Source organism: Coregonus clupeaformis, chromosome 14, assembly GCF_020615455.1.
Source record: "Coregonus clupeaformis isolate EN_2021a chromosome 14, ASM2061545v1, whole genome shotgun sequence".
Taxonomy (NCBI): Eukaryota; Metazoa; Chordata; class Actinopteri; order Salmoniformes; family Salmonidae; genus Coregonus; species Coregonus clupeaformis.
In genome coordinates this window covers 10,895,526-11,001,423 of record NC_059205.1, presented here as the reverse complement: position 1 = coordinate 11,001,423, position 105,898 = coordinate 10,895,526, and the positions used below count along the sequence as shown (strand labels likewise).

General features: G+C 43.2%; 5 protein-coding genes, 1 long non-coding RNA gene, 1 other non-coding gene and 1 pseudogene across 9 annotated transcripts in view; 2 read left to right on the top strand and 6 right to left on the bottom strand.

Moving 5' to 3' along the window:
* Positions 1-11,433: 11,433 nt before the first annotated feature.
* Positions 11,434-22,866, bottom strand: LOC121581454 (coiled-coil domain-containing protein 18). Its single transcript, XM_041896950.2, has 9 exons — positions 22,831-22,866; positions 19,672-19,835; positions 19,211-19,424; positions 16,486-16,576; positions 16,186-16,329; positions 16,071-16,090; positions 15,624-15,781; positions 15,373-15,476; positions 11,434-11,597 (listed from the first exon to the last, which is right to left on the bottom strand). Exons 2-5 carry the CDS (start codon positions 19,787-19,789, stop codon positions 16,228-16,230), a joined length of 525 nt encoding a protein of 174 aa, XP_041752884.1. The 5' UTR covers positions 19,790-19,835; positions 22,831-22,866; the 3' UTR covers positions 11,434-11,597; positions 15,373-15,476; positions 15,624-15,781; positions 16,071-16,090; positions 16,186-16,227.
* Positions 22,867-29,244: 6,378 nt separating this feature from the next.
* Positions 29,245-36,486, bottom strand: LOC121580740. 2 transcript variants are annotated; one of them, XR_006003136.2, is made up of 12 exons: positions 36,386-36,486; positions 35,402-35,489; positions 35,158-35,227; positions 34,888-34,986; positions 34,372-34,432; positions 33,910-34,261; positions 33,487-33,756; positions 30,755-32,540; positions 30,533-30,605; positions 30,010-30,421; positions 29,435-29,676; positions 29,245-29,343 (listed from the first exon to the last, which is right to left on the bottom strand). XR_006003136.2 is itself a non-coding variant. In XM_041895755.2 (10 exons), the coding sequence occupies exons 2-10, from the start codon at positions 35,470-35,472 to the stop codon at positions 30,267-30,269; spliced, it is 2,937 nt and encodes a 978-aa protein (XP_041751689.2). In that variant the 5' UTR covers positions 35,473-35,489; positions 36,386-36,486; the 3' UTR covers positions 29,958-30,266. The 2 variants fall into 2 exon arrangements, 1 of the variants encoding a protein (XP_041751689.2); XM_041895755.2 differs by lacking the exons at positions 29,245-29,343; positions 29,435-29,676 and having other exon boundaries at positions 29,958-30,421.
* Positions 36,487-37,400: 914 nt separating this feature from the next.
* Positions 37,401-52,209, bottom strand: LOC121580739 (annotated as a pseudogene).
* Positions 52,210-53,494: 1,285 nt separating this feature from the next.
* Positions 53,495-71,751, top strand: LOC121580737 (divergent protein kinase domain 1A). Its single transcript, XM_041895751.2, has 5 exons — positions 53,495-53,838; positions 66,783-66,917; positions 68,566-68,673; positions 69,294-69,470; positions 69,694-71,751. Exons 1-5 carry the CDS (start codon positions 53,785-53,787, stop codon positions 70,504-70,506), a joined length of 1,287 nt encoding a protein of 428 aa, XP_041751685.2. The 5' UTR covers positions 53,495-53,784; the 3' UTR covers positions 70,507-71,751.
* A 263-nt stretch (positions 71,752-72,014) lies between these two features.
* LOC121580738 (60S ribosomal protein L5-like) lies at positions 72,015-76,635 on the bottom strand. Of its 2 annotated transcripts, none has more exons than XM_041895754.1 (8): positions 76,567-76,635; positions 75,877-76,003; positions 74,789-74,904; positions 74,548-74,682; positions 73,744-73,946; positions 72,886-73,063; positions 72,456-72,544; positions 72,015-72,186 (listed from the first exon to the last, which is right to left on the bottom strand). In XM_041895754.1, the coding sequence occupies exons 3-8, from the start codon at positions 74,825-74,827 to the stop codon at positions 72,084-72,086; spliced, it is 747 nt and encodes a 248-aa protein (XP_041751688.1). In that variant the 5' UTR covers positions 74,828-74,904; positions 75,877-76,003; positions 76,567-76,635; the 3' UTR covers positions 72,015-72,083. The 2 variants fall into 2 exon arrangements, with proteins under 2 accessions (XP_041751688.1, XP_041751687.1); XM_041895753.2 differs by lacking the exon at positions 76,567-76,635 and adding an exon at positions 75,278-75,347 and having other exon boundaries at positions 75,877-75,995.
* On the bottom strand, positions 73,272-73,395 carry LOC121581733. The gene has a single exon (XR_006003267.1). It is a non-coding gene; the product is annotated as a small nucleolar RNA SNORA26 (small nucleolar RNA).
* A 13,854-nt stretch (positions 76,636-90,489) lies between the features above and the next one.
* Positions 90,490-94,444, top strand: LOC121580734 (zinc finger protein Gfi-1-like). The gene is made up of 7 exons (XM_041895750.1): positions 90,490-90,536; positions 91,858-92,051; positions 92,295-92,495; positions 92,728-93,134; positions 93,254-93,391; positions 93,568-93,733; positions 94,116-94,444. Exons 2-7 carry the CDS (start codon positions 91,940-91,942, stop codon positions 94,292-94,294), a joined length of 1,203 nt encoding a protein of 400 aa, XP_041751684.1. The 5' UTR covers positions 90,490-90,536; positions 91,858-91,939; the 3' UTR covers positions 94,295-94,444.
* Positions 94,445-98,000: 3,556 nt separating this feature from the next.
* Positions 98,001-105,898, bottom strand: part of LOC121580736 — an 18,018-nt gene continuing 10,120 nt past the window's right edge. The window contains exons 5-6 of the long non-coding RNA XR_006661722.1: positions 99,965-100,060; positions 98,001-99,048 (exon numbers count right to left, since the gene is read on the bottom strand). This is a non-coding gene — a long non-coding RNA (uncharacterized LOC121580736). The remainder of the gene's footprint in view (positions 99,049-99,964; positions 100,061-105,898) is intronic.

The following is a 105,898-nucleotide window of genomic DNA, read 5'->3' as shown; positions in this document are numbered from 1 at the left end:
GTACATTTAGTTTGAAAGGGTATTTTTCTCTTTAGGTCACACACATTGTGACATCCATTGTCAGAAGAATACAGATTCCTTGCAACGTATAAAACAATGATCTCAACAACTGAAGATGTTCTTCTTGTTTAGAGTTGTTTTCACTGTGCCATCTGTGGTGAGACGTCGTGTAGCACAGAAACCACTCACAACTCTCTCTCGCTCACTTCTACCTCAAATCACCCTGGGCCCTGCACTAACATTAACCTAACCTTTTTTAATGTAATATCTTATGTTGTTCTTGTCTATAACTGTTCTGTACTTTGTCATGTATTTGTACGTTTTATGTGGACCCCAGGAAGAGTAGCTGCTGCAGTAGCTAATGGGGATCCTAATAAACTAAACAAGCTCAAATCAAATAGACTCATTTTCTCCTACAATATATTGCTACATTGGATCGAACTGTCCTGTCTCTGAAATGTAACAGTTACAGTACATACATAGTCCTCCTCAACCTTAGTGATCAGAGAGAGAGAGAGAGAGAGAGAGAGAGACATTTGAAATGTCTTTATTCTTTTGGAACTTTTGTAATGTTTACTGTTAATTTTTTATTGTTTATTTCACTTTTGTTTATTATCTATTTCACTTGCTTTGGCAATTAAAACATATGTTTCCCATGCCAATAAAGCCCTTAAATAAAACACTAAACATAAGCGATGCGCAAACAGTGCGTCAATACACTTAATAACAAGAATGCAAAATCCAAAACCTCAACGGACAGGCGTACAACAACACACAACTACAAACAAAACCAAAGGAATCTTATAGGTGACATAATCAGGACAGGATAAGACACAGGTGCACCAAACAGACAAAACCAAACAAACACAGAGAACATCAAACGGTAGCAGCTAGTACTCCGGGGACGACGAACGCCGAAGCCTGCCCGAACAAGGAGGAGGAGCAGCCTCGGCGGAATTCGTGACAGTACCCCCCCTTGACGCGGCTCCAGCCGTGCGCCGACCCGGCCTCGGGGACGGCCAGGAGGACGTGGAGCAGGGCGCGTAGGATGACTGCGATGGAACTCAGTCAGGAGGGATGGATCTAAAATGTCCCTCCAAGGCACCCAGCACCGTTCCTCCGGACCGTACCCCTCCCACTCCACGAGATATTGTAGCCCCCCATCCGACGTCTCGAATCCACGATGGACCGGACTGAGTACGCCGGAGCCCCCTCGATGTCCAGTGGGGGCGGAGGGGTCTCCCTATCTCACTCTCCTGGAGTGGACCAGCTACCACCGGCCTGAGGAGAGACACATGGAATGAGGGGTTAATATGATAGTCATTGGGCAGTTGCAACCTGTAACACACCTCATTCAATCTCCTCAGGACTTTAAATGGCCCCACAAACCGCCGGCCAAGCTTCCGGCAGGGCAGGCGAAGGGGCAGGTTTCGAGTCGAGAGCCAGACTCGATCTCCAGGGGCGTAGACTGGACCCTCACTGCGGTGGAGGTCGGCGCTCGCCTTCTGCCTGCGGATGGCCCGCTGCAGATGGACATGGGCAGCGTTCCACGTCTCCTCCGAGCGCCGAAACCACTCATCCACCGCAGGAGCCTCGATCTGGCTCTGATGCCATGGTACCAGAACCGGCTGATAACCTAACACACACTGAAAAGGGGTCAGGTTAGTAGAGGAGTGGCGGAGAGAGTTCTGAGCCATCTCTGCCCAGGGGATATACCCCGACCACTCCTCCGGCCGGCCCTGGCAATAGGATCTCAGAAACCTACCCACATCCTGGTTTACTCTCTCCACCTGCCCATTACTCTCCGGGTGGTAACCCGAGGTAAGGCTAACCGAGACCCCCAAGCGTTCCATGAACGCCCTCCAGACTCTAGAGGTGAACTGGGGACCCCGATCAGACACTATATCCTCGGGAACCCCGTAGTGCCGGAAGACGTGGGTGAACAAAGCCTCAGCGGTCTGTAGGGCAGTAGGGAGACACGGCATAGGAATGAGACGACAGGCCATAGAGAACCGATCCACAATGACCAGAATAGTGGTATTCCCCTGGGAGGGGGGAAGGTCCGTGCCCGTTCCACACGGCCGTTGTGGAACGGGCAGGGGTTGTAACTTCCCCCTGGGCAGGTGTCTAGGTGCCTTACACTGAGCGCACACCGAGCAGGAGGAGACATAAACCCTCACGTCCTTAGCCAATGTTGGCCACCAGTATTTAACACTAAGGCCAATACCTGGATGTCCAGAGGAGGGTGACGTATGAGCCCAATAAATGAGCCGATCACGGACCTCGAGCGGCACGTACGTCCGACCCACTGGACACTCTGGGGGAGTAGGGTCGGTGCGTAACGCCCGCTCAATTTCCGCATTGACCTCCCATACCACCGGTGCCACCAGACAAGACTCCGGCAGTATGGGAGTGGGCTCAATGGACCTCTCCTCTGTGTCATACCGCCGGGACAGGGCGTCTGCCTTACCGTTCTGGGACCCTGGGATGTACGTGATCTTAAAAACTAACCGGGTCAGGAACATGTTCCACCTAGCCTGACGAGGGTTTAATCTCCTAGCTGCCCGGATGTACTCCAGGTTACGATGGTCGGTCAGAATGAGAAAAGGGTGTTGAGCCCCCTCAAGCCAATGCCTCCACACCTTTAGGGCTTGAACCACGGCTAACAGCTCCCTGTCCCCTACGTCATAATTACGCTCCGCCGGGCTGAGCTTCTTAGAATAAAAAGCGCAGGGACGGAGCTTAGGTGGCGTGCCTGAGCGTTGCGACAGTACTGCCCCAATACCGGCCTCTGACGCGTCCACCTCTACCTGGAACGCTAAAGCGGGTTCCGGGTGCGCCAAAACGCCCTGTCCGCCTCAGCTGACCACTGCAAACGCACCGGGCCCCCCTTCAGCAGGGAAGTAATGGGAGCTGCTACCTGTCCAAAACCCCGGATTAACCTCCAGTAGTAATTGGCAAAACCCCAAAACTGCTGCACCTCTTTCACAGTGTTTGGGGTTTGCCAGTTACGCACGGCTGACACACGGTCAATCTCCATCTTCACCCCTGACGCGGACAACCGATGACCCAAGAAGGAGATGGACTCCTGGAAAAACAGACATTTCTCTGCCTTGACATACAAGTCATGCTCCAACAGTCTACCCAACACTCGGCGTACCAGGGCTACATGCTCGGCACGTGTAGCAGAGTACACTAAGATGTCGTCAATGTACACTACCACTCCCTGCCCATGCAGGTCCCGGAAGATCTCGTCCACAAATGATTGGAAGACTGAAGGAGCATTCATTAACCCGTATGGCATGACAAGATACTCTTAATGACCTGAGGTGGTACTAAATGCTGTCTTCCATTCATCCCCCTCCCTAATGCGCACCAAGTTATAAGCGCTCCTGAGATCCAGTTTTGTGAAGAACCGCGCCCCGCGTAATGATTCAGTCATACTCGCAATCAGAGGAAGAGGGTAACTGTATTTCCCAGTGATCTGATTGAGACTACGATAATCAATACACGGGCGCAAACCTCCATCTTTCTTCTTCACAAAAAATAAACTCGAGGACGCAGGGGAAGTGGAGGGCCGTATGTATCCCTGTTTCAGGGACTCAGCTATGTATGTCTCCATAGCCGCCGTCTCCTCTTGAGACAGAGGATACACATGGCTCCGCGGAAGTGCCGCACCTGTCTGGAGGTTTATCGCACAATCTCCCTGCCTATGAGGTGGCAATCGTGTCGCCCTCGTCTTGCTGAACACGAGTGCCAAATCCTCATACTCAGGGGGAATGTGCATTGCGGGCACTTGGTTCGGACTCTCCACCGTGGTCGCCCCCACGGAAACACCTAGACATCGCCCAACACACTGGCCAGACCATTCCTTGAGAGCCCTCTGTTGCCACGAAATGGTGGGGTCATGGGTGACTAACCAAGGAAGCCCCAGCACCACGGGATACGCAGGAGAGTCAATTAGGTACAACTGAATAATCTCCTCATGACCCCCCTGCGTCTTCATCTTTAGTGGCGCTGTGACTTCCCTAATCAACCCAGACCCCAACGGGCGGCTATCTAGGGCATGGACAGGAAAGGGTGTATCAACGGGCAGGATGGGAATCCCTAACCTAGAACAACATTTCCGATCAATAAAATTCCCAGCTGCGCCTGAATCGACTAGCGCCTTGTGCGGGGAATGAGATGCAACCTGAGGAAATACTACAGGTATACAAAAGTGAACAACAGAGAGCTCTGGGTGAGTGGGGCGCCTACCTGTTGTCCCGATTCCCTGGAGACCCTCCCCAGCACCTAGCCGCAGTGTGTCCTCCACGGCCACAGCTGGTGCAGGGGACGGCCCCCCTCGGATTCTCTCTCCTTCTCCCTCTAGCGCCAGCACCCCCGAGCTCCATTGGGATCGGCTCTGAGGTGCTGGGGGATGGAATGGACGGCCCCATCTCGGGACGTCCGCGGGTGGCCAGCAGGGTATCCAGCCGGATGGACATGTCCACTAGCTGGTCAAAGGACAGATTGGTGTCCCTGCAGGCCAGCTCTCGACGAATGTCCTCTGAGGCTACACCTATAGTGGTCGATGAGGGCCCTCTCATTCCACCCCGCATCCGCCGCTAGAGTCCGAAAATCCAGGGCGAAATCCTGTGCGCTCCTCTTCCCCTGTCGGAGGTGGAACAGACGCTCCCCCGCCGCTTTACCCTCAGGAGGGTGATCGAAAACAGCCCTGAAGCGGCGGGAGAACTCCGCGTAGCTGATGGTGGCGGCGTCTATTCCCCTCCATTCGGCGTTGGCCCACTCCAACGCCTTGCCGGAGAGACAGGAGATGAGGGCGGACACGCTCTCGTATCCCGAGGGCGCCGGGTGTATGGTGGCCAGGTAGAGTTCCACCTGCAGGAGGAACCCCTGACACCCGGCTGCTGTGCCATCATACGCCCTCGGGAGCGAGAGCCGAATCCCACTGGATTCCGGAACCGGTCTGGTGGGACTGGCCGATGGTGGTGGTACTGTAGAAGGAGGTGTGGGCACGCCTCCCCATTCCCATCGGCGCAGGGTGTTCATGACTTCCTGCATGGTGGAGCCGAGTTGCTGGATCCTGGCGTCCTGGCAGCTGACCCGATCCTCCAGCGACTGTACTACCCCAACATACTTACTATACTACCCAACATACCGTCAATACTAGCCAACATACCTACTATACTACCCCCAACATACCTACTCTACTACCCCCCAAACATACCTACTATACTACCCCCAACATACCTACTATACTACCCCCAACATACCTACTATACTACCCCCCAGCATATGGACTATACTACCCCCCAACATACCAACTATACCACTGTACCATACATACTATACTACCTTCAAAATACCTACTATACTACCCCAACATACCTACTATACTACCCCAAAATACCTACTATACTACCCCAACATACAGTGAGGGAAAAAAGTATTTGATCCCCTGCTGATTTTGTACGTTTTCCCACTGGAGTGGAGTGGCCTAGCCAGTCTCCAGACCTTAATCCCATAGAAAATCTGTGGAGGGAGCTGAAGGTTCGAGTTACCAAACGTCAGCCTCAAAACCTTAATGACTTGGAGAAGATCTGCAAATAGGAGTGGGACAGAATCCCTCCTGAGATGTGTGCAAACCTGGTGGCCAACTACAAGAAACGTCTGACCTCTGTGATTGCCAACAAGGGTTTTGCCACCAAGTACTAAGTCATGTTTTGCAGAGGGGTCAAATACTTATTTCCCTCATTAAAATGCAAATCAATTTATAACATTTTTGACGTGATTTTCTGGATTTTTGAGTTGTTATTCTGTCTCTCACTGTTCAAATAAACATACCATTAAAATTATAGACTGATCATGTCTTTGTCAGTGGGCAAACGTACAAAATCAGCAGGGGATCAAATACTTTTTTCCCTCACTGTACCTACTATACTACCCCAACATAACTACTATACAACCCCAACATACCTACTCTACTATCCCCAAACATACCTACTATACTACCCACTAACATACCTACTATACTACCCCCCAAACATACCACCTATACTACCCCAACATACCTACTATACTACTCCAACATACCTACTACACTACCCCAACATACAGACTATACTACCCCAACATACCGACTATACTACTCCAACATACCTACTATACTACTCCAACATACATACTATAGTACCCCCCCCCAACATACCTACTATACTACCCCAACATACCTACTATACTACCCCAAACTACCTACTATACTACCCCAACATACCTACTATACTACCCCAACATACCTACTATACTACCCCAACATACCTACTATACTACCCCCCAGCATACCCACTATACTACCCTAACATACATACTATACTACCTTCAAAATACCTACAATACTACCCATACATACCTACTATACTACCCCCGCATACCTACTATAATACCCCCAACATACCGACTATACTACCCCCCCCTCAACATACATACTATAGTACCCCCCAACATCCCTACTATACTACCCCCCAGCATACGGACTATACTAGCCAACATACCTATTATACTACCCCAACATACCTACTATACTACCAACCAACATACCGACCATACTACCCCAACATACAGACTATACTACCCCAACATACATAATATACTACCCCCCAACATACCTACTATACTACCCCAACAAACTTACTATACTACCCAACATACCGACTATAATACTCACCAACATACCTATTATACTACCCCCAACATACTGACTATACTACCACCCAACATACTTACTATACTACCCCCAACATACCGACGATACTATCCCAACATACCTACTATACTACCCAACATACTGACTATACTATCCCAACATACCTACTAAACTACCCCAACACACCTACTATACTACTCAACATACCTACTATATTACCCAACATACCAACTATACTAGCCAACATACCTACTATACTACCCCTCAACATACTGACAATACTATCACAACACACCAACTATATTATCCCAACCTACCGACTATACTACCCCAACATACCTACTATACTAGCCAGCATACCGACTATACTAGCCAACATACCTACTATACTACCCCAACATACCTACTATACTACCAACCAACATACCTACTATACTACCCCAACATACCTACTATACTACCCAACATACCGACTGTACTACCCCAACATACTTACTATACTACCCAACATACCTACTATACTACCCCAACATACCTACCATACTACCCAACATACCGACTGTACTACTCCAACATACCTACTATACTACCCCCCAACATACCGACTATATGTTAAGATAATTTATTAACTAACTATTTCAGTGTCTCTGTACGTCTCCCAAAAGGTTGTAAGGCTTTTGGATCAAGAAACGGACACAGCTCCCAGTTGCAATAGTCAGAGATCTTTATCCATTGAGTATTCTGTTATCATAATTTCAGAGTCCCACTTTTATACACACACGTCATACAAAAATCCCAACCCGCTGTAGGCGGGCTGTATATTTCCACTGTACCTGGGTTTAACTCAAGTTTTCCTCTGCTCTCCTAACCATCAGGTCACACACACATGTTCTTATCATAGGCTGCATTCCTTAGTTATCGCCGTCCTCACAATATCCTGCACCATATTTCATACTCTTTAACAAGCCTAACGGTTTCTCTCCTCCCTAAATTGGGAGGCCTCTTTATCTTGGTTTCTCAGTTGTCTGTAGCCAGTTCTCCTTGTCCTTTGTTGTCTGGCCTAACTCTTACTCACATTGCTAAATAGTAACACAATGTCATAATCTTTACTGGTCCTACACTCACACATTCTAACACATTTCACACAGTTTCGGGGTGTAATAATTAGTCATTAATAATTATTCTATCAATCCACCCTTTGACTAAATATTACACACATACTCACAAAATATATGTTGTTATAGAAATGAATCACACACATTGAAGCATATAAGTTGATTTGCATATAAAATGAATCACTAGTACAAAAAAGACTATAAAAATACAATTTGTCTTGCATTGCTACCAAATTTTACTTCCAATCATAACTCACTCTCCTTGTTAGGATTTTCACTATAACATTCATTGAAAAGATAGTATACTAAACATCAAAAATTGTCTCATTTAATACAGGTTAATCAGGATTGAAATGTTCTGCATCCTCCACTAGAGCGGGAGGACATAGGTCGTCGTTCCATCGGTCTGAGTAGGGAATGGGCCCATAGGTCACTGCTTTCTCCAACGCCTTGCTCACCAACCCTCTGACACAGGGAATAAGACAACATCCACAAAGAACAAGCATACCCATACAAGCTATAGCTGCACCCAGAATAGTTGTAACAATAGCTTTCCATTTTCCAAACATGTTATCAAACCAACCAGTCATTGATTTATTCACCCACGAGTTCTCAGCCCATTCGTCACTTAATGCCGTGAGACCGGCCAGTTTTCTTGTGACTGTACCATCTGGGGCTGTATTGTTGGGGATAAACGTACAATAATGACCTCCCATCATCTTGCAAACTCCCGCCCTTCTCTGCTAAAAGTATATCGAGAGCCAACCTATTCTGTCAGGTCATGAGTGAGGTGGCGGATAGTTGGTCTGATATTCCCTTCACTGCATCCCTTGTCTAATTAACAAACCTTTGTAGATGTAATTAATCCAGTCAACATTTTTATTAATTGTAACCCACCAGAAAAACATTGTTGTAAACCCTTCTCCAATTTGATCTGTGATTCGCATTACTTTGGTGTCTATAACATTGATAATCTCCGGGGGTCATGGTGAGTTGGGGTGCCTTAGTATTATCCTTTTTAAGAGTGGTAATTTTAATATCAGAACAATTAGGTGAGGTTTGTTTTGATCCCAAATCTATCACACAAGAGAACATGGTCTGAGGCATAGGTGCAGTTAAAAGGGTTGGCCTACCTGTTGAACAGGCATAAAAATTAGTTTGACTCAACGCCCTAGCTGTGTAGTTCATCCACCTTACCCAGAAGTTCTCATTTGAAATTCCTTCTACTTCTCCTTGGTACATTTCCTGCAAGAGGAAATCTTCTACCCTTGGTGGTTTAGTGCTATTTAGGATTCCTTCTGAGGGCCTTCCAAGGGGTATTAGACTATTTTTTGATACCTCTGGTGATAACATTAGATCTACCTGCTGTTCTGTCTCAGGGGTGGAAGATTAATTTCTCTCCTGAAAAATGAGCCTCACATATGTATTTGCCCCAACATCATCAACACAGACCCAATAGTTCCTTGCTATGTCATCTTGCATAATTGACTTTACCGTTATCACCAGTTCCGTTTTTGTCACGATCGTCATAAGAGGCAGACCAAGGCGCAGCGTGATATGCGTACATCTTTTAATGAGTACTTAATACATGAACAACAAAACGATACGTGAAGTCTACAGGTTCACCAACACAAACCTATACAGAACAAGATCCCACAATCAACTGTGCAAAACAGGCTGCCTAAGTATGGTTCCCAATCAGAGACAACGAGCAACAGCTGCCTCTGATCGGGAACCACCCTGGCCAACATAGATCTAAACGATCTAGACAGAAAACAAGGATCAACTAAACATAGGAACTAACACCCTGGCTCAACATTAAAGAGTCCCCAGAGCCAGGGCGTGACAGTTTTACCTTTATCATGGGTTTGTTTAATTCCCCATCGGTGTGCTGCGTCCATTCCATTCTCATAGTATGTTCCCCATACACAAAAAAAAAAATGTATGCACGCATGACTGTAAGTCGCTTTGGATAAAAGCGTCTGCTAAATGGCATATTTATTATTATTCCCCAGGTATGTTTAAACACCCTTGCCCAAGGACATAAGCGTTCCCCAGTGCAAATGTATTTACCATACCTTCTAGGACCTAACTTTCTTGTACACGCCCCCTTCTTACCAAAGCCCCCAAAACCTCCTATCTCTTCATGGGAGAAGTCGAATGGTATCTTGAATCCCCCATCTTGTCCTAAACTGACTTTAACTATAAAATAATAATTTCCCCAATAGTCTTTCTTGGTTTCAGTATTTCTACGAGATCGAATCAGTGCCTTGGTATTATTTTGTTCAGAATTTCCCTGTTTAGGTTGACCTGGATTAATCCATAATATGGTTAACACGATGATGCAGCTCAGAGTCCCCCAAAATCCCCAAAACCGCCATCCCAATCCTGTCCCTGACCCACCTGCCTGGTACTTCCCCATACCCACACCTCTATAAACACCCCACAGTGATGAAAGGTCGGGGTAGGGTTTCTTCGTTAACACAATTTACCCCCGAACCCTAGTGGTTCAGTTCTTCTCTTTAACTCTGTGTGTGTTCAACGGTGTTGGTATGTGGGCCTACCTTTTTGCAGTGGGTAACATGGACCCAAGTGGCTCTCTCAGCTATTCTTATAGCGAAGGCAGTTACCAATAGGACTTGGTATGGTCCTGCCCAGCGTGACTGCTTTCAATCCTTTTTCCTCAACGATTGGATCCACACCCAGTCTCCAGGTTGTATACTATGAGTCACCTTCTCCTTTAATTATCCTGTAGGACACAAAAACCATACGGGTATGGTTAACGAACCATTTTCTCATGTGTTCTGCTAGTGTATTCTCTAGTTTATTTTTGTCCCCATGTTTTTGTGTCAGTACTGATGTCATATATCCCTCTCTACAATCCACAGTTTGAGTGAATGGCCTATCATATCTAGGAAACGCCAGCACCATTGAAGAGGTCAATAATTGCTTAATTTCATCAAATTGCAAATCAGCCTTGTTATTCCAAATTATTTTATAATGTGCTGCCATAGCTTTTCCATAGATAAGATCACTCAATTTTCCAGTGTGTGACGCATAATGCTCGACAGTAATTAATCATTCCCAAAAAGCTAATCATTTGTTTCTTATTCAGAGGTTTAGGAGCTTCTAATATTGCCGCTTCTAATATTGCCGAGGAATTTATCCCCTCAAATGTAATCTTGACAATTCCTGACAGTCTCATACAACAGGAATGGGTTCTCCCTCTTCTCTATACAACCACCTGGAATCACCCCTTTCTGTTCATGTAGTAGTGGTCTATTGACTGTCTCACCTTTAGTGGTCTATTGACTGTCTCACCTTTAGTGGTCTATTGACTGTCTCACCTTTAGTGGTCTATTGACTGTCTCACCATTAGTGGTCTATTGACTGTCTCACCTTTAGTGGTCTATTGACTGTCTCACCTTTAGTTTCTTTTGGTAATGGCATATTACCGTGAATCGTTACGGACCCACCCCAAGCAATCCCAGACTGCTTCACTTTTAATTGGCTAATCCATTGATCTGTTGCTACTTTGAATTATGACTTTTACTTCAGTCAATATTTTAGCAAGTCCTCAAATCAATTTCCCCAATTAATGAATAAAGACTACTGACCTTATCCTTGCAGCCGAGATTCAATGTAGGTTTGATTCCGTCACCGTCTCTGTCATTATCAGGTGTTCTCTGGCCTGTGTTATTGAACCCTTAATGCCAAAGGGCAGGTATTTCTATTTACGAATGTATCATTCGCCCGTCGACGGTTTTCAGAGTTACCTGGAATGACAGAGGCAGGTATTGGAATCTGGCTCGAAAGGACCAAGCTGTTAAGAGAATTTATTAACTAACTATTTCAGTGTCTCAGTACAAGTTGTAAGGCTTTTGGATCAAGAAACGGACAGAGCTCCCAGTTGCAATAGTCAGAGATCTTTATTCATTGAGAATTCTGTTATCATAATTTCAGAGTCAATCTTTTATACACACACGTCAAACAAAAATCCCACCCCGCTGCAGGCGGGCTGTATATTTCCACTGTATCTGGGTTTAGCTCATGTTTTCCTCTGCTCTCCTAACCTTCAGGTCACACACACATGTTCTTATCATAGGCTGCATTCCTTAGTTCTCACAATATCATGCACCATATTTCATACTCTTTAACAAGTCTAACGGTTTCTCTCCTCCCTAAATTGGGAGGCCTCTTTATCTTGGTTTCTCAGTTGTCTGTAGACAGTTCTCCTTGTCCTTTGTTGTCTGGCCTAACTCTTACTCACATTGCTAAATAGTAACACCATGTCATAATCTTTACTGGTCCTACACTCACACATTCTAACACATTTCACACAGTTTCAGGGTGTAATAATTAGTAATTAATAATTATTCTATCACTATACTACCCCAACATACAGACTATACTATCTCAACATACCTACTATACTACTCAACATACCGACTATACTATCCCAACACACATAATATACTACCCCAACACACCTACTATACTACCCAACATACCTACTATATTACCCAACATACCGACTATACTAGCCAACATACTTACTATACTACCCAACCTACCTACTATACTACCCAACTTACCGACTGTACTACCCCCAACATACTTACTATACTACCCAACATACCTACTATACTACCCCCCAATATACCTACTTTAATACCCAACACACCTACTACACTACCCCCAACATACCGACTATACTACCCAACATATCGACTATACTACCCACCACACCTACTATACTACCCCAACATACCTACTATACTACCACCCAACATACCTACTTTAATACCCAACACACCTACTACACTACCCCCAACATACCGACTATACTACCCAACATATCGACTATACTACCCACCACACCTACTATACTACCCCGCACCATACCTACTATACTACCCCCCAACATACCTACTATACTACCCCAACATACTATAGTACCCCACAACATACCTACTATACTACCCCCCAACATACCTACTATACTACACCCCCAACATACCTACTATACTACCCCCCAACATACCTACTCTACTACCCCTCAACATACCTACTATACTACCCCAATATACCTACTATACTACCCCCAACATACTTACTATACTACCCCAACATACCTACTATACTACCCCCAACATACCTACTATACTACCCCCCAACATACCTACTATACTACCCCAACACACCTGCTGCTGACGTCACTCACAAAGCACTTTTGCAGCCAGGCACGTGTGTTGTGACTGAGTGTGTGACAGAGAAAATCGTTTTTGTGTCATTTAGAGGGAAAACGCATGCATTTTAGCGTTTGAGTCACTTTTCAAAAGTTGCTAAAGGTTCCAAATACATTTTTTTAAGTAGCTAAATGTGTTGATAGGTGCTGTGTGAAAAAAAAGTTGCCAGGGTATTCTGAAAAGTTGCTAAATCTTACAACAAAATTGCTAAATTGGCATCACTGCCCAGAAATGTTCCATATGCACAAAATGCTTAATTCTTAATTCTTCTTGTGCACAAATATCTTTACATCCCTGTTAGTGAGCATTTCTCCTTTGCTACTATACTACCCCAAAATACCTACTATACAACCCCAACATACCGACTATACTATCCCAACATACCTACCCCAACACACCTACTATACTACCCAACCTACCTACTATACTACCCCAACATACCTACTATACTACCCAACATACCGACTATGCTACCCCAACATACCTACTATACTACCCAACATACCGACTATACTACCCCAACATACCTACTATACTACCCCCCAACATACCTACTATACTACCCCAACGTACCTACTATACTACCCTAACATACCGACTATACTACCCCAACATACCTACTATACTACCCCCCAACATACCTACTATACTACCCCAACATACCTACTATACTACCCCAAAATACCTACTATACTACCCCCCAACATACCCACTATACTACCCCCCAGCATACGGACTATACTACTCCCCAACATACCTACTATACTACCACCCAACATACCAACTATACTACCCTAACATACCGACTATACTACCCCAACATACCTACTATACTACCACCCATCATACCTACTATACTACCCCAACATAACTACTATACTACCCCAACATACCTACTATACTACCCCAACATACCTACTATACTACCCCAACATACCTACTATACAACCCCAACATACCTACTATACTACCCCAACATACCTACTATACTATCCCCAAACATACCTACTATACTACCCACCAACATACCTACTATACTACCACAACATACAGACTATACTACTCCAACATACCGACTATACTACCCCAACATACCTACTATACTACCCCCCAACATACCTACTATACTACCCCAACACACCTGCTGCTGACGTCACTCACAAAGCACTTTTGCAGCCAGGCACGTGTGTTGTGACTGAGTGTGTGACAGAGAAAATCGTTTTTGTGTCATTTAGAGGGAAAACGCATGCATTTTAGCGTTTGAGTCACTTTTCAAAAGTTGCTAAAAGTTCCAAATACATTTTTTTAAGTAGCTAAATGTGTTGATAGGTGCTGTGTGAAAAAAAAGTTGCCAGGGTATTCTGAAAAGTTGCTAAATCTAACAACAAAATTGCTAAATTGGCATCACTGCCCAGAAATGTTCCATATGCACAAAATGCTTAATTCTTAATTCTTCTTGTGCACAAATATCTTTACATCCCTGTTAGTGAGCATTTCTCCTTTGCCAAGATAATCCATCCACCTGACAGGTGTGGTATATTAAGAAGCTGATTAAACAGCATGATCATTACACAGGTGCACCTTGTGCTGGGGACATATATATATCCTGAGCTGCCTTATATCTCCAGACATTTCAAAACCTTGTTTGCTATGATTTATTTTTTGATTGTCTTTTTTGCCATTTATGAATGTGTTATTCAATGTGTTTCTCTAGGCTATAGTAGTAAAGGCCAAATTCAATATTTTATCAAATGTTTTTTAAATATATTGTTTTATACCTAAAGGGGTCCTAAAATTCCAAATCAAATAGCTAAATTATCCATAGTATGACCATCTTAAAACAATTCCATTTGTCAGCTTAGAACCCCCCCACCACAATGTCTTAGACTTTTAAGAATCAAGAGAAGTGGTGATTACGGAAATAAAGCGAAGAGGTGATTAGGGAAAAAAAGAGAAACAACAAAGTGAAAGAGGAACTGGGGAAGAGATTGATCCAAGAGCAGAGATTAGGTGATATATTCAGTAGAGATTGAGAGAGACAGAGGGAACTGAGGAGAAAGACGAAGATAGTGACTGTGTGTGAGAGACATGCTGACTGACTGACAGACAGACAAAGAAAGAAAACAAAAGAGAGCGAGACAGAGAGACAGCAATAGAGAGAGAAAGAGAGACGGAGACAGACAGAGACAGCAACAGAGACTGACTGAAACAAAGAGAGAGAGACAGAACGACTGACAGACACTACAGAGACATCAGCCGTTCTTGGGCCCAGTTGTACCTCCTTGTTGTGCCGTTCTCTCACCTGGTCCAGCTCCTGCTGCAGGGAGGAGACAGTCTGGCCTCTCCCTGGACCCAGCGCACCTCCCTGGCAGACAGCTCCTCCTCCAGACTTCTCTCCTGCACCTCCTACAGGAGACAACACACAGGTCATCTTCTAGCCATAGTAGAATTGACAGAAATACTACACTTTGTTGTTATGGATACAACACAGAAAGAATACATGGATTCATTTGGTACGTCCTTTTATAAACAGCAACAGAATGAAGGTTTCACCTTCTCCTTGACATGTTGGGTGATGCTGTCCATCTGTCTGCTTAGGCTCTCACAGCGAGTGAGTGTCCTGCAGCTCCTGAGTCATCCTCTGGAGTTCTTACGCTGTTCTCTCCAGCTGCCCCCGACACACACACAGGTGCTGGCCCTGATGCAGAGTCCTGGAGCAAAATGTCAAAGGTCAATTAGAGGGTGCCTACTCCTAGATGGTCAATCGGATATCTGAAAGGTAACTGAAGACTGAACACCATGAAATGATGTTATGATGTTACTGGTGGTGTTTTGTCAGAGCAATACTTCAGGTAAACAACCCACCTTGCAACCATCCATCAGTATAATAATAACATAACTCATCTCTCGCTCTATCAATCTATCCATTCATCCCACCATCCCACCATATCTTTCTAAGAATCCTCCTTCCCTTGTCATTGTGCTTTTAGCAGGTCTAACCTCTCACTCAGAAACTCCACCTGTGGAGACAAAACATGGGGGAATCGTCAACAACAGCCCTTCACGTTTATCACTATACCAGAATGGACAGTACTTGTAACAAGAATATACTTTCCAGGAGCAACAACGACCCCAAATGAGTGAATGGATGTTTGTCTCAGTCTTTGACATCTCTCTCTGGTCCAGTCTGCTGTAAGGACTGACCCTTCTTGTCTATCTCCAGCTTATGGTCTCTGATGACCACGTCCAACTGGCCCAGCTGAGGAAGAGGAGGGAGACACACAGAGAGAGAAGGCTCTTATTTCTTACCATTCCATCCATTAAGACTTTGACCGTTCAAATTAAATACACTATATCGCGCCACGCAATTAAATGTTGCCTCAGTTTAGTATTTGTGTGTGTGTAGCAGCTGTACTCTCTGTTGGAGCTCCCCCTGTCTCTCCTTCAGTGCTGTGTCCATGTCTAACACCTCATGGTTCCTCTCCTCCAACTCCCTCTGGCTCTCCCTGTAAACACAGACACGCACACGAACACACACACACACACACACACACACGCGCACATACACACAATGAAATCGCGTTACACAGGGCTAGGAAATCTACAAACACCAACATGAACACACACTGGATCTGAAATCATGTTGTGTGGAGCCAGGAAACCCACAACTGTGAAATCACACACCCCCACTCAATTTTCATACATATTTGGGCTGTGAAATCACTGTACACCAGGGGCATATTCTATTTCAACCAGAAGATCTCAACATCCGATCACATCTGTGTAGAGGGTGTTTTGTTTCACACACAAGGGAATCAAAGGAAAACTACTTGCGACTGTAATGCAGACATATTGTGCGTGTTTGAGATTAACTGCATTGCAGTCTGAATCACTGATCTACAAATCACCTTTCATCCTAAATACTACTCAGTGTGTAATCTCAGTTAACCCATAACAAAAATCTCACATAATTTGGTCAGGTGTTCATGTTTAGTTTAAGTAGTTCTGTCCACGAGAGATGAATCAGTGTGTGACCAAGATTAGTGATGCTGCGCCTCACCTTGACAAACTGATCCCCTCAGACACCCTGTGCTCAGTTACAGTACGTAGTCTTTTTGATGCCTTTATTTTTACTTCAATACTATTGCATCTGTGCCGGAGGGGAGGAGTTACAGCACTGTAGCTGTTCAATAGGATTTACAGATCTTCATCAGGTGTTACTGTAGTTGTCATTATGTTTAAATGAGAGACGATCCACATGTATACCTGTCAAAGCTTCACAATAATCCCCATTATATACACCCGGTTAGAGCTTGTCCTTGGACAGTTTTTGACACTGTCAACTTGTCAAGTCATGTTGGCTGGGGGCATGTTGGCTGGGGGACAACTGTGTATTTGACAAAGACGTTTACCAAAGATGAGCTGGTTGATATCAGACGGAGGCCATTAACTCCATACCAGACAGACAAGAGTGATATTGTATTTGGAATGGAGAACAGGATGTGAAATGTCATATACTGTTCTGTGTGTCTCTATTTACACAAAGAGATCATGTCTATCAAATGATTTATGACTCATTTTATGATTCCCGTGGGTGCTTGATATCCGTGTGTGTCCAAAGCAACTGCTGTTTGTTCACCGCACTTACGACAAAGCCTCAAAAGAATACACAATTTAATCATTACAAAAACAATGCATTATGAAATATAGAACAAAATAAAAAATAGCATGATACATATTATGAATGACAGAGACCAACTCAGCCTGCCACTGTGTAGTAATACACAGTTAGCCTATCCTCTTGAAACAGAGACTTTCACTTGACGATGAGCTCACATGTCAGGATTCAGTGCAAAGGGGAGTTACGTTTTCAACATTGCACCTAATTCACAACAAATAAATTATGCACAGTACAAATTTACTTTAAAAAAAGTATATACATACAGTGCCGTTAAAAATTGTTTGCCCCCTTTCTGATTTTCTCTATTTTTGCATATTTTTGATACTGAATGTTATCAGATCTTCAACCAAAACCTAATATTAGATAAAGGGAAGCTGAGTTTACAAATAACAAAAAAAATTGATACTTATTTTATTTATTTCACCCAATTCCCCTGTGTGAAAAAGTAATTGACCCCTTACACTCAATAACTGGTTGTGCCACCTTCAGCTGCAATGACTGCAACCAAATGCTTCCTGCAGTTGTTGATCAGTCTCTCACACAATTTTGGCCCACTCTTGCATGCAAAGCATCCCCAAACCATCACACTACCACCACCATCCTTGACCGTTGGTATGAGGTTCTTACTGTGGAATGCCAGGCATAATCGGACCCATGTCGTCCAAAGAGTTGACTCAAGTTTGCCAAAAAGCACCTGGAAGCACCTGGATGATCATCAAGACTCTTGGAAGAATGTTCTATGGACAGATGAGTCAATGTATAACTTTTTGGACGACATGGGTCCCATTATGCCACATTTTCACACAGGGGAATTGGGTGTTACATAACTTTGTAATTGCTGTGTTATTTGTTCACTCTGTTTCCCTTTATCTAATATTAGGTTTTGGTTGAAGATCTGATAACATTCAATATCAAAAATATGCAAAAGTAGAGAAAATTAGAAAGGGGGCAAATACTTTTTCACATAACTGTATATTACACATACTGTATAATATTTCCTTTCATATATAGTATAAAGTCACAGTTAAAGACAAACAAGGTAATCCAAAATCAATGGTTTTAAAAATCTGACCAAAGAATGTCTTCATTGTGTTAAAACAAAATCAAAACATATGACTTTGGATTCAGTCTTCCCAAATCGCCCGGTCAACGAGGTCGCAGACACAAACCCACAGCTCTCGACAGGTCAGCGGTTGCCATGGTTACACTGCCCATAGAAAGCACGTGGGACTTCCGGTGTGCTGGCAGCGCTTCTTCAATGAAACGTGGAATGAAATTGCATTTTATGACATTTTCCACTGACCGTACTTGGGGAGGGGGACTTTTATTTGTGTGTTTGGAGTTGATTTGGTTTCAGAAGCATTTCCTAAAGGTTTGAGGGGAGACCTGTCTTGTTCAATGAAGCAACAAAAAGGCTGTGTGTCTGTGTGTGTCGGGCAGTTGACAGAGAGAGGCTCACCTGAGCTCGGCGGACAGTTTCTCCAGTGAGATCTGTCGTTCATCTGCGCTGAGCTGCGTGCGCTGTAACAGGTCTCTCAGCTCCTGTAGGTTCTTTAGGGTGTCGTGCATTTCATCGCGCACCTCCTGTAGCTGTCCCTCCAGAGCCTGCGCCCGCTGCGCAGAGTTCCGCCTGTTCTCCTCACAGCAGTGGAGCTTCTCCTCCAAGTCCACAACTGCGGAGGGGGTTTCCACAAAGAACGTTCTATGTTCAGTTCAGTTCTAGAATCACAGAAACCTAAAGAAAATAGGTCGTAACTTTTAATGAATGAAGAAATGACTGAAGGAATGAAGAAATGACTGAAGGAATGAAGAAATGACTGAAGGAATTAAGAAATGACTGAAGGAATTAAGAAATGACTGAAGGAAGAAAAAAAGAACAAAAGAAAGGAAGAATCTAAAAATAACCCCCCCGTGTCCTACCCGTGTCGTTCTTCTCCTCCAGTAGACCCTGGGTCTTCTGCACGATCTCCTCCACGCGGCTGAGCTGGGAGGACTTCATGCTGGCGTCCCTCCGCAGCCTCTGCAGCTCTTGCTCCATGGATGACAGCTCCCCAAGACACTTATTTATCTCAGATGACAGCTGACTGGAATACACACAAACACATTAGTAAGGATACAAGTATCCTCACACAGATAAAATAAAATACAGTGTCACAGACATGCAGAGATCACACCGTGAACTCACACACATTCTAGACACCCTCCATCTGGCGCCCACCTAACTGTGCACAACTGTGCCCCCATTAGGAATGCTCGCATTCGACTTCTCAGCGACCTAGACTACTGCACTACTCACAAAAAAACTCAGGCTCTGTAGGACAAAGTACTAACTGAGTAACTTGAACTAGAGTACTAACTGAGTAACTTAAGTACTAACTGACAAGTGTTCGAAATCTGAGCATCTATCTTCCCTAAGTATAGACTAAATAGAAGAAGCAAAGTGCTCCGCTATTAAACTCCACCCTAAGAGCCGAAAACTCACTCTTCCTTAAAAGGATGCTTCAGAGAGCAGAGCGCTGTATATATACTCCATGAGAGATGGGGCGTGGGGGGACGAGATGGGGCGTGGGGGGACGAGATGGGGCGTGGGGGGGGACGGAGGGGCGTGGGGAGATGGGGCGGGAGGGAGATGGGCGTGGGGGGGGACGAGATGGGCGTGGGGGGTTAGGGGCGGAGATGGGGCGTGGGGGGACGAGATGGGGCGTGAGGGGTTAGGGGCGGAGATGGGCGTTAGGCGGAGAGCGGATGGGCGTGAGGGGTTAGGGGCGGAGATGGGGGAGGGTAGGGGATGGGCGGGGGGACGAGATGGGGCGTGTCGCGTGGGGTTAGGGGCGGAGATGGGCGTGAGGGGGGGCGGAGATGGGGCGTGAGGGTTAGGGGCGGAGATGGGCGTGAGGGGTTAGGGGCGGAGATGGGGCGTGGGGGGTTAGGGGCGGAGATGGGGCGTGGGGGGACGAGATGGGGCGTGAGGGGTTAGGGGCGGAGATGGGGCGTGAGGGGTTAGGGGCGGAGATGGGGCGTGAGGGGTTAGGGGCGGAGATGGGACACACAATAAGCCCCCTGGTTGTGGAGGCTCTAGAGTCATGGGGCTGTCTCATTCTGTCAGCTCCTCAGGGTATAAGAATATATCTCTCCCTCTACCTCTGTCTCTCCCCCTCTGTCTCTCCCCCTGTCTGTCTGTCTATCTATCTATCTATCTATCTATCTAGCTCTCTCCCTCTTTATCTAGCTCTCTCCCTCTCTTTGTTACAGGGCAGGAGCTGCTCTATCTGGACTGAACTCAAATGACTCCCATTATACAACAGTGAACAGTTGGAGTCTACAAACAGAAAGGATTTTATGAGGTCTTATCTGATGGTTTCTCTAGTGCCTTCAGAAAGTATTGACACCCCTTGACTTTTTAGACATTTTGTTGTTAGAGCCTGAATTTAAAATATATTATTTTGAGATTTCTTGTCACTGGCCTACACACAATACCCCATAATGTCAAAGTGGAATTATGTTTTATTTTATTTGTACAAATTAATTTAAAAAATGAAAAGCTGAGCAATTAACTTTTTGACCTGAATACAAAGTGTTACGTTTGGGGCAAATTCGAATACAACTCATTAATGAGTTTCTTACTCCTGAAGTTATTTGGGCTTGCCATAACAAAGGGGTTGAATACATATTTACTCAAAATTTTAAAAAACATAATTCCACCTGAGGACGACCTCCATTCCACAAATCTCATTAATTTTATATATTAATATCACATATTCATGTTAAATTACTAATAATGTGTTTGTTTAAGCACAATACTAAACATAGGCTACAAATACTGTAATACAACTGTTTTTACTTCACATTAAGTTGCTTTCATCCCTGTGTAGTCATGGAAACCAATGTTTTTTGTTATTGTTTTATTCTTCGTTTTGTTTATGGTTGTAAATGTTGAACTGAATGTCTGTCCAAGTCAGATAAGCAAAGTACAGTACACAGATAAATCAACGATAAATATTTATTTCCGTAGGCGATAGTATGTGCGTCAGTCGGAGGGATTTCAAGAAGCACAAGACTTGCATAAAAGTAGATCTCTTGTTCTAGTGCCGCTTCCAGTAGGAAAACAGTGTTATTAGTGTCTTTAGCCTAGTATGAGACAGACACAAAGAAGGCCCTATTAGCAAGTTAGACCAGAGTCCCTGTCACCAGAGCTACATTCAAACTCATATGATTTGAATTTCACTATGGACCGAAACATGATTTGTGATAATCTGTGGGCGTAACATTAAAGTTTGAACAAATGCAGACCATTATGAATAAGAAATGGGGTGTATGCCAGCAACCCACTACGCAACACTAAAACAATACATTACTTGCACTATAACGGTGACAAACGGTGCCCACAAACTGTTAGGGCCTACATAAAGCTGTCCCAACAGCAGAGTCCCAACAGCAGTCCCAACACCTTACCACTGCTACACCTGGCTATCAGCGGAGCCTTGTCTGGCAGCGAAACAGTTCATTCAGCCTCATTTACTGCCTTTAAAGAAAACATAGCTGATATGGCTGACATGCTTAAACAAATGTGGTTTCTAATGACATTTGAGATGTACAAACTATGGCATAAGGGGACGACAAGCGGATAAGAGGCAATCCGTAATTTCGATTAAGACATTAATGAGCGAGCTAGGACAGACGTAGTCAATATAACTATTTGTTCAGCACTTTTGAAATGTACAACAACAGAATTCAGAACATGGGCCGTTCTTACAGTATTCTCCCTGTACACCAAGTCAGAACCGTAGGATAAATAAAGGGGGCATATAAGCAGACAATGAAAGCTCTTACAATATTTGATGATTACATTTCTCTAAAAGAGGTTATAGGCTACATGTGCACCATCGTGCACCATCAAGTCAGAACAGTAGGCGAAATTAAGAGGGGTAAATAGACCAAATTATTAGGGTGAGGCATATGGGCTATTAACAGCTTACTACACAACATACACTTAGTATTACTTTCTCAGCTACAGTATACATATCTCCCTGGCATATTATATAATTTATGCAGCAGCATACAATACATTTTTGGACTCACCTTGTTGTGATGTGCTCACTTGAACAGGAAGGTAGCGCGGCGGTCCTTCGTGGGCAAATTCTGTCAAAGTCTGGCATTCTCTGGATTTTTGGTGCTTTCAAGACAACTGGGAACTCTGAAAAAAACAAGGTTGAATCATGATGACGTCATTGATCTTCAGGTTGTAGCTCTAGAAAGAGGCAGAGTTCCGGATTTACAATTCCGAGTTGAATTCCCAGTTGTCTTGAACTCACTGAAGTCATATTTTCACAGTTCCAAGTTAAAAGTTGTTTTGAGGACAGCACAAATCATGCTTCATTGACAGCATGGCCAATGTTGAATGTTTATCCCAGATTTGGGACCACACAGCCACTCCACTGAATAGCAGGCTAGTGATTGCTTTGCAATGCTTGCAGTTAGCCACTGTCACTGATTCCTTCCAAACCACTCATTGGTGAATTTACGATTTCCAACTTGTTGTGTAATGTTTATGTCCAATGAGCACCGATAGGTTTTATCTATAATTTCCCTTCATATGACAAGGATTAAAAAGGATTTGCCAGTAGATTGTCGACTTGATTAATGATGATGACTGCTAGCTAAGATTTTGAAAGCATGATGTTGATATGATCAGTCCAATCAAAGCTACTGTAGATATAACGTGATTTGATGTCATTTTATCTGTGGCCAATGACCTTGAGCCTTCTTGGATGGGCACTTCTAATGTAACTATGGCAGCACCCAAGGGGCTTGAATTTTTTTGCTCTACCTCTCTAGACTTGGCGGTGACATACTGTCCCCACGAGTGACAGAACACTGAGCTAATCATGGCGCAACTAGAGAACATTACCAACCCCTACGCTCCCTATTTTCTGTTGGCTGCCCCACCACCACAGAAAGCACTGAGCTAGGCTGCATTTTGGAGCTGCCTTACTCAAGAAAGCAAAAAAGAGACCATGTTTGTATGCAGCTTTATTAACTCAATGTTTTTTTTGTATTTTTGTATTTTTTTACATTGTTTGCAAACTGATATGTGACACGTATTAATGCCAAAATAACATGCAAAACAGGCAAGCCTGTTTATTTATTTATTTTGCTAAAAATGTGGGGCTCTGCCCCACCTGCCCTGAATGATGGGTCGCCACTGGATAATTTTCTGAATTGTGTTGGGATTGACCCACAGCTCTGCATCTCACAAAGACCATTATGTCTGATAAAGCTATGTCTGTCAATTTGGAATTCCTCATGATAAGGAATTCTCCATGATAAGGAATTCCCCATGATAAGGAATTCCCCGTAAGGAATGACCTCATTGCTTGAATGACTCCTTTCTATTACTGTAAAATAACCACTAACATGAAGAAGACTTGATGATACCCTACAATTACAGTTTACACAGAAAACGTGTTGCCTTTGGAAGTTCAGCTTTTATGTCTCCTGTCAAGCCGCACTTTGTAAACAGAAATGTTATTCCCTGCAAGTGTGCATATTTCGATTGGATTTGGTCAATGGAGTCCTTTGTACTAAGTTCTTGGTGTAGTACGAGAAAAAAGAACCCTTCTATGTCAAGACTAAAATGAATTGAATATTATGCAATTCCTTTTACTTTTCAGGGGGGTCTTCTTGGAAGTGGTTTGCACTTTAACACTGAAGTCAATAGAATAGGCTGTATCCTGTATTTTCAGTTGCATGAAGACACATGAAGACTATTGACCATTGAGATTCAACCTGGGTCTCTCCATCAAGATTCCCTGTCCCTGTAGCACCTCCATTTCAAAATGTGTGTTTTACCTTAGGTCTCAACGCAATGTTAGGGTTCTCCCTGTCTGTAAGACACATATTCATCCCTGTCGTATAGGTAGACTATTTGTCTTAGTCTCTCTAGTAGGTTTACCTCCCTGTAGCTGACTCAATGGCACATGTGTTTTACCAAGTTGTCACTACACATCGTTATTTGTGACATCCCTCTATAGGACACATTTACACCCATCTAAGTAGAATATCTTTCTTTGTCTCTCATCTAGGTAAAGTATTTTTCTTCGGCTCTCATCTAGGTAGAGTACTTGCCTCAGTCTCCTCTAGGTAGAGTACTTGCCTCAGTCTCCTCTAGGTAGAGTACTTGCCTCAGTCTCATCTAGGTAGAGTACTTGCCTCAGTCTCATCTAGGTAGAGTACTTGCCTCAGTCTCCTCTAGGTAGAGTACTTGCCTCAGTCTCCTCTAGGTAGAGTACTTGCCTCAGTCTCATCTAGGTAGAGTACTTGCCTCAGTCTCCTCTAGGTAGAGTACTTGCCTCAGTCTCATCTAGGTAGAGTACTTGCCTCAGTCTCATCTAGGTAGAGTACTTGCCTCAGTCTCATCTAGGTAGAGTACTTGCCTCAGTCTCATCTAGGTAGAGTACTTGCCTCAGTCTCATCTAGGTAGAGTACTTGCCTCAGTCTCCTCTAGGTAGAGTACTTGCCTCAGTCTCATCTAGGTAGAGTACTTGCCTCAGTCTCCTCTAGGTAGAGTACTTGCCTCAGTCTCCTCTAGGTAGAGTACTTGCCTCAGTCTCATCTAGGTAGAGTACTTGCCTCAGTCTCCTCTAGGTAGAGTACTTGCCTCAGTCTCTCCAGTAGGTTTCTCTACCTCTCCCTGTAGCTGGCTCTGGCTGTCCTCCAGCTCGGCCAGCAGGTGCTGCTCTCCTGTAACATGTTCTGCTGCTGCTGCAGGGAGTACTGGAGCTGGACACTGCTCACTGGAGTGACTACACACCAGAGTGCTGCTACGCAACTCCTCCTGCAGCAACGACAGCTGGGGACGGAGTAGAGAGGTACAGGGGGTTACACACACACACACAGACATTGGTTCTCACACACATACACAGAGAGACAGACAGACATAAACACAAAGTGATACACACACAAACAAACAAACAAACAAACAAACAGTCACAAGCAAACACACACAAGCATGGTAGCGGAGACTGTCAGACAGTCACAATGCGGTATAAGCAACAGGGAGGTACCTACACGCAGCACTGCAAAAACACACACACCTCTTGGCTCTTGACGTCCAGCTGTCTCTGGTACTGCTCCCATTCTGCTGTAGGTAGGACCTCAGCTCATCTCTACAGGACAGTGCTGTCTCCAGCTGCCTCACATGACACACAGAAACAAACATGTTCATGTAATCATAAACGCTCATGTTATATGCAATATGTTATGTATTTATGTCAAACATACATGTTACTGTAATTTCTCCTTGCCATACTGCACATCCTTTTATACATCCTTGATCAATGACCTAATGTATGATAATGGTAAGACATTTGATATGATTTATTCCATGCAAAGCTCAAGACTGTTACAGTAGTAACTGTTAAGACTGAGGTTTGTAGACTACACTACATGCAGTTGATATGCATGAGGTGAAAGCTAGAGAAAAGGGGGAGAGAAAGGGAGAGGTGTGAAGGGTGTAGAGGGAGAGAAGGGGAGACGGAAAGATGAGGGAGAGAAGGGGGAGAAGGGAGACGGTAAGATGAGGGAGAGAAGGGAGATGGAAAGATGAGGGAGAGAGGAAGAGAAGGGAGATGGAAAGATGAGGGAGAGAAGGGGGAGAAGGGAGATAGAAAGATAAGGGAGAGAAGGGAGACGGAAAGATGAGGGAGAGAGGAAGAGAAGGGAGATGGAAAGATGAGGGGGGGAGGGAATGGGTGTAAAGGAAGAGGAAGATCCTCTGACCCTGTAAAACAACATATTTCACATACGGTGTATGTGACAAAAAACATTATAAAATTATGTTGAGCTACTACATACAGTGCCTTCAGCCATTGACTTTTTCCACATTTTGTTGTGTTACAGCCTGAATTAAACATCTATTAAATTGAGATTGTGTGTCACTGGCCTAAACACAATGCAGCCCCATAATGTCCAAATGGAATTATGTTTTTCAAATTTTCTACAAATGAATTAAAAATTAAAAGCTGAAATGTCTTTAGTCAATAAGTATTCAACACCTTTGTTAAGTTCAGGAGTAAAAATGTGCTTAACAACTCACATAATAAGTTGCATGGACTCTGTGTGCAATAATAGTGTTTAACATGATTTTTGAATGACTACCTCATCTGAGTTCCCCACACATACAATTATCTGTAAGGTCCCTCAGTTGAGCAGTGAATTTCAAACACAAAGACCAGGGAGGTTTTCCAATCCTTGCAAAGAAGGGCACCTATTGGTAGATGGGTAATAAATAAATAAAATGACATTGAATATCCCTTGGAGCATGGTGAAGTTATTAATTACACTTTGGATGGTGTATCAATGCAGCCAGTCACTACAACGATATAGGCATCCTTCCTAGCTCACTTGCCGGAGAGGAAGGAAACCTCTCAGGGATTTCACCATGAGAACAATGGTGACTTTAAAACAGTTACAGAGTTTAATGGCTGTGTTAGGAGAAAACTGAGGATGGATCAACAACATTGTAGCTACTCTGCAATACTAACCTAAACGACAGAGAGAAAATAAAGAAGCCTGTACAGAATAAAAATATTCCAAAACATGCATCCTGTTTGCAATAAGGCACAAAAGTAAAACTTCAAAAAATGTGGCAAAGAAATTAACTTTTTGTCCTGAAACAAAGGGCTTAGCCCCCTCAGTTTTATGATCCCTGTATAAAAATTAAAAAAAAGTTCATGATTGAGTGACAGGGTGGTGCAAAAACAAAAATCTAGCTCCGCTGCGCTGCGTCAGATTTGGGTATGTCATTTTAGGCGAAAATTGGGAAAAAAAAGGGTCCGATCCTAAAGAGGTTAAAGAGGCCACATTACAAGATCCTTCTCGTTATTAAACATTGGTGGCTGTCATTCGCACACGCTAGCTAGCTAACGTTAGCCTGCTTACATTAATCAACAGGTTGCTAGGGTTATTGTTAGTTAGCTACTGTGATACTCTGGAAAATATGCGGTGCTCTTTTAAAAGGAAAGGTTCATACAAATATTTTACCGCTTGACAGTTCACTGATTCGCTCACTTCCTAAATAAAAACAACACAACTACACACTCCAACATCGCGTCATCCGATTGGACGAACGTGACACTATTTCCATTATTTTGAGTATGGATTTAAATTAATAATATTTTTGCATCTCGGCCTCCATGAATTTTATTTTTTATGTTTGTGTGTTGGTTTCTGATACTCCTGGCAAATTGTTTTTCATAAATATACAGAATGACCAAAGATAATGCATAATAAAAAGTAGAATGCATAGAGATGAAGTCAATGGTCATGTTTACTTTTGATTCATGTAGCTGACAACAACATTTCATGAGTCATATAGCTGAAGAAATTCCCTTCAAAATGAGACTGATCGCAGACATTTGATGAGAGAACAAATTGCTCACGGCAACATTTTGACACAATTAATAATTGCTACCCCAATCATAAAGAAATACAATTACTTTTAAGGTAATTTAAGAGGAGGGAAGAAACAACATAAGGGGATAGTATCTACAGATGAGACATTCAATTGAGGGTTCCAATATGCCACCATTTATGAGTGCCAGATTCGACATACCTATGTTTATATCACAAGTTGCTTCATCCGTTAGACATTCAATATAAAGATTCTGTGGAACCGACTACCTGGACTATTTGATCAACTCTTGAATATGGATCAAGTGCATTACACATGAGAGAAAGTGAGATGGGTGTGTGTTACACTCTGCTAAGTGCTAACACATATCTCCTGATTTCCCCTAACACATTGAGACTTCGTGCTCCAGTCCCATGACTCCCACTGGACTCTGATCAAGGAGACACATTCTAATGGGAAACAGGCTTTAGAGTGTGTTTATATGATATATTTAGCTACTGTATATTAGCCAATGGGTGGATAGAAGATTGCACCATCAGTAATAGTGACCTTTGGGGCCTCTGTGTTACATTTGAGTAATCAATACTGTTATATAATCTGTTACAACCAACTTAATGAATGTGTGATTGAAGCCAGGATCACAGTATATTATGGAAAGCCTTTGAAACGGTAACAATGTTGATAAATGTCCTATTTATTTATGGTCAGCTTGCCTCATGGTTTGCAGTGGTGTACTACTCATAGCCAATATTCTTGTCAGACCATTTGTGTCACACATCAACCTGACTGCCAGGGACTTTATCAATATTTGAGTCCAAAGGGGAGAATAGACTAGAATAGGATTTACAGGCTTGGCAGCCAGGCCTACATAGTCAGTTTTGAACTCTACCCTACATAGTCTGTTTTGAACTCTACCCTACATAGTCTGGTTTGAACTCTACCACTGGAGTGAGACTCACAGAATGTCATGAAGGATTTATTTTGAACTTTGAATGCCCATTAATTTTCTTGTTTGTCGATCTCTCCACTCTAATTTAAAAATATATAAATTTCACTAAAAGACTCATGAATGCAGGAAGGGGCAGTTTATTATTGAAGGAAGTGAAAGGACGTTTCATGGGCCTCGCCTGCCTCATTTGGGAGCAGGACGCAAGTTCTTCCTCTGGTGGTGGTGTAGAACACTGTGAACAAGACAAGAGGATGTGGTGTTAAAAAATAGATAATAACAAATATTGATCATGCACAGCACTACCTGTATGTTTTATGTCTCACTCTGGATGGTCAGAAGGGCATCAGCAGGATCCTCGGTGGTTTCACCCTGGATGGTTGGAGGGGCATCTGGAGGATCCTCGGTGGTTTCACCCTGGATGGTCAAAAGGGCATCTGGAGGATCCTTGGTGGTCTCACCCTGGATGGTCCGAAGGGTATAAGCAGGACCCTTGGTGGTCTCACTCTGGATGGTCGGAAGGGGAGTGAGATCCACTTACCTTTTTGTTGAGATATTTCTTTGGAAGCTTCGTGAAGGAGATTAATAGGTGAAAGGAGAGTTTTTAAATGAGTTTTGAAAGAGTTGAAAGGCCTGGTTAACAAAAAAGGAACAATTCTTGGGCCTCTCCTTCCTTGTTGGGGAGTAGGAGGCAAGATGGTCCTCTGATGTAGCTGCGAAATCAGTGTAGAAGACTGACAACAGCAAATACCACTGGGCACAGACGTCAGTTCAACGTCTAGTTTTGATCTACATTTGGTTGAGTTGTCAACTAATGGGACTTCAACGTAAAAAAAAAAAAGTCACCATGTCATTGGATTTAGATTAAAAGTTGGGTGAAAAAAATAGGAAATGCCCTTACGTTGATGACTTGTAGCAAATACAATCAGTTCTCCACGTTGATTCAACGTCATCACATAGATCTTTGGGGGGGTTGAAATGATGTGGAAGCGACGTTGATTCAACCAGTTTTTGCCCAGTGGGATGTCAATAGGACTGAGTTGAAATGATTGGTTATGGCAGTGAAAAGGAATGCTTCTTGAGCCTCTCCTTCCTCATTGTGGAGTAGGAGAAAAGATGGTCCTCTGGTGGTGTTGCCAAATAACCAAAAGGACATTTCTACTGATGCTTGCTGTTGTCAGGCCTAGTCATGGCAGAGTATACCCTGATTAAAAATAATTGGTTCTTTGGCCTCTCCTTCCTCTGTGAGGAGCAGGAGGCAAGATCTTCCTCTTGTCGTGGTGCATTCTCTGGTGTTGGAGTAGTGCAGAATACTGTGGAACAAAGGATGTGGTGTTAGAAAAGAGATAACAGCAAATACTGATCATGCAAGGCACTACCTGTATGCTTTTGAAAGCAAAGTTAGTAATCTATTAGCTACATACTATTATAGTCGACATCAACAGGATCCTTGGTGGTCTCAAAGGGAGCGATATCCACTTTGTTGACTTTCTTGCTCTGATGGTTTAAATGTGAGGAAAGAAGAATTCAAAGAAGAATGTCAAACAAGCTTAACATTTATTTTTGATTGCAGTCAAAATACCAATACATTTACTGTACAAGTTGATCTCAATGCCTTGCCCTAAATAATGAAGACTGGGTTTTACCTTTTTGAGACTGATCTTTGGAAGCTTAGGAAATGAGAATGTCAAGCTCTTGACTTTGTTTGTTGGTTTGGTAGCCAAAGATCTGTCGGTCTCGCAGTTGGTCGGGGGGACAGGTGGGGTTGAATCAGTGGGCAGTGGTGCTGTGTTGCTACAAAGCCTTCCATCAATGTATTTTCCGGGGGGAGACATATCCACTTCACTGGCTGTCTCAACCACCTGTCTTGTGATCGTAAAGACATCTATGATCACACGGCAAATCATTGAAAGAGGGTTGCAGCACCCTGGGCTAACTTCAGAACTCATCACCTGAGAGGGAGTGACTGGTCTGATGTTCTGGCATGACCTGGCAACCTCAACCACTGCAGAAGGAGGGAGGAGGGCAGTGAGCAACTGCTCCAAAAGGGTCTTTATAGATCTCTCGGTGATAGTATATGCTATCTCCAGCAAACCCTTCCTTGAGATCTCCCTTTGGAGTTCCCCTGTCATTCTGGACTTAGGCAGAGCAGATTCTGATTTTGACCTGCCAGACAGAGATTGTGCTGTAAGTGTGCTGTTCACCATCAAAAGGCTGTGCAGCTGGTCGACTAACTTGTCAGTGTGAGGACGGAGAATGCCAGAGGAGAGGAGGATATCCAGGCTTTTCTCTGCTGACGCTGCATCCTCACGGCTGAGCACCATCCTCTCCATTAACTCCCAAACAGCCTTTTTTGCAGAACTTAATCCCTCTGTGTCTGACCAAGTTGCAGGGCTGTTTTTGCCACTTTCAGCCACTCTTCTCTCTGAGAAGACAGGGCTGTCCAGTCCTCTTCCCTGGTGGTGCAGACTCTGCTCTGGCATTTCTGGGGTAGTGATAATGCTTCTACCCATGTCACTTCCAGAAGTGGTCATAGTAGCAACAGTCTTCTGGATGTCGTCCATGCTTAAAGTGGTGCTGGTTGAAGAAGTTGTCCTGGAACAAGCCTTAGACAAGCCTTCATCAACACGTTCTTCCTGCACCATACTTTCTGGTGTCAACTTTGATGGGACCCTGCTGTATAGCTCCACTGAATCCTCTGTATGAGGCATGGATCCAACGTGGAACAGCATTGCCCCGATGGTAGGAAGTAGAGAATCATCAGATTCCGACTGAAGAACTTCACTGACCTCGGTGATCTCCTCCCTAGAGGGTACTGAAACTGTACTAGATCCAGTTTCCTCTTGCTCTGTACCCTTGTCAGATGATACTGGCAGTTCAACAACTAGCCTGTGCTCTTGTTGTGCACTCTTGCTGCTCTGTTTGATCCCTTTGGAGATCCTCCTCATTTTTGCTGACAAAACACGAACGAAGCTGTTAAAACTACGTTTCAACGGTCTACTTCCTTCCTCGATGCTATCCCTGTCTCCCTCTGCTGAGGGGGTGATCAAAGGAACTCCTTGACCCTCAACCGCTGCCGACCCATCTTTGCTATAGAGCTTGGCAGATCCCACTATAGTAAGTAATTGTGATCCCGAGCAGGTTTGTTGGAGAGCCTGGGACAGGGCAGCATTGATCTGCTGCACTACCGCCTTTACAATGGCTCTGGCTTGCCTGTCAGAGACACTCTGGAATAGCTGTTGCTCTAGTTGGTTAGCCGCCGAGTAGATGTCCTGCAGCATTTCAATCACTCTATCCTGGACATCTGTGTATATCATATCCTGAGAGATACCAAAAAGCTCCTCCAGAGGGTCCATCAGGATTCGGAGGCTCGCTTGTGTGCTGTCTGAGCTGTGTGCAACATGATCATGTGCCTCTGTGGAGGTAAGGGATCTGCAATTGACAATGAAGAACATCGTTGGGAACATACAAAGAGTTTCATTCCAAATGTTTGTTGTATTGTGAAGAAAGTTTGCTGCGTACCATTTAAAATGAACTGTTTTTTTGGATTGCGTAAACAACAACAGTAATTGTGTAAAGACAGGGATGCAGGGCTGTGTTCCAAACAAAACAACTAAAAGCGTGCTTGGTCTAGTTCTTCAACGGCACAGCCTTGGAGAGCTCAAAAAAGCACCTTATAGCTGAAGACTCTTCTTTGAGTCATAAAAGTGCATTGAAATGACTTAGGAACTGAGCACACTTTGGAGAGGTGTGTGGCCACTTGGAAACACCAGTTAGACCGCTCACTCAAACCCTTGGCATTTTTTTGTCTTATGTTGCACCTACCCCAAATTTTCTAAGAATATTCGTATCATGTTCCTGAATGTAAGATTTCTTTATCAACAAATGCAGCAAAAAGTTGCCTACAGTAAATGTAAAATGCACATAATATCAACAGTATAATGTTTGGATTCAGTCTTGTCAGGTGAACTGTTATGTCGTCACCTTTAGTCTAATAATTTCCCCATAATCTCAAAACTGTTCCCTTTTAATTGTTACCATGGTTATGCATATGCTTTCCATATTTCTTCTGTAAGAAATTTCAATTTCGCCCTATCCATATAGGCCAATTCCCACGAGTGTAAAGGGGTTAAACAATGGATAAATACAATTTTTAGTAACTAAACACATTTTCAAGCTAAAATCTATTAATAAAAATTCTAAGAATAGTACTATTAATATTAAAATAGTAATAATTTACACACAAAGGTGAAAAAACACAAATGTGAAAATGTGTGACTATCAGATAAGTGATGCCATAGACCTGTTTAGGACCTGTTTTCAACTCTTACAATAATGAGAATGAAATGAATAACGTAGCCAAACAAAATGAACATACAATCTTGACTGGTAGGGGGTGGGTGACCGTACACTACTGCAATACGTCTTCACGCTTCCACTCCTCTCCGGAATTGGGCTGGTTTCAAAGCGAACTGTTCTCGACAGGGAGCGACAATCCACCTTGTCCATGTCCGTCACTCTGTCATTCTCCTCCTGAACAGTACTGGAGAAGGAAATCCGGTCCAGGGTGAATGAAGCGAAGTCAATATCGAGCACCTTGACCTCCACCTCGTTTTCAGCCCAATGTGCGTCAATAGATGTAAGGGATCTACAATAGACAATGAACAACAACATTGGGTTTATACAGATCACTTTCATTGATCTAGGACTAGGACTTGTTTTCAACTTTCACATTTTAGATTAAAGTAAGAATGAGAAAAGCATAGGCTGTCACAGGATTGATCAAACCAAATGAACTTACGGTTTTGAAGCGTAGGGGGTTGCCGAGCGTACACCACTGCTATATGTCTCTGCGCTTCCAATCCTATCCGGAATTGGGCTGCTTTCAAAGCTAATTGTTCTCGAGAGACAATCCACAGTATCCATGTCCAGCACTCTGTCCTTCTCCTCCTGAAAGGTCCTCAAGGAGGCTATCTGGTCCAGGGTGGTCGAGGAGTCACAGTCAACGACTGTGGTCGTCAGGGTGTCATTATCTACTGGCACCTTGACCTCCACCTCATCACATGTATCCATCCTCAGGACCCCTTGGTACTGCAGCTGCTCAAGACTCTCCCCTGAGTTGTTACCCGTGTTTACCGTAGATGTAAGGGACACTAGAGGAAATACAGGAGATCAAATGTCTGACACTTATCTTACACATTGGACATTGCTGGTCTTATCATAATGATACAATAAAGTAATCAAGTAAAGACTAAACACTGACCTGAGTCAAAGCTTGGCATAAATCCAAGTGAGCACCCAGCAGAGGACAAACCTAGGTTTCCCTGTTTGGAGACAATTGTAAGCTGTGTCAAATATACTCATTTAGCAAGGCAGCAATCATAACATTTAGCAAGGCAGCAATCATAACATTTAGCAAGGCAGCAATTATAACATTTGGCAAGGCAGCAATCATAACATTTAGCAAGGCAGCAATCATAACATTTGATAGCACAATGAGTTGATGCAGTAGATGATGAAATGCAGCAATACACTGAGTTAAAGAGCAAGAGTTAAAAGCTTTTGACGAGAGTCCCCTTGGCTTTTGACGAGAGTCCCCTTGGCTTTTGACGAGAGTCCCCTTGGCTTTTGACGAGAGTCCCCTTGGCTTTTGACGAGAGTCCCCTTGGCTTTTGACGAGAGTCCCCTTGGCTTTTGACGAGAGTCCCCTTGGCTTTTGACGAGAGTCCCCTTGGCTTTTGACGAGAGTCCCCTTGGCTTTTGAAGGCATGGTTGTTACCTTTAGTCTCTTCCTCTGACTTTCAGTCGCTTCCACTTGTTCACCATTTTCTTGTGTTTGAGTGTCCATCGCTTGTTCCAGCGAGCTAGGCATCTCATTCTGTGAGTGTAAAATCAATTGATTAATAGCTTGCTTGACTAATGGTACTAGATAACCTATTGTAGATTATAGATTGATATAATGTTTTATGCTTTTAACTAGAACCAGAAGATTAGAAGAAGAACAATTATGCTCAAGATTTCTTCGACAATTTCAATTGTAATTTTTCACCGTGTCTTCCATTGCTCCAAGGAAGGACATATCTGTCACGGGCAGGACAGCAGGCTCAGGAGACGGGTCCCTGTGGGCCACAGCACGTCTGAGTTAACCATTGAGATTTGGTTGTTGAGTCAATTTAGTGGTCGTAAGTGGTTGTTGAGTCTATTTAATGGTTGTCAGTGGTTGTTGAGCATCTATCTAGATCTATTTTAGATCTGTCAGTCTGTCTTGTCTTGTCTGCTTTAAAGATAGCTACCTGGACTTCTCAGTGGTCGCCACGGACTCCCCAGGACCAGTTCCCTCGATCTTCACAATGTAGTCAGACATTTTCAGAATGAAGTTGTCTGAAGATCAACAGATGTGTCTTATTCCCACAACTCAATTAAATTAATGCATGTTCAGGTTTTAAAGGGGCATTGTAGTGCCTAGAACCTTCAGATTGCCCATTTAACAGAAATGTTTCAAAGAATGTAGGGTAACTTGGGAGGAAACGCCCCCCTTAAGGGAAATGTTTCTTCTGACAGAAAAAAGCAAAGTTTGGTAAGATTTAGATATGTGTATACTGGCTATCCTTAGGCAAACACATTTTTTAAAGGGAAATAAGAAACAGAAACTTTAGAAAGGGGGTTGTATATAAAAACAAATGTATAGCTCTAACTTCATTTGATTATATAGCTATAGAACTTTTTGTAAATGACAAAATAATAGATCAATGTACTTCAAAATCTTTTTTTTTGTGATTTAAAAAGTTGAGATGAGACAGATGACAATTTTAGTTCAGCAAAACTAGTGGCATCCAGTTAAAGTGATGAAAAAAATGGTGGTGACATTTAGTGGTTTATGTGAGAATTACAGGAGGGGGGCGTTTAACCCTGGGGGCCGTTTAACCCCAAACCACCCTATTACCTAGTCCCACCACCACATGGCTAATAATCATAACTTTTCTATGACATCCTTATTGGTGTTAATCTTCAGTGTCCTGTTAGCAACACGTTAACCACGTTTATCAAACATCTAGCAAACTCAGGCGGCAACAAGGTTAACATTCCTTACTGGAGAGGCAGAGAAAAATGTCCTTGCGTGTGCCCCGTGTCCGCTTAACATTACATAGAAACCTGCGGTTGCGTTTTCTTTTCCTAGCCTCTGCCACGGGCTTTCATCTCCTGAGTGAAGCCTGGAGCGGAGGCTAGCAACGAATTGACGGGCCAGCTGCAGTGGTCTACAATCTACATACATTTACCTCGTGGAAAAGTCTACACTAGCCTCTGTGACTGACTTGACCGCACGAAGTCTGAGCCGGTCTCCTTTCCTGGCTGATGGTAGGCCTACAGACTGACTGACTCCTTGATGAAGAACGGACCAATGAAGTCCTGTCACGCTCATTTTCAAGTGATGTATTTCTGGACCAGATTACGTCATAGACGTAAAAAAATAAAGGGAAAACGATACATAATCAGTTGCGCAACTGAATGCATGACGCAATGGTGCGACGTGTAGGCCAATGTATATTGTGTACGTCGACAACGAAGATGGGAAAGGTTTTCTAACCTTGCTAGTTTTCTACCCTCTCTGCTTCAACCTATGAATCTCAACAAATATAACACAGATGAGATATGAAATATTTTACAATAAGTGTCACCTAACAGCAGAAAATACCCCCCTACAACAATAGGCAACACTTATTGTAAAGTATACCATCTTGCCTTGGTTTCTCTGACTTCAGTGCGTTCAAGACCACTGGGAACTCGAAAGAAACGAGCTCCGACTGGGAAAAACGAAATTCCAATTCGGAAACTCGGGCATCTTTCATGATCTCCGACTTTCCGAGGTCAAATGATTTGACCTCGTTTTTTCCCCCGAGTTCCCAGTTGTTTTGAAAGCACCAAGTGGCTACTGCCACTTCAGGGTGGTCACATTCATCTGTTGAATAAACACTTTCTACATCTCTGAATAAATATAAACTACCCTTGTATCATGTTAAATGATGAGCACCTGATATGACCACGTGACCATAATGATACAGTGCACAGCTGAGCTGTAAGCTAACTACTAGAGTGAAATCAGAAATACTTTAATAATTTCTTCCAAGTATTTCTGGGTTATTGTTAACTAGCTAGCTGGTAATAACCTGTCACCTGAATTAATTCTCTACACTGTCTTACCTCATGGAAATGTAACATGCCATAAAAAATAAAATAGTCAAGATGACTTACTGGAATCATAATAAATGTGACAGAACAAAGAAACAATATCAGTAGGCTTTTAGATATTTATTTTGACTGAAGAAGCCTGCTCAAAGCCAGTAGAAAAACAAAAATATCTAGGGGTCTAACACTGGAACAACAACATACAGAAGAAAAACTTAAAATATAACTGTACTTTTTTAATAAAGAGGTATCAACATCAAGACCCAACTCCACTGCCTCAAGGAGAAAACTGCATTTTCTGAGAACAACAAAACACATCCAACAACAAGAGGCATTCACTTTTTGAACTCTTACAATGAAACAGGGGGAAAGGGGGATACCTAGTCCGTTGTACAACTGAAATGTGTCTTCCGTATTGAACCTACCCCTCTGAATCAGAGGTGCAGGGAACTCAACAGGAAGATAATGTTCTCAGATGAACTAATAGACGTGACACTGTAGCATAATGGACTGAATTTCAGCCTTTTGAAAACAACCAGTCACAGAGGAATGTATAAATGAATGCAACATTTTCTTTAAAATTAACTTCTCAATGAAATACTGACGCCACAGAAAATGTTCCATCAATCCCAACATGTTACAATCCAAATCTTTGAGTTCTATGAGCACATCATACATACAGTAAAGTTGCTGAGCATATCCTGAGTGGGTTACAGGTGAGTTTGGCTGTACCAGCAGACGTCTGACTAAGTGCACAGTTCTGAGGAGTAAAAGGTGAAATAAATAGCACCTGAAATAAAATCAACAAAAAGGCCTGAGTCAGATGTAACCAAAATATTGCTACGGTTTGTTGCTGATGCCAATCTCACGGTCAAGTGATTGAAATACAAAAAACAACGGTTTTTCGAGACTTAAGTTGCATAGAACTGAATTCAGTTTTTAAAAAGTAAAAGGTCCATGAGGTTTTTGCATTCAATGTTTGCATTTACTGATCAAAGTCCGAAAATATAACCGCACACAGAGGGAAGGAACAGTCCTTTAAGAGGGGTTCATAAATGTAAATAAACTAAATGTACAATGATTGCATATAAAAAAAAAATGCAGCTAAAATGTATATCTTCAGAACATATATTGAAGAAGACAATTAAAAACGTGGGTACATTACTCAGAACCTTTCACATGTAACAACACAAGGCCGAACGGCATAAGTTACCGCATGACACATGAATTCAGTCACTAACGTTCTTTCGCACAAGCTCAGCCATCAAAAGCAAATTCTACCAGTGTTATTAATGAATAATGCGTTAGATTTGGACTATAACACAGTGAAAATAACACTACTCATACTGAGATGATTTGCAAAACATGAAGCAGATTAGAGCTACAGGTTACACGCTTTCAGCTGCCAAAGAGTGAAAAGAGAAACTTCATATCTCTGTCTCTAAATGATTTTATGAGCCTGGGTAAAACGTGTTCAGGAGAATTGCTGTATGACAGGCTGATCTTGAGACAGTATGTGCAATCAAATCCAAATCGTAAAAAATAAACTGTGCCTCACTAGACACTCTCCGAGGCATATCAATAAAAACAAGTAGAAAAGTAAAGATATATATAATAATTAATAATAAACAATAATAAAACGGGTTTGCAGCAGCACAACATCATATCTCTGTTGTTTGAGTCCCTCTCGAACATCAACTACTCGCAAACAGGCACACTTTTAACATATCAGGTCAGGCGCAAAAGGCACTCAAACACCATTCACACCCCCTACCTAACCCACTCTAAACACCATTCCTTTTACATTCTGTCAAAGATGGTCTCTTAACCCCTTCAGTTTACAAAACCGAAACAGATCTGAAACACAAAAGACAAGTCACAGAAAGACCATATCACTGGAGCATTTCACTGGAGCATTTCACTGGAGCATTTCACTGGAGCATTTCACTGGAGCATTTCACTGGAGCATTTCACTGGAGCATATCACTGGAGCATATCACTGGAGCATATCACTGGAGCATTTCACTGGAGCATATCACTGGAAACACAAGCTCCCTTCCAGACCGGGCAATTCGGGGGTAGCCCGATCTCAGAAGGCGAGTGTTATAATGCTTTATAAGCGTAGTGTAAACGTATTATAAGAGCTACGTAAATGTGTGATAAACTACGTAAGCGCTATGACAAGTTTAGGAGGCAGTGACGCCCTCCCACTCCACCAGGTATTGAACCTTGCCGTCCAGGGTGACCCGGCGAGCTAGGATGCGGTACTTCTCCCCGCACTCCAGGCGGCCTGCCACTCCAAAGTAGCTACTGATTGAGCTCTTCAGGTGGGACAGCTGTCCGCCTTGGCCCAGGCCGTTCACTATGTCCGTGGAGCGGAGCCCCGGCAGGGGGTTGGGGGGCTCTGGGACATCGGGGAGGTGGTGGGGGTCTGGCTGGTGAGGAGGGGGGATCTCAGGGTTGGGGGGCTGGAGGGGGGCCCGTCGTGGCCGGCCCCTTCTCCTCTTCAGGGGGGCTGGGCGATGGGCCAGTGGCGACCCGTGAACGTCTTACTGGAGTTACACAAGCTGGGGTGGAAGAGGAATAGAGGAGAGAGAGAAAGAAGGAGAGAGAGAGAGAGAGAGAGAGAGAGAGAGAGAGAGAGAGAGAGAGAGAGAGAGAGAGAGAGAGAGAGAGAGAGAGAGAGAGAGAGAGAGAGAGAGAGAGAGAGAGAGAGAGAGAGAGAGAGAGAGAGAGAGACAGAGAGAGAGAGAGAGAGAGAGAGAGAGAGAGAGAAAGAGACAGAGAGGGGGAGGGAGACACAGAGAGGGAGGGAGACACAGAGAGGGAGGGAGACACAGAGAGGGAGGGAGACAGAGAGGGAGGGAGGGAGGGAGACAGAGAGGGAGGGAGGAGACGGAGAGCGTGAGAGAGAGAGAGGGAGAGGGAGAGGGAGAGAGAAAGGGGGGAGAGAGAGATTAGAAAAATACTTAAGAGGTACTCCCAATTATGAGGGGTACAATGACTTTCCATGTGAATGTGTGAGAGCCTGAGTGTGGATATTAGTATTTACAGTACACTACATTACCAAAAGTGTGTGGACACCTGCTCATCGAACATCTCATTCCAAAATCATGGGCATTAATATGGAGTTGGTCCCCCCTTTGCTGATACAACAGCCTCCACTCTTCTGGGAAGGCTTTCCACTAGATGTTGGAACATTGCCGCGGAGACTTGCTTACATTCAGCCACAAGAGCATTAGTGAGGTTGGAAGCACAGAATCGTTTAATGTCATTGTATATTATAGCGTTAGGATTTCCCTTCACTGGAACTAAGGGGCCTAGCCCTAACCATGAAAAACAGCCCCAGACCATAATTCCTCCTCCACCACACTTTACAGTTGGCACTATGCATTTGGGCAGTAGCGTTCTCCTGGCTTCCGCCAAACCCAGATTAATCCGTCGGACTGCCAGATGGTGAAGCGTGATTCATCACTCCAGAGAACGCATTTCCGCTGCTCCAGAGTCCAATGGCGGGGCGGTGAGCTTTACACCACTCCAGCTGACGCTTGGCACTGTGCATGGTGATCTTAGGCTTGTGTGTGGCTGCTCGGCCATGGAAACCCATTTCATGAAGCTCCAGACAAGCAGTTATTGTGCTATCGTTGCTTCAAGAGGCAGTTTGGAACTCGGTAGTGAGTGTTGTAACTGAGGACAGACCATTTTTATGCGCTTCAGCACTCGGCGGTCCTGTTCTGTGAGCTTGTGTGGCCTACCACTTCGCGGCTGAGCCGTTGTTGCTCCTAGACATTTCCACTTCATAATAGCAGCACTTACAGTTGACCAGGTCATCGCTAGCAGGCCAGAAATTTGACAAACTGACTTGTTGGAAAGGTGGCATCCTATGACAGTGCCACGTTGAAAGTCACTGATAATAATAATAATAATAATATGCCATTTAGCAGACGCTTTTATCCAAAGTGACTTACAGTCAGGCGTGCATACATTTTTGTGTATGGGTGGTCCCGGGGATCGAACCCACTACCTTGGCGTTACAAGCGCCGTGCTCTACCAGCTGAGCTACAGAGGACCTTCAGTACGGGCCATTCTACTGCCAATGTTTGTCTATGGAGATTGCATGGCTGTGTGCTCAATTTTATACATCTGTCAGCAACGGGTGTGGCTGAAATAGCGGAATCCACTAATTTGAAGGGGTGTCCACATACTTTTGGCCATGTCGTGTACCTTAATGCTTTTGAATGTACCTGGACTGTCCGGAGAGGCTAGTTGAGGTAGTTTCAGTGGTGCGGACTGCACCGATGGATTCCATGTCGGAGATACTGGAGCAGGGCAGAGATTTTTCACTCCTGCTGCTTGGAGTTAAGATGACACTGGTAACAACACCATTCAACAGTTTCACAAACTGAGCAAAAATGTCACAAATTAAACAAAATTGGGGATAGCTTACCTCCTTAAGGACTGGGAATCCAGTGGCAGTGGTGGCTTCACATCCTTCAGGGGGGATAAAAAGACATTACACATGGATGAACAACATACCTCTCAAATGTTTTAACATCGATCAATACAAGTAGTATTAAACAAACACACACCTGGGCCAATAGTTCACTGGAGCGACTTAGCTTGGCCAGAGTCTCCAGGGAGTTACCTCCCTGCTTCTTCCTCTTCTTGGCCTTCTTCACCATGCCACTGGTTAATTCACTGGAACAACAAGATTCACACCGTCAAATTGAGTCATCATAGTTTACTGAAAACAAAAGGATAGTTCACTTTTCTGCTACCTTTTCTTACCAGTCAACTTCTGGCTAACCAAACCCAACCAAAAGTACTGATAAAAACCAAAAACAGCCTTACCAGGATATCTAACATGCAAAAAATATGTTTTTTAATTAGTTCGTTTTTTAACAAGTTTCTCATAACATAATTTAGTAGAAAGCGGAGTCCCCACCTGGTGTTGAAAAGAGGCTTGATAGCCTTCCTGTCTTTAATCTTGACCTCTGGCTCCCCTCTGTCGGCCAGCAGCTCAGAGCTCTGGGGACCCGGAGGAAAACGGATCCTCAGCCCAAAGAGGTGCTTTTTCTTCTTGATCTCCTTCCCTGACATGAACCTGAAAGAGATGGAGAAATTAGGGTGGATTTGTATAATAACATCACAAATCATGAGGTCATAGGGAAAGAGCGTTACTCACATGCTGTGGTTGCTATTCAGTGCTTCCAGAATACTTTCATATCGGTCCGAATGAGGAGTGGCTGAAAGCTGGAGTTGAGAAAATGAAAGTCTGATTTATTTAATGTTAGAATTTAATATATTGCTATGTCAAATAAAATATCCTGAACAAAAATATAAAGTGTTGGTCCCATGTTTCATGATGTGAAATAAAATAAATGTTCCATACGTACAAAAATCTTATCTCTCTCATTCTTTTTGCAGAAATGTGTTTACATCCCTGTTAGTGAGCATTTCTAGAAGCTGATTGAACAGCATGATTATTACACCGGAGCGCCAGTAAAAGGCCACTTTAAAATGTGCAGTTTTGTCACACAACACAATGCCACAGATGTCAAGTTTTGAGTGACCGCGCAATTGGCATGCTGACTGCAGGAATGTCCACCAGAGATGTTGCCAGATAATTGAACGTTCATTTCTCTACCATAAGCTGCCACCAATGTCGTTTTAGAGATTTTGGCAGTATGTCCAACCGGCCTCACAACCGCAGACCACGTGTAACCACGCCAGCCCAAGACCTCCACATCCGTCTTCTTCAGGATCATCTGAAACCAGCCACCCGGACAGCTGATGAAACTGAGGAGTACTTCTGTCTTTAATAAAGTCCTTTTGTGGGGAAAAACTCATTCTGATTGGCTGGGCCTGACTCCCCAGTGGGTTGGCCTTGCTCCGAAGTGGGTGGGCCTGTGCCCATGCCCAGTCATGTGAAATCCATAGATTAGGGCTTAATGAATTTATTTCAATTGACTGATTTCCTTATATGAACTATAACTCAGTAAAATCGTTGAAATTGTTGCATGTTGCATTTATATTTTTGTTCTCATAGAAAGAGTGGATTTAAAACAAACAAAATATATTTGAGAAGTTCTATAAATGAATGTTGCCCGTCTAGGGATGTGACAAATTGAAAATCTTAACATTAAAACGACCATTTTTTAAAATTGGTTTTCCATTAAAACTATAAGACTAAAAAATTAAATTTGAGTTCAAAAGGAGGCTGCTACCAGCAATAGTTTGGGTCTCACGGTGCGTCCCTTTCAGATGGTTAAGCATTGCACCTGTACTACCATTACTGTACCTCGATTCCACCTTGCTAATGTTTTTCAAAGTATTTCCATACAGGACTTCGCTGCTGTCGATTGCCTTTCCAACTGTTAACGACGATGACGTAAGGGTGGGGAGTCGACTCCAAAATAATTGATTTGTCAACTACCGGTATCCAATCCCATTTCTGAGTGTCAAGATAGCAGAATCGACTAGAGTATTTTGGGATCGGAGGAGACTGATTTGTTGCCGTACTTCCGAGAACACAAACACCTGCATTTTCATAGCGAGCTAGGCGGGACGGAGAGCTAGGGGAGGGGCACAGTATAGGCAGGTTGACCACTAGGCAGACAGAGTCAGAACCGTGCACTAGGCCTATCTATCGGCAATCAAAAGCTGTACCTCGCAATGGAATGCTGTACCTTGCAAGTTCTTGGCTTGCAATGTCTCACTTCAGTAAAGCAGGGCCTATCATCAATAAATAGGCTAGGATATTCCACATGCAACAGTCCGAAAACTGAACACACACTGGCATCACTAGAGAAGAGAAGGAGCAGGCAGGCCAGCGTGAGGGAGAGAGAGGAGGGGGAAGGCAGGCCAGCGTGAGGGAGAGAGAGGAGGGGGCAGGCAGGCCAGCGTGAGGGAAAGAGGAGGGGGCAGGCAGTACCGTGCGTCTTGGTAATCTGTATCTCGCAATGTCTTGTCTTGCAAGCCTCGCAAATTCTCCAAAGTATCCTAAAGTTCGCCTCTCCCTCTCTGGTTTTATTTAAATTAAACAACTTTCCCCAGGTCTTTAGAGCCATATAGTCTAGTTAGGCTATATCACAGAAAATAATATGTTTTGTGATAACTGCACTGTGATTTTAATTTTGTGGGGAAAAAACTTATTTTTTTTGGGGGGTGGGGGGGGTTAGCAAGCAAGCAAGTTTATTTATATAGCACAATTCATACATCGAAGCAATTCAATGTGCTTTACAAAGATGTTTATCAAAAATAATGAAAACATCATAATAATAAAAATACAATAAAAAAAAACAAAGATTAAAAATTAAAAATGGGATAAAAACATAGGAAGCTATAAGGCTAAACAGTGTGGTTAAGTTTAAGTGCTCAGTCGTAGGCACGTGAAAAGAGAAGTGTTTTTAACCTGGATTTAAAAATGGATACGTTTGGGGCACATCTAAGATCTTCTGGTAGTTTATTCCAGTTGTGTACAGAATCAGTGCTAAACGCAGCTTCTCCATGTTTAGTTTGGGCTCTGGGCTCTACTAGCTGACCTGTGTTCATGGATCTAAGAGCCCTGCTCGGTTTATATTCTTCAAACATATCAGACATGTACTCGGGTCCTAAACCATTCAAAGATTTATAAACTAAAAGCACCACTTTGAAATCAATTCTGTAACTGACTGGAAGCCAATGTAAAGATTTAAGAACCGGAGTGATGTGCACCGTTCTCTTGGTCCTTGGATTTTTTCTTAATGCCAAGGATCCCAATTTTGTTTAAACGTGTGATCGTTTAAACATTCACACCCCTATTCCCAACGGTGTCAAACTTCGTCCTACCTCCCCGAGCTGCAGTTGTTCCCAGTTGTCGTTGATGTAAGTCGTCAGCTCCAGCTCAGAATCAAAGTACTTCTTCTTGTGAATCACACTCATATTGTAGAGGCTCAGGTGTGCAACGTCCACCCTATTGGTCAGAAACGAGGAAGGGAAGTGTAGAACAGCCAAAAGTCAATATGATTCAGTATGGGATTGACTTGGAATATAATTAAATAGCTTCATTTTGCCTAGAGGGAACTACGATAGACTGCTACTCCAGTTTCATCAAACAATACGTATATACTGTACTACTGTTAAACTGATGCAGTGTCAGTGGGTTATCTTGTTTACTTCAACACAGGAAACAATAGATCAATGGCTCGATGTGAATCACACCAATCCATCTCGTACACAAATCAATTCTACACAAGTTTCTCTCACCATCTAAGAGGCAGTCTTTTGAGGTACTCCGGTCCACTATTGCAAACTGAGCAAATAAATAGATAGAACCTGGTGAGAAAGAAGCACAAGAGTATATTTATTTTCTTGCATGTCATAGGTAGTCACTTAGCACATGCTTCCTGAGAGATTACTTTTATCATATGACGCTTTAAAGGAGCGGTTGTTTAGTACCTGTCTCCATAGAACATGGGCGTTTTAAAACACTGGATACACGCCTCGTGGAACCACTGCTTACACCTGTTGCACTGCAGCATCTTCAGGTACCAGCTAAAGGAGAGAGGGGAGAAGGGTTAAAACAGATTATGTATGAGTATGTATGGGTGTGTGTGTGCTACTCACTCTCCAGGCCCTCCACAGTAGCAGTAGCATTGCTGAATGTTGGTCTTGTGGCCCTGGTCCCACACCAGGTCCTCCAGGGCATAAGGCAGAGACTGCTTCAGCTCCTGCAGGGTTTCGGGACCGTTCTTCAGCGCACCCTTCTGTCAGAGAACACACACACCCCACTGTGAGCTCAATTGGTTGGAGCGTCCCCTTACTATTACTTCAACATTTTCACACAGTGGTTCCGTAATATGATAGTATGTGTGGGTTCACTTTCCAGTATTTTCATAATGCGTTATGTTGTATTTTATTATAAACTGGGTGGTTCGAGCCCTGAACGCTGATTGGCTGAAAGCCATTGGTATTTCAGACTGTATACCACAGGTATGACAAAACATGTATTTTTACTGCTCTAATTATGTTGGTAACCAGTTTATAATAGCAATAAGGCACCTCAGGTATTTGTGGTATATTGCCAAAATACCACGGCTAAGGGATGTATCCAGGCACTCCACGTTGCGTCGTGCATAAGAACAGCCCTTAGCCGTGGTATATTGGCCATATACCACACCCCCTCGTGCCTTATTGCTTAATTATAGTGTGTTGATTGTGTACCTTGCATGCAGAACACCGTCCTAATATTGAGTTTCACCCCCCCCCCTTTGCCCTCAGAAAAGCCTCAATTCATCGGGGCATGGACTCTACAAGGTGTCGAAAGTGTTCCACAGGGATGCTTCCCACAGTTGTGTCAAGTTGGCTGGATGTCCTTTGGGTGGTGGACCATTCTTGATACACACGGGAAACTGTTGAGCGTGAAAAACCCAGCAGCATTGCAGTTCTTGACACTCAAACAGGTGCGCCTGGCACCTACCACATTCAAAGACAAAATATTTTGTCTTGCTATTCACCCTTTGAATGGGACACACACAATCCACGTGTCAATTGTCTCAAGGCTTAAAAATCCTTATTTAATCAGTCTACTCCCCTTCATCTACACTGATTGAAGTGGATTTAACAGGTGACATCAATAAGGGATCATAGCTTTCACCTGGATTCACCTGGTCAGTCTGGGTCATGGAAAGAGCAGGTGTTCCTAATGTTTTGTACACTCAGTGTTAAGTAATCCTATAGTATCGTAAGTACCTTTGTTGTTGTGGTGAACACACACTCCCTACAGAGCCACTTCTCATCTGTGTCGATCAGGCTGGAGTCGATGACGGGGGCGTGGCAGAGCTGGTGGTATCCTGAAAGGAAAAGACGGGTCACAGTTCAGAGAGAATTACTATTGTATCAATCCCTTTTTTCCCCCCAGAGGTGGGACCTCTAATGACTAGATAGCAAACAAGGACTCTTTAACTGGGATATGAACCAACAAACATCTGGTCCCAGGCATCATTTCCCAACCTTGTCTTTGCGCTACAGGACGAAGAAGTTACAGTGACGTTACAAGAGGCGGAACCCTCCTCTAACATTTTCCATTTTAGTCATTTAGCAGACGCTCTTATCCAGAGCATACATTTTTCATACTGGTCCCCCTTGGGAATCGAACCCCAACCTTGGTGTTGCAAGCGCCATGCTCTACCAACTGAGCTACAAGGCTTCGTTCCGCTTGAAATTTGCATAAAGTAGAGCTCAACTTTTTCCACTGCTCTGCTAGCAGGGCTCACCCTCCCACAATTTCTCTACATGCCCTCATTGGAAATTAATGGGGGCGGAACTTCTCTTGCTGAATTTGTTGTTGGTGAAAACCCACTGTTAGGATGGTGATTAAGCCCTACCTTGTCCACACTGTTAGGATGGTGATTAAGCCCTACCTTGTCCACACTGTTAGGATGGTGATTAAGCCCTACCTTGTCCACAATGTTAGGATGGTGATTAAGCCCTACCTTGTCCACACTGTTAGGATGGTGATTAAGCCCTACCTTGTCCACAATGTTAGGATGGTGATTAAGCCCTACCTTGTCCACACTGTTAGGATGGTGATTAAGCCCTACCTTGTCCACAATGTTAGGATGGTGATTAAGCCCTACCTTGTCCACACTGTTAGGATGGTGATTAAGCCCTACCTTGTCCACACTGTTAGGATGGTGATTAAGCCCTACCTTGTCCACACTGTTAGGATGGTGATTAAGCCCTACCTTGTCCACAATGTTAGGATGGTGATTAAGCCCTACCTTGTCCACACTGTTAGGATGGTGATTAAGCCCTACCTTGTCCACACTGTTAGGATGGTGATTCAGCCCTACCTTGTCCACACTGTTAGGATGGTGATTCAGCCCTACCTTGTCCACACTGTTAGGATGGTGATTAAGCCCTACCTTGTCCACACTGTTAGGATGGTGATTCAGCCCTACCTTGTCCACACTTGTCGCAGATGACAATCTCGTTGGGATCCTCGGAGCACTCGTCAAGGCATATTGTGCAGACCATGTCCTCTCCTCCCTCATCCCCTAAAAACAGACAGACGGGTCATTCCTCTACACCAGGGTTTGCCAAAGGTAATGGGGTGGCTACTTTGAACAATCTCAAATATAAAATATATTTTGATTTGTTTAACACTTTGTTGGTTACTAGATGATTCCATATGTGTTATTTCATATTTTATGTCTTCACTATTATTCTACAACTTAGAAAATAGTACAAATAAAGAAAAACCCTTGAATGAGTAGGTGTGTCCAAATTTTTGACTGGTACTGTATGCATGTGATATGTTTTTTTTTGTATTCAGACCCTTTATTCAGTACTTTGTTGAAGCACCTTTGGCAGTGATTACAGCCTCGAGTCAGCTTCGGTATGACGCTACAAGCATGGCACACCTGTATTTGGGGAGTTTCTCCCATTCTTCTCTGCAGATCCTCTCAAGCTATGTCAGGTTGGATGGGGAGCGTCACTGCACAGCTATTTTCAATTCTCTCCAGAGATGATCGATTGGATTTAAGTCTGGGCTCTGGCTGGGCCACTCAAGGACATTCAGACTTGTCCCAAAGCCTTTCCTTCACCCCAGTCTGAGGTCCTGAGCGCTCTGGAGCAGGTTTTCGTCAAGGATCTCTCTGTACTTTGCTCTGTTCATCTTTCCCTCAATCCTGACTAGTCTCCCAGTCCCCGCCGCTGAAAGACATCCCTACAGCATTATGCTGCCACCACCATGCTTCACCGTAGGGATGGTATTGGCCAGGTGATGAGCGGTGCCTGATTTCCTCCAGACGTGACGCTTGGCATTCAGGCCAAAGAGTTCAATCTTAGTTTCATCAGACCAGAGAATCTTGTTTTCATGGTCAAAGTCCTTTAGGTGCTTTTTGGCAAACTCCAAGCGGGCTGTCACATTTGCCTTTTACTGATGAGTGGCTTCCGTCCGGCCACTCTACCATAAAGACCTGATTGGTGGAGTGCTGCAGAGATTGTTGTCCTTCTGGAAGGTTCTCCCATCTCCATAGAGGAACTCTGGAGCTCTGTCAGAGTGACCATCGGGTTCTTGGTCACCTCCCCGACCATGGCCCTTCTCCCCCGATTGCTCAGTTTGGCCGGGCGGCCAGCTCTCGGAAAAGTCTTGATGGTTCCAAACTTCTTTCATTTAAGAATGATGGAGGTCACTGTGTTCTTGGGGATCTTCAATGCTGCAGAAATGTTTTGCTACCCTTCCCCAGATCTGTGCCTCGACACAATCCTGTCTCAGAGCTGTCCGGACCATTCCTTCGACCACATGCACTGTCAACTGTGGGACCTTATATAGACAGGTGTGTGCCTTTCCAAATCAAAAATGAATTTAGCACAGGTGGACTCCAATCAAGTTGTAGAAACATCTCAAGGATGATCAATGGAAACAGGATGCACCTGAGCTCAAGTCTCATAGCAAAGGATCCAAATACTTATGTAAATGTGATATTTCCGTTTTTGATTTGCAATATATTTGCAACATTTTCTAAAAACCTGTTTTGCTTTGTCATTATGGGGTATTGTGTGTAGATTGATGAGGGGGAAAAAACAATTGAATCCATTTTAGAGTAAGGCTGTAACGTAAATTTTTTTGGAAAAAGTCAAGGGGTCTGAATACTTTCCGAATGCACTGTAACCCCATGTGCTTCCAATCAAACAAGATATGCTGCTTTCACCCAAAGTTGACTGAAATTGTTATCTGTCATTCATATCCAGTCCAAAGAGGGAGGGCCCCTTTTTGAAGAGGCTGTAATTTTGTAAAGACACTATAAACACTTTTTTTTGCAACACCTGCAACCTCACGAAATAAAATGACAGTAAACATCAGTGCAAAGGCCATGGAATATGAACTTTACAACTTTAGGTGACTTTAGTCGAGAGGCCCAATTTATATGAATTCATACTCAAATACCACCGGGTGTGCCATTTGAGGTTCAACATAACACTGTCACATTTTCTGCCACTTAGACCAAATAAGCTTATGTGCAATTCCAATTCAGTCATGAGTCATCTAACTTAAATAGATGTTAATAGATGACATAGCTAGATGACCATCTCATTTCTTGGCCCCTCCCTGAAGTGTGACTCATTAACACGTATAAAATGAACATGTATTAACACAGTAGTAACACAGGCTGAGGAGTTCTTTCCCTATGCTTGTCTGCGGGCTCTGTGGGGAATGTACGGTTGACGTAAGCCCAGAAATTCTGTGGTCTGTTAACGGTCAGGGACAAATTACAAAAGATAAACCCGGAGGAGATAGACGGAAGAAATCTCAACCAAGGATATCTAGACAACTGGAGATAGAATGAATGAGGGCAAGCCAAACGGAATGAATTAACACATTTAACAGAAAACTGTACATCTTGGAGAATAAATTATACACTTTCTAAAAGCAAAATTCTAAGGATTCTGCCCACAGTCTATTGGCAATATCTGTGGAGAAAATAGAAAGGCATTATTTTTACTAGCAGATGGCTTTTTTCTTTAGAGTGTAATACACATATATTACACAGATGGCAAATATCCAACAAGATGCAAGTTTAACATACTATCAGGTTAGCATAAAACTGTCCATCGCATTGACTATCAAAAATATGACTGGAACTTGACATGGCAGCATGTCTTCTGCAGGATAACTACTTGCCTGTCTGAATGTCCTTCCACAGAACCCAGGACTTTGACCGATCTTCAAAGACAATAAAGCAGCGGTGCTTGTCTTTATTTATCTGAGGGAGAGAAAAAAAATCAAGATCCTTTACTGCAAAATAACATAAGATATGTCTTAAATTGCATTTTATATTACATATCCAAATTAACACCAAATTGAAACTTCCCACCTAGTAACTAAATCTGCTTACCTTCGTGATAGTCCCCAAATAAAACAGGCCATCCGACCATCGGGCTAGGACCTCTTGTCCCTCTTCAAACTTGTTGCCGAGCTTGTTGTCCGTGTCCCCTCCATGTCTATCCTCCGCAGGGTGGACGCTGGTCAGGGACACTTGCGTCTTGCACTGCTGCGGATGGGATTGTGCTTTCTGCTGGTGGACCGGCAAGCGCTCTAATGCCGTTGAGTCTCTGTCGTATTGGAAGAGAGGTGAATTAATTCCTACATTGTCCAAAAACATAGGTGTCACTGTCAAGCGTTGTCATTGTATTGAAGCTACAGGCCAGTTGAGTCTCACCATATCTGAGACACAGACTAAAAGGGGATTCTTTCAATGGGAACACGGAAAGCCAAATCACATATTTTTTAAGTAACAGTAGCAAGCCATGTACGCTAATCAACAGAGAATAGCCTAGAATTTGACAGGCTGTGTCAACTCAGCTGTCAAGTAACTCATCATACTAGATATGTGAGAAAATTAACATTGTTGGTGCAATAAGTCCTTCACTAAAATGCATTTATCGGTTGTAAAATGGAGTGTTCGAACTCTCTCACTCTCTGCAGCGTCACTTTCTCATTTTTTTCGTGGGCTAGCTAGCTAGCTGGACATTTGCATCCAGGATGAAATAATGAATTGATACAATTAGCTGCACATACGTTTTCAGTTCAATGGCTAGCTCGATACATCAGGTATGTAATTTGTCTTAGCAGTTGTCTACAGGCAGACAGGTCTCGAGCTATAATAACAGACGGAATGATTCTGGAGCGCACCCACAACCTCAGTGAATAACAAGGTATTTTGATAAGCTAGCGAGTTACCTCATTCGGTCAGTTAGGAGGGACAAAATGCCACATATATTTAAATACTCGGTCGTAACCGGTGATTGACGTCTTGTCTGAGTAGCGGGAAGACTCTTTGAAATGCACCTCTCAAAATGACACACTATAAATTTTGTTTAGAAAATAACAAACGGGTCATTCTCCCCTAATACATTCGCCATTTTTATTTCCCGCTGATATGGGAGTGCATTGTGGGAAGCGCTCGGTCAACCATGGCACAGAGAGGCCCAAGTCGGCGGGAAATCTGTCTCCAGCGTTGTTTCGCACACCAAGCAATGAGCTTTGTATGGAGGTCAATGAGACAGTGTCGAATTTGGTCAACAAAAAAATGTATGGCTTATTTGCTACGTGAGGTTTATTTGATCCAATAGAAGTTTCATACTGCTTAAAAGTTGTTAATAGTGTACTGATATAAGTAGGGCACGTGACATCCCGGCAACTTGGAGAAAAAACACTTTATATCGGAGTTGTCTCGAGATGGCTATGCATGTTCATTAAATGAGGCTAGTGGCATAGCGTCTCTCTCCATTGAATACTTGCGGTTGATGTCAACAACCATCATCTAATATATATAATTTTAAGAACAACAATAATGAGATGTATCCACCAATCCAAAGAAAAGAAAGGCGGGAGCGAGACAGTCAGCCATGCGGCTTTGTGGACAACGACTCCCATTGTGAGGGCGGAGAGACATTTATCTTGGCAGTATATCAATAATCTTTCACTAGATAACCCTCAACCTTCCAACCTAACCAACCTTTAATACATTTGAAAATGAAGGCAGGACACTTTTCTTTTCCACCCACGACCCACTTAAAAAATATATATGTTTTACTGTCAGGACCAGTCCAATTATTATTATCTACATTAATTGTTTAATCTCACCAAGACTGCATATCCAGCTCGTGAGTCCACAACTTAATTATAGTGTGCATAGTGGACATGGCAACCTACTATTCTGGAATATTTTTTAGAAGTTTTGGAAAATGTATAGCTGTAGTAGACTAGCCTATAGTTATTAATATTTGTAAAATTATTTTCATTCCAATGAAATATATGAATTAATCAACCGTCCACTTGTCAGCGCTAGAGAACCATACCCTGGACCATCTTCACTTCTGTTACAATAAGTCGTCCTGTACCATTGTGTATTGTTACATTGTGTAACAGTTACACATTTGTCACAATGAATGGCTGCAACATTGTTACTTTTTATGACTGCGAGCTGCTGTAATAGTCAAATTGTATGGCAAATCCCAGCATTCATGAAATTCAGAATTAGTGAGAGAGAAGAGTTATAATTTATAAATGTATAATGATTTCATATAAATTATAATTATTTCGTAGGGAAGACTTCATAGAGAATATGATGGTTATGCATTACTTTGCACAGAGGAGATCAAAGCTTTTGCGTTGGCAAAAAAAATCTCCACAGCGCCATTATTTTCTGCGGTCTTTCTTGTGAGGTATGTGGCTGGTGATCAGCAGCTGCACCGGCAAGACAGCAGCGCTGCGACGTGCGTACAGAGCCAGGCTTTGGCTGTAACTACACTAAAGGGGAACTAAGAATAACTCTGTAACGGATATTTTCAGTGTTAATAGAACCTGTTCGAACGCATAGGAATGCACTGAATTGTGTAGCCTACGAACACGTCAAGGGCCGTCTTCTGCGCTCGAGCTTCACTCTCCATTTATTTGGATTCTCTTTCCCAGCATCGCGTATTGAGATGATCTATTTTTGTGATGGCGAGGCGTCTGTTTCCACGTGCCTGGATAAATAAATCATTCTATTTCCAGGTAACAATTCTAAACCGTTGTACAATTTATATTGACTGAGCTGAGTCTACAATCAACCGCGCCGCAAGAAGATTGACGTCGTGTGGCCACTGTCATCGACAGCTGTAGTGTGATTTTTGTCGTGCAATATTACGCACGCGGGACACAGTGTAGCCTCTTACAATTCTGAAGGGACTCAAATGTTCGCTTTATAGTAGCCTACACAGTAAGGCCAGAAGATAGTCACGTATTAGACATTTAGAGATTGAAAAGATAGTCTGGCTGCAATGCATATTATTGCATGCTGAAATTGTTGATGCTGCCATGAAGTGCGTCAATTTGGTTTGGAAAAATAGGCTACTCCTAAGAACTGGCAGAAATAAATTATGCCTGACTCGTTAATGTGATGTTATAGACTAGGGCACTAGGCTACACTTGATTGCATATAGCTTAATACACTCTTATTGAATGTAGGCTAATTCATTGGCTCAATGTAGTCCTGCTGTCCAATTTTCATAATATTGTTTTATATTTAATTACAAGTTGGAGATTTCGTAATAACAGGTCACCTCCAACAGTGGGAGGTGGATGTGGGTCACACAGTGTCTGTGTTTGTCTTTGTCTGTTAGTTTGTTTTGGGTTGGATAGAATGTAGAAAATTATATCTCACTTGGATGTGAAAGGTTCCCAATCCATCGCTATGGTAATGTTGACATTGCTCTCAGCGTCTGACAGGCTTGCTTTGCTTTTGTTAAATATGTAATGGAGACTTAGCTAATATGTAACTTATTCAAGCTCCTGAATACATTTCTGACTACTGGCTGTAGGGGTATGTTGAGGGCATTCAATAGCACATGATAATATTATATTTCCATGTTTAGCTGTACTTAACAGTTGTTCCACCATCTGTTAAAACACAGCATGTGGTGTATTCAGTGAGGGGAAATGTTCTGAACATTGCAGATATAATCAGAATGAATAGAGCACACACGATTCCCTGTTCTATCTGACAGACAATCATATCTGTTCTACACGACACATTTCTATCTGAACGTTCTGTAACACTACATCCTTCTGAACAGACCCCTGTTGTTAGAACAATATTACTACTCTCTGTAGAATGTGGCCTCTTGGCAGGAGGGTCAACAGAATATGCCTGCTACAGTGATTAATGAGGCGACCATAAATCCAAACAGCCTTGACCGAAGTGGTCCGAGACCAGACCAGACACCGGAAATGTAAACGTGGCTTAGCCAATCCATTTATTTATATATATTTCTTCCCATAGAGGCACTTTAGTTAAGCAGTTACATTGTTTCAACCTTTTGTCTGTACTTTTCTAGGATCCTAAGATTGCAGACACTTTATGTTTAGTATAGCCAGAGATAATGAAGTATAGCTGTTGTTTTTGCTAGTTTAGAAATAAAAGGATCCTTGACTACTTATTAATACACGTGGGTTGAGAGGTTTACAGAGTACTCAGTCCACCACCTGGCTGGCACCAAACCCCTTTCTATGTTGCCAGACTGTCATAGCAACAACGCTATGTGTTGGCAGGTCATGTAAGTACTTCACAATGCAAAAGGTTTGGCTGCCATAGGCACAGGACTATTTGATTGCGAAGTGAAATACTGTCTGCCACAGGGTCTCTATGACCTCTAACAACCTATGAGTTCTCAGGCACATCAAAGGACGTTTCACCCTGTGTGAATTCCTGAGCCCCCCATGTTTTCCTGAGGTTACCACCACTTGCCAGTGTCTGGCTAGTTATTTTGAGCAACGCAAGGTCATAAAAAAAGTTTAACTTTCCCTTCTTTATTGACAACACACTAACACAGCAAGGACATACTGTGTTTACTCAGTATATAAGAGTTGCCCATAAGAAGCAGTTATGTGAGAGAGCAACAGAGAAATAGATAGTCCCGTGTAGCTCAGTTGGTAGAGCATGGTGTTTGCAACGGCAGGGTTGTGGGTTCGATTCCCACGGGGTGCCAGTATGAAAAAAATATGTATGCACTCACTAACTGTAAGTCACTCTGGATAAAAGCGTCTGCTAATTGACTAAAATGTAAAAATACAGTGAGGGAAAAAGTATTTGATCCCCTGCTGATTTTGTACGTTTGCCCACTGACAAAGACATGATCAGTCTATAATTTTAATGGTAGGTTTATTTGAACAGTGAGAGACAGAATAACAACAACAAAATCCAGAAAAACGCATGTCAAAAATTTTATAAATTGATTTGCATTTTAATGAGGGAAATAAGTATTTGACCCCTCTGCAAAACATGACTTAGTACTTGGTGGCAAAACCCTTGTTGGCAATCACAGAGGTCAGATGTTTCTTGTAGTTGGCCACCAGGTTTGCACACATCTCAGGAGGGATTTTGTCCCACTCCTCTTTGCAGATCTTCTCCAAGTCATTAAGGGTTCGAGGCTGACGTTTGGCAACTCGAACCTTCAGCTCCCTCCACAGATTTTCTATGGGATTAAGGTCTGGAGACTGGCTAGGCCACTCCAGGACCTTAATGTGCTTCTTCTTGAGCCACTCCTTTGTTGACTTGGCCGTGTGTTTTGGGTCATTGTCATGCTAGAATACCCATCCACGACCCATTTTCAATGCCCTGCTGAGGGAAGGAGGTTCTCACCCAAGATTTGACGGTACATGGCCCCGTCCATCGTCCCTTTGATGCGGTGAAGTTGTCCTGTCCCCTTAGCAGAAAAACACCCCAAAAGCATAATGTTTCCACCTCCATGTTTGACGGTGGGGATGGTGTTCTTGGGGTCATAGGCAGCATTCCTCCTCCTCCAAACACGGCGAGTTGAGTTGATGCCAAAGAGCTCAATTTTGGTCTCATCTGACCACAACACTTTCACCCAGTTCTCATCTGAATCATTCAGATGTTCATTAGCAAACTTCAGACGGGCCTGTATATGTGCTTTCTTGAGCAGGGGGACCTTGCGGGCGCTGCAGGATTTCAGTCCTTCACGGCGTAGTGTGTTACCAAATTGTTTTCTTGGTGACTATGGTCCCAGCTGCCTTGAGATTATTGACAAGATCCTCCCGTGTAGTTCTGGGCTGATTCCTCACCGTTCTCATGATCATTGCAATCCACGAGGTGAGATCTTGCATGGAGCCCCAGGCCGAGGGAGATTGACAGTTATTTTGTGTTTCTTCCATTTGCGAATAATCGCACCAACTGTTGTCACCTTCTCACCAAGCTGCTTGGCGATGGTCTTGTAGCCCATTCCAGCCTTGTGTAGGTCTACAATCTTGTCCCTGACATCCTTGGAGAGCTCTTTGGTCTTGGCCATGGTGGAGAGTTTGGAATCTGATTGATTGATTGATTCTGTGGATAGGTGTCTTTTATACAGGTAACACGCTGAGATTAGGAGCACTCCCTTTAAGAGTGTGCTCCTAATCTCAGCTCGTTACCTGTATAAAAGACACCTGGGAGCCAGAAATCTTTCTGATTGAGAGGGGGTCCAATACTTATTTCCCTCATTAAAATGCAAATAAATGTATAACATTTTTGACATGCGTTTTTATGGATTTCTTTTGTTGTTATCCTGTCTCTCACTGTTCAAATAAACCTACCATTACATTTATAGACTGATCATTTCTTTGTCAGTGGGAAAACGTACAAAATCAGCAGGGGATCAAATACTTTTTTCCCTCACTGTAGCAAGGAGCAGTGTGGGATTGAGCAAGGCCAATAGGAAGTGCTATTCTTTCCTTCAGTATAATGACAGTCTGTGCTATGTGTAAACTGTACAGACTAACCCTGGGCAGTAAACAGGTGATATTACAATTTTTACTGTTACTGTATTATTAAACATGTGTTAGTGGATGTTGCCTGTGGTGAGTTAAGTGGCAGGCCTGGCTTATGCAGTGATGCTTTTACTGTAGAGCTAGCCATGGTCTGGAGGGAGGGGATGCAGCATATCATGAGAGCCTTTATTGTGTAACAGTGCCAGGGAATGTGAAAATGACATACTGTAGGTAACACATGCAGTAGTAGACCCTTAGAAGCAAAGAGCAATGGACTGTAGGATAAATGTTACTCACACATGACAGAGCCCCTAACTGTCTACGAGTCAAAGGTCAACCAAAGGGCATGAAGTGTTAAACCTATTATTATATTCATTTTTGTTGCATCACGCTAACACAATTTGCATTTAGGCTCCTCATTGACTGCAACAGTTTCACTTATCAGACGGAAGCTAGTACTCATTTACATTTTAGCAGACGCTCTTATCCAGAGCGACTTACAGTTAGTGAGTGCATACATTTTCATACTGGCCCCCCGTGGGAAACGAACCCACAACCCTGGCGTTGCAAGCGCCATGCTCTACCAACTGAGCTACAGGGGACTAGTAGATGTGCAATTTTGATCTTACCTGTTTCAACTTGTTAGACTGGAGTATTATTACTGCATGCAAACTAAACACATTGTGACGTCACGAGAGGCTACACAGCTTTCAGCGGGATTGCTCAAGTAGTGCAAGGAGACAAGGTTCAAACAAAACAAGGATTTTATTATAGGTCTTGGGAAATTAACGAAAATATAACAAAATTCTGTTCTCTTGTGGCTCTTTAAGGGTTAACAGTTCAGGGATGTCTCTTCCACATCCAAAATCATAATTCTCACTCGCTCAGATAACTTTTCCCCAGCCTTACTGTAGTCCACGTTGCAGCTAGTGGCCAACCCAGCAAAAAGTCCTTCCAAATGTCTCTCACGTATTTCCACAGGTGCATATATCCAAAGGTGAGTATTTCCCAAAGGTAAGTATCTCCAAATCCTTATATTCCTCATGGAAGTGGACGTGCAGCACTCTTGTCCTCCAGAGAGCCCAGGTTGGAGACTGTGTCTCTTCCCCCCCCACACACCCCTCAGTGTGTCTCTTCCCTTCCCAAACCTTCAGCTCATCAGCTCCTCATTTGTTTCAGCTGCGTGGGAAGATTGGCCATAGAGGGGTGGAGTTCCCGACCATACCAGCAGATGGAGCCATAGCTGTCTGGGTTTGCAGCCACCTCAGGGGGATGTAACGTCCCTCAGGACACAGCCTCTCGTGACATCACACATCCCCCTCCTCGGGACCGACGTCCTCGTCGGGTAAAGGCAGCGAAGAAGGCATCACGCCGGGAGAGGGCGTCCGCATTGCCGTGGTGCTTGCCAGCCTGCTCTCTCTTCAACTCCTCCACCTCTAGGACCAGGGACTCAGCCTCCTGTTGTCTCTCCTTGAGTTTCTTACTGAACGCATCAGCCTTGGTTTTAGCAGAGTTTAGCTTCTGTTGAGCAGCTTTCAGTTCCTTCTCTCTCTTTGCCTCCGCATTCTTCATCTTGTTCTCCAACACCTTGTACTTCTCCTCTGCCTTCTTCTGGACCTCCTTACTACTGCGCAGGGGTCTCCTCACACTCCTCGATGGTCCTGCGCAGCCTCTCCAGCTCCTCCTGTTGCTTATGGAAGGAGCTCTGTTGGAGTTTAGCCTGGAGGATATCTAACTCTTCTGTCTTCATGTCTAACTGTTGCTTTAACAAACGATACCTCTCAGCGGTCGCCTTCAGACCAGACAGTTCCTTGTCCAGATTCTGTAGCTCCGTCTCTGTGTCGGTCTGGGCACCTGCCATCCCTATCAGAGCCCGGGCGGGAGTGAGTAATTCGGAGGATTGCACCGGAGCCTTCCCAGGATGAGTCTTGCCTCTCCGTTTCCGAGGTACTCGGGTTATCCTCTCCTGAGACTCTCTCCAGAGTGGGTAAAAGGCTGGGCAGTCTCGTCCAATTAGGACAGGGACGGGAGGGAATCAACCACCCCGCCGTCGTGTGTATGGTTCCCCGTGTGCTGGTCATTGTAAGTTCAGTAATGGGGTATTCTCTGGTGTCCCCATGGACACAGGAAACTGGGAGGACTTTCCCCGGGGTCAGACACGTTGGGCCCACCAAATCCTTACGCACCAGGGTGGCCCGGCTCACCAGAATCCAGTAAGGCCTCCACATCATGGTGATTCACAGTTACCGGGCAGGTGGGGGGGTCGATCTGGGCCGCCATCTACGACTCCCAAGAGCGAGGCAAAACGGTGTGTGGGTGCTGAGCTGGAGGACTCCGCAGTGGGCATAGGTTCATCGGCTGGTTTCCCACACTGCCAGGAGATATGTCCCATCTCCCCACACCGGTAACACTGTCGAGTTTCCCCCTCCTGGTGTACTCTTCTTGGACCCGCCTGGTTTCTGGCTCCCCCCTGGAGCCGGGATAAGTCCTGACTTGGCTGGGTTCGAGACCTTGGGGTCCTTTGGACGGGTTCTTCCCATTTGTGGTGGGGCCGCACTCCTGGGGTCTTTTCGGGAAGCATTCAGCATCTCCGCTGTGGCCTGGTACTTTTCCACAGCTTCCACGGTCAGATCAGCCGTGGTCAAGGCCTGTTGACTGATGAACCGTTTTGCCTCATAAGGCAGGGGCGCGTAGGTAACGATCCACCACAACGGCCTCCACCACCGCCGCTGCTGTATTCCTCTGCGGATCCAGCCATTTCCTTGCGATTCGGACAAGTTCATGCATCTGCGCCCGAGGAGGTTGGTCTGGTTGGAAGGTCCAGCTGTGAGCGCTGGGCCATACCAAACTTTGTGAGTCCATATCTGCTGAGGATCTCAGACTTCAGGGCATCATAGTCAGTAACCTGGTCAGGGCCCAGGTCCCGGACAGCATTCAGCGATTCCCCGGTTAGAAAGGGGGGCTAACAGACCAACCCACTGTTGCTTGGGCCAGGCTTCCCTAGTGGCCGTGGCCTCAAATGCATGCAGGTATGCCTCAATGTCATCGGTAGCTCCCATCTTAGATATAAAGTCACTTGCCTTTATTGGGCGGGTATTTTGGACAACCCTCTGTCTCTGCAACTGCAATTCCTCTGCCTTCAGAAGGTTGGCTTTCTTTTGCTCCTCCAAGAGAGCCACGTTTGCTTGCATCTGGGCTTGCTGGCCAGCAACAAGGGCTTTCAATATGTCCTCCATTTCAGTCGGGCGGGGAGCCTACGGCCAACTTGGAAAACTGGGTGATCAAACCTTCGGTATCCTCCTCTGACATGCACTATTAACGCTTGAGCGTGCCCGTATTCTCCACCATCTGTGACGTCACGAGAGGCTACACAGCTTTCAGCGGGATTGCTCAAGTAGTGCAAGGAGACAAGGTTCAAACAAAACAAGGATTTTATTATAGGTCTTGGGAAATTAACGAAAATATAACAAAAATTCTGTTCTCTTGTGGCTCTTTAAGGGTTAACAGTTCAGGGATGTCTCTTCCACATCCAAAATCATAATTCTCACTCGCTCAGATAACTTTTCCCCAGCCTTACTGTAGTCCACGTTGCAGCTAGTGGCCAACCCAGCAAAAAGTCCTTCCAAATGTCTCTCACGTATTTCCACAGGTGCATATATCCAAAGGTGAGTATTTCCCAAAGGTAAGTATCTCCAAATCCTTATATTCCTCATGGAAGTGGACGTGCAGCACTCTTGTCCTCCAGAGAGCCCAGGTTGGAGACTGTGTCTCTTCCCCCCCCACACACCCCTCAGTGTGTCTCTTCCCTTCCCAAACCTTCAGCTCATCAGCTCCTCATTTGTTTCAGCTGCGTGGGAAGATTGGCCATAGAGGGGTGGAGTTCCCGACCATACCAGCAGATGGAGCCATAGCTGTCTGGGTTTGCAGCCACCTCAGGGGGATGTAACGTCCCTCCAGGACACAGCCTCTCGTGACATCACAACATCGATTAACACACACACCCACGCACAGCTCCTCATCGAAACACAAGCACAAGCACAGGTAGAGGTAGTTACTCTCTGAAACTCACACAATGACTTTTCAGACATCCTCTGTCTGCCTACAGACCGTTCTCTTGTCAGATTATATAAAACCTGTGACATAGCCTTTAGGCCAGTGCTTGACTTGGGCTGGAGATCACCGGACCTGTGTACCGGCACCTCAAATTTTCTTTTGCTTGAGTTCCTCCACCGCTTATAGAATATCAGCTCAAACGAATTGAGGAGTTCCTGCACATAAATCCAATTTGTAAGTCGCTCTGGATAAGAGCGTCTGCTAAATGACTTAAATGTAAATGTTAAATGTAAATAAATATAAACAGTACCGACACCTATTTCAGTCCAAGTCAAGCACTGCTTTAGCCTATTGGTTGTAACTCAATTGATTTTACAACTAGGCCTATGTCTCGAGTCTTCAAACACACAGACTCATCATGGCGCCTCATACCTACAGTGGGGGAAACAAGTATTTAGTCAGCCACCAATTGTGGAAGTTCTCCCACTTAAAAAGATGAGAGAGGCTTGTAATTTTCATCATAGATACACGTCAACTATGACAGACAAACTGAGGAAAAAAAATCCAGAAAATCACATTGTAGGATTTCTAATGAATTTATTTGCAAATTATGGTGGAAAATAAGTATTTGGTCAATAACAAAAGTTTCTCAATACTTTGTTATATACCCTTTGTTGGCAATGACACAGGTCAAACGTTTTCTGTAAGTCTTCACAAGGTTTTCACACACTGTTGCTGGTATTTTGGCCCATTCCTCCATGCAGATCTCCTCTAGAGCAGTGATGTTTTGGGGCTGTCGCTGGGCAACACAGACTTTCAACTCCCCCCAAAGATTTTCTATGGGGTTGAGATCTGGAGACTGGCTAGGCCACTCCAGGACCTTGAAATGCTTCTTACGAAGCCACTCCTTCGTTGCCGGGCGGTGTGTTTGGGATCATTGTCATGCTGAAAGACCCAGCCACGTTTCATCTTCAATGCCCTTGCTGATGGAAGGAGGTTTTCACTCAAAATCTCACGATACATGGCCCCATTCATTCTTTCCTTTACACGGATCAGTCGTCCTGGTCCCTTTGCAGAAAAACAGCCCCAAAGCATGATGTTTCCACCCCCATGCTTCACAGTAGGTATGGTGTTGACGACATCCGATCCTCGTTTGTTAAGTCTAATGACACTGCTGGTCCTGCTCACACTGCCCTACCCTATGCTTTGACTTCTTTCTCCCCTCTCTCTCCAGATAAAATCCTGCGACTTGTGACTGCAGGCCGCCCAACAACCTGCCCGCTTGACCCCATCCCCTCCTCCCTTCTCCAGACCATCTCCGGTGACCTTCTCCCCTACCTCACCTCGCTGATCAACTCATCCTTGACCGCTGGCCATGTCCCTTCCGTCTTCAAGAGAGCGAGAGTTGCTCCCCTTCTCAAAAAACCAACACTCAACCCCACTGATGTCAACAACTACAGACCAGTATCCCTTCTTTCTTTTCTTTCCAAAACTATTGAGCGTGCCGTCTTTAGCCAACTCTCTTGCTATCTCTCTCAGAATGACCTTCTTGATCCAAACCAATCAGGTTTCAGGACTGGTCATTCAACTGAGACTGCGCTTCTCTGTGTCACGGAGACTCTCCGCACTGCTAAAGCTAACTCTCTCTCCTCTGCTCTTGTCCTTCTAGACCTGTCTGCTGCCTTTGATACTGTGAACCATCAGATCCTCCTCTCCACCCTCTCCGAGCTGGGCATCTCCGGCGCGGCTCACTCCTGGATTGCGTCCTACCTGACCGGTCGCTCCTACCAAGTGGCGTGGCGAGAAGCTGTCTCCGCACCACGTGCTCTCACCACTGGTGTCCCCCAGGGCTCAGTTCTAGGCCCTCTCCTTTTCTCCCTATACACCAAGTCACTTGGCTCTGTCATATCCTCACATGGCCTTTCCTATCATTGCTACGCTGACGATACACAACTAATCTTCTCCTTTCCCCCTTCTGATAACCAGGTGGCGAATCGCATCTCTGCATGTCTGGCAGACATATCAGTATGGATGACGGATCACCACCTCAAGCTGAACCCTGGCAAGACGGAGCTGCTCTTCCTCCCGGGGAAGGACTGCCCGTTCCATGATCTCGCCATCACGGTTGACAACTCCGCTGTGTCCTCCTCCCAGAGTGCGAAGAGCCTAGGCGTGACCCTGGACAACACCCTGTCGTTCTCCGCCAACATCAAGGCGGTGACCCGCTCCTGCAGGTTCATGCTCTACAACATTCGGAGAGTACGACCCTGCCTTACACAGGAAGCGGCACAGGTCCTAATCCAGGCACTTGTCATCTCCCGGCTGGACTACTGCAACTCGCTGTTGGCTGGCCTCCCTGCCTGTGCCATTAAACCCCTACAACTCATCCAGAATGCCGCAGCCCGTCTGGTGTTCAACCTTCCCAAGTTCTCTCACGTCACCCCCCTCCTCCGCACACTCCACTGGCTTCCAGTTGAAGCTCGCATCCGCTACAAGACCATGGTGCTTGCCTATGGAGCAGTGAGGGGAACGGCACCTCTGTACCTTCAGGCTCTGATCAGTCCCTACACCCAAACGAGGGCATTGCGTTCATCCACCTCTGGCCTGCTGGCTCCCCTTCCTCTGCGGAAGCATAGTTCCCGCTCAGCCCAGTCAAAACTGTTCGCTGCTCTGGCACCCCAATGGTGGAACAAGCTCCCTCACGACGCCAGGACAGCGGAGTCACTCACCACCTTCCGGAGACATTTGAAACCCCACCTCTTTAAGGAATACCTGGGATAGGATAAAGTAGGGAAGCACAATTTGTTATAAACACAGAAAGTTCTATTTTGGTTTCATCTGACCATATGACATTCTCCCAATCCTCTTCTGGATCATCCAAATGCACTCTAGCAAACTTCAGACGGGCCTGGACATGTACTGGCTTAAGCAGGGGGACACGTCTGGCACTGCAGGATTTGAGTCCCTGGCGGCGTAGTGTGTTACTGATGGTAGGCTTTGTTACTTTGGTCCCAGCTCTCTGCAGGTCATTCACTAGGTCCCCCGTGTGGTTCTGGGATTTTTGCTCACCGTTCTTGTGATCATTTTGACCCCACAGGGTGAGATCTTGCGTGGAGCCCCAGATCGAGGGAGATTATCAGTGGTCTTGTATGTCTTCCATTTCCTAATAACTGCTCCCACAGTTGATTTCTTCAAACCAAGCTGCTTACCTATTGCAGATTCAGTCTTCCCAGCCTGGTGCAGGTCTACAATTTTGTTTCAGGTGTCCTTTGACAGCTCTTTGGTCTTGGCCATAGTGGATTTTGGAGTGTGACTGTTTGAGGTTGTGGACAGGTGTCTTTTATACTGATAACAAGTTCAAACAGGTGCCATTAATACAGGTAACGAGTGGAGGACAGAGGAGCCTCTTAAAGAAGAAGTTACAGGTCTGTGAGAGCCAGAAATCTTGCTTGTTTGTAGGTGACCAAATACTTATTTTCCACCATAATTTGCAAATAAATTCATAAAAAATCCTACAATGTGATTTTCTGGAAAAAAAATTCTCAATTTGTCTGTCATAGTTGTCTGTCATAGTACAGGCCTCTCTCATCTTTTTAAGTGGGAGAACTTGCACAATTGGTGGCTGACTAAATACTTTTTTTCCCCACTGTAAGTGACTGCCAGAGCCCTGTATCTTAAAGTATGTGTTAGCCCACACACACACACACACACACACTAAAGGGATCAGATCAGAAAGTGTAGCAGCTTGTGCTCCCCTGGTGCCTTCAGCTAGCGAGGCTTTTGGGAGGGGAATATCTGATCCCTATCTGTTACCGCCTTTCTGTGAGGACAACACTGAAAGATGTGGGTCGTGTTCATTGGGGCATACAGTAGCAAAACAAAATGGAAACGAGCGTTTCTCATACAAGTTCAGATAGTAGGTTCCCATTTCACACCGTTTCAGAATTCAGATCGCTTTCTTCCATTTCGTGTCAGGTGAACACAACTCAGGACTCTCTCTCTCTCTCACGCTCACTCTCTCACACCCCTTTAAGCCATAACTCTGTCACTGTTAATTCTTCTCATCCCAAAACAACACCTCTCTAATCTCCAGCCCTGGTCATAGTTCTGATTAGAAATACCAAGTCAGAGAAAGTCGAAGGAGATTGGTCCCTGTCGTCTCACAAGGATCTTATTGGTCGCAGTTGACCTTTCTGACATGATTCCAATATCCACACACTAGCATACCACTTAGTATGAATAAATGTATTGTCATGGCAATGGGGCAGGCCTTAACGTCAATCCCTGATTGGGCATGCAAAAGTAGTATGCTAATATGGACATTGGAACTTAGCCTCTGTCTGTATACAGCCCGATATCTTGTCATGTGATACGTGCCACAGCTGAAGTCGTAACTCAATTGATTTACAACTATGTCTCGAGCCGTCTATTACATTAGGATCAAACCAACACTTAACCCCAGAACTCTGTTGTTTAGTCTCAAAGGGCCACCATCACCGTGGAAACTACAGTACTGCTGGGCTGTCAGTTGTTGGTCACATGACGGTGTTGATTAGGAAGTGCTAATTAGTATACTGCCATTGACCAGGCTGGCCACATTTCTCCATCTCATGGCTAAATGGGGCATGTTCTTTATGTTCCCGCTCCATTTGTTTGTACTGTAGATGCGTGTGTATGTGTCATATTTAAAGTCAGTGGTTCCCAACCTTTTTTGGTTACTGTACCACCAACTGAATTTTGCTCTGCCCGGAGTACCCCTGAAGTACCCCCTCATGTGCATTTTACCAGTAGGCCTATGGTCTCATGACTCTTCTCAAGTACCGCCTGTGGATAGACCAAGTACCCCCAGGGGTCCTAGTACCCCTGATTGGGAACCACTGTTATAAGTCATAACAGAATAGCTCACCTTAGCCACATCATGAAATTAATGGAAAATCCATTGTTTCTGATGCATTGAAAATCGAATAACATCTATCAACTGAACTTAAGATATAATCAGTTATATCAGATGGTATGATGTTTACTATGTAGGGTAGGGACTCGGCACACTGTATAATCTCACAACATGATATGGTAGGGAATGTGAAGACATGTTGAATGAAGCAACCAACCAACCCTCTTTCTCTGTTTGACCCCTGCAGGCTCGCATCTCCTTTGTGCGGGTGAAATACCTGTTCCTCACCTGGCTGACAGTGTTCGTGGGGGGCTGGGTGATCTATGTCCAGTACTCCAACTACACTGAGCTCTGCCGAGGACATGAGTGCAAGAACGCCATAGTGAGTACGGACACATCTGTCATATCATATCCATGATCCACTTATTTTTTTATTAGGAGTGGGAACTTTCATATTTTTATGCTTTTATTGATAGACGGTCAGTAGGGGGGACAGGAACAGTGGTGTAAAGTACTTAAGTAAAAATACTTTATAGTACTACTTAAGTAGTTTTTTTGGGTATCTGTACTTTACTTTACTATTTATATTTTAGCCAACTTTTACTTTTACTTCACTACATTCCTAAAGAAAATAATGTACTTTTTACTCCATACATTTTCCCTGACACCCAAAAGTACTCGTTACATTTTGACAGGAAAATGGTCCAATTCACACACTTATCAAGAGAACATCCCTGGTCATCCCTACTGCCTCTGACCTGGCGGACTCACTAAACACAAATGCTTAGTTTCTAAATTCAGTCTGAGTGTTGGAGTGTGCCCCTGGCTATCCGTCAATAAAAAAAAACAAGACCAATTGTGCCGTCTGGTTTGCTTAATGTAAGGAATTTGAAATGGTTTATACTTTTACTTTTACTTTTGATACTTAAGTACATTTAAAACCAAATACTTTTAGATTTTTACTGGGTGACTTTCACTTTTACTTGAGTCATTTTCTATTAAGGTATCTTTACTTTTACTCAAGTATGACAATTCAGTACTTTTTCCACCACTGGACAGGAATGACAGGAGGAGTGTGTCAAACAGGCTGTGGGCCAGATTGGAATGATGACACAATATGGGGGCGGACGATCGGCGGCACTAACTGCTAGACCACGACCCAGTTCTACTGTGGCACTGGAACAAGTGGTGGTAGTAGTAGTAGTAGCACTGCTGTAGTGTAGAATCATCAACTAGAAGCCCAAACAGATATAACATTTGACTAAAATATAATCATTTCAAGCCTTGCTTACATTTGTATACAATCACATATATCTCTCTATTATGCGGAATTATGGGAATACTTCGGAACAGATTTCTCAAATTAAAATAACTTGCAGCTTATTTGATGGTGTTTTTACTGTATTTTATGTCCAACAATTAAAAAAATACAATGAAATAAAAAATGTTTTGCTCAGAAAACTTGGGGGGCCAAATAAAATCACCCACGGGCCAAATTCGGCTTGCGGCCGCCGGTTGGGGAACCCTGGTACAAGGCATCACCCATACAATATCACCCATTTTCATACTCCACAGTTTGACATCATCCATCTCATTCAACCGTTGAGGGTTAGAGCACTGAGGCGAATGAAGCTTACAGACGCAAAGGCTCAAGGACAAGCTATTTGGCATTCGGACCGTTGCTGTTACCAAAACAGCAACCACGAGACTGATTTCATTCCTACTTGGCTAAACATTGTCACCCAGTGTTCATGTAGCATGATAGCGTCAAACAGAGAAAGAAGTTAGTGAAAGGTCTTTGGGCAGTCTGTAGCAGTTCACTTTCATCTTGAGTGAAGTGTTGTTTGTTTTGACCATAGAAATAAAACAATAGAGAGGTCACTAAGATTCAAATCCGTGTCACAAGCAGTCTGCAATCTTGTTTTAGCTCTATGCTCTATGGTTCTGACTTTGTAATACCTAGCATATTGTTGTATTGAGTAAATAAATGGACAGGAAGAGACTAACCCCAACCCTTCTCCACTTCTCAGTGTGATAAATACAGGAGGGGCATCATCGACGGCTCGGCCTGCAGCAGCCTTTGTGACAAAGACACCCTCTACCTGGGCAGATGTCTCTCTACCAGCCCCGAACACCAGGTGAGGTAACAGACCATGACCCTCCCTTTGAGCTGCAGGGGTTACTGTACTGCTGGGCTCTACGCTTACCTTTTTTTTAACAAAGGAGCACGTTTGCGCCTAAGTTGAAAAATGTAGGCGCACACAAAGAAATGTAGGAGCAAAATGAAACATATTTGAGATAATAAAGCTAGAATCCTTAATTTTTCTAGCCGCACTGGTGCTCCTAAATACAAATTCCAGGTCGCACAGCAAAATATTTAGCCACATATGTGAGTAAAATGGTCGCACTGTAGAGCCCTGTACTGGACACGTTGTCTTGGTCTGTACTAAGTACAGATCCAGGATCAGGAAAATCAACCTTAGATCAGTGCATCTAGGGACAACCTACTACGACCCGGACTTACAGCCCTAATGTCGACTCAAGAAGGCACTTCGGCAAGTGCCAGTATGTAGCCAATGGTTTTATTGAAGGGTGTGGTGTCTTTAGTAGAAGTTCACTATAGTATTTCCACACATAATCAGACCAGAAGAATAAGTCAGAACCATTGGTTCTTCTTATCGACTGTAGGTGTATAATAATGTAATTCCACTAACTTGGGTCTGGTTGTCCTCATCGTTCCCCTTGCCTGGGCCCTCAGGTGTACACAGGTGGTTGGGGTGACCTGGACGGGGTGATCCGCTGCCGGGTGGGGGAGGTGCTGCACTATGAGCTGGGAGAAGAGCCGGAGCCCAGGAAGGAGGCTGCAGTCTTCGACAAACCCACCCGCGGCACGTCTGTGGAGAAGTTCAGAGAGATGGTCTTCAACCACCTGAAGGTTTTGGAACTCCTGCTGCTTTGACTTTAGCAGATGCTGTGTCACAATGGCAACATCATCAGCATAGTATAGCATAACAACTATAATTAGTGTCTTTGTTGAAAGGGATTTTGTCATTTCACTAGCAGTTTTACCAAAATCTCCAGATTGAGGATAAGGTCATCAGCTTAACTTCTTTCTCGTTTCCTCCTACCTCCCCTTCCCTCAATCCTTCCATCTCCAGTCAAAGTTGGGCGAGCAGGCCAACCTGGCCAGCCTGGTGACCCAGATCCTCACCGTCGCCGACGGCAATAAGGACGGGCACGTCTCCCTCCCCGAGGCCCGTTCAGCCTGGGCTCTTCTCCAGTTGGACGAGGTGCTGCTGGGCCTGCTCCTCCAGGACCGGGGCCACACCCCCCGGCTGCTGGGCTTCTGTGGGGACCTGTACGTGACCGAGAGGGTCCCCTACGGCCCCTTGTACGGTGTCAGCCTCCCCTGGCCCCTGGAGGCCTGGGTCCCCAGTGGGGCCCGACGCAGCATGGACCAGTGGTTCACGCCCTCTTGGCCCCGCAAGGCCAAGATCTCCATGGGCCTCCTGGAGCTAGTGGAGGACATCTTCCACGGCACCTACGGCAGCTTCCTCATGTGCGACCTGAGCGCCGATCACTTTGGCTACACGGACCGCCACGACCTCCGCCTCACCGACCCCAGGGCCATCGTCTCCGAGGACGCGTTCCGGCAAACCATGCGCTCGCTGCACTGCGAGAAGGACGACGACTGTGTGCTGGGGACGGACTGCCGGACATCGTGCGATGTGGCTCAGAGACGATGCAGGGAGGAGGTGACCCAGCCCAACCTGGCCAAAGCATGCGGGGCGCTGAGGGACTACCTTCTGAGAGGGGTGCCATCAGAGCTGAGGGAGGAGTTGGAGAGACAGCTGTACGCCTGCATGGCCCTCAGAGGCTCGGCGGGACAGATGGACATGGAGCACTCCCTGATCCTGAACAACCTCAAGGCCCTGCTGTGGAAACAGATCTCCCATACTAAAGACTCGTGATGAGGGGACAACACAACCAAGTCCTCAAAGACCTGACTCATGCTCAAATACTTAAAGGAAAGATTCACCCATTTTGAATGTTATATCGTTTTTGTGCATCTCTGAGCAATATTCTATGGATTCCCGGGGTCATTTCATGTTGTCACGTGTATCTGAGCTATTGCTGTTCAAGCAGGCAGAAATACACACAATATAACATTCAAAATGGGTGAATCACAAAAACTCTACCACTTTGGGTGGATCGTTCATTTTAGACATACTACATTGTTTTTTTTACCACGTTTTGCTGACTGTCATTGGAAGAATGATAATTATAATTAATGTTCAGGATGCTGGAAAATAACTGTAGATCTGCTGTTTGACGGGTCTCATTGGAGTCTTGTTTTTCCCTCTTGGAAAAAACTGATGGAACATTTTAAGTGGTAGTAGTTTAGTAGTTGTATGAACTACACATTTGAAGTACACTTGCACATTATATGAAGACTGAAGCATGTTTCGGTTTCTTAAATGGACAATGTGACCAAGAAATATATCAGAAGAAACTGAGTATTATAGAGGTCTAAGGTATTGTCCTTCCTCCTAAGTGTGCACTTGTTCCCTTCTCTTATTTGAAAGGAAATGACTGGTATAAGAAATATGGTGGAAACTCCCTGTAGTCCATACCTCGACTAATCCAATGCCTTTAGATTTATGGGAAATAGTGGATAGTGTACACTTCAGGAGATATTATTGGGACGCACCCAGGAGTCGTCCACGTCGCTGGACATTACCACCCTCACTTGTTTATTGGCATACAGCAATGCTGAATCAGCCTATGACGAACCATTATGCTTGGTTTGTGTACCATGTACATTTCTCACGAAGAACACTTGTAGTTTTCCACTAACCATGGAGTGTATTATGAATACTAGTGCCATAAACAAGAGATCATGCTGAAAATACTGTAATAGACTTGGAACTAGTCTCACGTTTTTGTATGGATGTTTGACTACCACTTGTGAAGGAGGTACTGTACATGGAATGCTTGCTGTATTTGACTCCGTTTCTACATTCTTTCAAGCGCGACCTTTATAAACAAGGTCACACTTTGTATGTCTTTTAAACAGGAAACCCCGTCTGATGTGGTTTCTGAAGGAGCTGAAGCTCATAGCTGCTGTTGCCGGATGAATTGTATCAATATAGATGTATGTTTTCCTTGAAGTTTGAACCAGCATGATTTTGCACAATAAAACCACATACCACTCACTGTGGTCTCATCTTAGTTTCTTTGTCAGCTGAGTTGTTGATTATCCTGACTGTAGTGTGCAGTGACTGAGTGAGGAAATGTAATACCTAATACGTTCCGTCATACTCAATTACTAGTAAAAAAGGTTACTAAGATGTTAAAAATGGAAAACATGAGAATCTATCAGGTCTATCATTCAATCACACCAGAATTTCCCCAAAATGTCGTTAAGACACACCACACACGGGCAGTGTTTCCATAGAGAGCAAAGTGATGAAGAACGTCATTTGCAATACATTTATTAAGCCAATGGTGTGGTGTGTCTTTGGAACGGGCAGTGGTCCCCGTCCCTCTAACCGTCCGCTGCCTCGGCTTCCTGTGCTCGTAGAAAGCTGGCCTTTTTCTGGGCGACGCGGTCCTTTCTCTGTGCCAGCGAAAGTTTGGCACGGTTCCACCTGCGACAGAAAACAATGCCCCGATTACCCATCAGCACAATAAACAAGATTAATGGCAGACCGCTCAATGTTGATGCTATAAGTGGATCTACAGTATACAGTCGCTTCTCTCAGCCCCGTCTTGAAAGGACAATGGACATCAGCCGTTGCAAATGAAGGACCAACTACATTTTGCTCAGCGTACTTCGTATCATCATCAAGAAGCACTACCCCAATGCACAATTTCAAAGCATTCCCATGTGGATAGCCAGCAACGGTGACAAACCCACCTCTTCTTTTTGACGTCTTTTTTGGGTTTCTTTTCGTGTACTGGGTTCTCTCGGATGGCGGCGTGTGCTTTTTTGTACATCTCCTCTACCTGAAAGAACAACACATTGTTTAGACAGGTAGGGTAGCAGTTCGGGACGAGTCACAGAAAACCAACAGCCTTTCAGCACTGGTAATTCATCTTGCTTCTCTCAGCCCCGTCTTGAAAGAACAAAAAAACATCAGCCGTCGCAATTGAAGGACCAACTACATATTGCTCAGAGATCTTGGAATCATCATCAAGAAGCAGTGAATTTAACAACTTTACGTGTCAGAAAGGAATTGCCAAACCAACTGATACCCTCCCATTACAGGACCAGGAGTGACTACCATCAGTCTGGCAGGCATTACATTTCTACTGTCTGACTCAGTGGGATGTGCCAATGGACTTACTGTGTCTGGCGTGACTCCGTTCTTTATGAAGCGCGAGAACTGTTTCTTGTAGGCGTCTTCGTCCTCCTCCATCAGGTAACTCATGTAGTCCGACACGTTCATGCCCATGATGTGTTTGCGATGCATCTCTGCGTTGAACTCTTTGCTCTCCATGTCGTAGCCAGGGAATCGTTTCGTGCTGAGGAGGAGACGATGGTGATACCACACTGGATTACTTTGGTTGATTTAGTGTCCAGTGACTTTGAATAGTCAAATAAAAACACGTTCTTCATATTCACATTTTATAATGACAAAGGCCATGGCTTATTACAGGGCCGATGGTCTGGTCTTGGCCATTCATTATTCAAACATTTCCACAGCGAAGACCAAGAGAAGAGACATGGACACATTGTATCTCCCGACAGGATCCGCAGTGAGGAGTTCAGCCTTCACTACAGGTTTATGAGAGAACTATCATCCTGTACCCCTCTGTGTTGGTCATATAGGACACTTCAGGTCCTAGATGGGCAAAAGAGGGGATACAGCTGCACTTAAAGGGATAGTTCATGATTTTGGCAACGAAGCCATTTACCTACTTCCCCCAGTGTCAGATAAACTCAGATACCATGTGTCTCTGCGTCCAGTATGAAGGAAGTTAGTTTTGCGCGCCAATGCTAACCAGCGTTAGCACAATGACTGGTAATCTCAGGAACAGCTAGCATGCTAGCTAACGCTACTTAGCAATTGCACTGACGCTTGTTAGAAACTTCCTTCATACTGGACGAAGAGACATAAAAATGGTATCCCTTGTTCATCTGACTGGGGGGGAAGTAGATAAAATAACTTAATTGCCAAAATCTCGAACTATCACTAACTAACCTGTGAGGAATTGAGAGGCCACCGTCAACGGCGCCCTTTAGTGCTCCGAACACCTTGTTTCCTGTCGACGTCCTGGCGAGCCCAGCGTCTAGGAAACACGTGAAGGCCCCTGGCTGGCCGTCTATACTCTCCACGTTGAACTCATCTCCGGTCACTTCCACCTGGCCCTCGTACACCTGGTCCAGGCCGAACTTGTTCAGCAGCTGAGGAGAGACAAAGATGTTTCATTAGAGAAATGCAGTCTAACATTCAGCAGCAACCCCTTTTGACAATTCACATCGTCTAATGAATAGAAGCTTGCTAAACTGAAAATGTGTTGCATTAACTGTGCTGTTGGACATCAGACTGAGCCGACTGTCAAAGCAGGTAAGGAATATGCCCACACCAGATTACCCCCCCCCCCCTCAAAACAAATAGTTCAGTGTATTAGACAACAAAATGATAAGCTTGTACTAGCATCAGAAAACTATACACGAAAAGGGAAGTCCACACAGGTCAGATCTGTCTTGGGTTTGTCAGCACAATGATACTGGTACAGGATGTGGTGGAAGGTGTTAGTCAAAATTCACCAAACCCCTGACATCAGCAACAATTCCTTTCCCTTAAAATTTTTTAAAAAAAATCCTTTGCCAGTTGAATCACAGTGACGTTGTCAACCAGAGTCTGTACGCTCACGCATATGTAGTCATCTCTATGGGATTGCACAATGACGTGCATGTAGCTATGCATTCTTCTCTGTATGAGACTTCAGTATGTGTATGAATACAATATGTGTGTTAGCATGCCATAGTGTGTGACCCTTACCCTCCGGGCCAGCAGAAGGCCTGTGCAGTAGGCTGCAGCATAGTTTGTCAGTCCCACGGTGATGCCATACTTGGGCAGCTCATGGGAGTAGGCAGCACCGACAATCTGGTCTCCCTCGATCTTGGCGTAGGCGATCTGAAGAAATAGATAAAAGTGGTGAGGGCCAGGATGTGGTTTCCATATCTAAATAGTTGTTGAAATCCCACCAAGCCTATCCACAGCAGCCCTCCATAGCACTCACCTGGCAGCAGATATCTCTGTTGGAGAACCTCACGATCATCCTGTACTTGGGTGTGTTGTACTTGTTCTTGTCTTGGATGACCAGGCGCTTACGGGCAAAGTAGTCAGTTTTCCCCTCTGTCAAAAACAAATCACACTACTGGTTAGTATGCCAGCATTTGCCAATAGTCTAGGAATTGGCTATTTCCTATCTTCAGCACATCGAATAGTAGTTAATTAATCTTGCTTCTCTCAGCCTTATCTTGAAAGAACAAAAACCATCAGCTGTTGCAAATGAAGGACCAACTACAAATTGCTCAGAGGTCTTGGAATCATCATCAAGAAGCAGCTAATTTAACACACAAGTTGACAACTGGTTAGTATTCCAGCATTCACCATTAAAATAAATAAGCCAATTAAAACACTGTTTGTTCTAGAATCTATTGAGACAGTGGTTCGCCAAAGGGGGAGTACATGTGCATTACATCAACCATTTTTTTTTATTATTCACCTCGCCTTCTCCTGAATTTCACCTGGTATCTCTTGAAGTACGCCTTACTTTTCACTACTTTCACGAAGCCCTGTGGAGAGGAGATGTGAGACAGCTGCCATTGCATATTTCTGGTGACAGGGGTGTCACTCAGCTAACGTGCAATAAATATTCCTGCAGTGTAAGTTCTCCATGGCACAGCTAACTAGGACTGTTGAAACACTTTATTCAGACTGGTGGCCAACTTGCAAACTTAACTTGCTAGCTAACTAGGACTTCCAAGCAAGAGTATCGACGGACAACTTCTTCACACCATGATCAGTTTAATTGTCATGGAAGATAAGCAGGCCGATATCAACAACAAACACGTTTTTATGCAATTGGCATGACATCATTTATTAATAGGAATAACTAGGAAATGTCGAAGTAAGGCCTTTGAGCGCCATATCGCCACGCTGGAACCTAGCCTGCAGCTAGCATTCTGCTGACCGATGAAAGTTTACGGCACAAATCCAACGTCATCCATTTACAAAGAAACGAACATCAGACATGGAAACGAATAAGACAAGTAATAGCATAAAATGTTTCATGTTGACAGTATATGATGACAATTTATTTACCATTTTTGCAGTTTTTCCAACTTCTCTGTTGACAGCCTTTTCCAGGTAGCTGCAGAGAGCTGGTAAAATATGCTGACGTTGCAGGCAGGATATGTGTTCTGTGAATAGAAACGGTAATGTACCCTACCTAGTGGATTGGAGGAGAAGTTGTATGAATATTAACAAAGATTATCAAATAAAATGTATCTGATATTAGTAGCTTCGGCTAGAATATTAGTCTCTGATGTGTCTCCTATCTGTGCAAGGCTGCAAGCAAAGTTGCAAAATATTTACGCTTTTGCAAGAATAATTATGCTGTCCTCTCAATTATGGATTTCACCATAATGAAAGCAAAGCCACAATACACATACAACAAGGAAATAAAACTAACACCCATGAAACTACATTCAAAATAAATTCTGACTAGGTAAAGAATCCCTGTATACTTCTACATGACATTGTGTGGTAAAACTATCTCTGTTTGTTTCCCCTCTAGCACCACTGGCTGTTCTTACTATGATGATAATAAACCATCACAAAATGTCAAGTTTGAATGTAAAGTGCACAGGTACAGTGAAATGCCTTTTTTGCAAGCTCCAAACCCAACAATGCAGTAATCAATATCAATTTAGCAAGTAGAATTTCAATTTAAGGTAGAATAAAAACACACCAGAAATAGAAATAAGGGTCATTGTCCTGGCTTATATTTACCAAGACACCAGCAGAGAGCAGCAGCAACCCATTCCAGTGTACAGTAGCCCAGCCCTGTGCAGTATGTGATCTCAGAATTAGGCATTTGAGCCACTCTTCCACATGGGGTTGGTGGCACCTTAATTGGGGAGGACAGGCTCGTGGGAATAGCTGGAGCGGCATCAGTGGAATGGTATCAAACACATGGGTTCCATGCCATTCCATTCGCTCATTTCCAGCTATTATTATGAGCCGTCTTCCTCTCAGCAGCCTCCACTGCTCACTACCTATGCTAGGCATGGCATTCCTGAAATTCCAATAACAGTGTTTAAAAAGGATGTAGCTGTGCATCAGAGGAGGCTGGTGAGAGGAGCTATAGGAGGATGGGCTCATTATAATGACTGGAATGGAAACCATAAAATGGTATCAAACACGTTAAACATATAGAAACCACATGTTTGACTCCGTTCCATTTATTCCATTCCAGCCATTACAATGAGCCTGTCCTCCTATAGCTCCTCCCACCAGCCTCCTCTACTGTGCAGGGGTATTCAACTCTTACCCTACGAGGTCCGGAGCCTGCTGGTTTTCTAATGTACCTGATAATGAATTGCACCCACTAGTGTACCAGGTCTAAATCAGTCCCTGATTAGAGGGGAACAATTTAAAAAAGCAGTGGAAGTGCTTCGAGGTCAAGAGTTGAATTTGAGGGACCTATAGCCTATATACTTTGTACTGTTTCGAAGGAGAGTATTTTAATCACTACCTCATGCTCCTTTGTAAACTGCATTGTGAAACGTCATGACTCATGAAAGTTGGGTTGAACATGAGAACGCTCAATGTTGAAATAATAAGTCAGTTTATCATTGGTGGATGGATGCACTCTTAGAAAAAAGGGTTCCTTTTTGGTTCCAGGTCTAACCTTTTTGGTTTCCAGGTAGAACCCTTTTGGGTTTCATGTAGAACACTCTGTGGAAAGGGTTCTACATGGAATCCAAAAGGGTTCTACCTGGAACCAAAAAGGGTTCTTCAAAGTGTTGCCCTATGGGGACAGCCGAATAACCCTTTTATGTTCTAAATAGCACCTTTTTTTCTAAGAGTGTGGAGACAGAATAGGGACAAATCTTTGAACTCTGTTTGACTTTTGAACCCCATACCCTGGCTACTGAACCCTAGCTATTGAACCACTGCTCCATTTGCTTGCCCATCAGTATCTGCTCTGCTGTCCTGGAGAGCGATGGCAGGGACAGCCACAGTATCTGCTCTGCTGTCCTGGAGAGCGATGGCAGGGACAGCCACAGTATCTGCTCTGCTGTCCTGGAGAGCGATGGCAGGGACAACCACACCCAGTTAAGTTAGCAAGGGTCAATTCTACCTCTATAAGAAATGAGTTGATGTTTGCCAAAGTTGGTTACCTATTGGAATGTAGTTATGAAAATGGCCACATTGCAATACCCATACTAAGTATACCACTTAGAATGCATGTTCAATACATTGCTTCATACTAAATGGTATGCTAGTGTGAATATATTGGGACAGAGCCTCCCTTGACATTGAAGCAGCCACGCCCAGTGAAGTGCCCGCTCTGCTGATCCAGCTCTTCCTTGGTTGGGCCGGTGGTGATGAGTAGAGACCATTGACCTGTGGTAACCCCACCCAATGAGCAATCTGCTTTGATTAATCAGTGCAGTGTCATGCAGGAGTCACACCTTGGGGAGGTCCTTACTCCACGGGTCAACTATAGGACAGGGTGCTTGAAATGTTTATTTAAAAAATCACTATTGTGTGTGTACCTCACTCACAAGGTGAAATATTGCTAACTATTTGATAATACAAAAAAATAAGTTATTACTAGACATATTTAAGTTGTCTATCATTCATTGTTTATTAAATTATGTTCAAATCACATTACCCGTCCGCCAAAAAATGAAACTTTTTCCACCTCTTTGTCATGTTTGGGAAACGGTCTTTGAGATAAGATCCAAAAGGGTCAACAGTTAAATTAAAGAACATTCAAAACGTTTTAGAACGTTACGGCATTCTGATTAACCAAATGATGTTCTCTTGGCACAATTTAGCAAACTTTACAGTGTTTCTCATTTGTAATGTTATATATATATATAGATAACAGAACAATAGCACATCAATGACAGATAAACTATGAAATAACGTTTCCCAGAGTTTGATATGTCCATTCAAGGTACATAACAAACAACTGCCTAGCCGGTCGACTCAAACCCTGTTCTCACGATAGAAAGATAAAACATTTCGATTTCTTCATCACACTATGAGTTTGTTAAAATGAAGCCCTATCTGTAGATTACCTAACCCTTAAAAAGGAACCAATGTCTTCTCCTTTTCTGGCTAAAATGACCGATAAGATCTTTCTCTCTCACTCTCAGTGAGAACATCACTGCTGTTATTCAGTCACATTGGGTCCTAGTCACTGCCATTCCCAAGCTCTGTTCTGCAGAACTGATTTCGCAAAAGAGTGCAACTGTGAAAGGAGGATCGGACTACCTAATTTGGGGCCCCGGGGCATCTTTTTTGGGGTTTGAAAACAGCTAACTTCATGCATTACAATAAGTTTTGTGTAGAAAAAATGTGCAGTTTTATAATGCTATTCTACACATTTTTGTCATGAGGCTATGAGAAAATGTTGCAGTTTTAAAGCTAATATCCTGCAATTCTACACTTTTTGCGACAGGTCAGAGAGAAAAATGTTCTGTTTAATAGCTTATCTCATGATATTGTTCACATTTCCTGCTATTCTACATATTTTGCCATGAGGCTGAGAGATAATTTTGCAGTTTTAAAGCTAATTTCCTGCAATTCTACACATTTTGCTATCATATGCTATCTGGGAGGCCCCCAACCTCAAAAATATTTTGGTTGGTGGTTCCTCTGGAGGTTGGGGGCCCGGGGCACGTGCCCTGCATGCCCGTTCGGTACAGTTCCATCATCTTGTAGTGGCTGTAATAGGCCTTGGTGGTTGAGTGAGAAGTCGCCCATGGTCGCCTGGTGCTGCAGCAGAACAGTGAAATCTAGCATAGGATTACTGTGGGTGCAGAACGTCAATTCAGTGGAGTCCTAGTTTTTTCAATTCAATTTAGTAAGTACATAAAACCCCATTTTTGCCAGTACCTACTATGGGCTTTCTGGCTTGGAAAAGGCAAACTTGCCCAAGGCTTACTCATTACGATAAATTTCCCTACAAATAATAAGTAAATGACTTGCCAAATATACATCGGAAATAGCAGAGATGGCGTTGAAATCTAGCAACTTTTGTTTGAAAAAGTGTTTTGTTCTCAGTCAGCTATGTGACACTTTGACCAGACTTCTAACACCTAATTTAGAGAAGCGGACAGCGGTTTTTTTCAGAAGAGAATTTCTCTGTCAAAACTAGGGTTGCAAAGCTAACGGAAATTTACCAAAGTTACCTGAATCTTCTGTAATATGATAATTAGCAATCTATGGTAACTTTGGTCATTTATACTTGAATAACCTTTAAATGTATTCATGTAGAGCATTTAAAAATATATATATATATATATATATATATATATATATATATGTGTCCATATTTTCCACTTTCTACTGGATAGACCATATGATTCAAGAGAAAATAGCCTAATTAATGAAAAAAATCATCTAAATCAACAATGCCATTATTTTCAATTAACTCTGAAACTCTTCTGAAACTCTTCCAACTATTGATTTTTTTCACAACTGCCACCAGTTTCGCACCAAAACATTTACAGCAAATAAAAGTGAAAGTAAAATAAATAAAATGGTATTCACTAAGTTGATGGTTTATAGAGTGCCTTCAGAAAGTATTCACACCCCTTGACTTTTTCCACATTTTGTTGTGTTACAGCCTGAATTTAAAATGGATTAAATTGAGATTTTGTGTCACTGGCCTAAACACAATACCCCATAATGTAAAAGTGGAATAATGTTTTTAGAAATGTTTACAAATTAATACAAAATGAAAAGCTGAAATGACTTGAATCAATAAGTATTCAACCCCTTTGTTATGGCAAGACTAAATACGTTCAGGACTAAATAGTTGCTTAACAAGTCACGTAATAAGTTGCAGGGACTCACTCTGTGTGCAATATTAGTGTTTAACATTATTTTTTAATGACTACCTCATCTCTGTACCCCACACATACATTTATCTGTAATGTCCCTCAGTCGAGCAGTGAATTTCAAACACAGATTCAACCACAAAGACCAAGGAGGTTTTCCAATGCCTCGCAAAGAAAGGCACCAATTGGTAGATGGGTAAAAAAAATAAACAGACATTGAATGACCATTTGAGCATGGTGAAGTTATTAATTACACTTTGGATGGTGTATCAATACACCCAGTCACTACAAAGATAGTCTTCCTTACTAACTCAGTTGCCGGAGAGGAAGGAAACCACTCAGAGGTTTCACCATGAGGCCAATGGTGACTTTAAAACAGTTACAGACCTTAATGGCTGTGATAGGAGAAAACTGAGGATGGATCAACAACATTGGAGTTACTCCACAATACTAACCTAAATGACAGAGGGAAAAGAAGGAAACCTGTACAGAATAAAAAATATTCCAACATGCATCCTGTTTGCACTAGTAAAACGACAAAAAATGTGGCAAAGGAATTAACTTTATATCCTGAATACAAAGCGTTATGTTTGGGGCAAATCCAACACATCACCTGAGTACCACTCTTCATATTTTCTGCATCATGTTGTCATCGGCAAGGACTAGGGAGTTTATTTTTTATTCATTTTTTGTACTTTTTTACCCCTTTTTCTCCCCAATTAGTAGTTACAGTCTTGTCCCATCGCTGCAACTACCGTACGGACTCGGGAGAGGCGAAGGTCGAGAGCCATGCGTCCTCCGAAACACGACCCGCCAAGCCGCACTGCTTCTTGACACACTGCTCCCTTAACCCAGAAGCCAGCAGCACCAATGTGTTGGAGGAAACACCGTACAGCTGGCCACCGAAGTCAGCGTGCATGCGCCCGGCCCTGCCACAAGGAGTCGCTAGAGCGCGTTGGGACAAGGACATCCCAGCTGGCCAAACCCTCCCCTAACCCGGACGACGCTGGGCCAATTGTGCGCCGCCTCATGGGTCTCCCGGTCGCAACCGGCTGTGACACAGCCCGGGATCAAACCCGGGTCTGTAGTGACGCCTCTAGCACTGTGATGCAGTGCCTTAGACCGCTGCGCCACTCGTGAGGCCGACTAGGGAGTTTTTTTAGGATAAAATAAACGGAATAGAGCTAAGCACAGGCAGAATCCAAGAGGAAAACCTGGTTCAGTCTGCTTTCCAACATACACTGGGAGACACATTCCCCTTTCAGAAGGACAATAGCCTAAAACCCAAGGCCAAATATTGTCACGACTTCCGCTGAGGCTGCCCCCCCTCCTGGTTCGGGCAGGCTTCGGCGTTCGTCGTCACCAGAGTACTAGCTACTGCCGATCCCATTCTCATCACTCCACTTGTCAGGTCTTGTCAATCACACACACCTGGTGCTCATTACCCTAATTAGTATGTGTATAAGTGTTCCCTCTGTTCCCCTTGTCTTTGTGAGTGATTGTTTGTTGTGAGAGCGTGTAGCTACTATTTACTGTGTTTATGCCAAGGTAGATGTTTTCCCTTGTACAGTTTCGTTTGACGCTTGGGGTGTTTGATTTATGGAAACGGTTCAACTCTGGACTTCGGTGTTTTACCTCCTGCATTCACACCTCGTCACAAATATATACTGGAGTTGCTTACCAAGACGACATGAAATGTTCCTGAATGGCCTAGTTACAGTTTTTACTTACAGTACCAGTTAAAAGTTTGGACACACCTACTCATTCAAGGGTTTTTCTTTATTTTTACTATTTGCTACATTGTAGAATAATAGTGAAGACATCAAAACTATGAAATAACACATATGGAATCATGTAAAACCAAAAAAGTGTTTAACAAATCAAAATATATAATAGATTCTTCAAATAGCCACCCTTTGCCTTGATGACAGCTTTGCACACTCTTGGCATTCTCTCAACTAGCTTCACCTGGAATACTTTTCCAAAAGTCTTGAAGGAGTTCCCACATATGCTGAGTCCTTGTTGGCTGCTTTTCCTTCACTCTGCCGTCCGACTCATCCCAAACCATCTCAATTGGGTTGAGGTCGTGGGATTGTGGAGGCCAGTTCATCTGATGCAGCACTCCATCACTCTCCTTCTTGGTATAACAGCCCTTACACAGCCTGGAGGTGTGTTGTGTCATTGTCCTGTTGAAAAACAAATGATAGTCCCACTAAGCCCAAACCAGATGGGATGGCGTATCGCTGCAGAATGCTGTGGTAGCCATGCTTGGTAAATGTGCCTTGAATTCTAAATAAATCACAGACAGTGTCACCAGCAAATCACCCCCACACCATAACACCTCCTCCTCCATGCTTTACAGTGGGAAATACACATGTGGAGATCATCCAAAACCAAAAATTTCAAATTTGTACTCCAGACCAAAAGGACAAATTTCCACCGGTCTAATGTCCATTGCTCATGTTTCTTGGCCCAAGCAGGTCTCTTCTGATTATTGGTGTCCTTTAGTAGTGGTTTCTTTGCAGAAATTCGACCATGAAGGCCTGATTCACACAGTCCCCTCTGAACAGTTGATGTTGAAATGTGTCTGTTACTTGAACTCTGTGAAGCATTTATTTGGGCTGCAATTTCTAAGGCTGGTAACTCTAATGAACTTATTCTCTGCAGCAGAGGTAACTCTGGGTCTTCCATTCCTGTGGTGGTCCTCATACGACTGCACTTGAAGAAACTTTCAAAGTTCTTTAAAATGTTCCGCATTGACTGACCTTCATGTCTTAAAGTAATGATGGACTGTCGTTTCTCTTTGCTTATTTGAGCTGTTCTTGCCATAATATGGACTTGGTCTTTTATCAAATATATCTTCTGTATATCCCCCCTACCTTGTCACAACACAACTGATTGGCTCAAACGCATTAAGAAGGAAAGAAATTCCACAAATTAACTTTTAAGAAGGCACACCTGTTAATTGAAATGCATTCCAGGTGTCTACCTCATGAAGCTGGTTGAGAGAATGCCAAGAGTGTGCAAAGCTGTCATCAAGGCAAAGGGTGGCTATTTGAATAATATCAAATATCAAATATATTTTGATTTATTTAAAACTTTTTGGGTTACTACATGATTCCATATGTGTTATTTCATAGTTTTGATGTCTTCACTATTATTCTACAATGTAGAAAATAGTAAAAATAAAGAAAACCCCTTGAATGAGTAGGTGTGTCCAAACGTTTGACTGGTACTGTAAATCAGCTTGAAAATCTATGGAAAGACTTGAAAATTGCTCTCTAGCAATGATCAACAACCAACTTGACAGATCTTGAAGAAATTTTAAAAGAATAATGTGCAAATATTGTACAATCCAGGTGTGCAAAGCTCTTAGAGACTTACCCAGAAAGACTCACAGCAGTAATCGCTGCCAAAGGTGATTCTACAAAGTATTGACTCAGGGGTGTGAATACTTATGTAAATGAGATATTTCTGTATTTCCTTTTCAATAAATTTGCAAACATTTCTAAAAACATGTTTTCACTTTGTCATTATGGGGTCTTGTGTGTAGACGGGTGACAAAACTACAGTGGGGGAAAAAAGTATTTAGTCAGCCACCAATTGTGCAAGTTCTCCCACTTAAAAAGATGAGAGAGGCCTGTAATTTTCATCATAGGTACACGTCAACTATGACAGACAAAATGAGAAAAAAAATTCCAGAAAATCACATTGTAGGATTTTTAATGAATTTATTTGCAAATTATGGTGGAAAATAAGTATTTGGTCAATAACAAAAGTTTCTCAATACTTTGTTATATACCCTTTGTTGGCAATGACACAGGTCAAACATTTTCTGTAAGTCTTCACAAGGTTTTCACACACTGTTGCTGGTATTTTGGCCCATTCCTCCATGCAGATCTCCTCTAGAGCAGTGATGTTTTGGGGCTGTCGCTGGGCAACACAGACTTTCAACTCCCTCCAAAGATTTTCTATGGGGTTGAGATCAGGAGACTGGCTAGGCCACTCCAGGACCTTGAAATGCTTCTTACGAAGCCACTCCTTCATTGCCCGGGCGGTGTGTTTGGGATCATTGTCATGCTGAAAGACCCAGCCACGTTTAATCTTCAATGCCCTTGCTGATGGAAGGAGGTTTTCACTCAAAATCTCACGATACATGGCCCCATTCATTCGTTCCTTTACACAGATCAGTCGTCCTGGTCCCTTTGCAGAAAAACAGCCCCAAAGCATGATGTTTCCACCCCCATACTTCACAGTAGGTATGGTGTTCTTTGGATGCAACTCAGCATTCTTTGTCCTCCAAACACGACGAGTTGAGTTTTTACCAAAAAGTTATATTTTGGTTTCATCTGACCATATGACATTCTCCCAATCCTCTTCTGGATCATCCAAATGCACTCTAGCAAACTTCAGACAGGCCTGGACATGTACTGGCTTAAGCAGGCGGACACGTCTTGCACTGCAGGATTTGAGTCCCTGGCGGCGTAGTGTGTTACTGATGGTAGGCTTTGTTACTTTGGTCCCAGCTCTCTGCAGGTCATTCACTAGGTCCCCCCGTGTGGTTCTGGGATTTTTGCTCACCGTTCTTGTGATCATTTTGACCCTACGGGGTGAGATCTTGCGTGGAGCCCCAGATCGAGGGAGTTTATCAGTGGTCTTGTATGTCTTCCATTTCCTAATAATTGCTCCCACAGTTGATTTCTTCAAACCAAGCTGCTTACCTATTGCAGATTCAGTCTTCCCAGCCTGGTGCAGGTCTACAATTTTGTTTCTGGTGTCCTTTGTCAGCTCTTTGGTCTTGGCCATAGTGGAGTTTGGAGTGTGACTGTTTGAGGTTGTGGACAGGTGTCTTTTATACTGATAACAAGTTCAAACAGATGCCATTAATACAGGTAACGAGTGGAGAACAGAGGAGCCTCTTAAAGAAGAAGTTACAGGTCTGTGAGAGCCAGAAATCTTGCTTGTTTGTAGGTGACCAAATACTTATTTTCCACCATAATTTGCAAATAAATTCATAAAAAATCCTACAATGTGATTTTCTGGAAAAAAAAATCTCAATTTGTCTTTCATAGTTGACGTGTACCTATGATTAAAATTACAGGCCTCTCTCATCTTTTTAAGTGGGAGAACTTGCACAAATAGTGGCTGACTAAATACTTTTTTTCCCCACTGTATCTATTTAATCCATTTTGAATTCAGGCTGTAACACAACAAAATGTGGAATAAGTCAAGGGGTATGAATACTTTCTGAAAGCACTATATTTAGGATAATGTTTTCCAGCTTTGTCATTCTATTTAGATAATTACAGACGCCTGTGATAATCCGAAGTACCCAAAAAGGCCACTAGATGTTATCTCATAAAATTCCAAAACAACCTTGAAAGATACCAAAATCTGGTAGTTTCCAATATTATACCCTCCTTTTGCAATCCTAGTCAAAACACAGATTAAAGTGCATCAGTGGAGTCAGTACTATTTGTGCGTGTGTGTGTGTGTTTGTGTGTGAGTGCATGTGTTTATATGGGTTGAAGTGGGAAAAGGGGGCTATTTTGTCCAAACTAGTCAAACATCTCATCAATATCAACAATGAGCAAAAGCTCTGAAGCAGTCCTGTAATGAATATTTAACAAGGGAGATTAAAACTACCAATGTACTGAGAAGAAAGTAGCTAGTGACTACCAGGAAGACTTAAATGTTGCTATGAATCATAAATCTTCAACACAGAGCTGTGAATGGCCACCTATCAATAAACTCTTTGCATTGACTGCTGTCAAGTGCATCAGAAAAATCACACAACACAGAGCGTGTGGTTGTGAACCCTGACCTCTCAGCAACAAACTCCAACATGCTCCTAAAGAGGGGCACAATAACCAGGAAGCTCTGAGTAGATTTCCACACGTCTGTTTCCATGAGATTCCTAGTATTTGCCCACTTTGGATGATTTACAACCAGAAATTGGCCTGGCGGTTTGCTAACAAGGGGTCTTGTTGATCAGATTGATGAGGTACTCCTTTTTTGAGGTGATTTGTAACCTGTTTATAGCATCCAGCAAATCCAGGAGAGAGTTTTTTGAGTTGATGTGTTTTCAAGAACTTAATTATTGACAAATTCATGCCAAATGTAGCCGAAATATAGCCAAATAGGCCTACTGTAGCTGTATTCCGTTTAGCTTTCTGTGCTGTCTAAGGAAAATGGACATTCAAGTTGCTGGTTTGTCCACTTTCTTGACTTTCATAATTCCTATATAACATACAATACAGGGAAACCCAAACAGTAGAAGAAGCGTGCATGAGTGATTGAAATATTATGATCATACACTCTTAGAAAAAAGATGCTACCTAGAACCTAAATGGGTTATTCGGCTGTCCCCATAGGAGAACCCTTTGAGGAACCCTTTTTGGTTCCAGGTAGAACCCTTTTCAGTTCCATGTAGAACGCGATCCACAGAGGTTTCTACATGGAACACAAAAGGGTTCTACCTGGAACTAAAAAGGGTTCTCCTATGGGGACAGCTGAAGAACCCTTTTGGAACCCTTTTTTCTAAGAGTGTAGGACAGTCTGAGAAGATATGAGACACAGTGTGGACAGAAGGGGACTATAGGGTTTTCTTCCTCATAACCACTGATTTACTAGTTCAGATGACAAGATTTGAAGGGAGAACAAGATGCTAACCCTCTGAAAGAAGAACTGTCTTGTGGTTTTGTTTAGACTGCGACACAGTAAATCATGCATTGTGTTCTCGATTGCAGCCCTATCTGGAGGGAGCAGTTGGCAGCTGGGGGTTTGGTCAGATTTGGCTTGTCGTTCCCATTGGGCTGTGGTTGAACGAGGGGAGCCAGTGGGTGAAGTTAAAGTAAGATGTGTGTCTGTGTGTGTGTGTGTGTGTGTGTTTGTGTTTGTGTGTCCATGTGTGTTTTTCCTTAGCTGTGTGTGTGTGTATTTCCTTAGCACTTCACGTTTGTGTGGTTTGTGTGAGTGGGTCAGAGGAACTTGTGAGGTGATTAGATAGCGTCATGTGGTTTTTATAGAGATGTCTCAACACTGATGAAGGCTCCGCAACAGACTCCCCTCTTACTGGATGGTTCCAACCCCCCTGATCTGCCTTTGACTGCTTAATGTACATAGGGAAGACTATTTTGATACACCGTGTAGCTTGATATTCTATGGTAAGTTGGACAAGAATCCAAACATGCTTGAGTTACATGAGCTACAAAATGGACTGTGGAGGCTCACTGTCCACTGAGCGTTTGATCATGTTTGAGAACACCTGCTCTGCTTTGTAAAATCCACAGATACATAAGATGAGTCTATCTGTAGTAGGCTTATCAGAATTTACTTTAAAGTAATTTGCCTCATTTCGAAAGTGTGGTGACCCATCACTTTAGAGTGGATTAAGCCTAGTCCTGGATTTAACAGCACTTTCAATGGAGAATCTCCATTTAGCATGCTTTTTTAGTCCAGGAGTAGCAGGCTTAATCTGCGTCTGGGAAACCAACCCTCAAATAACTAACTAATTGCACAGTAAAGTTTTTCTTGCGTAGGCCCTTTTCTAACTACTGAGTTGTCTTCTGGAAGATTCACAGGGACTTTGTGGTGTTGAAGCGACAGCCTTGCACAGGTAAAATACTATATATACTATCCAGGAACAGCAGTCACATACTTTCTCTCTGAGCACATATGGTTTCAAGAACTTGAGCTTGAGCTGCAGGAATAGACTGGTGGTTCAGAGACGCAAGTCAAAGCCTATGTTTATTTCTATAGCATGTTTGAGAAAGTTGAAAGAACAAAAACCACAAGCTGTTATCACAGCGACTCTTGGCAGCTATTTCAATCACGTATTCGGCTGAGACGCTGTAGCGTTTCACCACCAGGGTCTCTGGATAGTGAGAAAAGAAGAGAAGTAAGAGATGATGACCTGCCGCAGCATTGTTAGCGCCTGCTCTGCACTGTGGTTGGTTTTCTGTTCTGGCTCTTGAGTTTACACTCTCCAATTCCTTCAACTCTGCTCAGATAGACATCACTCTGCAACACTGCACAGAGGTCAGTCTGCTTTGCGTTTATCTCAATACAGTGTGATTGTGATTGACTGCTCAAAAGGATGCCAAGATATTTGCGCCCCTATTATTTTTTATAATATGGTTATTATATTATTGATGCTCTTAGTCTACTTGATGCTCTTAGTCTACTTAATGCTCTGTGTACCTGATGCTCTGTGTACTTGATGCTCTGATCTAGTGTATTTTCTGTGCAATGCAGACACCATGTTAAGTCTGCACAGTACAGTGCATGTCGAGCTATTTGTCTAATCAGTCTCATTCTCAAGACCCTAAAAGGCACATAAAGGTGCACCCTCCACTGAGATCCCATGGTAATGGGATTTTCCCCTCCAAATATCTTGATGCAGATCAGAACTTCAGGGAACAAAAACTCTGAAGATTATACAGATTTCACTGACCCGGGTTCAAATAGTATTTCATTAGTTATCTTTCAAATCCTCTGAGTGTCTGATGGAGTGTCTGATGGAGTGTCTGATGGAGTGTCTGATGGAGTGCCTGATGGAGTGTCTGATGGAGTGCCAGATGGAGTGCCTGATGGAGTGTCTGATGGAGTGTCTGATGGAGTGTCTGATGGAGTGCCAGATGGAGTGCCAGATGGAGTGCCAGATGGAGTGCCAGATGGAGTGTCTGATGGAGTGTCTGATGGAGTGCCAGATGGAGTGCCTGATGGAGTGTCTGATGGAGTGTCTGATGGAGTGTCTGATGGAGTGCCAGATGGAGTGCCAGATGGAGTGCCAGATGGAGTGCCAGATGGAGTGTCTGATGGAGTGTCTGATGGAGTGCCAGATGGAGTGTCTGATGGAGTGCCAGATGGAGTGTCTGATGGAGTGTCTGATGGAGTGCCAGATGGAGTGTCTGATGGAGTGCCAGATGGAGTGTCTGATGGAGTGCCAGATGGAGTGTCTGATGGAGTGTCTGATGGAGTGTCTGATGGAGTGTCTGATGGAGTGCCAGATGGAGTGCCAGATGGAGTGCCAGATGGGCGAAGTTTGCACTTGGGTCTATTGCATTGGTTCTATTTTACTAGGCAAGCTCAATCAAGCCAACTAAATTATTTGATATCAAATCCATAAAGGGAAACAATGAAGGCCACTATGCCCTGTGTAAAAGTAGGCATGGTGCAGCCAGTGACAGTCCGTCTGGCTTTAAGGGTGGAGGCCCTCTATTCCAGTGAACTCCCACCTGCAGGAAAGTGAATACCAGGAGAGAAGACAACAATGGGCTATTCATGTCAGTCATGATGCCTGGTCAATTCAGTACACAAATAGTACGGATAATGAATGGATACGAGATCCATTTAAAGGAATGTTCAGGATCTGTCTGAAATTACACAGCTTCTGTGTGGGCATTGGCACTGTCACGGCTAAGGATGAGTCTAGCCAGGCCATAACCTATAGGTCTAATATTGGAAACATCATTACAAACTCACAGCCCCACCTTGAGCTGTAAATAGACAAACAGAGTAAAATTGGGATATGAAAAAGCTGCCTTGGAACATGAATTGTCTGTGGGAGTTTTTAAATTATGATTCATTGGGTGTTGTGTTAGTAATGTAAGAGGAGTTATAACTTTGTCATAACATCAAATACAATTGGTTGAAGTTATTTCATATGACTTGATTGTCAAACAATGTAGGACAATTGAAATAGCCTTACAAATGATTTGAATAGCTCTTTATGTCATTAGCGATCAGGCCTAATCACTGTCTATTTACTGAAAGTTGTGCAAAAAAATCTGACATTCAGGAAGTTGTCGGCTATTTAAAGGCACAGCCGCTGTGTTCAGATGAGAGAGGAGGGATACTGTAAGCTGCGCCTATTAGGCATGTGGACACCGTGTACAGGTAGGTCTCCATGCATTAGACTGAAATAACAACTACTATATATAAAACAAATTGTAACTGAAACAGTTTTGTTTCTTGACAATTTTAATAATGTAGACTAAATGTTAATGCGTCTATGTGTGCGTGATTGAGTGTCAAATGTTTTAAGGTAAAGAATGAAATCTTTTTTTGGGGGGGGAGGCAATGCTTCAGATGTCAAGTGATTTATCAATTACTTACAGTTGCAATGTGTTGGAGGTGTTAGTTCTTACTCAAATAGCTCTGTTAAAAAAATAAAGCACGGGTAAGCAATTTCGGCTATGAGTATCGAGCATGTGTTCCAACTTTGCTTATCTCAAGTTATACTTGCAGGTGCAACTAACAACGTTCTTTCCCACACGGCCCAGAAATCGATATCACTTTGCTTTCAGACAACCTTGAACACCAACCTTGAACACGAAAATCCTCGCAATGATTTAATTTGAAGCTTAGTGATTTCTGGAATAGGCTAAATGACAACATCTCAGTTCACTCCAACTTTTTTTAAATCAAGGGTGAGCCTACCCACTGGGCACAGACGTCAATTCAACGTCTATTCCACGTTGGTTCAACGTAATTTCATTGAAATTACGTGGAAACAACTTTGATTCAACCCGTGTGCCCAGTGGGTACTGATATCATAATATAGCCTCTACATGCTTTGGCATTATGCATTTGGATATGATAAATTTGGAAGAAGTTATTGGATCTATCCGGGTGAATTAGCCAGCATGTTAAATGACCGCGGGTCTGTAAGGGATACCTCAGGTCCGCACTTGCAGGCGGTTGCATGGAGAGGGCGACTCACGGTGCCGTGCGTAAGTCATTAATGGGATATCGTTGCGGTGGGTGAGCTCTGAGAAGGTACCGCAGGATCCGTTTACATTGACATGGGCCTAGTTGCATAGGCCATTAAGGAAGGGAGGGTTAGGGCTTTAAATCGACAAATAGTCTAAAGATTCCACATCATAATCAAAGAAATCATGTATTTTTGCACATCCACTTAAATCAATCACGGTAATAAATTATATTCTGTCATCTGATTCTGAACCAATGCAAATATTACCTGTCATGAAAGGAAACAACTACTATGGCCTCTTAATTAGCTTTTTGAAATATGATAAGTTGTGGTATTCAATCACACACTCCGTGGACCGTGGAGGGCAGTAGTCCCTTTGGCCACCTGTCTCACAACACCTGGTGAACGCGCAGGTGCCTTTGGGCAATGCGCATGATTCATCTCCTGCCAAAAAATCCCTATGCTGGATGAACCTGTCAACCAATGGTATTCAAATCTTTCCAGAGATAAAATAGGTCCGTGTGGACGGAGAGGATTTCATCACAAGTGACCAGGGATCTTGACAGTCACACAGCGGAGAGTAACCATGCCGAGGTCATTTTTGGTGAAGAGTAAACGGGCACATAGCTACCACCAACCCCGATACCTGGATGATGACTACATTAGAATGGATACTATCTTAGCCTATATATGCGCAGGTATGTCTATCTGATGTGATGCTGCTCTCAATATATATAAGGCCTAGGCCTAGACTTAATTGTAATACATTACGCACGTCACACACAAGTTTGTTTGGATATGGATACGATTCGAAATTCTCTAAATTCTCGTTGAATATTTTATCTTTACCTTTAAAATTCACAAATACAATATCAAACTGTGACGTATATTATGAGCTTGAATTAAGTGCTAGTCTTTGCTCTCTTTTTCTATGGCTATAGAAAGCAAACTGCAGGTTGAGTTTGAGGGGAACTGTGACACGCAGGATGCTCCTAACCACGGCAAGCTGTCCCCCGAATCCCGTCTGGTGCACACGGCTGACCTCTCCTCCATATACCCGCTGAGCTGTGAGGGCAGCGTGTGCGACCGCTTCTCGGACTATGACGACTACTGGCGCCCTCCGTCACCTTCTGCATCACCAGGTTTGTGTTTATAGTGTGTTGTGATGTCCATCTTGGTCATCATTACGCATATGCGCACTGCATCTCCAACCATGGTTATTTGAGGCTGTCCCTCTGCTTTTCATATTTTAGCACTTGTTATCCTCCAATATAGGCTACCAGAATATTAAAGGGTGTATTATTTAATAACTATTTGCTATTTTTGTAAACAGTATTTGGAAACGTGACGACTCATGGTCCGAATGTTTTCCAGATTCGGAACAATGTTTCACTCCGTCAGCAGACAATGCTCACCCTTTCGCCATTCCATTCCACCCTTACCCATGGACTACCTACTCTGGCTCCGAGCTCAGGCACCTTGTGCAGCGAACGTATCAACACAATCTCCCCACAACTCTGGAGCCTGACACACAGATGGGCCTCTATGGATCCGAGGATGGTGCCACCAACTCTCCAATTTACGCACAGCGGGGCCCGCACACTGGATTTTACAGGGACTTTGGGTCTACGGTGTTCCCTACCTATAGAATGCGGGATGGCGACCAGTTATATTCGGACCTCAAGCTGAAGACCAAGGCCTCTGAAATCAAGTCTAAATCCGATCTCATCTGTTCCCGTCTAGAACCAAGCGGATCGTACAAGTGCATCAAGTGTTGCAAGGTGGGCCTAGCCACACTCCTTTACCACAACGTATGGCAACGATAAACAATTGTTCGGTTTCAATTAGGTGATTTTCACTTATTAACACATAATAATATCTCTTTCATCCTCTCTAAAAGGTGTTCTCGACGCCGCACGGGTTAGAGGTTCACGTTCGTCGGTCGCACAGCGGAACTCGACCCTTTGCCTGTGGATTGTGTGGGAAAACGTTTGGGCACGCAGTGAGCCTCGAACAACACAAGGGCGTTCACTCCCAGGTAAGGCCCAAATGCCCAAGTCACTTAATATTTGGACCTTTAGGCCTACTTTCTCCTATGCCTGTTGGCAATCAATCCCATGTGTAATGCATGCTTAAATGACAAAGGAAACTGATTAAATAAAAAGGTGCAGACGGCCACATGTCACATGCACTCACATCTTACCTGGTTCACAGGAAAGGAGCTTCAACTGTAAAATCTGTGACAAAAGCTTCAAGCGCTCGTCCACGCTGTCCACGCACTTGCTCATCCACTCGGACACGCGGCCCTACCCTTGTCAGTACTGCGGGAAGAGATTCCATCAGAAGTCCGACATGAAGAAACACACCTTTATCCATACAGGTGAGCGATCACGCACGAACCACAAAAGATAAGTTAATGATTTTAAAAGATTATAAAATACTTTGCAAACACCTGTTATTTAAGAGTGTCAACCAAACAAAAAGTAAATTTTCCCACTGGGCACACACTGGTTGAATCAACGTTGTTTCCATTTCAATGAAATTACGTTGAACCAACGTGGAATAGACGTTGAATTGACGTCGGTGGCGAGTGGGTAAGCATATTACGCTCCTAAGAGTCAGACAATTAGGCACGAGAACAATCACAGCAGATATGGAGAGCTCAAAAGGACACTTATAATTACGCACAAGAACAATTGCAGTACTTGAATATGGAGAGCTCAAATGGACACTTTCATAATGCAACTTGTTTACATTATCAGGTGAAAAGCCGCACAAGTGCCAGGTATGCGGAAAGGCCTTCAGTCAGAGCTCCAACCTCATCACGCACAGTCGCAAGCATACAGGCTTCAAACCGTTCGGCTGCGACCTCTGCGGCAAAGGATTCCAAAGGAAAGTGGATCTGAGGAGGCACAAGGAAACACAACATGGATTGAAATGAAAAAGTGTCAACACCGAAAAACTGTGCTGGAGAATTGCGAAGAAAATATCATTAATATGGAAGTAAATCGAAAAACTTGTACAAGTCAATTTTATATTTTAATACATGTAGCCTAAATATGTCCCTTTCAGCCTAATGGTTTTAATTATTTCATTATTGTTTTGAAAATTAAACATTTATTTATCGAATAGGCCTATAGATTTTCATTAGCTACAGGCCACATTCTGAATATCATTTCACACAACACAAAAATACATGTTTTAAAAGTTTTGGTTGTGATCCCCAAGGATTGTATTTGTGCATTATTCGTTTTAGCCTAGCCTACTTGTTTTCGTCTCTATAAGAAACCGGCTAGATAAATGGTATAGCTTAGTAGGCTATTTATCTGAACATTTTAATATTAATGCCTGTTTAATTAATGAACGCCTTTAATTATCCAACAAGGTCACTTTATAATCTGCTGTGTATAACAGAATCCATGGCGGGGAAAGGGGAGTTTACGCTCTTTTGTCTGAATATACATTTTCAATGTTCCCCCGTCTTTTGTAAAACAATGATAGGCTTATAAGTGCAGCAATCTAAACCAAACATGTTCAAATATATATAATATAATAATAGGCCTTCATCCAAAATTGTTGCCAGTGAATTGAATTGAAGTCAGTGAAGTGAGTGAATTTAATTGTTGTCAGCGAAGTGAGTGAATTGATACAGTAGGTTGACTTCGGAATGGAATAGGAGTAGGGCAGCGAAGTGAGTGAATTGATACAGTAGGTTGACTTCGGAATGGAATAGGAGTAGGGCAGCGAAGTGAGTGAATTGATACAGTAGGTTGACTTCGGAATGGGAATAGGAGTAGGGCAGAGCGTCTGCTAAATGACTAAAATGTAAAATGTAATCACGCACACACACACAGAAGGCAGCACACACATTTGTTTACACTGAGTCAAAACCCTATTTTCAGTTCGCATTTGGTAGACAGCAGGTTAGATAAACTGGGACACTATTATTATAGTGCTAATTGTATCCAATGACAATTCAATTTTGTGTGATTAGGAAACATCTGAGGATTTCAGAAATGTGTCATGTGTTGGGCTAATATGTTGGATAGATGTCGAAAGAGGTTACAATAGACCAAAATGCAAAAAGTGTCAGTACTACTAACAATACTACAAGAAAAAATGAAAAGGATATAGTACTACAAGAACCCTGCCTAACCTAAGTACTTGAAGCTTGCTCTTGGTGCTTTCAAGATAACTGGGAACTCAGAAAAAAACGAGGTCAAATCATGACGTCAGGTGATCTTCAGGTCGGAGTTCTAGAAAGAGGCCAGAGTTCCCGACTTGGATAACAATTCAAAACGATTTTCCCTTGTAAGAGTTCCCAGTTGATGTGAACGCACTGAAGTCGGAAATCAGAGATTTCCCACTTCCTAGTACCCAGTTGTTTTGAACGTGGCATCTGCCAACCTCTATGTCACACCAACGAAGTGATGTGATTTTTTAATCATGTGGTTGGTTTCTCTGCAGGGGCATTTTTTTTACTGTCACAAATGGTCTTTCTATTTGTGCAAATAAACTAAACTAGTCGGAACTAGGAAACTCAGAAATTTCCGACGTACTAACTAGTTGAACATGGCACGTGTTTAACTACAACCAGTTAGCAAGTGTGACATTTCCGAGTGAACGTTGCATAAGTGTTGGTGCTTTCAAGACAACTGGGAACTCAGAAAAAAACGAGACTTCAGCGATCTTCAGCTCTCTAGAAAGATGCCAGAGTTTCTGACTTGGAATTCCGAGTTGGATAACCCTTCAAAACGATTTCCCCCAGTCAGAGCTCGTTTTTTCCCGAGTTCCCACTTGTTTTAAACGCACTGAAGTCGGAGATTTCCGAGTTCCAAGTTGTTTTGAACGTGGCATAACAATAGTTTAGATTTTGTCTGGTCAGACCAATAAATAAATGCGTCAGGATTAAGCTGTCCCAGTTTATATTATGTCACACTTTCTGACTTCACCCTATAGGCTTTTATAATTTCGACACAACTCCACTGTACAATATTTCCATTCCAAACATTTCGAAATGAACAAAGAAAAAATGAAAAATCGCACCCAAAAAAGTAACGTGTTACTTATGGTCTTCAAGCGAAATGCTTTAGAAATAATATACTAAGGTTATATCAGTATCATCCTAAAATGTTTGAATAAAAAAATATCCATAAAGACAATGACGATCAAATAAAATAAATATCCAACATTATTCCAGTCGCGCAAGCCACCTGGTCCAAACCAAATATTTTCAGACACAGCTTTGTTGTCACACTTGGAACAAATTAGATTATAACACCATAAACTTCATGTGAAGGAAGTTGGGATAAACAGCGACACTTTTATTGCACCATCCTCTTCCAGTATGGCAATATAGTCGGAGACATGACATTTTTATACACAGTGGAAAACCTGAGTGTGATTTATTTGGTTGTATAGAAGCATGGGGTTAAACATTGGAGGCTTGTAACTTTTAAGATTTGATTTAGACATTTACAGTATCAACAGATTCACTATATATCAGTGTTTGTTTGAACATTAGGAAGGGCATAAAAATACTATACATTTCCACCATGAAGTTGGCAGAATGTGTGTAAACTATGCACCTGTTCATCAATTCCTGTGTAATAACAGGCCTATTCGATGATACAGTATATCTACATAATCTTCATGTAAATTTCAGTCTTCATTTCAGAGCACTAAAGCCACAACAAGCACTGTCCATATCCTGAGATGAAAATAGTAATTTCTCTCTTAAATTCTCAATAGTAGTTTCAATAAAACAGAAAAAGCAACCAAACCAAAGTAATACAAAAAAGATTACCGTAAATCAGATTGAAATGTTTTCAGAGAGAGGGCAGGTGACCAAACTGCACAACCAAGGCAAGGTTCTCCACTATTGATTTCAAATAAAAGTCAATTAATGATGTATCTATCAGAAGCGCTATACCTTCAGCCTTTGCAGTTCTGATAGGAAAAATGTAAAGATTTGTCTGTAACAGTAGAAAAAAAAGAGTTGTATATAGTAGAGGAGACTAGAGGGCTATGGTTTTGAGTAGCTGGACTAGGCTCTGTAGGTCCTGGTCCTGAAGTGGGAGCTCCTGCATCAGAATAGAGAGGTACTCGACTGAGGTCGGCCTCTCCAGGGCCTCCCGTACCACCGGGGACACCTCTGATAACCTGCAACACGCAAACACACACTGTAAACCCTAATAAGTTCACATAACTCAAAAATTATTTTGTAACAGATTACACAAAAATATTTTAGTGATGTTTTTAAATGTTTTAAGTTTACATAAAATAAAAATTACATTTACAGTTGCCTTAAATTATCTCAATGTTATTTTATAAATATTGATATTCCTCAACTTATAATTAGGGAGTAATTCACTCAAAACTTTCAATATTTTTCAACTCATATAATGTGGGAAATATACTCAACATTTTCAATATTCTTCAACTCATAAATGTGGGAAATACACTCAAAATATTAAATATTCTTCAACTCATATAATGTGTGAAATACACTCAAAATTTTCAATATTCTTCAACTCATAATGTGGGACATGCAATCAAAATTAATTCTAAACTGAAATACTGATGTCGGTCCATTACACAATTATAATCAGCGAATAATGTTAGAAAACATGAAAGTGACACCACAGTGACAATTTAACTTTTTTTTTATTCAACACAATGTGCTTTTAAAAAGGCACGAATCAAAAGGAGCTCAGTCAAAACAAAGTGCTTGTCATAAATTAAAACAAAAAAGGAAATGACTCCATAAAAACAAAATGTGTTTTAAAGTACATTAAGTGTTAATAGTTCCATATTCTGATAGTGGTCATTGCTACAGAGGGTAGATTCAGTATTTTGGGTCTCCATATCACATTATTCAGTAAACATTATGATAAAAACTCACAAAAGCTTCATGATAAAAATTCAATAAGATTCTAATTATAATCCATCCTCAACAGCAATGACAACTATTAGAATGTGGAGCCATTTAAAACGTTTTGGCACTTACTGTACCTTGAAGGCTGCAACTCACTTTTTTTAAAAATAAAACATTCAAATAAAAGTACTGGTTTCTACTGTGCCGTACTTCAACTGGCAACATCAAGGTAAGCATTAGGTCACACAACATTAAACATGTATAGTGCATGAATTCAACAGTCGTTTCCCACAAGTACAGTACAAAAACTTGGGCTTGGCAATACTTCAATGTTGTGATATTTATCTATTAACAATCAATGTATTAAATCTGAGGTAGAAGAGGCAAACAGTGTAACATATTAAACATGAGGTAGAAGAGGCAAATTATTACATTTGTAAAGAGGGAAAAAAACAAACATCCTCAATACTCAGCTCAACAAATAGTCCATTCTGAGTGATTCACTCATTGAACAAATCATTCTTCAGTGTCAGTAGACGCTCTTTCAGTGGTTTGTTGTCCTCAAGACACATCACAACTTTTTGGATAAATGTGAATGTAAGCTCAAGATTCTTTGGGTACTGTAGGTCTAGTGCATAGACATACCCAAAGAGCAGGAGAAATGAGTCAGCCAGGTGTGTGGGACCACTCACAAGTATTTCATCTTCCACGACAATACAGATGCTCTCAGGGCTGAAGAGGGCCGCATCAGTAGTATCATCAGTGACAACTGTCAGGAGAGCCACCGGAGTGTCAGTGAGGTCTGGACCATCTGCTGACTATAAAACACAAATAATACAAAAATGAGTTCAGCCCCTCAAGGATACAAATCATGCTAATGATGTCTAGACATTACGGTCACTTTGCACTTAGACTGCAACTAAGCTACATGTTTAAACTATTTTCTTTACACATGCTTATTATTTTATGTTAGTTTCACACCTACCTGTAAGCATACTTTTTGTTTAGTGGAATTCTTTATACTTACCTTTTCATTTATGTAATTTCTACATGTCAGTTTGCAGAATAACAACTCAAGGAAACTTCATAAACAGGTCCTGGGGGCTATTCCAGAAAGGAGGTTCAACAAACTGAGCCTAACCCTGAACTCAGAGTTGACTTACCCTGTGAAGTGAAACTGAGTTTTCAGTTACAGAACAGCTGATCTGAGTTAGGTAAGTTGACTCAGAGTACGTTAACTCGGAGTTGAGCTTGTGCCTGACGACTAGTAAAAAGCCATCATCAATGGAGCTCCGATACGGTTATTCACCATGGCAACGGGAGAAAACAGGAAGCAGACATTTTCTGGCTGCGGCTGTTATATAAATCACTGACAGAGTTTCAGATGCAGTCGTCTTTTCATTTTGAATTTAACATCACTTTATTTTATATTAGCCTTTAAGGAAGTGGTTGAATGTTGTTCAATGTTTTATATTAGGCTATTTTGTTTTATTTAAATCGGCTGAAAATGAAATATAAAAACATTTTATCTCATACTCAATGCGGCGACAAACTAGAAACACGGACTTTGAAATTACGTTGTTGGAAAAAATACAATTGGCTATACTGATGGTTTTCACATAACCTGCTTTCTGGAATGCCCCTCTGGTTCTCCTAGAGTTCTTTGAGTGATGTCATGTTTAAGCTGACTGAATAGCTAAGCAAAGGGATTGATAGTGAGGCCAGTACACTTACATTACAGGTCCTGAAAAACTTGGAGGCATCTTCACGCAGGTACACAGGAAGTGCACGAAGGACGAGGGCCCGTCTCATATTTACATCACGTTGTTCCTACATGGACAAAAAATATCCATTACAATAACAATTACACAAATATCAAAAACATTCATTGTACACTACCGTAATTATAGTAAAAATGAAAATGTTAAAAGATAAGCAAGTTAGTTATTAACAAGCAAAGCATCAAAGTTGTGTGCTTATAGATCTGCTATTTCTGTTGTTGTTCTTTGTATTTAACAAAGTATTAATAAAGGGTTCAAGTGATCAACTGTTGACCCCACAGTTGAGATAAAAACATTTAGAGAAATAGCAAAAGAATGACTGTGGAAACACAAAATAAAACCAATTATTAGTGTAATCCTCTCACCAGGCTCGAATTTGACTCTCACGATATTACCTTATTTAGAATATCTGAACAGCATGGGATATTAGGTGAGAAGGACATCTCCAATAAGAATCACTATTGTAAACTTGCTAGGGTGAATGACAAATAGGGTATTAACTTCAGATAGAATGATTATAGACTTGGTTATTGTTATAAGGATATGCTTTCCCATGCATTAAATGAAACTGAAACAGTAAATGACTCCACCAATACAACAGACATAAGGTTCAAGATCTATATTAATCAAATGTTCAATGTATCACATCAAAAGAAATACAAATTATAAACCCCAATGATTTTTCCACAACCCCATGTCCAAATTATTTGCAAGCTTGCTTATTAAACCCTGGGCGCGCGTTGGAGCTCATAAAAAAAATTACGACATACATAAAGTCCCGAAGTCCACCCCACATTTGTAGTTACTCACTACTTGTAGATAATGCCTCAGCAAAATATAGTAGTTCCGTGCAGGTGTCCTCACAAGATCCACAGCTATCAATGCAGCCAGTACTCGGTAGCAGCAACAGACATCCGTTGGAAACCCGAACTGATCGTCACAAGCAATTCTCTCCAAGTCTTGCACGATGCTAGGCTAACCTCTAGGATGTCGAATGTCTCCACAATTCGACGGCAGCTTCAGTCTCCACTTGGTCTTTCTTAACTAAATAATAAACACTCTCTTATAGAAATAAAATCAGGATTTCCCTTAAAAAAACTCTGTAGGTATGGTTTTGTTCTCTCTTTATCGTTTCCTTTGGTCGTTTTTCCTTCACCAACCCCACTAACGTCTCTCCTCTCCCTTCTTTCAACTTTTCCCTCCCTTTTCTTTCCCGGCAACCAGTCCACTCTCCCATTGGCCACAACTTAACAAGTTAGCTCATTGGTCAAAACTTTAACGAGATACGTGGGAAATTTAAACTTAAAAGTAAACCAACCTATTCACTTGTAAAACATTTTTAAACATTGCTTCAAAAAGAAATGCATTAATGACATTACAAATCAGGAGCTATTCGATCACCTTTTAAATCTAATACCAATGAATTATAACAAATACACTCTATACTTGGTTTTAGCAATGTATTACATTAGTAACACTATTTCATAATACATCCTACCTGAACTGTTAAAAGGATTTCGAGATGATCTCACAACCACACACTTGAGCCTAGGAAGAAATACAAACACAGGCCTGGTTAGCATCATGATAACACACTCACATTATGTTGTTTAGCATTGTTCGTTTCACGCTAGCACACACGTACACACAGCTCGATAACGTATAATATTTACTGTGTAAGGCAGACACTTATTGAAATAAGTATACTCACAGTACGCACTTGCATTACCGCGAACAGCGAAAACTCATGGACCTTCCTCCACCGTCAATGTCCCGGGCAAACATTCATTATGGGAAATGTAGTTCATCCAGGAGACCTGCTGATAACGTTACACCGTTGTAAGATGAAGTAACGTAACGTATTTGTCACATATTTAACAACTTCTAAAGTTACAATTACTTGGATTTTTAAACTATTTACAACAAATATTCACTGTGCACATTGTACAAATGTATTCCCAGTTCCACATTTAAGACTATCGAAATTAAATTTGAAAAAACAACAACATTAGAGTTACTTACCAAATCAGAGGTGATGATAAGATGGCGCTTAAGAAAACGAAGGCAATAAGACTAATGATAAAAACGGAGGTGGTGGTGGTTTCAAGCGGGCAGCATAAAAGTGCGCATTGCAAACAAATTAAAACAAATTAAACTGTGTTCCACATCCCCGCATCAAGGCAAATTCAAGATGGCTGACTCAGCTTTCCTGAGGGAGAGATGACCCACCCACCAGAACGTCATGACGTCGATAACGTCATGACACTACCTAAACTTTTTTGAGCGTTCCACACAAATTACCTATAAAATATTGAGCCCTCTTCAATTAAAGTGGCATAAATCTCAACAGAGCTCAACACTTTATAGTTTGGTCAACTGCATAACGACATTTGACTGTTATGACCTTATTACTTATGAGCTAGTACAACTGTTTGGGATTACAGTGCAACATGGTCAGGAAAAACTAAGGCCAGAAGGTTATCCTACAAAAGCAGGTTTGAGGAGTTAGCAAGGTAACTTTGGTCAACTGAGTTCAACTCGGGATAACCGGTCATTCGAATGTGGCCCACCTTTTAGCCTGGTACATTTCTATGGCAACGAATCCATCAGAACTAACCTGGTCCGGGGAAGAGCAACTCACCGCTAATGCCACTTACTCGGAATGAAATGACTGAGCCACGAGTTGAGGACCAATGAAATCAGATTCGCTCCTTCATTTGAGGAAGACAACTGATTAAATATTTTATTCAAATGTTAATTAAAAAAATTGTAATGTTAAAATAAATCACATTACCCATTTAGTAATGACAGAAAGCACTTTAAACTTAACGCACAGTAACACTTTTGTATGACTATATGCAATTATTTTATCGACCGGAGTGGGGAAAAAGGGGGCTTGTAGTTGTGCATTGATAAGCACACCAAAGCAAAGTCGGCATTAACAATAATAAAATACAGACGGCACTTCGAAAAGCCTATTTCACGCCATAGCCTGGTGAAATTGCAAGATAAGGGTTCTTTCATTTTGATTTTAGCGCAAATGAAAATGTGGCACTGACTCGCCCATATATTGATGTTTCAGTATTGTCACAATGAAGAGTTCGGCGTTCCACTAGCCATGTGCTACACGCACGCGCAGTAACAAGCCTGATAAGAGTTAGCAGCAGGCGGACGAGCAATATCCACCGTCATAGTAAGGATGAAGCCTGAGCTGAAATGTGAAGCTAACTGAAGCTGATTAGCTTTAGAAAAGCCTAAACTGCTTCGTAGGATACCCCTCTGGATTCTGGCCTGCTGGTCCCCCTACCTCTGCGGAAGCACAGTTCCCGCTCAGCCCAGTCAAAACTGTTCGCTGCTCTGGCACCCCAATGGTGGAACAAGCTCCCTCACGACGCCAGGACAGCGGAGTCACTGACCACCTCCCGGAGACACTTGAAACCCTACCTCTTTAAGGAATACCTGGGATAGTATAAAAGTAACGCCATGAAGGACTGAAATCCTGCAGCGCCCGCAAGGTCCCCCTGCTCAAGAAAGCACATATACAGGGCCTTCTGAAGTTTGCCAATGAACATCTGAATGATTCAGAGGAGAACTGGGTGAAAGTGTTGTGGTCAGATGAGACCAAAATCGAGCTCTTTGGCATCAACTCAACTCGCCGTGTTTGGAGGAGGAGGAATATTGCCTATGACCCCAAGAACACCATCCCCACCGTCAAACACGGAGGTGGAAACATTATGCTTTGGGGATGTTTTTCTGCTAAGGGGACAGGACAACTTCACCGCATCAAAGGGACGATGGACGGGGCCATGTACCGTCAAATCTTGGGTGAGAACCTCCTTCCCTCAGCCAGGGCATTGAAAATGGGTCGTGGATGGGTATTCCAGCATGACAATGACCCAAAACACACGGCCAAGGCAACAAAGGAGTGGCTCAAGAAGAAGCACATTAAGGTCCTGGAGTGGCCTAGCCAGTCTCCAGACCTTAATCCCATAGAAAATCTGTGGAGGGAGCTGAAGGTTCGAGTTGCCAAACGTCAGCCTCAAAACCTCAGCCTCAAAACCTTAATGACTTGGAGAAGATCTGCAAAGAGGAGTGGGACAAAATTCCTCCTGAGATGTGTGCAAACCTGGTGGCCAACTACAAGAAACATCTGACCTCTGTGATTGCTAACAAGGGTTTAGCCACCAAGTACTAAGTCATGTTTTGCAGAGGGGTCAAATACTTATTTCCCCTCATTAAAATGCATTCAATTTATAACATTTTTGACATGTGTTTTTCTGGATTTTTGTTGTTGTTATTCTGTCTCTCACTGTTCAAATAAACCTACCATTAAAATTATAGACTGATCATGTCTTTGTCAGTGGGCAAACGTACAAAACCTGCAGGGGATCAAATACTTTTTTCCCTCACTGTATAGTAAACAAGTATATGACTTCTAGATGGCAATATGACTAATTGCTGACCAGTTTCAGAGATCTCCTCAGCAGCGCAATGCACATGTTTGTAAGGTCTACAAAGCTGTGTGTTTAAGGGAACACTTTATTTTGAACTCCGCTTCGCTCACTGTGCTGCCGTCGCTGAAGAATACATCTCCTATCGCTAAAACCTATTTACCAGCCCTCTGGTTGACTTATTTCCGAGAAACTTTTCCCCTCACCGAAGGCATGCCTATAATCTGGAATGCTTTACCAGTCGCTAGGGGTTATAAAATGTGTGAACTACGGCAAAAAATAAACGTTTAAATCCAACATTTCCCAAGATCACTCCCTAGTCCTCATACTCTGTAGTAGTTGCCACACGAGATTACCACGCGATCCCAGATGGCAGCGTAACTTTCGTGTGGGCTCCCGAGTGGCGCAGCGGTCTAAGGCACTGCATCTCAGTGCTAGACACGTCACTACAGACCCTGCTTCGATTCCAGGCTGTATCACAATCCGGCCGTGATCCGGAGTCCCATAGGGCGGCGCACAATTGACCCAGCGTCGTCCGGGTTTGGCCGTCATTGTAAATAAGAACTTGTTCTTAACTGACTTGCCTAGTTAAATAAAAGGTTAAAAAAAACAATATGGAGTGAATTCGGTGAACTCTGTGGAAGTTGGCGTTTCTTTTCACACATTGTATAGCCCGTAGCGACTGGTAACGCATTCCGGGTTATTGATTTGCCTTCGGTGACGGGAAAAGTAGCTCGGAAATAGGCTAACCAGAGGCCTGGTAAATACAGCTCTGGAAAAAATTAAGAGACCACTGCAAAAATATACGTTTTTGTTTTATTCTATAAACTACTGACTACATTTCTCCCAAATTCCAAATAAAAATGTTGTCATTTAGAGCATTTATTTGCAGAAAATGACAACTGGTCAAAATAACAAAAAAAGATGCAGTTTTGTCAGACCTCGAATAATGCAAAGAAAATAAGTTAATGTTCATTTTGAAACAACACTAATGTTTTAACTAAGGAAGAGTTCAGAAATCAATATTTGGTGGAATAACCCTGATTTTCAAATCACAGCTTTTATGCGTCTTGGCATGCTCTCCACCAGTCTTTCACATTGATGTTAGTTGACTTTATGCCACTCCTGGCGCAAAAATTCAAGCAGCTCGGCTTTGTTTGATGGCTTGTGACCATCCATCTTCCTCTTGATCACATTCCAGAAGTTTTCAATGGGGTTCAGGTCTGGAGATTGGGCTGGCCATGACAGGGTCTTGATCTGGTGGTCCTCCATCCACACCTTGATTGACCTGGCTGTGTGGCATGGCGCATTGTCCTGCTGGAAAAACCAATCCTCAGAGTTGGGGAACAATGTCAGAGCAAAAGGAAGCAAGTTTTTTTCTTTTCCTTTCCAGGACAACCTTGTACGTGGCTTGATTCATGCGTCCTTCACAAAGA

Excerpts from the sequence above, each read along its gene's own strand:
- LOC121581454 (XM_041896950.2), bottom strand. The coding sequence starts at position 19,789 with ATGGAGCAAGAGCTGCAGAGGCTGCGGAGGGACGCCAGCATGAAGTCC. Across the intron at positions 19,425-19,671 it reads GGAGGAGAAGAACGACACGG|TTGTGGACTTGGAGGAGAAG; the intron begins GTAGGACACGGG and ends CCCCCTCCGCAG. Across the intron at positions 16,330-16,485 it reads AGGGGGAGCTCCAACAGAGA|CTGGGCCAGTTGGACGTGGT; the intron begins GTACAGCTGCTA and ends CCTCTTCCTCAG.
- LOC121580740 (XM_041895755.2), bottom strand. The coding sequence starts at position 35,472 with ATGTCTGACTACATTGTGAAGATCGAGGGAACTGGTCCTGGGGAGTCC. Across the intron at positions 34,987-35,157 it reads TTGGAGCAATGGAAGACACG|AATGAGATGCCTAGCTCGCT; the intron begins GTGAAAAATTAC and ends TTACACTCACAG. Across the intron at positions 32,541-33,486 it reads ACCCCCTACCAGTCAAGATT|ATCCCTTACCTCCACAGAGG; the intron begins GTATGTTCATTT and ends TGTCAATTGCAG.
- LOC121580737 (XM_041895751.2), top strand. The coding sequence starts at position 53,785 with ATGGCGAGGCGTCTGTTTCCACGTGCCTGGATAAATAAATCATTCTAT. Across the intron at positions 53,839-66,782 it reads ATAAATCATTCTATTTCCAG|GCTCGCATCTCCTTTGTGCG; the intron begins GTAACAATTCTA and ends TGACCCCTGCAG. Across the intron at positions 69,471-69,693 it reads TGGTCTTCAACCACCTGAAG|TCAAAGTTGGGCGAGCAGGC; the intron begins GTTTTGGAACTC and ends TTCCATCTCCAG.
- LOC121580738 (XM_041895753.2), bottom strand. Across the intron at positions 73,064-73,743 it reads GGCCTCTCAATTCCTCACAG|CACGAAACGATTCCCTGGCT; the intron begins GTTAGTTAGTGA and ends TCTCCTCCTCAG. Across the intron at positions 72,187-72,455 it reads AAAGACGTCAAAAAGAAGAG|GTGGAACCGTGCCAAACTTT; the intron begins GTGGGTTTGTCA and ends TTTCTGTCGCAG.
- LOC121580734 (XM_041895750.1), top strand. The coding sequence starts at position 91,940 with ATGCCGAGGTCATTTTTGGTGAAGAGTAAACGGGCACATAGCTACCAC. Across the intron at positions 92,496-92,727 it reads GTCACCTTCTGCATCACCAG|ATTCGGAACAATGTTTCACT; the intron begins GTTTGTGTTTAT and ends AATGTTTTCCAG. Across the intron at positions 93,734-94,115 it reads ACACACCTTTATCCATACAG|GTGAAAAGCCGCACAAGTGC; the intron begins GTGAGCGATCAC and ends TTACATTATCAG.